The 144,179-nt window shown below is 43.8% G+C and overlaps 5 protein-coding genes across 7 annotated transcripts; 2 read left to right on the forward strand and 3 right to left on the reverse strand.

The window, feature by feature from the left end:
• Positions 1-16,162: 16,162 nt before the first annotated feature.
• Positions 16,163-23,722, forward strand: ap1m2 (adaptor related protein complex 1 subunit mu 2). The gene is made up of 12 exons (XM_071389335.1): positions 16,163-16,392; positions 18,703-18,859; positions 19,085-19,152; positions 19,363-19,493; positions 20,407-20,554; positions 21,097-21,223; positions 21,343-21,485; positions 21,881-21,952; positions 22,031-22,189; positions 22,888-23,013; positions 23,210-23,285; positions 23,455-23,722. The coding sequence occupies exons 1-12, from the start codon at positions 16,351-16,353 to the stop codon at positions 23,478-23,480; spliced, it is 1,275 nt and encodes a 424-aa protein (XP_071245436.1). The 5' UTR covers positions 16,163-16,350; the 3' UTR covers positions 23,481-23,722.
• A 369-nt stretch (positions 23,723-24,091) lies between these two features.
• cdkn2d (cyclin-dependent kinase inhibitor 2D (p19, inhibits CDK4)) lies at positions 24,092-26,386 on the forward strand. Its single transcript, XM_071389336.1, has 3 exons — positions 24,092-24,337; positions 24,677-24,846; positions 25,301-26,386. Exons 2-3 carry the CDS (start codon positions 24,703-24,705, stop codon positions 25,691-25,693), a joined length of 537 nt encoding a protein of 178 aa, XP_071245437.1. The 5' UTR covers positions 24,092-24,337; positions 24,677-24,702; the 3' UTR covers positions 25,694-26,386.
• A 7,669-nt stretch (positions 26,387-34,055) lies between these two features.
• Positions 34,056-47,618, reverse strand: LOC139567805 (volume-regulated anion channel subunit LRRC8C). Its single transcript, XM_071389337.1, has 4 exons — positions 45,903-47,618; positions 39,333-39,481; positions 36,975-37,108; positions 34,056-36,706 (listed from the first exon to the last, which is right to left on the reverse strand). The coding sequence occupies exons 2-4, from the start codon at positions 39,471-39,473 to the stop codon at positions 34,525-34,527; spliced, it is 2,457 nt and encodes an 818-aa protein (XP_071245438.1). The 5' UTR covers positions 39,474-39,481; positions 45,903-47,618; the 3' UTR covers positions 34,056-34,524.
• A 789-nt stretch (positions 47,619-48,407) lies between these two features.
• Positions 48,408-69,089, reverse strand: keap1b (kelch-like ECH-associated protein 1b). Of its 3 annotated transcripts, none has more exons than XM_071389340.1 (9): positions 69,068-69,089; positions 59,222-60,667; positions 58,280-58,381; positions 57,028-57,273; positions 55,220-55,516; positions 54,145-54,524; positions 52,061-52,266; positions 51,601-51,777; positions 48,408-50,612 (listed from the first exon to the last, which is right to left on the reverse strand). In XM_071389340.1, exons 2-9 carry the CDS (start codon positions 59,426-59,428, stop codon positions 50,335-50,337), a joined length of 1,893 nt encoding a protein of 630 aa, XP_071245441.1. In that variant the 5' UTR covers positions 59,429-60,667; positions 69,068-69,089; the 3' UTR covers positions 48,408-50,334. The 3 variants fall into 3 exon arrangements, with proteins under 3 accessions (XP_071245441.1, XP_071245440.1, XP_071245439.1); XM_071389339.1 differs by lacking the exon at positions 69,068-69,089 and adding an exon at positions 68,789-68,926; XM_071389338.1 differs by lacking the exon at positions 69,068-69,089 and adding an exon at positions 68,156-68,397.
• An 8,457-nt stretch (positions 69,090-77,546) lies between these two features.
• Positions 77,547-83,409, reverse strand: s1pr5b (sphingosine-1-phosphate receptor 5b). The gene is made up of 3 exons (XM_071389341.1): positions 83,275-83,409; positions 81,056-81,687; positions 77,547-80,888 (listed from the first exon to the last, which is right to left on the reverse strand). Exons 2-3 carry the CDS (start codon positions 81,360-81,362, stop codon positions 79,960-79,962), a joined length of 1,236 nt encoding a protein of 411 aa, XP_071245442.1. The 5' UTR covers positions 81,363-81,687; positions 83,275-83,409; the 3' UTR covers positions 77,547-79,959.
• Between the last annotated feature and the right edge of the window lie 60,770 nt (positions 83,410-144,179).

Below are 144,179 nucleotides of genomic sequence, written 5' to 3' on the forward strand. Positions count from 1 at the left end.
CAGATAGAAGACACAGAATACAGAATGCAACACAGAATACAGAAGACCACAGAGGACGAGTTGCACATCTGTAGAAACCACAGCCAGGACGGATACACCTACCCACAGGTACTGTCACTGTCACCTAGCAACCCACCAAGCAACCCAGTCACTGTCATATTACTTATGTAGACTACACGTGTCACCAGGGTTAGAGTTCATTCCATTTAAATTCTCATACTGTGTTAAGATCAATTCCATTTCGATTAAGTAAAATAATGGGATGATTTGCCCATCGTTTTCCTATGTGGAGTTGCAATCCACTTAATTTCCTGAACTGAGTTTAAATGGAATTGACCCCAATCCTGCAGGTGTTCTGCAGTGGCTAACAGATAGCATGTGACCGTTGATTATGGTATAGCCTATGAAATACTGCATGTAGCGGTTTTCAGTGTTGTGTGACTTTGTGTTTATCGTTATTTTCTGTCTCCCTTCACAGAGACAGATGGTGAGCCTGGAAGAAGACCTGGCATGACTAGTAGAAGAAGAAGAAGAAGTGGATATGAAGAATTGTATTTAAAGAGAGAGATTTTTGTTTGAAAAAGTGACAAACAAAAAACGAGGAAGGTCATTTTAACCCTAATGCTACTGAAACGTCCTTTCCAATCCTATGATGATGACCTCATCTCGATGACCTAAGTTCCTGGCTTCCTGTTCCGAAGATTCCGACCTCAACACTGTGCTGCCATCCAAGACGAAGAAGAAGGGAAAAAATAAACTCAAAAGAAGAACAACTTGGTTGCCGTGGAAACCACCCCCCCAAAAAAGGAATGGAAGAAGAAGAAACATACAAACGGAATCAGACAAAAAATGACTTGGTAGCGTTGTGGTCTCGAACACAACCCTGAGGAGAAAAAAACATCTGGAAGCCATTTTGCCAAACATTGGAAGGACTTGAAAATGAAAGACACAGTAAATGCACAGTTGGACTGTAGTCGTCCGTTCTTTCATAATGTAAGAGCTCTTACCTAGGTGACCTGGTCCCAAATGTATGTATTTTCGGCTAACTCCTCGTCAGAGAGAAGAATAATTGTCTAGGCACATAATGTACAGATTTGCTACCAGGCTAGGTCCTGGACCTTGGCTCTTTGACACATGGAAGTTCAAAATGACAACCATCTAACACAGCTTCAACTTTGTTTGTTTTTGTTACATATCACTTAGCAGCTCTTTTGTAAATGAGTGTACATTTGGCTACTTACTGTAAAATAGGCAAACTTTTGTTCTAATGTTGCATAAGATTGTGCATAGCACTGTACAGAAGACGTCCTACACTTGCAACCCATTTTATTCTTGAGTTCAGTTTGATCCCACTTCCCTTGTCAGCCTGACAAAAGCACTAGAAAACACAATTAGCACGATATGAAGAATGTGTTAAAGATTGTGAGTTTAAAACAGGCTGCAGTCAAGAAGCTGTCTTGTCAAAAACTGTCAAAAACAGTACCTAGTTTGTATGTTTATGGTATACTTAACAATGGACATTGAGACCTCTGGATGGCCTTACCATCTGACATTGACACATGCACGTGCCTAGTCACTTAGCACCAAACATCACCACATCTTAAAGTGGAGACTTTCCCAGGGGGGACATTGAACTATGGTGTGACACTACGCTGAGCTGAAACGTGTGCGTTGTCGGCCCTAATCAGAGCTGAAACGTGTGAGTTGTCGGCCCTAATCAGAGCTGAAACGTGTGAGTTGTCGGCACTACTCTGAGCTGAAACGTGTGAGTTGTCGGCACTACTCTGAGCTGAAACGTGTGAGTTGTCGGCACTACTCTGAGCTGAAACGTGTGAGTTGTCGGCCCTAATCAGAGCTGAAACGTGTGAGTTGTCGGCACTACTCTGAGCTGAAACGTGTGAGTTGTCGGCCCTAATCAGAGCTGAAACTTGTGAGTTGTCGGCACTGCTCAGAGCTGAAACATGAGTTCACAGCACTACTCAAAGCTGAAACATGTGAGCTGTCATTGGTCTCTTTACATATTTGTGCCTTTGCCATCATCAATGCAAGCATTTCTATACTCACTCCAGCAATGTGTGTAATGTCTAGTGACGTACATGTTCTTACGGTATGTGGTATACAGTGTTTAGAAGAACCCAAATGCCTTATGACCTCCTTTCACTATAGTCAACTATAGCTGACATGATGGTTCTCTTGCCTTTGCACGTGCAGCAGACATCCTGTCTCTTGGTAAATATGATCTTATAGCCCCTGTCAACTGTTGCCTTACACAAGTTTGTGAGTTGAGTTGTTGCCTTCTATCTGGTTATGGCTTTACACTCCTTGTGCATTTTCGATATATTCCAATTTGTGCATCAGCAAGTTACATCCAAATCGATGAGCATTGTTTGTTTTGTGGACAATTTTAAAGATAGCTGAATGCCTATAGCTGAAGGCTATGAATGCTACTTGAAGGCCAGCAGCTGAAGGCTAGTTGAAGGCCAGCAGCTGAAGGCTAGTTGAAGGCCAGCAGCTGAAGGCTAGTTGAAGGCCAGCAGCTGAATGCTAGTTGAAGGCCAGCAGCTGAATGCTAGTTGAAGGCCAGCAGCTGAATGCTAGTTGAAGGCCAGCAGCTGAATGCTAGTTGAAGGCCAGCAGCTGAATGCTAGTTGAAGGCCAGCAGCTGAATGCTAGTTGAAGGCCAGCAGCTGAATGCTAGTTGAAGGCCAGCAGCTGAATGCTAGTTGAAGGCCAGCAGCTGAATGCTAGTTGAAGGCCAGCAGTTGAATGCTATTTGACGGCCAGTAGTTGAAGGCACTGGTTTTTGTCTGTATGCTGCTCACTGTTCTAAAGAGTTACGCCATGAAGAAAACACCCTCCGTTTGATTTTTTTATTGAGGTGGAAAGCTGACATGGTGAATGATGGTGAATGACATCCTGGTATGACATGACAATACTAATTATTATTTTTGAGAATATGTATATAGTTTCTATGTTTCTGTAAATACTACATCCTCAGTTCGCTGTGGTATCACCCTGTTCATTTTGTACATTTTAAAACGTGAAAAATGTTGTACATATTACAGATTTGTTTTATTTATTTATATATATATATATATACATATATAAATATCTTGATTGGATGTTTTCTTTTCCCAAGCTCTTGTGTCTACTGTGAATGGTTACACAGTTGTTAATATTGTCCCATCATCATAACCAATCAACCAATGTTCATTATCCATTGAATCATTATCTTGGTTGTGTGAATGGTTACAGTTGTTAATATTGTCCCATCATCATAACCAACCAACCAATGTTCATTATCTTGATTCATTATCCATTGAATCATTATCTTGGTTGTGTGAATGGTTACACAGTTGTTAATATTGTCCCATCATCATAACCAACCAACCAATGTTCATTATCTTGATTCATTATCCATTGAATCATTATCTTGGTTGTGTGAATGACACTGCTGGGTCTGAACAACAGTGTAAAGTTCAGATCCATATATCTATGGTTCTGGTGAAGTTAATGTTTGTTCTGTTATAAGGTTATGTTTTCATTCAAAGCTGATGGAAGATTTGACATTTTATAGACTAAATTGCCCCTGTTGTGCAGTGGTTATGGTGTGTAAAGCACAATGTTGTGTATCACCCTAAGATGTACGAGTCCACAGGACAGAGCACCAACTGCAGCTTGCCTGTTACATGCAAATTGTTCTTCTTGTTGATTCTTAATTTTCCTGTTCAGAGAATCCAATCTCAGTGACCATTGTTTTGTTTGTGTTTGTGATTATTTTGTTAAATAAAATAAAAATAATGATCAAGGTTTATCTGTCACGTCTCTTTCATCCCACTGCACAGATAGTCTTCCTTGTATGGCTGTGTCATCGTTAGAACAAAAAAAATACAGAACTTGTACTTAACGTTCTAGCCACTGAACATACTGTATTACTCAACCCGTTCCTGATAACGGTGGGAAGTTTCAGTTTTACCGTTTTTTCGGGACGAAGGCCTAAGCTACAACTTATTTTTGTTCTCAGTCAGTTGTTAATGTTTCCTAAAGTAGTTTTTTTATGCGCAGTATTGTATTCAGTCTCTCACTGACATCTCCTTCCCGTCAGTGTGTGTGTTTTACAAAGCCTTTTACCACCAGTGTAAGTGCAGCTTTTGTTATCACGTGTCAAGGTGAAGATACAGCAAGGTATAAAATAAATAGAGCCGGCACACTCAAACTCCACCACGCACCTGTATTCATAAACAAACAATGTTTCATCAGGACCTGATGAAGATCCTTGCAGGAACTAAACGTTGTGGTTAGAGCGTTGGGCCAGTAACCGAAAGGTTTCTGGATCGGATCCCCGAGCTAACGAGGTAAACATCTGTCGTTCTGCCCCCGAACAAACAACTGAACGTTGTTCCCCGATTGGCCGTCATTGTAAATAAGAATTTGTTCTTAACTGACTTACCTAGTTAAATAAAGGTTAATAAATAAATAGGTGAAGCTTCTGAGTGTGCCGGTTCTGTTTTCAGCCCTGCACCCAACCTATTTATTTATTAACATTTACTTAACTAGGAAAGTCCGTTAAGAAAAAATTCTTACTGATGAAACATGTCAGTTTGATCACACTTGACTACTAATAAGGAATGCAATGTGCAGGCTGTGTGTTCTAAGCTAATTTAAACATGTTTTTATTCTCACTTAGAGAATATTCCACTTGGATTACCATTGTGGGAGTAATGCAGTGTTGAGAACAGCCTAGAACTTTGGTCTAACATTTCCTGCCCCAATATGTCAAGGTCACCCAATTCTATTCTATGATAATCCAGTCATTCCCTGTGAACAATGAAGTTGCTGACTTGTGACAAGGACATTTACAATGAAGTCCTTGCGACCCAAATTCTCCTTTACAATTATCCAGTCATTTTCATTATACAATAGAGTTCCTATGTATTTGTAACAAGGAAACTAGCACATTTTGGAAAGTCATAAGGCCCTCAGAAAGAACCCTCCAGTCAAGAATGACTCAACTGTACTGTACGTGTAATATCATGGTCCTGAAAGCCTAAAACTGGATTGCTAGGGATAAACTCATATTATACTCTCTGCAGTATTACAGGGTATTTCAGTAACCTCACTGAAATGGGTTATTTAGGACAATTACAGTGTAGAGAGATTGATGAATGTGCACATTGTCGCGTTTCATGTTCTCTTTTAAAGTGGCTCATTGGGAACCACCCAAAGTGTACAGTTGGTCTTCACTTTAGAGCTGTTCAAAGGGAAACATCATGACTCTGCAATGATGGTTTGATTCAAGGTACAGTACATTGGTTTCCCTGAGTCATCACTTGTCTTTGCAATGGAAAATGTGATAGGTAAGGATGTATTCAAGGGTGTATAAACGGTGTGTATAAAGGTGTTTCTTTTAACGCAGGTTTTGTGAGGAATTGCCAGTAGACCTACAAATCTAAGTGTATTTCCATCCAGACTTCAGATAATAAAATGCATAATGTAATACAAAGTCAAATCAAATCAAATTTTATTTGTCACATACACATGGTTAGCAGATGTTAATGCAAGTGTAGCGAAATGCTTTTTTTCCCCACAACAAAGTTGTGGAGATCAGACAACCAAAAAACTTGGATTGATCTGGCTGTGAGACTACCCATACATTTCCCCCGAACATGGAATTACACACATGGGAGTTCTAGAATCTAACTGTAGAACTGTCTGTAGTGCAGATGGTCTCAAACTACAGACAACATCCTGTCATCATTTAACAGCATCCATAATTCATCCATAATGATGGATCTTCCCTCTATCCTCCCACTCTTCTCTCTATACACCAGAGACTCAAATCAGCACTCTACTTGCATAATGGAACAGGGAGAGAGTTCCGGAACAGGGGAATTAAGATGTGGAATCAACCACCAATAGTGAGTTGTGGGAAGAGAATCTACACTTATAGCCCTCTATTGAAGTCAGAAGAGAACTCTGCAACATTACAGTCTTTGGTTCAAGATTGCTTTAACAGCTGGAGACTTTTGCTTGGAAACTAAACCAGAGAGGGAGCTGGGATTGAACAAACAAAGATCACACCACCAGCGGCGTGTATCCGTGTATACAGATGATTTATTTATTTTCAAATAATTTATTTTGTCTCTCTGTGTTTCATAATTTTCCTTCAATTCGCAAGAGGCTGAATGTATCTCACCGGAGAAAGCATCTGAGCGAGCAAAACAGCGCCCCTCTGTCTCTGTATGTGTAGGCCATCTATCTGATGCTGTCTGGTCCAAAAGGGTATGACATTATTGCCGCCCGTAGCATTGAATGCAAGGGAAGCCAGTGAGCATTTGGCCTCCCTTGACCCCAAAAAAGTGTCAAGGGAAGCCAGTTTGGATTTGGCATCACTCCTATCAAATTCATCGGGAGTATACGTCATTGACAGAAACAACTTGAATTGTTGCGTCTCGTTGTGTTGTTGTCCTCCGGTGGCTAGCTAGCTAGAATTGTCTGTTTCCTAAATTAGCCATGGATGGAGATAGGGATACTTAATTCTCTGTACTGGCAAATTATTATAATTGCGATTCTGATCCCACCATAAATTCATACATTGTGCCCCTGGCCTGAGAGGATGGAAGTTCAACATGTAGCTAGTAGATTAATGTTAACTAGCTGGCCTGGCGCATCATTGCCCATGAAAGGAAGTTAGGCTAGCGAGCAAGCATTTTAGCTAGGTAGGCTAGGACAACAAAATATATGTGTACTGTATGACAGAGTGATAGACCGTTTCGTCAACATGAAAGAGAGGAGGATAGCATTGGCGTTTGTCTACAAGTAGGGTGAGTCAAAAAAAAGTATACTTGCACGAACACACACACACACACACACACACACACACACACACACACACACACACACACACACACACACACACACACACACACACACACACACACACACACACACACACACACACACACACACAAATCAGAACCATGGACAGCCACATCATATTTACTGTAGCTTACATTGATTGGACTAAATGTTTTTGGTATATTGAAATTGAAATGGTGCTGGAATAGTGGAGGCAGCACCTGTTTTCTTAGCGACTTACGGTAAACTCTCCGTGGTTCTAAATCAATAGTTGTTTAGTGTTCCGAAAATGTCGGAAACATGAACTTGCTTGAAAATTATTATTAATTTATTTTTCGTCACATTTTCAAACAGTACATTTATATTTTCCAACGGGGCTATACATTTGGGTAAGGTTTTTGTCTCGCCTGAGTAGCCTCGTTTCACTGCCAAAAATACAATTAAACCATCTAGTGTTCAGCAAAATAACAACACAATGTCAAATACAGGTAGCCTAGTCAAATAATTAGCATCCAGTCACATTAACCGTTACTCTCTCGCGGGAAACCTTCACTCTTGCGCAGACATTTAGAAACGAAACATGAACATTTGAAAAATAAGCAACAGGAGTTTTTTGAGTGAGAATAAAGATGACTTTCAAGTAGTAAGACATGTATAAAAGCAACAGATACTGTTAATAAGAAAGGGCTAGAAGCATCTTATATGTTGAGCTACCGAGTGGCTAGGACAGGCAAGCCCCATACTATTGTGGAGGACTTCATTTTGTCTGCTGCCGTGGATATGGCTGGGACAATGCTGATGGAAAAGGCCAAAAAAACTATACAGACAATGTCTTCATCAAACAACACTGTTTCACGACGCATCAGTTACATGGCAGGAGATGTTTTGAAACAATTACTGCTTCACATACAAGCCAGTTAATTCTATGCGTTACAGCTGGATGAGTCAACAGACGTGGCGGGCCTGGCACAGCTCTTGGTATATGTCCGTTTCGTTTAGAGAGGAAGACATCCTCTTCTGCAAACCACTGGAAACCAGGACAACATGAGAGGATATTTTTAAAGTACTGGACAGCTTTGTGACATCAAATGGACTTTGGTGGTCAAGATGTGTTGGTATCTGTACTGGTGGTGCAAAGGCCATGACAGAGAGACATAGTGGAGTTGTAACGCGCGTCCGAGCAGTTGCTCCCGATGCCACTTGGGTACACTGCAGCATCCACCGAGAGGCTCTTGCTGCCAAGGGAATGCCTGATAGCTTGAAAGACGTTTTGGACATTACAGTGAAAATGGTTAACTTTGTTAAAGCAAGGCCCCTGAACTCTCGTGTATTTTCTGCATTATGCAATGATATGGACAGCGACCATGTAACGCTTTTACAACATACAAGAAGTGTGTTGGTTATCAAGGGGCAAAGTATTGACACTTTTTTGAGAGATAAGCTTAAGGTTTTCTTTATTGACCATCATTTTCACTTGTCTGACCGCTTGCATGATGACGAGTTTCTCACACGACTGGCCTATCTGGGTGATGTTTTTTTCTCGCCTGAATGACCTGAATCTAGGATTACAGGGACTCTCCGCAACTATATTCAATGTGCAGGACAAAATTGAGGCTATGATTTAGAAGTTGGAGCTCTTCTTCTGTCTGCATTAACAAGGACAACACACAGGTCTTTCCATCATTGTATGATTTTTTGTGTGCAAATGAACTCAAGCTTACGGACAATGTCAAATGTGATATAGCGAAGCACCTGAGTGAGCTGGGTGTACAATTACGCAGGTACTTTCCCGAAACGGACGACAGAAGCAACTGGATTCGTTATCCCTTTCATGCCCTGCCTCCAGTCCACTTACCGATAACTGAACAAGAGAGCCTCATCGAAATTGCAACAAGCGGTTCTGTGAAAATTTTATTTAATCAGAAGCCACTGCTAGATTTCTGGATAGGGCTGCGCTCAGAGTTTCTTGCCTTGGAAAATCGCACTGTTATGACACTGATGCCCTTTGCAACCACATACCTATGTGAGAGTGGATTCTCGGCCCTCACTAGTATGAAAACTAAATACAGGCACAGATTGTGTGTGGGAAATGATTTAAGACTGAGACTCTCTCCAATACAACCCAACATTGCAGAGTTATGTGCATCGTTTCAGGCACACCCTTCTCATTAACCTGCGAATTTATTCTGCCACAGTGTCTTCTTATTGTCTCGGCCTTTAGGCCTATATATCATGGTCGCAAGGCATATGAACTAACAGGTTATAGAGCAAACAACGCAATTATCACAACACTTAGGGTGTGATATGGCTTTTTTTCTGGCTTCCCCAGTTATTTTGCCCGCAAACCGTTACTGCACACCACTCAGTGGCAGTGCCATTGACAAGAGTGACAAGCAAAAGTCACACAATTAAGAGTACTTGACAAGAATGTTCCCTTTAGGGGCTGGTCATAGCTAGGTGATACTTAAAGAGTCCAGTTATACCAGTCCTTCAAATAGACACCACCGTCTATCAATCAACCCCCAACTCTAACACCCCAGGCCGAATGTGTCAAGCGTCTCAGAGTAGGAGTGGTGTTCTAGGATCAGGTCCCCTCTTGTCAATTTAATCCTATTACATCTCTACAAGGCTAAACTCATCCTTGATCAGCTCTCCTGCTCTGAGACTCTTGGTGAATACTGGCACCGGTCCCCCCGTCCATCTTACTGATTCACAGCACTCCTGCTCTGAGACATTTGATACATTGTACATACAGCCCCTTATCTCCTTCCTAGACACAAGAGAGAATGCATCTGTGTACTGTAGATAAAGCCAAGGGCTTGGATCCCACTACGGCAGTCAAAATGATGGAGATTTGTTTCATTTGACCCAATACTCTCTCTCACTCCCTAACACAATCTTGTCTGCATGGTACCTCCTAGTACTAACCCTGACTGATAGCAATGTTGCAATGTTTCCTCTCACTACAGTCAAAAGATACGACACATGTATGTCAATATGATCCATTTTAAGTCATCAAGGTGTGGCTATTATATCACATTTTACTATATACAGTGCCTTGCAAAAGTATTCAGACCCCTTGGATTTCTTCACACTGTGTTACAAAATGGGATTCAAATTAATTTAATTGTAATTTTTTTATTAACAATCTACACAAAATGCTGTAATGCACTTTGGTTGGTGGGATCTTAATTGGGGTTGATGGGCTCGTGGTAATGGCTGGAGTTTGAGCGGTTTCCTTCCTCTGTGGCAACTGAGTTCGGAAGGACGCCTGTATATTTGTAGTGACTGGGTGTATTGATACACCATCCAACGTGTAATTAATAACTTCATCATGCTCAAAGGGATATTCAATGTCTGTTTTTTTTTGTTTTTTTACCCATCTACCAACAGGTGCCCTTCTTTGCGGGAATTAGAAAACCTCTAGTCTTTGTGGTTGAATCTGTGTTTGAAATTCACTGCTCGACTGAGGGACCTTAGAGATAATTGTATGTGTGGGGTACAGAGATGAGGTAGTCATTCAAAAATCATGTTCAACACTATTATTGCACAGTCCATGCAACTTATTATGTGACATAAAAAGCAAATGTTTACTCCTAAAGTTATTTAGGCTTGCTAAAACAAAGGGGTTGAATACTTTAATGACTCAAGACATTTCAGCTTTTCATTATTTATTCATTTGTCATTTTTTTTTAAAGAAAACAATTCCACATTTAAAATATGTGGTGTTGCGTGTAGGCCAGTGACACAAAAATCACTATTTAATCAATTTTAAATTCAGGCTGTAACACAACAAAATGTGGTAAAAGTCAAGGGCTGTGAATACTTTTTGAAGGCACTCTATCTACCTAAATTACTTTGTACCCCTAGACATGGACTCTGTACTGGTACCCCGTGTATATAGACAAGTCATCGTTACTCATTGTGTATTTATTCCTTGTGTTATTATTTGTCTATTATTTCTCTCTCTGCATTTTTGGGAAGGGCTCGTGAGTACGCATTTCACCGTTAGTCTACACCTGTTGTTTACAAAGTTTACATTTGATTTGAATGGTATTTAGCTTACTTATATAAAGTATATATAGGTGAGCTATGCAAGAAGTGAATGAGTAGATTAGTCTATGAGCTGTGATGTCGTTATCCACTCCTCAAGGACAGACCTGTTCTCTATCAATGAATAACATCTGACAGGAACTAGCAACCACATTCCTTAGTAGGAGTGGTCTACACGTGGAGTCTACCTAGACAGCCAGGAACATCCGATGGATAGAGAATACATAGGATCACCTTGTCATCCTCGTGATATTTCTGTCAGGTTTTTGAGCGGTACCTATGCATGTGCAAAAAGTTTGCCAACATTTATAATAATGTATGCCATTTAGCAGACACCTTTACTTAAAGTGGCTTATAACAAGTGATTGCATACATTTTTGTACTGGTGGCCCAAGGAGGCCCCAGTGGGACATTCAGTACAGTTTTACTGTAGATCAACAGTCTTCTGATAAATCTTTGCAATACAAAGCTGGGGGTGCAATTCTGGGGTTGTTTTTTTGGCCTAACCTTCACTCCCCTTCGTTAGATGCAGTATGTTGTATTGAAGCTAAGCTATAATAGTGTTATGATGGGTAAAGTGACACCTGCAGGTAAAACATGTGAAAGTGCAGAGCAATGGAAATTATACAGGGTCTGTATCCACATACACTCCATCAGCATCTCTGTTGACAGATGCACAAAGCTTTCCCTTTATAGCCATTCAAACTAGTCTAGATCCACAGTGTGCTAGACCCCTATGGCTTTAAGATACACACTGAAACACAGGTGACAAACAATGTTTGTCCCCAGGGGATAGGCTCATAGACACGATCTCCTGTATCGTCACCTCACCTGACTATTTACATATTGCCATTCCGCCGTCTCCCATTGGCCAGCGATGTCACAAAGGGGCGGGGTCAGAACATCACACCACTGTGACAGTGTCTTGTGACATGCGAACAGGAAGTCACTTCAGGAACAGGAACAACAGGTCACTAGCCAGTTTACTAAACAGAACAGAGTGGTACTGGCTGTACTGGTCTGGTGATAAGCAATAACAATACTCTCTGTCTCAGAGACCCAAAGACTCCAGCCACTACCCAGAGCAATGTTTCCTCTCCGGCTGCAGGGGAGGATACACTTTGACACACACTGCTGCACTCAATCAAACACACCCAAACACATGTAGGCCAACTAGTCATAGGCCAACTAGTCGTAGGCCAACTAGTTACTAGTAGTTCTACCATCGATATGTTCAGTGGTGGCTCTACACTGTTGAAAATTGGTAGGAGTGAGAGTAAGACTGGTCAAGAACATCACCACTTAGCTGGTCCATTACATTTCTCCATATGCCCCGGTCAGGCCTGTACATACCATGGTGAAGTCTGAGGGTTAAATGAACTGAGCTTGTGATGGTTTGACCCATCATGTGAAGGGGAGATGATTTGACCGGCACAGGTGTTCTTAACTAGGTCATGACAATAGCAGCTGCGTCAATGTGTCGTCTGTTGTGTATGTCTACCTCTTTATGGTACTCAGCAGTGCACTGAATGAACAATAGAATGTACAGTCATATCGACCCACTAGATGGCCAAGCTGCAAAGTCGTAAAAATGTATGGATTTGTTTTTGCTTTTTTATCTTAATTTAAGGTAAGGGTTAGGCATAAGGTTAGGTTTCAAATCAGATTTAAAATCAGTCGTTGGAGGGCAATTTGGGTCACGGTCAATTTTCTCATTTGGGTCTTGAGCTGATAAAGTTTAAGAACCCCTGGGATAGATAGTAGCAAGAAGCTACTGTTGAACAGTTTAACTTGTTGACCTACTACATAGTAAAACCTAGAGAGGGAGAGGAAAAGTCATGTGTTTCCTTTGGAGTCTGTCTGGCCTACAAGTCATGTGTTTCCCTTGGAGTCTGACTGACCTACAAGTAATTTGTTTCCCTTGGAGTCTGTCTGACCTACAAGTCATTTGTTTCCCTTGGAGTCTGTCTGACCTACAAGTCATTTGTTTCCCTTGGAGTTTGTCTGACCTACAAGTCATTTGTTGTCTGACCTACAAGTCATTTGTTTCCCTTGGAGTCTGTCTGGCCTACAAGCCATTTGTTTCACTTGGAGTCTGTCTGACCTACAAGTCATTTGTTGTCTGACCTACAAGTCATTTGTTTCCCTTGGAGTCTGTCTGACCTACAAGTAATTTGTTTCCCTTGGAGTCTGTCTGACCTACAAGTCATGTGTTTCCCTTGGAGTCTGTCTGGCCTACAAGTCATTTGTTGTCTGACCTACAAGTCATTTGTTTCCCTTGGAGTCTGTCTGACCTACAAGCCATTTGTTTCCCTTGGGAGTCTGTCTGGCCTACAAGTCATTTGATTCCCTTGGAGTCTGTCTGACCTACAAGTCATTTGTTTCCCTTGGAGTCTGTCTGACCTACAAGTCATTTGTTTCCCTTGGAGTCTGTCTGACCTACAAGTCATTTGTTGTCTGACCTACAAGCCATTTGTTTCCCTTGGAGTCTGTCTGGCCTACAAGTCATTTGATTCCCTTGGAGTCTGTCTGACCTACAAGTCATTTGTTTCCCTTGGAGTCTGTCTGGCCTACAAGTCATTTGTTTCCCTTGGAGTCTGTCTGGCCTACAAGTCATTTGTTTCCCTTGGAGTCTGTCTGACCTACAAGCCATTTGTTTCCCTTGGAGTCTGTCTGGCCTACAAGTCATTTGTTTCCCTTGGAGTCTGTCTGACCTACAAGTCATTTGTTTCCCTTGGAGTCTGTCTGACCTACAAGTCATGTGTTTCCCTTGGAGTCTGTCTGACCTACAAGTCATGTGTTTCCCTTGGAGTCTGTCTGACCTACAAGTCATTTGTTTCCCTTGGAGTCTGTCTGGCCTACAAGCCATTTGTTTCCCTTGGAGTCTGTCTGATCTACAAGTCATGTGTTTCCCTTGGAGTCTGTCTGACCTACAAGTCATTTGTTTCCCTTGGAGTCTGTCTGACCTACAAGTCATTTGTTTCCCTTGGAGTCTGTCTGACCTACAAGTCATTTGTTTCCCTTGGAGTCTGTCTGACCTACAAGTCATTTGTTTCCCTTGGAGTCTGTCTGACCTACAAGTCATTTGTTTCCCTTGGAGTCTGTCTGGCCTACAAGTCATTTGTTTCCCTTGGAGTCTCTGACCTACAAAGCATTTCCATATGTTAGTTGGACCTCCAAGTACCCCATATGGGGAATATGGGAAGGCTACTGCAGTCAGTCAAGGCTGCATCTCAAATGGCACCCTATTCCCTATATAGTGCACTACTTTTGACAAGTAGTGCACAATGTACGGAATAGGGTGCCATTTGAGACACATCCTAAGGCTGCAGCGGTGATGGCCTTTCCTTCTGGCTTCACATCCAGGCCACCACAACAGGGGAGGAAGAAGAGGTCCGACTAAGAATAGTGGGATTTAATGTTGATGTTTACATTTTTCACAGCTCTCCCTCTCTTCCTGTAGCCCATAATTGATTTGGAGTGTGGGGGTGAGTTTTTAAAGTTTAACATTAAACATTGGTGGAGGATGCTAAACTTTGATTTGGATAAACTGCCATCTTTACTAGTCACCCTTAACGTTACCTGTTTTAGACATATTTTGTCCAAAAACAGGTCAAGTTAAGTGTGACTAGAAAAGTTGGCAGTAGGCCTGCACTAACTGACTAAAACAAACAATGTGTGTGTCTGAAAGGTACACAAAGCATTCCTTAGTTTGCATGTCACCCATTGGCCCACATCTGACCTCTTATTATTTTATAGATAGGCCACAGCCTTTGTGAATGTAGCATGTGTGTTTCACTAAGGCGTTGCTGTCTAGTTTACAGCTCAAATAGGTCTACAAATTCTCCTATCTGTGGGTTGGAAATGGCTACTTCAAGCTGGTGCAAACAAAGCTTTTGGACAAAATGAGCAATAAATTGACTAAGATTGACACATGTCCCAACCCTCCCATAACATACACAACTCCTACATGGAAGTCTGTTGTTGGCCATGGCCTTCCTGTAGCCTAAACACACACACACACACACACAGCTTTCCTATAGTGTGATAAAAGCAAGAGGAATGTACAGAGAGGAGAGGAAGAGAGAGGAAGGGAGATGTAGGGCACAAAGCCGCCTACAGAGGGACTGAGGCCCCAATGGGGAAGGAGGTGAGTAGAGGCACCATACATGTAAAGTAAGGGTTATAACAGATTAAGAAGCTGTAAAGGGATTGCACAAGACAAATCCAGACCTCGGTTCAAGTAGTATTCAATTACTTTAGCTGGGCTTGATTGAGCTTGACTGGCACAGTGAATGGATCCAATGGAATAGTCCCAAAAGTCCAAACTAATTCTGACCATCTGTCATCTTTATGCAGGCACAATCAAACACTCACACACTTTATGCAGGCACAATCAAAGTACACACACACACACACATTTATATATATATATATATAGATGAATACTATTTGAACCCAGGTCCAGACAACTCCTTATAGGCCTTTGTAAAGATGTCAAGATAAAGAGACCAGTAAACGCTGAAAGGCCTGGGGTTTTGTAATGAAATAGTAAAGTGTCAGATCATTTTGGGTGGGTTTGACTTTGAGGAGAAACGTGAGTTTGTTGTTAGCCAGTTCTTTGCAAGATTCCAAAAGTGACGTCAGAGCAATAAATATCACTGCATTAACTTACAAAACATCTTGACAGACATAATGCCTGTTAAAAGTCAAGGTCACCAGGTCAAAATAAATCTAGTTGGGAAAAGCTCCAGCCATCTAAAGTAAATTCTAGATATGTGAAGAAGAAAATAAAAAATATTTCAAGATCACATGAAACTGTTATCAGCAGGCCAGGCCTACAGACCATAGAGTCTATAGACTGTATGGCAGTGGAGGCTGCTGAGGGGAGGACGGCTCATAATAATGTCTTGAACGGAGCGAATGGAATGGCATCAAACAGATGGAAACCATGTGTTTGATGTATTTGATACCATTCCACTTATACAACTCCAACCATTACCTCGAGCCTGTCCTTCCCAATTAAGGTGCCACCAGCCTCCTGTGCTGTATGGTACAGAATCGATAGGTGTTTTTTTGTAATCGTTACTTTTCTAATGTACGTCTGCCCTCTTGTGGAAGTCGTGAGTATTGCGCTAAAAGTTCATACTTGCATTTCTGGATCTCTTGCGCCATCTCGCGAAATAATCGAGCAGTGCGTCCAGGCCTCTTTTTTTCCATACAGGTGAGTGCGATGCTGTTAATGTTTTACCTGGAGGCCCGTGACGTCAGATCTGACGTGTCCCTTCAAGAAGAGGAACCGTGGAAGCCATGAGTATATTTATACCCATTTAGACTACTTTACTGGCGAAAGGAAACGCTTAAAAGGTTAACTTGAATTTAAGCGGACAAGCTTGTAGTGGTTGAAATACTTGCGGAGTGATTCATTTGGTGCTGATAATGTCTGCCTCCGCTGTCTTCGTTCTGGACTTGAAAGGAAAGGTAAGATCATTTCTCATTTTGATTGTTGCCATTGATAACGTTATAAACAATGTCAGTTTCAGCTTGACTTGACCTTAACTCGCTTTTGTTTGGGATTGAAATCGAGTTTGTTCAACGTTTGCTCTTGCCATTAAACATTAATAGATAGCCACGTCGTTAAAGATTAATTCGTTGCATGTGACATTTCCATTCAAGCCTTGCACAAGTCACTTCCGGGACACAAGTGGATAGAAACAGGTCATAAGGCCAGTGGCTGCATCCTTTTTAGACTTGACAAATTCTTATACCAGGTGTTATGAAAAAAGCTACCACAAAATAATTACATATCATTTCCAAACATGAAAGTGAATATAGTAAGTGAGTCAAAGTTGCCTGGCACCTGTCATCTTGTGTACATTGTAGAAGGATAGTGCAAAGATGAACACATTATAAATCACATTTGGTTGGGCAGACAACACAGTACTTCCTGTTGTAAACAGAAGAGAGTGCTCTATTCAGGTTTCTTATCCACAAACAAACATTGACCACAACCAGTATAGCCTGAATCTCTCACAGCTAGAGGTGTAATTTCATAAAAAGATTCCATCCCTCTACAATAGGCCTAGAAGTCATGGGAGGACAATAGGCCTAGAAGTCATGGCAGGACAATAGACCTAGAAGTCATGGGAGGACAATAGGCCTAGAAGTCATGGGAGGACAATAGGCCTAGAAGTCATGGGAGGACAATAGGCCTAGAAGTCATGGGAGGACAATAGGCCTAGAAGTCATGGGAGGACAATAGGCCTAGAAGTCATGGGAGGACAATAGGCCTAGAAGTCATGGGAGGACAATAGGCCTAGAAGTCATGGGAGGACAATGGGCCTAGAAGTCATGGGAGGACAATGGGCCTAGAAGTCATGGGAGGACAATAGGCCTAGAAGTCATGGGAGGACAATAGGCCTAGAAGTCATGGGAGGACAATAGGCCTAGAAGTCATGGGAGGACAATAGGCCTAGAAGTCATGGGAGGACAATAGGTCTAGAAGTCATGGGAGGACAATAGGCCTAGAAGTCATGGGAGGACAATAGGCCTAGAAGTCATGGGAGGACAATAGGCCTAGAAGTCATGGGAGGACAATAGGCCTAGAAGTCATGGGAGGACAATAGGCCTAGAAGTCATGGGAGGACAATAGGCCTAGAAGTCATGGGAGGACAATAGGCCTAGAAGTCATGGGAGAGGAAAGAGGACATGGTTTCAGGTGGCACAACAGCAAGAGGTTGTATTAGGCTACATGCAAATTAGTAGGCCTAGGCAACTATATTCAGCAGCCGGACGATTATGGTCGTGGGGCCAGAACATAATTATAATAATTTGTACACTGCAAATTGACCACAACTAAGCCAAAAAGACATATTTGAAAATAATAATTTCATACCTTGATTACATTGAGACACAATCATTAAAGTAAACTCAATTTTAGCTGAATTCTTGTTGATTTTAGTATTCTTTATTTTTTATTTTTACAAAAACTAAAATCCTAAAAAAGATATATTATATGTTGATTTTACTAAAGAAATATCACTTGGGACGGTTTTGGGCCGCCTGTTGCCGAACCCCTGGCCTAGGCTGACACAACAACTGACAAGCCACAATAACCACCGTTATAAGCCTGTAGCATGGTACTACTGTACACCTAGACTTTGTTGGCACTGCAACATCTTGATTGAGTGACAGGTGTAGCTCTGGAGAGTTATCAAGCCCTTATGTTCTTCCTTCATTTAGCATTCCTTAGAGATGGAATCGATGGAACATGTACAGGACTCAACATGAAATATTGTGTAACGTTTATGAGACCTCTTCGCCTGACACATCCAAAAGGCTGCTGGAATGATGATCTCTAGTTCTACTGTTCCCATATCTGCGCTACGTTACCTCATCACCTCTCTCACCCGTTGACCTCGACGTTACATTACCTCATCACCTCTCTCACCTGTTGACCTCTACGTTACATTACCTCATCACCTCTCTCACCCGTTGACCTCTACGTTACATTACCTCATCACCTCTCTCACCCGTTGACCTCTACGTTACATTACCTCATCACCTCTCTCACCCGTTGACCTCTACGTTACATTACCTCATCACCTCTCTGACCATTGACCTTTGTTACATTACCTCATTACCTCTCTCACCCACTGACCTCTAGTAGGACCATGAGTTTTTTTAATCACGTCACATGGTTAGGAAAAACTCAGGTGCCTTAAGGGTGACCTTTGACCCATATAGTTTATTGTTTTTCTTTCCCTATTAATTTCCCCTCTTACCCTGCAGGTGCTCATATGTCGGAACTACAAGGGCGATGTGGACATGGCTGAGATTGACCATTTCCTGCCTTTGCTCATGACACAGGAAGAGGAGGGGCTTACCTGTCCAATCATGTCGCACGGCAACGTTCACTTCCTGTGGATCAAGCACACCAACCTGTACTGTATCCTTATAATGATTTTAGTCGCTAGCCAGCTAAAAGTTAATCATTACCATTTTGTAGCCTGTATAAATAATGTTAGCTTTACTAATGAGATGCTAGTCAAACCTACACGAAGACAAATATGTATTTTTCCCTAGAGTAAAGATGATAATGAACTTCTTAAACATATTACTCTAGGACCTTAGAACACACAGGCCTATTCTATCTACCTTGACGCTCTAATAGTGGTGGCCACTACCAACAAGAACTCCAACGCCTCTCTGGTCTACGCCTTCCTCTATAAAGTGGTTGAGGTGAGTCAGAGGTCTGTCTGTGCTGTCTTAACAACTCCATTGCTGTCATTTTCACCCCAATGGCTGAGTCAGAAGTGTTTCTCACTACCAAAAGACCTGCATAATGTGTCTACTGGTTTCTCCCTACCCATTTGACATAACATGTTCCAAACATGATCATAATTCACATATTATTACTGAGGTTGCCAATCGATGTTGTGTTGTTTCCAGGTGTTCACAGAGTACTTTACAGAGTTGGAGGAGGAGAGCATACAGGACAACTTTGTGGTGGTCTATGAGCTACTGGACGAGCTCATGGACTTTGGCTTCCCCCAGACCACCGACAGCAAGATCCTGCAGGAGTGAGTGACACCCGCTCACTTACTTACTTGCTTATGGCTGTCCTTCGATGATGACGCTGCTCCCAATTGTGGTTATTGTGTGGAGTTGCGTCAGTGCCGTGGCTGTGCAGGCCAATTCCAGACCTGTGTGGTTTGCCACATGGGGGGCAGGTGAATTCTCCACCTCAGAGGGGTGTACCTGCTGCATGCTGGTGTCGTTGTGCAAGACGTTTCGATTCTCCTCTCTGGGATTGTGTCCTGGAGGTGTGTGACACCCAGGTGGAAGGTGGGACGCCAGGTATGGCAGTTGGTTGTCAGGCTCTCCGCTTCAGGAAGGTCTTGCTGTGGTCCTTGATGCACTTCTTCTGCCCCCTGGCAGACCTCAGTCCATTCGTCAGCTGACCATAAAGGATCTGCAGAGGAAGGCGGTGGGGGAGCCTGCCAATCACAACACACACTGATACACATGTTCCCTGTTACAATATAGTCAATTAGTCATACACGTGTACTGGGTAAATGGAGAGAACGGACTGAGAATGGTTGAGTATGGCGCTTCTAACGCCAGGGTAGTGAGTTCGATTCCCAGGACCATCCATACATAAAATGTATGCACGCATGATTGAAAGTCGCTTTGGATAAAAGCATCTGCTAAATGGCATATTTATTATTATTATAAGATGCAGCTTTAATAGACAGATACTGGTTCTAGACCCAACACCATAAAGTAAGGACAAGTTTTGGGACTTCTGAAAGTCCAATCAGACTGATCTCCATACTGTCTGTCTCTACTACAGGTACATTGAATGTTATCTTGACTTAGCCTGATTCCAGATCTGTTTGTGCTGTCTTGCCAATTCCTGGTGCTTGTAATTCATTGTCATACAAAACAGATCTGGGATCAAGCTACTGATGTCCATACTGGCTGTCTCTCCAGGTACATCACGCAGGAGGGCACCAAGCTGGAGGTGGCTAAGACCAAGGTTCCCAACACTGTCACCAACGCTGTGTCCTGGAGGTCAGAGGGCATCAAGTACAAGAAGAATGAGGTCTTCATCGATGTCATCGAGTCCATCAACTTACTGGTGAGTGGTTTACCATAAGGACGTTGGGTTTGATACAATTCGGCAATGAATTTGCTTGTGTTTGGGCAATATCAATAATTGTCATAATTGGTTTTGTGTATATAATGCTTTAATCTCCATAGGAAAATATTGATCACTGAAAATACCAATAACCTTTGCTTTCTGAAAATGTGATTTATTTAATTGATTAAAGCTGGAATCCTTAATTGGATGAACTGCCACGTCTGTTTGTGATAGAACAACAACAAAGAAGTTACTGGAAACAAGGAACACAGTCTTTTCCCTCAGACATCACTGCACGCGCGAACAGCAGAAATATGTAGGCCTACTGCGATTGTTTTCCCCTACTGCCGGATGCCGAAGATGCTGGAGTGAACACTGATGCTGTTTCCCCTAATGTGGATTTGATCTTTAATTGACTGAGCATTCTCTCAATAAATCAACTAGCTACTGTATAAAAAGTCTCCATCAGAGGTTGACCCCTGTGTCATGCGTTGACCCCTGTGTCATGCGTTGACCCCTGTGTCATGCGTTGACCCCAGGTGAATGCCAATGGCAGTGTGATGAGCAGTGACATCGTGGGCACCGTCAAGCTGAAGACCATGCTGTCTGGCATGCCTGAGCTGAGACTGGGACTCAATGACCGAGCTCTGTTCGCCCTCACTGGCCGTATGTACAATACACACACAGGCTAGCAGTGAACACACACACACACACACACACACAGTCACTGCTTCTCAGATGCAATTGCATTTTAGATGTTGATGAAAATGAGTGTGTGTGTTCAGGAGACAAGGGGAAGACTGTAACAATGGAGGACGTTAAGTTTCACCAGTGTGTTCGTCTGTCCCGTTTCGAGAGTGACCGCACCATCTCCTTCATCCCTCCTGACGGAGAGTCTGAACTCATGTCCTACCGCATCAACACTCACGTGAGTTACCTTAATAAATTCATATTGTATCTCTGAAAATGTACACGTGTCCCTCGTAAATGACCTCCCTAAATAGCCTATATCCCTCCCTCATACAGTTTCACTCTTCCATTGCACTGTTACGGTACTGTACTGAAATCAATACTTGAGTGAGCTGTAAGCCCTGTCTGTATCAAGTACAGTGGTGTAGTGGAGGGTAAACACTTCATGCACCATTTTTTATTTTGCCACTTTTTTGGGGAAAAATGCATTGAAAGTAAAGGGAGTGTTACTTGACTCACCGCGAACGGCGATCAGCGTTTATTCACCTATTTTTCTACCACTACATCACTGATCAAGTAGTATAATGTATTTCCAGTTGACGGTAGAACTAACTACATTCTGTATCCCTACAGGTGAAGCCTCTGATATGGATTGAGTCTGTCATCGAGAAGTTCTCTCACAGTCGAGTTGAGATCATGGTTAAGGTAGTGTTATATAGTAACACTCAGTGTATGAATCTATGCATTGTCCTATGCTACAGTTGCCTTTCTCTATTTCCATAGGCTAAAGGTCAGTTCAAGAAGCAGTCAGTAGCCAACAACGTGGAGGTGCGGGTTCCCGTCCCCAGTGACGCTGACTCCCCCAAGTTTAAGACCAGTACGGGCCACGCTAAATATGTCCCTGAGAAGAACCTGGCTGTGTGGACTATCAAGTCCTTCCCTGTAAGTGTTTCATCCAAGCAGCACTTCTGTCTCCAGCCGTTCTTCCCTGTTGACGAAACTCGAGGCCAAATATATAGAGCCATTTCTTTGTTTACAAGCAAACGTCCCGTTCGAGGGAAGCGCGCGCATCTTCGCAACAAAAAGCTCTGTAGCAGGATAGCTAACCCTGATGGCGGGACCTTGACAAACTTAACAGTGAGAGAGTGATGACCATGAAAACACGTAAGACTGATGGCTATAGCTATGTTCAACAAGTATATTATTCTCCTGGCTTTATCTAGCCCTAGTTGTGGTATTTTACCTTGCCTCACTGGCTTGCTAACTTGCTTGGTAATCAATCCTCTGATGACAATGTTGTAGACGATAACCATCTGATTAATTGCACAAGCTGCATTTGAAGCCAGAGGATTCTGTATCCCACTCCCATGTAAATAAACCCCTTTATGATTCTGAACTGTGTGCAACTTTTCATGATGTGGCCGTCGGCCGGGAAATGGGTCTATAATGTACCCTAGAATTTAGAACATTAATGCTCCTGACCTGGAAAAACTCCAGCCTCTTTTTCTGGTCAGGACACATCATCAGAACGAAAAACTCAGGGCCCTATATGAACCATCTCACTCTTTCTGTAATTTTTCTCTCTGTATCTCTCCGCCGCCTCTCTCTCTCTTTCTTTTTCTCTCTCTGTCTGTCTCCAGGGTGGTAAGGAGTTTCTGATGCGGGCCAGCTTTGGCCTGCCCAGTGTGGAGAATGATGAGATGGAGGGCAAACCTCCCATCACTGTCAACTTTGAGATTCCATACTTCACAGTGTCAGGGATACAGGTGAGCTGTGTGTGTGCTCGCGCATGTGAGTATACTGTATTGACCTTTGAAAACAAGCTTATGCGGAACCAAAGTGGTAACTTACTTAGCATAAACTAGCATAGGCTACAAGTGCCTCATTTGGTTAGGCAAAACAAATGGTCCATTATATCAAGTTACACTGATCTCTCTCCTCTGTCACTCTGTGTGCCTCAAGGTGCGGTACATGAAAATTATAGAGAAGAGTGGGTACCAGGCCTTGCCCTGGGTCAGATACATCACACAGAGTGGAGGTAGGACTGCCATGCTGTTTAGATATAGCTTACTCATGTATAGCAAAAAGAGACTCATCATTTAGTCATAGAGAGAGAGAAATTTAAGAAAAAATATATTTTTACTTTTTAAAAGTAGAACTAGTATTTATCCTATAGTATTTTTATTGTTATATTTTCTTTCATTTAGATTACCAACTACGGAGTAACTTCTAAACCATGGTGGCTAACTTCTTCCTTTGCTTCAAGAGATCATTGTTCAATTTAATTGCGCACTAAAAAAAGGAAAATGTCTTTGAATTTCATTGAAATGCTCTACTTAATAATGTTACTGTATAAAATTGTTTGTGACTTGTATTTTTATTTCATGCAATGTAATTTGAGATTTTAATTGCTTTACTCATTGTCTCTTAGATTGTTAAATGTTTATATTAAACTATAGCCTTGAAATAGCTTTATGGGGGTGTTTTTCTTGTGTATTATTAAATGTAATGAACAAAACATTTTAGCTATGAATGTATTGTTTTATATCATCCAAAATGCTAGCTGCTATTTTAGCCAGAAAGTATATAAAATCACATATCAAACGTTTTTCACACCCATTGGCGCATTTTTCTTCAATAACCCGCCTTTTTTTCTACATGACTTTGGAGACTTACTATCAAATTTCTGACTTTGGAGATTTACTATAACATTTTAGAAATATGAATGAATGTACTTTGAAGACATCAACGTCCGCAAAATTGCCCGCCTTCTACGCTATGGCTTCTCATTGGTCGACTCAACTGTTACCACAGTGATACTGTAGCAACCAGTGACTGTATGGTGGCAACCAAGTCATTACTCCACCCACCTCGCCATTCAACGCGCTGATTGGTCGAGATACGTTCTGTCCAATGTTTGTAAATGTTGGTTGGGTAAACGGTAGCGTAGTTCTCAGCGCGCAAATTAAAGGTCCTGCAGCCTTCAAAGTTATTCAACATTTACCTGCTGTGATTTATTTCAAAAGTATCTCGGAAAAAGGACAGAAAAGAAGAGCCAGTAACGGTCGGGATCTTTTCAAAACAGACAAGGTAACTAACTACCTTTTCATATGAGTTTTGATATCCCCTTTGAGACTGCTAGCTACTAGCTAGCATTATTATCCTGCGCTACTAGCTAGAATTGGGCTCCACAATTTCTAAGAAATAACTTTGTGAAGTGTGTGTAATATATATATATGCATTTTGTTCTCACTATAATGTGTTGGTTGAACTACTCGCAACTAGCTTGTTAACGTTTGCTGGTTGCGGATAAATGATAGTGAGCTAGCTAACGAGACGAACTGGCTAGCGTAGCTAGACTATAACAGTTGATTACAATTAGATACTGGGTAGCTACTCAGCTAGCTATTTCTTCTATTCATATTTTAGGGAGAAAATATAGAAATCCGTCCACAATGGTTCTGAGTCAGAGTGATGCGGCCAAGAGCCTGACCGCTGCCGCAGCCAAGGGAAATACGGACGAGGTCAGGAGGATGCTAGGGCCGGAATGCAGAGTTCACCCCGACACTGTCAATCAATTTGGCAAGACCGCTCTACAGGTAACCAACTTCCTCATTGAACTTTCATTGTGTCCTAACCTGTAATATTACGACTCAAACTGTTGGCTTTGAATGTAATATAGGTAGCTAACTAATTCTGTGTGGGTGGGAGAGGGAGACAAAAACAGATCTGTCAGCCCATGGTTGCTTCCTCAGAATGGTTTCTTATACCTTATTTGAATGAAATACAGTGAAAACCAGAGTTAAACTATTTTCTTTGAAGCATCAAGTAACAACCTTGTCTATTGCTCATTAATAGCTAAAGTGTTGGACAACAATTCTGACAAATGTACCTAACCTAGCTACCTATATCCTTTATAATTACCCTACATAAAATTAAATTGTTACAATCCCATGAACTCTCTCCCACTAGGCCTATGTCAAACACTGCATCATGTGATGAATAACATTTGGTAACGCCCTCTAACATCAAGTCTCCTTCTGTTCTCCCTAGGTGATGATGATGGGCAACTCCAACGTGACCAGCTTACTGTTGGAGCACGGAGCCGACCCAAACATCACAGACCGGCGAGGAGTCTCACCGGCACATGATGCGGCGCGCACTGGCTTCGTGGACACACTCCGGGCTCTGGTGGAGTTCGGCGCGTCAGTCAACAGGCCAGACCACACCGGCACCCTACCCATCCACATCGCTGTCCGAGAGGGCTACCGGGACGTCATTGAGTTCCTTGCACCACTCTCCAACCTGAAACACCCCAACGCCAGTGGAGAGACAGCGGTGGACCTCGCCCGAGCCTCATCGTCATGTACACCGGACGTGGTGGAGCTTTTAGAGAGACAGCTGGAGTCTAAAGTGTTCTCTCACTCCCCACCTCTCCCTCTTTAGGAGTTAGATGGACTCTACCACCAACCCCCCTCTCTATGCCAAATTGGATGATGCATAGACTCCCCTTCTACACCTACCTTACCTACACTCTCCTCTCAACCTGGTGACTTGAATTCATTGATGTAAACTTTACTTTGTAAAGTATGATTTTTAGTAACTGGTCGAGGTTGACTTGTGTTTACCGTCCTGTTTTGGCAGCTTATGGAAGAATAAGTATGGTGGACATTATTTGGACACCATTTTTGCACAGAGCAAAGCACCTTTTGATGGTAAATTTGACCTCTTCCCCCCCCCCCTTTGATTCAGGAGTGCACACTTGTACATGGCTTTATTATTGAGTGTTTGTGATGACTTATATTGCATTATTATTCCTCATTGTGAAGGAAATTGAACTGTTTGTGATTTTTTTCAAACTTTGATATTTTGACTTGACATGGTGTACCCCATGATGACTGCATTGCATGGTAGTTGTGTTTATCTTTGAAAACTTGTCTCTTATTAGGCATATTTAGAATTTTTGGGAATTTTACATGTATTTATTTATTGAAAATATTCTTATGAACTTTTGTAAATAGCTACATTTTATTGTCGGTTTTGTTTTTTTGAGATGTTATTTATATACAAATACTATTGAAAATGAAGTATTCATTCCTTCTTGGAAGACTGAAGCACAAAATAAAGTGTTTAACTTGACCTTTTTCTTTTTTGCTTCTATTCTATGGGACTTGGCTAAAGAGTTACTGTTGGTAAAATAGCAATAACAGGTTATACATTTAGAATTATGTCTGACTATTAAAATTCAGAATCTTGATCAAAAGAATCTTCTATATTATTACACCCATGAAGTCCATATACAAGGATTTTGATGACAAGTGCAGTTCTCTATTGTGCCCACAGGAGGTCACTAACTAGAGTTGAGGAGCCAAGAAGGGAGGCAAACCCATAGAGATAGAGGACTTATCTTTAGATCTGTGCCATTATAGCGTCTGTGATAGGGAAAGGAGGGTACCTAGTCCGTTGTCCAACTGAATGTATTCAACTAAAATGTGTTTAACCCAACCCCTCTGAATCAGAGAGGTGTAATCGACATCCACTGCACCCGGGGAACAGTGGGTTAATGAATGACAGATTTTTACCTTGTCAGCTTGCGGATTCGATCCAGCAATCTTCCGGTTACTGGCCCAGCGCTCTAACCACTAGGCTACCTGTGGCAGCGCTATTGAAGCTACAACCCATAGGAATCCCCACCCAGTTGACTTCTTTAAAATGGTGGGAGCCCTCAATGGCAATGTTCATGCTGAAACGGGTTATATCCACGAGTCTTCTCTATCTCTACGGGCAAACCTGACTAGGTGCAGGTGTCCTCATAACACTTTTGAGATCACAATGTGGTGGTTTCATGCAATTTCAAGAACCTTCACAAATTCATATGATTATAGACAGAAAATATTTTAAGGCTTAAGAGTCTTCTCTTCGTGACTGTCATACCTTTGTATTGTAAACCCAATCAGTTGTGTTATTAATCTATTGTATTGGCATTTCTAAAAAATCTTACATGAGGCCTTTTGACACGGCATTCTCTTAACTCTGGGCTAAGGAGGCTGTTAGCCCTGGGCTAAGTGCAGTGTGAATGTGGCTACAGAGATAGAGTACACTTCTAGATCGAGTACTTTACCTGAGGTAACATTGTCCATTGTATTCTGTTTTGCACTCATGAGTGTTAACTCCAAGGTGAGTCAACAAGGACATTTTTAATGACTCCACAATGGAATGTACTACACAGAGAAAACACAAAGGTAACGGCAGATATCTGGACATATACGCACGGACGCATGAATGAAGGCCCTGTTTGGTTAAGAGTGGTCCAGGCAGTTTACCCAAGTCCAGGGATAGAAGGGCACTGCCTGGCACAATGGATGTGTTGTTTTCCTACAGTATGTGCCACAAGCCAAAATTCACCTAACAAAACATCCTTATCACTTGTTCTCTTGACAATGGGGGGAAACAATCTGATCCTAGATCTGTGCCTATGAGCAACCTGTATTTGGGGCTGAAATAGTGCTTAAGCAGTATGGTGACATAATGATAATGTTATGATAACAATGAACTTTCCTAGTCTGGCTACCAGTAGGTTTAGCTATCATTCCACTCCTTGCCACTCCTTGTCATGCTAAACATCTTTGCCGTATGACACGGAGAACAAGGAGTGGAACGTTAGATAAACAGACTGGTACCCATGCTAGACCTTTCCATCATACCGGTTCAATTCCTGTATATTTAGCATGCATGATGAAGTAATATAATGAGTCATTATGAGCTTATCACATCTGTTAGGATAGGAAAATTTGACACAGTTCCTGCCTCCCAGATATAGCCTGGTCCCAGATCTGTTTGTGCCGTCTTGCCAACGCCTATGGTCATTATCACGCCAATGACCATAGGCATTAACAACACAGCACAAACATATCTGGAACCAGGCTATCCCAGATATACAACACGCTGAGTAACTTAAATCACGCAGTTGGGACACATTTCTCAAGTTTGCTGGAATTAAATTATATTGCTGGGAGGCAAATAGAGGAAGTATCTTCACCTAGAGGAGATGAGATCAACATCCTAGTTGTGTAAATATTGCATTAGGATGACCAGACCTGTTGGCTGGTACACACCGAAACAAACATAACATGATACGCATTCAGAGACTTGTGCTCGTGCTCTACTTGCTAAGCAGCACAGTTTAGAGTCAACACAGAACCTATTACTCCTTCCAGGAACAATCCCTAGCCCCTCCTGTGTAGATCTGATAGTGATTTGTTAGGTGTAAACAATAAGGTAAGAACTCCACCCAGCCTATTAAAAGGCCAGAAGAAGCAATTACCATACTTTGTGCACCTATCGAATTCTATCAGCTCTAGCGGAGTGTCTAGGCCAGAGGTTAGGGCTCCGTTAGGGCTGGTCTATGGCTCTGTCTCAGGGGTTATTCAACTGGGTTGTGTCTGACTAATCCTGGACGTCATTTCCAAACTCCAGATCAACTTTTAACTGACACTACTGCCTGAAAGGGAAAGGAAATGATTGGCAGAGAAGAGAGGGACGCGTGTGTGTGTGCATGTGCATACCACGGACACACTGGTGTGACAAACAGTGCTGTCTGCACACCTTTGGAAATTTCCACTGGCTGCTCTCTCTCTATCTCTCTATCCACTCCCCCACCTTCTAACCTAGCCTACTCCCCTACTGTAGCTCCAGCACGGACAAGGAAGTGCAGTTTCCCCCCATTGGCCTTGTCTGTGATTGTGAGTGTGTGGGCTGGCCTGTGTGATTAGGTATTACTGAGGTATGTATGTTCCTGGCTTGGCTGATATGAACGCTTGTTATGGAGACAAAAGGCAGGGCATGACTGGGCTCCTTCTACAGGAGGAGAAACACAACACACTGACAACAGGAACGCTTTGGTGTTTGTGTGTTAACATGGCTGTGTCTGACCCAGTCCATTGAGGCATTGTGCAGTAACTTGCATCTGTAAATAATCAGATCAATGGCCTGATACCTTTTGTACATGTCTGTGTGTTCTAAACTGGCCCCTGATACCTCCTAGCAGTGTTGTAGTACTCCAGTCTAGGACTGTGACTCGACTTGGACTCAACCAGTGGGGAATTGGACTTGGACTCGACCAGTAGTGACTGTCAGAAAACCTCTAATTGAACATACTGTACTAGCTACAACAGCAAATGTTAGAGAGCTGTGTTATCTAGTTATCCTTACAATGTGCAACATATTAACAGATTTGACATTTAAACATTTTTTGAACCGCAGCTTTTAGCACTACCATGGGACTCGTGACTCAACTCGTGACTTAAGTATAAAGAACTTACAGTCAAGGTTTAGTGACTTGACTACATCCCTGCCTTCTAGTACTATCACTATAGTGTAATACCGTAAAGTATGCAACCTGTTGAAAGAGCTGAGTCCTCATACTGCTACAGTATTACTACAGTATAGTACTGTCAGCGGACTCCTCATACTGCTACAGTATTACTGCAGTATAGTACTGTCAGCTGACTCCTCATACTGATACAGTATTACTACAGTATAGTACTGTCAGCTGACTCCTCATACTGATACAGTATTACTACAGTATAGTACTGTCAGCTGACTCCTCATACTGATACAGTATTACTACAGTATAGTACTGTCAGCGGACTCCTCATACTGCTACAGTATTACTACAGTATAGTACTGTCAGCTGAGTCCTCATACTGATACAGTATTACTACAGTATAGTACTGTCAGCTGAGTTCTCATACTGCTACAGTATTACTGCAGTATAGTACTGTCAGCTGACTCCTCATACTGATACAGTATTACTACAGTATAGTACTGTCAGCGGACTCCTCATACTGCTACAGTATTACTACAGTATAGTACTGTCAGCGGACTCCTCATACTGCTACAGTATTACTACAGTATAGTACTGTCAGCTGACTCCTTATACTGCTACAATATTACTGCAGTATAGTACTGTCAGCTGACTCCTCATACTGCTACAGTATTACTACAGTATAGTACTGTCAGCTGACTCCTTATACTGGTACAGTATTACTACAGTATAGTACTGTCAGCTGAGTTCTCATACTGCTACAGTATTACTACAGTATAGTACTGTCAGCTGACTCCTCATACTGCTACAGTATTACTACAGTATAGTACTGTCAGCTGACTCCTTATACTGCTACAGTATAGTACTGTCAGCTGACTCCTCATACTGCTACAATATTACTACTGTATAGTACTGTCAGCTGACTCCTTATACTGCTACAATATTACTACAGTATAGTACTGTCAGCTGACTCCTTATATTGCTACAATATTACTACAGTATAGTACTGTCAGCTGAGTTCTCATACTGCTACAGTATTACTACAGTATAGTACTGTCAGCTGAGTCCTCATTCTGCTACAGTATTACTACAGTATAGTACTGTCAGCTGACTCCTCATACTGCTACAGTATTACTACAGTATAGTACTGTCAGCTGACTCCTCATACTGCTACAGTGTTACTACAGTATAGTACTGTCAGCTGAGTTCTCATACTGCTACAGTATTACTACAGTATAGTACTGTCAGCTGAGTCCTCATACTGCTACAGTATTACTACAGTATAGTACTGTCAGCTGAGTCCTCATACTGCTTCAGTATTACTACAGTATAGTACTGTCAGCTGACTCCTCATACTGCTACAGTGTTACTACAGTATAGTACTGTCAGCTGACTCCTCATACTGCTACAATATTACTACAGTATAGTACTGTCAGCTGACTCCTCATACTGCTACAGTATTACTACAGTATAGTACTGTCAGCTGACTCCTCATACTGCTACAGTGTTACTACAGTATAGTACTGTCAGCTGACTCCTCATACTGCTACAGTATAACTACAGTATAGTACTGTCAGCTGACTCCTCATACTGCTACAGTATTACTACAGTATAGTACTGTCAGCTGACTCCTCATACTGCTACAGTATTACTACAGTATAGTACTGTCAGCTGACTCCTCATACTGCTACAGTATTACTACAGTATAGTACTGTCAGCTGACTCCTCATACTGCTACAGTATTACTACAGTATAGTACTGTCAGCTGACTCCTCATACTGCTACAGTATTACTACAGTATAGTACTGTCAGCTGACTCCTTATACTGGTACAGTATTACTACAGTATAGTACTGTCAGCTGACTCCTCATACTGCTACAGTATTACTACAGTATAGTACTGTCAGCTGACTCCTCATACTGCTACAGTGTTACTACAGTATAGTACTGTCAGCTGACTCCTCATACTGATACAGTATTACTACAGTATAGTACTGTCAGCTGACTCCTCATACTGCTACAGTGTTACTACAGTATAGTACTGTCAGCTGACTCCTCATACTGCTACAGTATTACTACAGTATAGTACTGTCAGCTGACTCCTCATACTGCTACAGTGTTACTACAGTATAGTACTGTGTACAACACTTTATAGTGCTGACCTTAGATTCAGCCCTCATTTATTTCTTAACATTGGTTGCGTGACTCACATGCTGAAAAGGTAGTCAAAACCACAAGGGATGACAATAACAAAGGAAAAAGGAAATTTCACTTGGATCAACGTCATTCACTCATTTACAGGTGCATTGTAAAAACGTTGTGAAATACATTTCTGCATTGCCTACCAGTGTCATCATTGTGTTGTTGTGGTGCACTACATTGTAAAATAGCACGTTTCACTTTGTGAATGTACTGCAGTGTATCATAATGAAGCTTACAGTATTACTGTATATGATTAGCTAGTTGAATTGGCCTCCATCTAGTTTCAACTGATATGCATAAAACACAATGAAAAACATTCATTCAATGAGTTACTCTCCAAGTCACTCAGTTGATGTGGGAAAAGGTCAAACTCCCAAGACACCGGCATTGAAAAGATTTCACTCTGCGTTTGTCACATCTCCATGACAGTGATACAAGAACCCTTTGTGCTGTATGAAACAACCAGTTGAACAGGATACAGGATCCCTATCCCTTTTACCCTCAGGCTGGATGCAACTGAAGTTCCCTCTTTAGAGATATCAGAAATATATGATTCCTCTAGTCGTACACAACTAATCTAGCAGGTAAATAAATTGAACAAGAGAGGTATAATCTTTGAGAAGAGAGAAACTGATACTTAGATGTTTTCCTCCCACTACCTTGTATCATGTGTGTTCAGGGGTACCACAGGGTTCAATTCTCGGGCCGACTCTTTTCTCTGTATACATCAATGATGTTGCTCTTGCTGCGGGCGATTCCCTGATCCACCTCTACGCAGACGACACCATTCTATATACTTCCGGCCCTTCCTTGGACACTGTGCTATCTAACCTCCAAACGAGCTTCAATGCCATACAACACTCCTTCCGTGGCCTCCAACTGCTCTTAAACGCTAGTAAAACCAAATGCATGCTTTTCAACCGTTCGCTGCCTGCACCCGCACGCCCGACTAGCATCACCACCCTGGACGGTTCCGACCTAGAATATGTGGACATCTATAAGTACCTAGGTGTCTGGCTAGACTGCAAACTCTCCTTCCAGACTCATATCAAACATCTCCAATCCAAAATCAAAGCAAGAATCGGCTTTCTATTCCGCAACAAAGCCTCCTTCACTCACGCCGCAAAACTTACCCTAGTAAAACTGACTATCCTACCGATCCTCGACTTCGGCGATGTCATCTACAAAATAGCTTCCAATACTCTACTCAGCAAACTGGATGCAGTTTATCACAGTGCCATTCGTTTTGTTACTAAAGCACCTTATACGACCCACCACTGCGACCTGTATGCCCTAGTCGGCTGGCCCTCGCTACATGTTCGTCGTCAGACCCACTGGCTCCAGGTCATCTACAAGGCTATGCTAGGTAAAGTGCCGCCTTATCTCAGTTCACTGGTCACGATGGCTACACCCACCCGCAACACGCGCTCCAGCAGGTGTATCTCACTGATCATCCCTAAAGCCAAAACCTCATTTGGACGCCTTTCCTTCCAGTTCTCTGCTGCCTGCGACTGGAACGAATTGCAAAAATCTCTGAAGTTGGAGACTTTTATCTCCCTCAACAACTTTAAAAATCTGCTATCCGAGCAGCTAACCGATCGCTGCAGCTGTACATAGTCCATCTGTAAACTACCCACCCAATTTACCTACCTCACCCCCCATACTGCTTTTATTTATTTACTTTTCTGCTCTTTTGCACACCAGTATCTCTTCTTGCACATGATCATCTGATGATTTATCACTCCAGTGTTAATCTGCTAAATTGTAATTATTCGATTTATTGCCTACCTCATGCCTTTTGCACACATTGTATATAGATTCTCTTTTTTTCTACCATGTTATTGACTTGTTTATTGTTTACTCCATGTGTAACTCTGTGTTGTCTGTTCACTCTGCTATGCTTTATCTTGGCCAGGTCGCAGTTGCAAATGAGAACTTGTTCTCAACTAGCCTACCTGGTTAAATAAAGGTGAAATAAAAAAAATAAAAAAATATCACCGTCCATCCTTTCTATGGCATAAAACAGTAACTCACTTTTCCAGTTTTTCTCTGTAAACTTAAGGCTCTAAGCAATCCATATCATGGAAATTCAGAGTTAGTGGAGGCTGCATTCACGGTAAACTTTGCATTGGTCAGCTCAATCGGGAATAACCTTACCAGTGTTTCTAGTGTGCAATACACTTCAGTGATACAGATTGAATAGTGCCCTTAACAAGCCTGCAAGACAGCCTTCATGAGCAACGATGTCCAAGGCACCAGCAAGTTAAATAAACAAAGAGAATCATCATATGACATACGCTTTAAGGATGACATTTCATCAAGGACAATTTGATAGACATCTTTGTATTAAAAAACATTTTAAAAAGTATAGTCATGGCAATAAGTAGGTGAACATGATTTGAAGATGATTTGACCAAAATATATTATATTTGCTAATTATTCTATTGCTATACTGTATGTCCCTCCAAAAAGTCCTTTCTTGAACCTTATATGCTACGGTATGTCCATAGTTCCGACCTTACTTGTCCTCTCATACTTTCGGGCTCTTATTTGCCTTTAACAAAGTGAATCCCTCATGTCCTCACAACTGCAAACCCACTCAGAGGTCCAATCCTTTCCCACGGAGCTGACAGCTCTGACCAATCAAGTGTCACCAAACCTGACCCTTTATCCTATCTCTCAATTGTTGTCAGCAGCCTATGCACCAGCAGGAGTAAAAATCCCTTTAAAGTAAGCAAAGTAAGTGTCTCTCAACTGTCTTTCATCCTGCTCCGTACATCCGACGGCAGTAGATCCAGCAGGTTGTCCTCTACCACAAGATTACTGGTCTTCAACAGGGGACAGTCCCCTATCTCCGGAGGTAGAGAGTCTAGTCTGTTCCCCTTGAGCTCCAGGCGCACTAGCTGGGCCAAGTTAGCCACCCTGGGGCTAAGCGAGAGCAGGCAGTTGTTTCCCAACACCAGGGTCTTGAGCCTCTTGCAGGAGAACAGCTCCTCCGGCAGCTGTTCCAGGGAGTTAAAGGCTGCTGAGAAGAACTGGAGACTCTGGAGTATCCCTACCTCGGCTGGTAGCGACGTGAGCTGGTTGTGGGACAGGTTCAAGTGCCGGAGCTTGGTGCAGTAGAAGAGACGTGACGGAAGTTTCCGGAGCTTGTTCCAACTGACGTTCAGCGTCTCTAAGGACTTCAGCTTAGCAATGTGCTCAGGGATGTAGGTGATGCCGTTGTGCCAGAGACGAAGAGTTACCAGGCGCCGGCAATGTTGTAGACTCAGGATCTCCTCTACTGTCGTCAGCTTGTTTTCCTTCAGGTCCAGTTCCTGAAGGCTTGACAGGCTGAAGACCGCACTGGGGATGCGCTCCAGCTCGCATCCTGTCAGCTCCAGAGAGGCCAGGTTGGTCAACTTCTTTAGGCTGCTGAAGGCTTGTAGTTTGAGGCCCTCATTATAGATGCAGAGACGCTGGAGGTTGACTGCCACATCCCCAACACTCGGAGGGATCTTGGTTAGGCGGCTGCGAAGCGTCAGGACTCTTAGAGCTTTGAGTTCTCTCAGGGAGTCTAAGGTTGCACTGCGGGAGAGTTCGTGGGTCAAAGGGCCACTCAGGTGAAGCTCTTCGAGACTCTGAAGTGTGTACATCCACATTGGTACCTGCTCCAGTCCTTCAAAGGCTAGCCGGAGGACCTTGAGGTTCTCTCTGAGGTGGGTCAGGGCAGCCAGGTGGAGCTTGGCTGGGCAGTGGATGAGGGACAGCTCTTGGAGAGAACCTAGCTGGATTACACTGGAGGAAATAGTCACGTTGTTTAGCAGCTCCAGTTTGAGAGATTCCACTTCAGGGACATCGAAGACGGTGTCGGGAAGACCCGGGAGCATGAAGAGATGGAGTTCCTGACGGTTGTCGGCGTTCCGGGAGAGACGTCCCCGCAGCTTCTTGCCGGGCCACTCGTGGTTGAGGTTGACCTGGCGAAGACGGCTCTCGCTGACCTCGGAGAGGAAGACTGCGAAGCGTTTGGAGTAGAGCGCATCGTACTGGTCGCTGAGGTGGAGGAGGAACGCAAAGTCGTTCTTGACGTCTGGGATGTCGTTGATACCCGTCTCCAGTCTAACATGCTCAAAGGAGTACTCTTTAAGAGGTCGATGGAAGAGCCAATAGAGGGTGTAGATGCACAGAAGTCCGTAGACTCCCACAAAGCAGATGTAACAGTAGCACAGCTTGGAGAAGAGGTGGGCTTTGGTGTGGTTGCAGCAGTAGATTTCGAAGCCGGTCAGCTCCGGAGGAACTGAGCAACGAACTACAATCTCAATGTTGGGGACCAATGCAGCGCTGTAACAGGTGATGAGGACGAACTTGAAGACCTTGAGGGAGGTCTGGAGAACGTACATCAGGTAGAGCAGATCCGCCTCCTCCACATGCGTTCTGAACTTCTTCACCTTCTCGAACAGTGCTTTAGCCTGCTCCCCTTCCTTCTTGTCCAAGAGTGAATCCGCTGGCTGTAGTTCCGGGTTCTTCTTCTCTGGATTTGACTTGATGGACGACTGCCGGAGAAGTCCCACCATCTCCTCCTCCGCCCCTGGCTCACTGTCCGGCGAGGCAGCGAACGCCGATGCCATCGACTTCGACATGGTGTTCTTCCTCCATATCACCATCTTTTCCTCGCCACGCTCCTCAGACACCTCACTCAGCGCCCGGGTGGTCCATGGCGAGTCGAAACACTTCCCCAGGATGGTGACAAAGATCTCGATCTTGGACGACGTCCCAGGGAACTTGAACCAGAAGCTGCTGGCCACCATGAAGATCAATGTGTGGATTACAACCAGGTAGGGGAAGTACTTGCCGTACCAGTGCACGGCTCGTTCGTAGCAGTAATGGTTGACGAAGATGTACTGGTGGATGTCAAGGTTGTTCTTGCGTCCGTACACCTCCCGGATGATGGGGCTGTAAAAGAAGAATTTGGATAGTCCATCTATAGATGCTGTACAGACTATCAGTAACATTTCAACTAACTATCTACTAACCTCGCTCTAACCCAAATACTATACTCTAAACGTAAACCTTATTCTAAACCTAACCCTAACCTTAGCAAGAATTTGCTTATCAACAGATCCAAACTATCCAAATAGACATGTGTCTTTTTGCTTTATCTGGCCACCAGATTTCCCACCTTAGGAGCTGGGATTCTAACCTCTAGCTCTAGGCTACCTACCTGACGGGCTTGACTAAGGTATGGTGCTCCCATGTCTCGTTCTCGCCGTGGCCGCGGATGTGGTTGCAATCGATGGCCTCTGGAGTTGAGCTGGAGAAATGGCTGGGAAGGCAAGAGATCTTCTCCTGAGTGAGCTATGATGGAGAGAGGGAGGGAAAAAGAGAAAGAGAAGCAGAGTGAGTGCTATTGGAAAGATTAGGTAATGGAACAACATGCAGAGTAGCCACCTACATAACATAAGGCTTAGATTTTGGGGATCTTTTTCTTTCCTGTTCCAGTTGATATCTAACAGCCATGGGTTCAAATAGTATTTGTTTTCTTTCAAATACCGCTTGAACCCAGGTCTGATATCAACCAATGATTAGGATCGTGTGATGAGAAGATGACATATTAAATACAGAGTTAGTGACCTGATTCCAGGGGAAACATTGGTCGATTTAGCAGCGGCGGTATATATCATAATATAGGGGAAACACTAGTTAATGTGTCTCTCTTTTCCCTTCCCACTTGGAGGTCACCACCACTGATAAGAATGCTTTGTTACGTGGCAGGAGTAGATTCAAACAGGACACACTAATCAAATCTAAAATGTTTTCATAATCCAGGGCCAAATGCTTTCTACATATGATTGTACATTAATTCTCTTTTTAAGTTGACCTCACATATCACTAATAACAGGTACATTTATTACATTTAATTTACATAAAGTAAGTAATGCCAAGTATTTTTATTTCATATACTGTAGGCACACCTATTCTTATCGCTACAGGCTACACACTGCCAAAACCTGTCTAGATCCAACAGTTCCATTAGGTGCTTACATTCAGCTGTTGCAAAGATGCCCCGGGGGCTAATCTGCTATGTGCTTTAAAGACGCACTCCAGCTATCTTTTGAATTTTTCCTGTTGAAAAACAATATCTCAAGAATAAATACAGTAATATACACACACTTAAGGGTAAAAAATAATGTTTTGAACAAAATAGTATTTTTTTAAACAAAACTGCAAACTGCAATAGTTGGCCATCATTACTCTGACTGATGTCATCGGCCTCCATAGCCTCAAGAAGTAACGGTGCTGAGGGTGCTGCAGCACCCACTGATAAATCACAATAAAAAACCTACAAATATTAGAAGAAAAATACCCCCCCCCCCCCCCGATTAGAACGGTGCCTTACAAAAGCTTGACTTTCTCAGGTGGGTCAGCCTGAATTTAAAATGGATTAAATTCAGATTTTTTGGTCACTAGCCTACACACAATACCCCAGAATGTCAAAGTGGAACTTTGTTATTTTTCTGAAATGTCTTGAGTCAATAAGTATTCAACCCCTTTGATATGGCTAGCCTAGATAAATTCAGGAGTACAAATCTGCTTAAGTGAACAAGTCACATAATAAGTTGCATGGACTCACTCTGTGTGCAATAATAGTGTTTAACATGATTTTGGAATGACTACCTCATCTCTGTGCCCCACACATCCAATTATCTCTAAGGTCCCACAGTCGCGCAGTGAATTTCAAACACAGATTCAACCACAAAGACCAGGGAGGTTTTTCAATGCCTCGCAAAGAAGGGCACCTATTGGTAGATGGGTAAAAATAAAATAAGAAACAAACATTAAATATCTCTTTGAGCATGGTGATGTTATTAATGACACTTTGGATGGTGTATAAATACACCCAGTCACTACAAAGATACAGGCGTCCTTCCTAACTCAGGTGTCAGAGAGGAAGGAAACCATGAGGCCAATGGTGACTTTAAAACAGTTACAGAGTTTAATGGCTGTGGTTGGAGAAAACTGAGGATGGATCAACAACATTGTAGTTACTCCACAATACTAACTTTATTGACAGAGTGACAAGAAGGAAGTCTGTACAGAATAAAAATATTCCAAAACATGCATCCTGTTTGCAACATGGCACTAAAGTAAAACTGCAAAAAAATGGAAAAGCAATACACTTTTTGTCCTGAATACAAATTGTTATGTTTGGGACAAATCCAATACAACACATTACTCAGTACCACTCTCCATATTTTCAAGCATAGTGGTGGCTGCATCATGTTATGGGTCTGCTTGTAATTGTTAAGGACTGGGGATTTTTCAGGATACAAAAGAAATGGAATGGAGCTAAGCACAGGCAAAACCCTGGAGGAAAACCTGGTTCAGTCTGCTTTCCACCAGGCACTGGGAGATGAATTCACCTTTCAGCAGGACAATAACCTAAAACACAAGGCCGACTCTACACTGGAGTTGCTTACCAAGAAGACAGTGAATGTTCCAGTTTTGACTTAAATCTACTCATCATTCAATGAAAATGTATACCTTCATTGGTGGTTAGTTTGTTTGAGTTTAGTCTTACCTGTAAGGTGCATCCGAACACTCCAATCATGAGCATGGCGATACATAGGTATTCCGAGAACACATCCCACCATGGCTTTAGAACCCGGAACTCAGGGTTCTGTGATGAGGCAAAGTTCCGGAACTCAGTTACTGGTATCATCCTGATCACTGTAGCAAAGTGAGGAAGAAGAGGAGGATGCAGAAAGAATGAGGAAGTGACCAGTTGAGGATTAAACCAAAAATAAGCATATCATAAGCAACATATGACTATATCATAATGTATGGATTAGTTATAATCACTATATTACAAAATATCCATGTTTAATGTTATAGTAAGCCTGCCTCACATTAGAAGATGCAGGTTGACGTTTACTGTCATGAATTTTGCCCTGGAGGCAGAACCGAACGATTTCCGCTATATGGGCAAGCTGTAAAGTCAAAATTGACTATATTGTAAAAATGAGCTTTTTGGTCTGTATTTAAAGTTAGGGTTAGGGATTAGGGTTAGCAGTGTGGTCAAGGTTAGGGTTAAAATCTGATTTTATGTCTTTGTGGCTGTGCCAGCTAGTGACCACTCTGCAGAGCTGCCTACAGGGTGCCCCAGTATCTGTGCGTTAGAGACCTCTCTAGCGCCCAGGAAGTTCCGATTCAAACTCCCATTCACCAACTCTGAAAGCGTTATAATGTCAAAATATGTTTGTTACTCAGCAAAGAGTTTCGCTCAGCAACTATCTTCATTTACCCCCGTTACGGCCGGTGGGTACTTTCAAATAAGGTCTAAGTAAACATTTACAAGCAACCTTTTTTGGAATTGCATACCAGCCGTTACGGGAGTAAATGAAGATAGTTGCTCAGCGAAAATTTGGTGAGTAACGAACGTACATGGCCAATTTATTAGGTACACCCATAGAGTATCGGGTCGGGCCCCGCTTTGCCTCCAAACAGCCTGACTTTTTCGGTGCATGGCATTCAATTGTTGCTCAATTGCTATCAAGGGACCTAACATTTGGCAGGAAAAAATTCCCCACACCAGTACACCACCACCACCAGCCTGTACCGTTGATACCAAATCAAATCAAATCAAATCAAATCAAATTTTATTAGTCACATACACATGGTTAGCAGATGTTAATGCGAGTGTAGCGAAATGCTTGTGCTTCTAGTTCCGACAATGCAGTAATAACCAACAAGTAATCTAACCTAACAATTCCACAACTACTACCTTATACACACACACAAGTGTTAAGGGATAAAGAATATGTACATAAAGATATATGAATGAGTGGTGGTACAGAACGGCATGGCAAGATGCAGTAGATGGTATAGAGTACGGTATATACATATGAGATGAGTACTGTAGGGTATGTAAACATAAAGTGGCATAGTTTAAAGTGGCTAGTGGTACATGTATTACATAAAGATGGCAAGATGCAGTAGATGATATAGAGTACAGTATATACATATGAGATGGGTAATGTAGGGTATGTAAACATTATATTAAGTGGCATTGTTTAAAGTGGCTAGTGGTACATTTTTACATAATTTCCATCAATTCCCATTTTTAAAGTGGCTGGAGTTGAGTCAGTATGTTGGCAGCGGCCACTAAATGTTAGTGGTGGCTGTTTAACAGTCTGATGGCCTTGAGATAGAAGCTGTTTTTCAGTCTCTCGGTCCCGGCTTTGATGCACCTGTACTGACCTCGCCTTCTGGATGAAAGCGGGGTGAACAGGCAGTGGCTTGGGTGGTTGTTGTCCTTGATGATCTTTATGGCCTTCCTATGACATCGGGTGGTGTAGGTGTCCTGGAGGGCAGGTAGTTTGCCCCCGGTGGTGCGTTCTGCAGACCTCACTACCCTCTGGAGAGCCTTACGGTTGTGGGCGGAGCAGTTGCCGTACCAGGCGGTGATACAGCCCGACAGGATGCTCTCGATTGTGCATCTGTAGAAGTTTGTGAGTGCTTTTGGTGACAAGCCGAATTTCTTCAGCCTCCTGAGGTTGAAGAGGCGCTGCTGCGCCTTCTTCACAACGCTGTCTGTGTGGGTGGACCAATTCAGTTTGTCCGTGATGTGTACACCGAGGAACTTAAAACTTTCCACCTTCTCCACTACTGACCCGTCGATGTGGATAGGGGGGTGCTCCCTCTGCTGTTTCCTGAAGTCCACAATCATCTCCTTTGTTTTGTTGACGTTGAGTGTGAGGTTATTTTCCTGACACCACACTCCGAGGGCCCTCACCTCCTCCCTGTAGGCCGTCTCGTCGTTGTTGGTAATCAAGCCTACCACTGTAGTGTCATCCGCAAACTTGATGATTGAGTTGGAGGCGTGCATGGCCACGCAGTCGTGGGTGAACAGGGAGTACAGGAGAGGGCTCAGAACGCACCCTTGTGGGGCCCCAGTGTTGAGGATCAGCGGGGTGGAGATGTTGTTACCTACCCTCACCACCTGGGGGCGGCCCGTCAGGAAGTCCAGGACCCAGTTGCACAGGGCGGGGTCGAGACCCAGGGTCTCGAGCTTGATGACGAGTTTGGAGGGTACTATGGTGTTAAATGCTGAGCTGTAATCGATGAACAGCATTCTCACATGGGTATTCCTCTTGTCCAGATGGGTTAGGGCAGTGTGCAGTGTGGTTGCGATTGCGTCGTCTGTGGACCTATTGGGTCGGTAAGCAAATTGGAGTGGGTCTAGGGTGTCCGGTAGGGTGGAGGTGATATGGTCCTTGACTAGTCTCTCAAAGCACTTCATGATGACGGAAGTGAGTGCTACGGGGCGGTAGTCGTTTAGCTCAGTTACCTTAGCTTTCTTGGGAACAGGAACAATGGTGGCCCTCTTGAAGCATGTGGGAACAGCAGACTGGGATAAGGATTGATTGAATATGTCCGTAAACACACCAGCCAGCTGGTCTGCGCATGCTCTGAGGACGCGGCTGGGAATGCCGTCTGGGCCTGCAGCCTTGCGAGGGTTAACACGTTTAAATGTTTTACTCACCTCGGCTGCAGTGAAGGAGAGCCCGCAGGTTTTGGTAGGGGGCCGTGTCAGTGGCACTGTATTGTCCTCAAAGCGGGCAAAAAAGTTGTTTAGCCTGTCTGGGAGCAAGACATCCTGGTCCGCGACGGGGCTGGTTTTCTTTTTGTAATCCGTGATTGACTGTAGACCCTGCCACATACCTCTTGTGTCTGAGCTGTTGAATTGCGACTCGATTTTGTCTCTGTACTGGGACTTAGCCTGTTTGATTGCCTTGCGGAGAGAATAGCTACACTGTTTGTATTCGGTCATGCTTCCGGTCACCTTGCCCTGGTTAAAAGCAGTGGTTCGCGCTTTCAGTTTCACGCGAATGCTGCCGTCAATCCACGGTTTCTGGTTTGGGAATGTTTTAATCGTTGCTGTGGGTACGACATCGTCAATGCACTTCCTAATGAACTCGCTCACCGAATCAGCATATTCGTCAATATTGTTGTTGGACGCAATGCGGAACATATTCCAATCCGCGTGATCGAAGCAGTCTTGAAGCGTGGATTCAGATTGGTCGGACCAGCGTTGAACAGACCTGAGCGCGGGAGCTTGTTGTTTTAGTTTCTGTTTGTAGGCTGGAATCAACAAAATGGAGTCGTGGTCAGCTTTTCCGAAAGGGGGGCGGGGGAGGGCCTTATATGCGTCGCGGAAATTAGTATAACAATGATCTAGGGTTTTTCCAGCCCTGGTAGCACAATCGATATGCTGATAGAATTTAGGGAGTTTTGTTTTTAGATTAGCCTTGTTAAAATCCCCAGCTACGATGAATGCAGCCTCAGGGTGTGTGGTTTCCAGTTTACAAAGAGTCAGATAAAGTTCGTTCAGGGCCATCGATGTGTCTGCTTGGGGGGGAATATATACGGCTGTGATTATGATTGAAGAGAATTCCCTTGGTAGATAATGCGGTCGACATTTGATTGTCAGGAGTTCTAGATCAGGTGAACAGAATGACTTGAGTTCCTGTGTGTTGTTATGATGATCACACCACGTCTCGTTAATCATAAGGCATACCCCCCCGCCCCTCTTCTTACCAGAAAGATGTTTGTTTCTGTCGGCGCGATGCATGAAGAAACCAGCTGGCTGCACCAACTCCGTTAGCGTCTCTTGAGTTAGCCATGTTTCCGTGAAGCAGAGCACGTTGCAATCCCTGATGTCTCTCTGGAATGCTACCCGTGCTCGGATTTCATCAACCTTATTGTCAAGAGACTGGACATTGGCGAGTAGTATGCTAGGGAGTGGAGCGCGATGTGCCCGTCTCCGAAGCCTGACCACGAGACCGCCTCGTTTGCCCCTTTTACGGCGTCGCACAGGGTCGCCGGCTGGGATCAGATCCATTGTATTGGGTGGAAGGCAAAACACTGGATCCGTTTCGGGAAAGTCATATTCCTGGTAGGAACGATGATGAGTTGACGTTAATCGTATATTCAGTAGTTCCTCCCGACTGTATGTAATGAAACCTAAGATTACCTGGGGTACCGATGTAAGAAATAACACATAAAAAAACAAAATACTGCATATTTTCCAAGGAACGCGAAGCGAGGCGGCCATCTCTTTTCGGCGCCGGATGTTAACAGGCAGGCAGGATGGGGCCATTTTGTTTGTCGCACCATTTTCTGTAAACTCTAGACAGTGTCATGCGTGAAAACCCCAGGATGGCGGACGTTTCTGAGATACTGGATCCGGCGCGCCTGGCACCAACGATCATACCACGCTCAAAGTCCCTTAGGTCACTCGTTTTGCCCATTCTATCGTTCAATCGAACAGTAACTGAATGCCTCGATGCCTGTCTGCCTGCTTTATACAACAAGCCACAGCCCCGTGACTAAGGAGCGATCCATTTCAGGAACAGGCTGGTGTGCCTAATAAACTGGCCACTGAGTGTATTTTGACATTATGACGCTTGCAGGGCTGGTGAATGGGAGTTTGAATCTGAGCTTTCTGGGCATTAGAGAGGTCTCTAACCTCCAGGGCAAGATTCATGACACTAAATTCCAACCTGCTTAGAAAACTCATCTTACACAAAGACTGGATTATAAGCAACATGTCTCTACCTGATAATAACCTATAATTTAGGAAGAAAGATTTATTTTGTGTTTTCGAAAAGGGTTGGGGAGGGAATAGAATATGTTTCTCCTGAGGTGTCTCCTACAGTATCTATGAGCCTTGCATGGGAAAATGAGGGGCCGGCCTGTAACCGGAACTGTAGCCCAAAGTGGACAAAGTACACTGAACAAAAACATAAACGCAACACGTAAAGTGTTGGTCCCATGTTTCATGAGCTGAAACAAAAGATGCCAGAAATGTTCCATATACAATAAAAGCTTATTACTCATGTTGTGCACAAATTAGTTTACATCCCTGTTAGTGAGCATTTCTCCTTTGCCAAGACAATCCATCCACCTGACAGGTGTGGCATATCAAGAAGCTGATTAAACTGCATGATCATTACACAGGTGCACCGTGTGCTGGGGACAAGAAAAGGCCATTCTAATATGTGCCGTACACAATTCCTAGAAGCTGAAAATGTCCCAGTTCTTCCATGGCCTGCATACACACCAGACATTTCACCCATTCAGCATGTTTGGGAAACTCTGGATCAACGTGTACGACAGCGTGTTCCAGTTCCCGTCAATATCCAGCAACTTCGTACAGCCATTGAAGAGGAGTGGGACAACATTCCACAGGCCACAATCAATAGACTGATCAACTCCATGTGAAGGAGATGTGTCGCACTGCATGAGGCAAATGGTGGTCACACCATATACTGACTGGTTTTCTTATTTAATTTTTTATTTTATTATTTAACCTTTATTTAACTAGGCAAGATCCACATCCCTAACTTTTTTAAAGTTATCTGTGAACAACAGATGTATATCTGCCTTCTCAGTCATGTGAAATCCATAGATTAGAGCCTAATGAATTTATTTCAATTTACTGATTTCCTTATATAAACTGTAACTCAGTAAAACCTTTGAAATGTTTGCATATTGTGTTTATATTTTTGTTCTGTAATGTATGACAAGACAACAATGGCTGATCAACAAAGAGAAGTCTCTAAGGAAAGTGATACAGTTGAGGTAATCATATCTTGGGTGTTTTAAATTCAAGAGGTACATGACCATTTCACAACAGGTTTAGTAATTTTGTCTCCCTCGTGTCAGTGCATTTAAAGCAAATAGCCTAGCTAATGACTGAGAAGGCAACTATTTCATTCTGAAAACCTTACTTATATTGACCAAAACCATAAACATTTCGACATGCTTTGTGAAAGTATCCTACACTTTTATAACACATGTATTACACTACACAATGAATCAGGAAAACACAGCTTATTGCACATGAGCCAATTGATTTTACAGTTCGTTATGGCCTCTGCCATACCTTGTGAGAAAAGCATCTGTCACACAAAATTGAAGACACAATTTTCGTTTACAAAAGTAGTTTGTAATCTTTTTCACATAATCTATTTTCAAAACAATTCATAAAAGTAAATTTTTTAAGTTCAAATGTATGAAAGATAAAGAGTACGTCTAAAGAACCAAAAGTTCTCAAATATTTCTGATATGAATTGTTTCAATTTACCTGAGCTCGTGCGAGATCCACCGGGAGGTAGTCCGCGAGTTGCCCTCCTAACAAAAAGTATCAGAACTCCGACCCATCGCTGCCAGCAAGTTAATAGGCTATTGAGGCGGGGAAATACTTATTGTTTTCGGCTTTTAGTCGATGACAACATGGACCCAAGTTTAAGTTTGAGATAGTTGTTTGAGTGTGAGGTGTCGTTCAGTAGCCTACCACCCACACAGGATTGTCGAAGTCCATACAGGTAATGCAAGCCTTCCGCCTCCTAAAATACGTACGACGCATCGACGCTTAATCTTACTTTGACTTGCCCACCCAGTGACAGTGTGGTAAAAAAAATCTACGGATGTGTCCATTTTTTGCTTACATAAGCTATTAAATAGGAATGTCACCTTGACATTGATCTAGAATGAAGAGAAGTGCATCATCATTATTATTCAGCATTTTTTGTTTCTTTCTTGGTCAGTATAATCATTTATATAACTCAACTCCATACTTTTCAATGGAGCCGAGTTGCGATGAGGGTCGGCAGAGTGTACCTCCGACTACATTGAGTCAGTATCAGTCGATACTTGCAGTAATGCCCATTCTTTAATGTGTACCTTGTAACTGTTTGGCCTGTGTAACTGCGTTATTTTCTTTGGGTGCTGCAACCATTAGTTTAAATAAAAAAGCATTTTACGCAACCTCCACCAAGGGAGCCATTGAGAAGGAACAGCTTAGTTTTGGCAGGGGATGCATAGAATGCCATTTTTTTTAATATAAAAAACTATGGATTGCAACACCCACTGACAACTCTATAACAATCAGGACAAGCACAAGTACACAGTTAGCGTTAAATAATGTATCTTTATAAAATTATCCATAAGACTGGCAGTGCATGCTCGAAGTGGCAAACTTCAAACTCCATTGGATTTCGCGGCGCAATTTGACAGGCATCACATAAAATGCTATTTTTTTGCAAAAACTATAGATTGCAGCACCCAGGGACAATAACGCAGATAACCATCCGCAAACCCAAGCATCGACTGAAGTGGTGTAAAGCTTGCCTCCAATGGACTCTTGAGCAGTGGAAACGTGTTCTCTGGAGTGATGACTCACTCTTCACCATCTGGCAGTCCTACTGACGAATCTGGGTTTGGCGGATGCCAGGAGAACGCTACCTGCCCCAATGCATAGTGCTAACTGTAAAGTTTGGTGGAGGAGGAATAATGGTCTGGGGCTGTTTTTCATGGTTCAAACACCATTGGGATGAAATGGAACGCTGAGTGCGAGTCCGGCCTAATTGCCCAACATCAGTGTCGAACCTCACTAATGCTCTTGTGGCTGAATGGAAGCAAGTCCCCACAACAATGTTCCAACATCTAGAGGAAAGCCTTCCCAGAAGGGCGGAGACAGAAGTAGCAGCAAATGGGTGTACAAACTCCATATTAATTCCCATCATTTTGGAATGAGATGTTCGACGAGCAGGTGTCCACATACTTTTGGTCATGTAGTGTATATGGAGTTGAGTTTAGGCTACTTATCTAAATCTACTGTAGCCCAGTGCCTATTTTGCATACCGCTGCCAGATTCACCAAGGGAATGCGAAATGTCAAGTCATCATGAATGGCCAGTACTTACACTTAATTACTTGGTTTATAGCCTACAGCTTGTAGTTACATTATAAAATAAGAAATAATATTGAACAAATATGAAACAAACCCTTAATAGTAAAATATGTTAACTATTATTTTAATATTGCAAATTTAATCCATAATCCACATCATCAATGTTATCATCAATAATTTGTGATATCGTGGCCATCTGGTGGTATGACGAAAATCTGTGTTTAGGCGCCATCTTGTGGCAACATGATGCAGATCACAGAGTTTCTAAACCCAGAGGAGCAATATTGCGAGACTTCCGGGAACGCTTGTGAAGCAGACCAGGTCGGAGTTTGGCGTTAGAGAAGTCAATTAGAGAAGTGGAAAAAATCTTCCTTGGTGGTAAACGTTTTCGAAATCTAAAAGGCACAACCGAGATTCGAGACAATGTCTTAAGTAGCTGAGCATGTTATGACTAACCTCCTGAAAGTGACAAACTGACAAGTTCTAATTTTCGTAAAAAACAACGATATATCGAAGGCATGCCTTTGATTTGACGGCCTGCACATGCGCAGAACGTTAGAACCGATTACGTGTTTCTGCACATGAATTTAGCGTGATCTGGGATTTCAATTAGAGAAGCAGTTTCTGCCCATTGTCGTACTGTACCGTCTTTGTGTCGTCCCTGATCAGGGCCCGGTTTCCCGAAAGTATCGTAAGGCCAAGTTCATCGATGGTTCTAACGAACCGGATCCAGGTGCCTTTCTCTCAAAGCTAATTGGAGTATTGCTAAACTAGGCTCAGATCCCCCTCTATTCATTTTGATCGAAAAGGCAAAAACGTATCCTATATCAGCACTTTTAAATCAGACGCTGTGTGAATACGAGCCCAGAACTGGGATTTCGACAAACATATGCCACTGTTAAAATAAACATATTTTAATATACAATGTGTTTTGTACAGTGTTTGTTTGCTGAAAAATGTACAAAGCATTTCTTTAAATATTCTATTATATTTCTTTAACTACCAAGAAGCGGGGAAAAAGTCCCTTTCAAAAGAGGCAACCTTTCTTTACAAATGTAGGCATTCAACAGGCATGCCTAAATACAATGCATGCTTCTCATTAGCAGGAAAACAATATCAGAGTCCAATTTTAATACAAAGTCGTTGTAGTCAGTCAAAGCAAACAAGAAAAAAAGGACAAAATTAATAAATAAAAAACTTCAGCTCTTAAATTCTTCTGTACAAGACTCTATTGGAATATAATATCAATGTACAAAACATCACTTACAAAACCTTTGTAGTTTAATTAAACCGCTGTTACAAATACATTTCTTTAAGTAGCCTGTACTAAATAGCACTCTATTCCCAAATTAGTTTTGGCAGGCTCCGGCCCACTGACATTCCTTCTCCATCGAGAGAGCAGCGGAATTCAATTCAGTGCGAGTCATCGGGAAATATTTAGTGCACTACTCTTGATAAGGGCCCATAGGGCTCTGGTCAAACGTAGTGCACGATATAGGGAATAGGGTGCCATTTGGGACTCCGCCCTTTTCTTCTCTTCTTCCCATTTAGTGACATTATCAATGTGACTTAATGCACAACAATGGTCACTTGACCCGTGGTTTGGCCAGATGTGCGTACGAGTGTTAAAACCCAAAAGCAATCGCAGGGGGGAGATTGGAGATATATTTGTGTGTAATGTTTTAAAATGAATTGACACTTCTTTGTCCTTATGGGCGGTCCTTGTGAGTTCCCTACTCTAAACACTTTTCAGTACATTCCCGTCCCACATATTCTTTATGATTGGTTTGCGACGCTATTGAGCCGATAGTATCTAGACTCAGTCTTGGGGCTCTCTAGGCCTACTTCGACCACTAGGCTAAGTCTCCAACCCTCAGCCCGAGCACCAATGTGCTTTCTTGCCACCAGAGAGTGTGTCTGTATACTGATGGTGGTAATCATGCCAGCAGGCATAGTAATGGCACTTATATTAGGAAAACCCTAAAATTCCCCATTTGTCTACAGACTTTGCCAAAAGTACTACAGATGTAAGATCTTTCATTTTAGCCAGTTTGCTACAGTAGGAAAATAATCCTGCAGCAACAGAAAATGTGAATTATGTGGATTATAATTAATAAGGGACATTTTTTGTGTAGGGTTGATCCATTTTTCATTAGGCAAAATCAAATCTAAAATTTTTAAGTGGAAAATTCAAACTTTAGAAGCCTTTTTAAACCTTGAATGCATTACAAGTTTGCATTTACTGCTGTTCAGGAAAATTCTCAGCAAAAGGTACTTTGTCTTACACTTTCTTGTTGTTTGAAGGTATGCAATGTTGTATATTTCTTCCCCTCCCAAAAATATTTGGTTTATCTGCACAGGCTGGTCTTGAAATAGAAAAAAAGTGACTACTAATTTAGTAGACAGAGGTTAGTTGGTAGCCTTTCAAATACATTGTACAGCCCTTTCTCCTCTTGGTGTAGACCAGGGAAACATTGGTCCAAGAGGGAGCTATAGTGCTACTGTGGTGGTATGGGATGGAGCACATAGAAGTAGATTTGAACAGATTAAACAATCTAGAACTCCTATTTCTATGACTTTGCCCATCTGCATTGTTATCGCGGGAACAGTGAGTGAATCAACGTGCTAGATCATAAACTATATACAATTTATCATTAAACAACTTGTCACATATGACTGAAGTTGTGTGAAACCAACATGGCCTCTGAGATCTTGTGTTTTTCAGAAGACCTGTGTTTCTGTCTTCTATTCAAAGCGGGGGCGCCTTTCCATGGAAGACTGAGGACTGAAGAGGACTGAGCCAGGGATGGTGGAGAGTGTACGACTCAAGTCCCCTTGCCGAAGGCACCGTGTCTGGAGTTATGGTACGATCCAGAGTCCCCTCCTGTCCCTGAACACCCCAAACTAACACCCTCACAACCGCCAGTGACCTCCGTCCTCTCATGCTTCAGACACTGGGCCAGGTCCTTTTGGCAGGGCTCCATGGTAACGGCCACGCCCACGCCACTGCGGCCCGACATCATGCGGGTCACCTCCGACCACGCGTCCGTCTCGGGTTCATAACACTCCACGCTGTCCAGGAACGTGTTCCCGTCATAACCTCCTGTAGAACGGAGAGGAGAAGCACTCTTTAGTACATAGGATGGGATTTATAACACTTTTATAACATATGAGAATTGTATCTCAAATGTAAATAATAATACATGTATTTTATATAGGTCTTTTCATTACACGTTGAATCGCAAAGTTGCTTTAAAAAAACAACAACAATTTAACAAATAAAAAATGTAGGAGGATCTGGTAGTTATTGGGCGATGGTCTTTCATCATGGGCAGTTCAGAAAGGTAGTAGTATGGCCGGAGGAAGCATTGATGGAACAGCCAGGCAGGGAGGTAGAGATATCTGACAGACAGGCCATGGAACTCTTCATCAAGTACCTCGTTGTCTGTCGATGCTCACAGCTCCTCCTCTCTAGATCAGGCTGGATCATCCACTACTGAAATGTAGCACCCACCTGGGTCATGCTTCGGGGACTGTAAAAGCGCAAATAAGACCACCGCACCTCAGCAGTAGTCCTGAATAGCGCCCTACGAGGCGAGCCTCTGCATCACCTCACACCGCAGTCCACTTCCCTCTAGGAACCGGAGCAGGAGGCCAAAAAGCCGATGCTGTTTACCAGGTGTTGCTGCTGCATCATTCAAATGGAGCTAGCTGCCAAATATAATGACTTGCCATAATCAGTCCTGTCCTCCCGTGAGTCACCACCAGATACGTCTCTCAACAAATGATCAAAAATAAATAAAAATTCAACAAAATAAATCAACAAATAAAAACACTTAAAAACAATAAGATATGCTCTCTCTATGTCACTTCGACACTGGACAACTAAACGTGACCTAAACACTGTAGTACTAAATCCTGCACATCATATGGGGGTTGATTCTGTCATAATGTATTAGCTAAAACAACATGGGTATTTGGGGCTCCAGGGCTTTGTTTACGGTGTTCAAAGAAAGAATTCTTGCCCCCGAAGCAAATGACTCATAATTACGCTAAAGCATTGTTGCAGTGGAACCTTTTACAATACCCACCCAGTACATAGATCTTCCCATGGTGCGCGGTGACCCCCAGGGCAGAGCGCCGGTGCCTCATGGAGGCGGCAAAGCTCCAGGTGTCAGTCTCAACATCGTAGCGCTCCACTGTGTTCAGCTGGTTGGTGCCGTCGTAGCCCCCCAACACGTAGATACGGTTCCCCAGCGCACACACACCTGATGGGTCAAAGTGCATTATTAGAAGGGCCTTCTTGACACAGGTGGGACTTTAGGCCTACACATAGGTTTCACTCTGAATCTCCACCCTTCACCCAGAAAAGTGCATTTAAAATCAATTTGAAAACATTGGATTTGTGCAAGCACTGCTGGAGTCTCCACCATATTCCTGTCCATGCCTTTTAAATAAATTAAGGGGCGTGTAAGTAGACACGTCGAGAGAAGGGTAGAGAATCAAACCGTAAATTCTGTCCAAAGTCAGTGTGCTCCCTTTGCTCCTCACCTGCCCCAGAGCGCACAGTGTTCATGGCAGCCATGCTCTTCCACTCATCCCTCTCTGGGTTATAACACTCTGAGGAGGAGAGGCGGTGTGTTCCGTCGAACCCGCCCACCGCGTACAGCAGCCGGTTGATGACCGCCACGCCCACCCCGATACGCCGCGTCAACATGGGGGCCACCAGGTGCCACTGGTCCCTGTCTGGGTCATACCTGAGGAGGAGGGGACAGACATACACTGTCAGTCAAACACACTGACAAAACCTGCGGAGCAGGATAGAGATACACGCCCACAAAATCAACCAACTGGGACTATATTTAGTGTGAGGTTGGAAAATCGTGACAAAGTAATTTCTTCCTGGTTTATTTTTAGGCACAAACAACAAATACTTTCCTTGAGATAAAAAAATATGTCCTGTATATAAACGCAGCAAAAAATGAAACGTCCTCTCTCTGTCAACTGCGTTTGTTTTCAGCAAACTTAACATGTGTAAATATTTGTATGAACATAACAAGATTCAACAACTGAGACATAAACTGAACAAGTTCCACAGACATGTGAATAACAGAAATTGAATAATGTGTCCCTGAACAAAGGGGGGGTCAAAATCAAAAGTTACAGTCAGTATCTGGTATGGCCACCAGCTGCATTAAGTACTGCAGTGCATCTCCTCCTCATGGACTGCACTAGATTTGCCAGTTCTTGCTGTGAGATGTTACCCCACTCTTCCACCAAGGCACCTGCAAGTTCGCGGACATTTCTGGGGGGAAATGGCCCTAGCCCTCACCCTCCGATCCAACAGGTCCCAGACGTGCTCAATGGGATTGAGATCCGGGCTCTTCGTTGGCCATGGCCAACAATGACATTCCTGTCTTGCAGGAAATCACGCACAGAACGAGCAGTATGGCTGGTGGCATTGTCATGCTGGAGGGTCATGTCAGGATGAGCCTGCAGGAAGGGTACCACATGAGGGAGGAGGATGTCTTCCCTGTAACGCACAGCGTTGAGACTGCCTGCAATGACAACAAGCGCAGTCCGATGATGCTGTGACACACCGCCCCAAACCATGATGGACCCTCCACCTCCAAATCGATCCCGCTCCAGAGTACAGGCCTTGGTGTAACGCTCATTCCTTCGACGATAACCGCGAATCCGACCATCACGCCTGGTGAGACAAAAACGTGACTTGTCAGTAAAGAGCACTTTTTGTCAGTCCTGTCTGGTCCAGCGACAGTGGGTTTGTGCCCATAGGCAACGTTGTTGCCGGTGGTGTCTGGTGAGGACCTGCCTTACAACAGGCCTACAAGCCCTCAGTCCAGCCTCTCTCAGCCTATTGCAGACAGTCTGAGCACTGATGGAGGGATTGTGCGTTCCTGGTGTAACTCGGGCAGTTGCTGTTGCCATCCTGTACCTGTCCTGCATGTGTGATGTTCGGATGTACCGATCCTGTGCAGGTGTTGTTACACATGGTCTGCCACTGCGAGGATGATCAGCTGTCCGTCCTGTCTCCCTGTAGCGCTGTCTTAGGCATTTCACAGTATGGACATTGCAATTTATTGCCCTGGCCACATCTGCAGTCCTCGTGCCTCTTTGCAGCATGCCTAAGGCACATTCACGCAGATGAGCAGGAACCCTGGGCATCTTTCTTTTGGTGTTTTTCAGAGTCAGTAGAAAGGCCTCTTTAGTGTCCTACATTTTCATAACTGTGACCTTAATTGCCTACCGTCTGTAAGCTGTTAGTCCTAACGACCGTTCCACATGTGCATGTTCATTAATTGTTTATGGTTCATTGAACAAGCATGGGAAACAGTGTTTAAACCTTTTACAATGAAGATCTGTGAAGTTATTTGGATTTTTACTAATTATCTTTGAAAGACAGGGTCCTGAAAAAGGGACATTTCTTTTTTTGCTGAGTTTACTTCCTTGTATAACATCACTTTTCTCCGGACAGAAAATACCAAGTCCTATGGCGCAAAGGGCACTGTTCCAATCCTACATACCTAACCAATCATAACCCCAACCTAAGGACATAAAAACGCAACTCCCGCTCCCTTCATCAAACCTCCCAATCAGATCCCAGTTCTACGAACCTCTCCACGCTGTTATGATGAATACATCCATGCGACCCTCCGACAGCGTAGATCATCCCGTCAATCACCCCCACTCCTATCCTGTTCCTGGGTACACTCATGGGAGCACAAGGCAACCAGCAGTTGTTCATGGGATTATAACAATCCAACGTGTTTGAGTCCATATTCCCGTCAGGAGCGTTGTTCCTTCCTCCGACAGCGTAGAACAGCCCAGAGATGACCACGGCAGCCAGGCCACTCCGGGGGACCTGAAGGTCAGCTAGCCTCAGCCAGGCCCCAGTACAGGGGTTGTAGGCTTCCAGATAGGACAGGGACTGACGGAAGTATCCCCCTGCGGTGTAGATGAGCTGGGGCACTTTGGGCGTGCGGCACGAGATCACCTAGGAGGACCACATAAATGTATCAATCAATTGATCCATCAGGAGATTACCTTGGAGAAAAATACGTTGGAAATATTTTTGATATTTTTTTATCCCCTTTTTTCCCTCCCAATATCAATTCCGATCTTGTCTCATCGCTGCAACTCCCCAATGGGCTCTGGAGAGGCGAAGGTCGATGACCCACCAAACCACGCTCCTTAACACCAGCCCGCTTACAACACCCACAACACCCACCCGGAAATCAGCTTCACCAATGTGTCGGAGGAAACACTGTTCAACTTACGACCGAAGTCAGCCTGCAGGCGCCCGGCCCGCCACAAGGAGAGCAATGAGCCAAGTAAAGCCCCCCCCGGCCAAACCCTCCCCTAACCTGGACGACACTGGGCCAATTGTGCGGCGTCCTATGGGACTCCCGGTCACGGCCGGTTGTGACACAGCCTGGGATTGAACCCGGGTCTGTAGTGACGCCACAAGCACTGCGATGCAGTGCCTTAGACCGCTGCGCCACTCGGGAGGCCGGCTTTGTAGTTTTTTTAAACTTTATTTAATCAAGGTTCTTGGCATCAGTATTGGACGTTAAGTGCTAGATACAGCAGCAAGGTCATTGAAGCACATCAGAAACAATGGAGGGTGGAACTTTTGAACTTTAACTGTAAACATTTTATTTTACACAAAATACCAACCAACCATCTCACCTTGGTGGGCTTGTGGAGGGTGAGGTCCTGGAAGATCTGAGCCAGGTAGTCTTTACACTGGTCGTCCCACTCCAGAGACTGCAGCTGGGCTTGGAGGAAGTGTGGGGTGAGGGAGTGGCACCGCACGGCCTGGAGCAGGGCTTGGACGTAGGGCCGCCGGTTCTCCCGGTCGTACCGGACCCACGCCACACAAGCCTGAAAGACCACTGACTCACAGCGCACGTTGAGTTCGTCGCGGCTGATGAGAGTGACCAGCTGGCATTGGGAGAGGTTGAAGAACTCCTCCTGGGTCGCCACCTACAGGTGAGGAGGAGGAAAAGAGACTGTTCTAAGAAAAGCATCACTTGGTTGCCAGTCTAAAATGAAGTCATGGAGAATAACCAGGAATTATTGGATATGGTGCCTGGGCAATTGTTAGGCTTCTAGAATTAAAAAGGGGAGTAACGAAGCATTTTGAAAACCTTTTTATTCAATGGAGTACACTGAATCACACAGTACACCTTTGGTATTCATCTTATTATGACTCATGATCATTATTTTGGTTGTGGGAGTGTGTGTGTGTGTGTGTGTGTGTGTGTGTGTGTGTGTGTGTGTGTGTGTGTGAGAGAGAGAGAGTGTGAGAGAGAGAGAGAGAGAGATAGTGATCTTTGTAGAATATATATGAGACATCTCTCCCTGTTAACCAGCCAGCCAACCAGCTCTTCCATGGTAACAGTTTCAGTCTGACTCCCTGTGAAGTCATGCAGACTGACTGCCTGTACAGTGAACATACAGGTAAACCCCCATGAGCCCGCCCACACAACGCTCTGATTCCACACGACTCACCCAACACACACTCACCTAACCCACTACCACACAATAGTACGATTATTCATGTTGAGTGTTCACCAAGGGCCAAAGCAGAACAGAAACGAAGATGGTGTACAGTAACAGCGGAGACTATTTGCTCAGTGATGACACACTGTGGTGCAGGTGGTGGTGCTCCACCCTAGCAAAGCCTTGACGTTTCCCTTAACTAAACACAGCGAGTCACTTGAGGAAACGGTCTCTGGCTTTTCAAAGACACCAATTACAGGAAGGGACTACAGATCTGAGAAAAGCCATTCATCTGTATAGCAGCTGAAGGGCCTGACGGTGACGGTGAAACTAACGAGAAGGTTGACTGAATGACTCATCCATATCAAATGAAGATAAGGAGAGCACAGTATCTGCTTGAATTATTTCAACTGATCGGAGTCAGGTGACGTGGTTATTTCCTGTGAAAACCCATAGGACATATCGAAAGGTCAAGGAGCAAAGTGTCATGGTGAAACACTTCGTACCATCAACAGTGAGCATGCTCTGGATACTGGACTTGTCCAACTCGCCGGGAGAAAAGAGACTATCATTCTCTCCGAAGTGTGTACTTGTTCACTCCCCTCATGAGTTTAAAAGGATTCTACCTCTATGGTTTGGAGAATCGCAAAACCCAAAGAACGAGGTTAGGGAAAGCTGATCCTGAATCAGTTATGAGGGGGGAAAGCTAACTGGATGTGTGTGTTTTAAAAGGATACTTCGGGATGTTGGCGATGAAGCTTGTTATCTACATCCCCAGAGTCAGATGAACTCGTGGATACCATTGTATGTCTCTGTGTCCAGTATGAAGGATATTAGAGGTCATAACATGCTTGTTAGCATTGGCTCGCGAAACTACCTCCAACTTCCTTCATACTAGATGCAGAGACATAGAAATAGTATCCATGAGGTCATCCGACCCTGGGGAAGTAGATATTTGCTCAAACCCAGAAGACAGTATCTACACCACATACCTGGCTGAAGTTCATGTAGATATATTCCCGAGCTTTCTGATGGAGCTCCGTGCAGCTGATCTGCTCAGCGAAGCTGGCTATGCCGATGGCGTTGCTAGGGTCCAGCTGCGTAACCAGGAAGTCGCAGCAGGCCTTGACCACGCTGTCGATCTGGTACATGACGGCGCCGTTCATGACGTGGATCACACACTTCTCCCCCACAGAGATGCTGGCCGTGTAGGCAAACTCTATCAACCTGCCCATCACCTGAGAGAGAGAAGGAGGGGTGTGGAGAGAGAGGAGGGATTTGCAGAGAGAGAAAGGAAGAGAAAAGATTGGAGATGGAGAGAAGAGATGGGACAGATGGAAAAGAGAGTGGAGGGCAGGTGAGAGAGGATGAGACGAGAGTAGTTAGAACAGTTAGAAGAGACAGGAAGACAGAAAGGGGTTGATTCATTTACATCATTATTGTTGCATGAGGGTCCAGACTGACACAATCTGCCTCAGTACTGAGGAACTACACAATCAAATAAAACCCATCGAATCAAATTGTATTTGTCACAGGCGCTGAATACAACAGGTGTAGACTTGACTGTGAAATGCTTAGTTTACGAGCCCTTTCCCAACAATGCAGAGTTAAAAAGTAAGACAATCGCAAACAAAAACAGTAACACAATACATACTATCAAAGCCGTGGCAGTGTGGCACAGTTCTGAGTTAGCCTATGACAGAGCAGTCAGAGAGCCGCTGGTTTATCAGTTCCCTCATTAGTCAACATGTCTAATCCGGCACTCTCTGTAAGCTTGGTGTGTCTGCGTGCCTAAAGGCAGCGGCATGATTACGATCTCTCGGGGCTAACTCAGTACGCACCAGGTGGAATAAAGAAGCCAGCGATAAAAGCAGGTGTGTGCGTGCGAGCGCGTATTTTTACCACTGAAATACAACTGTCTTTCTTATGGAGTCAATCTTTGGTCCCTCGTAGGAAAACGTGGAGTGACTGCCTTCCTATCCTGAATGCAACGTGGATAATTACAACTGGGATTTCTAAAAGTCTAGCTCTACTGACACGTCTGGATGAAAGGCGGTCTTCCCACCCTCCTACTTACGCAGGTCTCCCTCATCTATCCAGTGTTCACTACTATTACTCACCGATTCTCACATGAAAATACAGTTGGTTTCAATAGAATTGGTTAACACTATACGTTAGGCCAACAGTTAGAAAGGTTTATTACATGCCTGTGGCAAGTCTTATAAAATGTGTTGTAACACTCACCCGGGGGTGTATCCCCTCGATGGGCACCACCTCCATCCCACACTCCTTCAGGCCGTTGGTGAACATGGCTCTGAAGACCGGAGAGGACGATGCCAGCACCACCTGTAGACGTGAACTGTCAGCTTGATATCTCAAACATAGAAAAGTAGGGCTCCTACCGTGTACTAACAATTCAATGAAGCAATATATCTGTTAATCAACTTTTCCAATGTGTTATGAGATTCCCCGAGATCACCATGCACTCCTCATTCACAAGACGGTTTTAAAGGTCCCCTGAAATCACTAGCATAACCATTTTATTTATATATATTTTGTTTGTTTTTTAAGGTCAAGTGCTGTCAAAAACATAATTTTCCTGTGTTTTATATACATTTCCACACTGAAGTTGGAATAAAATTGTGAAAATGATGATAATGCCCTTTTAGTGTAAGAGCTGTTTGATGGAGTTTTGGCCTGCCTGGTGACATCACGTTAACAGACCAATAAGAAAGAGAGTTACAAACCTTTCTGCAAATAACAGCTAATTTTCAGTTTTCCCCTCCCCATTCAGATTACTCCCAGACAGTCCTATCAAAATTCTTGCTTGAGAAATTGCTCTTTGCTAGGAAGCTATTATTGTTTATTTTTTACAATTTTAATTGAAAACAATCACAGTAAGGTCCTTAATTGTTACCCAGAAACGATTTGAGATAAAAACAGCTGCATTGGAGCTTTAAAGATCGGAGTGCCAAACATAATTTTTTCCCCTGCATTTTTGGTGGGTGTTTCACAGAGAGAAACGTGTTAGAAACAAATCTGGGGATAGACAAAGCATGAGGACTAGAAGAGAAGGGCACAGACCCCCCTGTCGCCAAGGGGGCACGAGTAGTCCGAAGTCAGGAGCATTACCGCTACACCAGACTCCATCCATAGCATAACCGTTATTGACACAATGCTACACACCTTGTGTGCCACGAAGTCCACGGCCTCCAGGTCGTTGTAGCACACGCGAAGCGTCACGTCGCACAGCTGGCCGTCCAGCCGCAGCTCGTTCATGATGGCGAAGGCGGCCGCCGTGTGGCTCTCCAGAGTGTAGCTGAAGACGCGGTGGCCGTTGCGCGTCGACGGCGTCACCACCGCCTTGCACTCCGTCGGGCACTCATTAGACATCCTGACTGACCAAGGATCCTTCCTGGTGCTTCTGTTGAAGCTGTGACAACAACTAAGAACAGTGTTGGGAGTGACTACTGCCAGACATCCTTGCTCACTGAGGGGCAAGGAGACAAGGGAAATGTTGAAAACTGGAGGAGCTAGGGAGGGATTGTAGAAGGCTAGGACCCTTTTCCTAGGGTCTTTGTTGTTTTTTTGGTTGAATGTATGTCTGTGACTATAGAGTTCAGAGAGTACCAAATCGGCTTTCTTAGAAAAGGTTCAAAAGACGGTTTCTTAGCCCTTACTCCTCAATTCCAGCCATTGTGTCTATAAGAGTTTTTCGTACAGTCTTACTTATTCCACAAGCCCAGCCATAGTGCACATTCAGGTGCTATTGTAAAACTAAAAAAAATACTTCTACATGAACTGCCAGTCATGGTTATGTATGTTATAACCAGGCCAATCGCAATCCACCACGATTTATGGCATCATTCAAACCAGTGTTCTAGATTCTCTCCCACCTGCCCTTGAGTAAACTTCTCTTCTCTTGTCTTTTAATTAAAGGAACAGCAAGATGTATGGTCTTTACGGCAGGAAGTATGCAGCAAGTCTGAAAAGACGCAGTCGGGAAATTACTGTTATTCACGTCCGCTTGTTGATATGTTTTTCTCCTAAAGGGGAACTTTCTGAACAAAGGAGAGAGTCAGCAACAGTCAGAAAAACAGACAGATGTGTCTAGTACTCTGACATCTTCTCTCAAGTCCAACTACTCCGTTCAGAAGTTGTCTTTTTTTTAAGTGAAGTTATTTCAAGCATCCACAGGAAATCAATTTCCAACCGAAAAATGTTTTGCCTGTGAAGATAAGCGATCGCAGGTCAAAACTTGCTTATTCATTTTTCGCTCTGAGGCCCAAAAAACAGACACTGATATACTACTGCATCTTAAATGGTGGTCATAATTATAATCAGGACTTAGCTCATGGAGCTAGCTCCACTTCTGCCCGGAGTTGGGTAGAAGAGGGACAAGGATAGGGTAGTAGAGGGGTGTAAACTCCTAAACTCTGTAGAGAGAAAAAAAGAGCAGGTGCCAAAAATGTCGTCAGCGTAAGCTAGCAGCCCTGAGGATTCAGGAATGAGGGGGGGCTCAGTTTAGTTGATCAGTTGCTCCACTCTAGAAGCTTTCCCAGAAGTCGCCCCGCTCTGGAATCTCAAATTGCACTGTTGTATTTACTGGGAAGGTCTGGGCGCCGTTGGCAACTAGAAGAGAAGAGAGAAAAGACAGGACAGTTGGGTGTTAGGGTGGATAGGGTTTATCTAATAGTGATGGGGGAAAGAAATCAATACATTTACATATCGGGATATACTTTATCATACTGACAATATTTAAATATTATTTTTGCGCTAGTTGGCTGTACCTGCACCAAAATGTCCGTATTTTCCCTTCATAGCTTGCTCACCATCTTCCTTTAATTTGTTTTTAGCACTTATTTCCATGTCTGATCAAAACAGATAGCAGTCTGGAGCTAGAACTTTCATTTTCGAGAGTGATTTAGCATGTTATATGACAAGCGAATGACTCAGCTAAATAACATCTCGAAGCCATCCAACCTCAATCACTCCAGTCAGAACAAAGGACTGTCCTAGAACAGAAAGAGATATACAACGTAGATAGATATACCTTTAAGGTAATCAAAGAGTTTACAGTCACACCCATAAATCCTCTTGGGAGGGGTCACAGTTTCTCTTAGTCACTGTGACTAGAGCCAACGTGCTTTTAGACAACATCACAGCTCTAGGAGAGCTTGGGTGTCTCCACAGATTCCACACAAGGGAATGCAGAGTCCCCCCCTCCCATCAGGCCTGGGTTCAAATACCATGACTTAAATGTAAATGTAAAATTTCAAATACTGCATCTGTGCTTGATTGAGCGTACCTGCTGCAATGGAACCAATAGAGACGTCTCAAAAGTGCAAACCCCACCCATCTGGCTCTTCAGGCAGACTAGCGCAAATGCTCAACGTATTTGAAAGATTTTTAAAAGAGTCTGAACCCAGGTCTGGCGGGGAGTGGGTAAGATAGCCCAACCACTAGTCGAGAGTCTGATCCCAGGTCTGGCGGGGAGTGGGTAAGATAGCCCAACCACTAGTCGAGAGTCTGATCCCAGTGATGTACTGAGGAAGACAGAGTGAGTGACTTAAATTAGGACAGAATTGAATTAGTCATCGTGACTGAGTGTTTTTTTCTCCCTGGACTGTCCTGTGACCAATCTGGCTACAGCAGTGGAGAGTAGGAAAATAGCCTCTCTCACACACACACTCGAATAAGTAAGCTACAGGCTATACAGGTGTTAAGCCTGTTCATTCACAACTAGGCCAATACAAAAGTCACTATAAAGAGTCATAGTTACTCAGCAACAATTGTTATCGTGTTATTGCAGCTGCTCTGGCCTGAGTGGGTAACATAACTGCAATGTTACGTTTTGTACATAATGATTACCTGTACAAGTAGATAAGAGAACTGACTGGCTGAACTGAAGGGCTGGAGGACAAGTTATATGGCCTACCTGTTCTACATGCCTCCCAAATGGCACCCTATTCCCTATATAATGCACTACTTTTGACCAGGGCTTATAGGACTCTAGTAGTAGTGCACTATGTAAACTCTTAGAAAAGAAGGTGCCATCTAGAACCTAAAAGGGTTCTTCGACTGTCCGCATAAGAGAACACTTTGAAGAACCCTTGTTGGTTCCATGTATAACCATGTTGGGTTCCATGTATTGCTCTCTGTGGAAAGAGAGCTACATGAAACCCAAAACGGTTATACTTGGAACCAAAAGTGTTCTACCTGGAACCAAAAACAGGTTATCTTATGGGGACAGCCGAATAACCCTTTTGGAACTCTTTTTTTTCTAAAAGTGTAGGGAATAGGGTGCCATTTGGGCACAGCCTTAGTTGTATGGTCTGCCTACCTACAGTTCTATCTAGGTAATTATATTACCCTCCCTCTCTCTATATTACATGAAATCCTGTACAACTCTCTGAAGTGAAACCAAGATTAGACTAATATTATGTGGTTGGACCATTCTCTGTAAAGAAGACAATGCTTACATTGGACACTGATATATTATTACAGTGTGTAGGCCTAACTAAAGTCAAGTTGGGCCATTCCTACAATGCAGTGCCTTTTGGACCTCGTAACTTTGGAAAAAAGTTCAGAAAAAGGACTTTTGACTTTCAGATAAACATATTGGTCAAGCTCAGGCACTTAATTATTATCATTTTTTAACCGGTTAGGCGCATAATCCTAACAGGGTGGAACCTAACCGGGTGGAAATGTTGAGCCTAAATTAGCCATCGCACTGTGAGTGAGCAAGATTGAGCTTAAATGACTTCTACTTCTCTATCAAATATATTTTAAGCTTTTGAAATGTGGTAAATTCTCTCTATAATTTAGCCTAACAGGGTGGACATTTATGAGTTGGACATACAGACTAACATGAAACATGGACAAATAGATCCAACTGGGTGTTTATATTTATTTAGCTTTGCACTGTTGTTTTCTCACCAAATAAATTAAGGGGTTGTTTTCTTAAATGGAGAATTACAACAAACTATATCAGGGATACACAGACAATCTTTAATAAAATAATCATGAAAAAAACATTGTTGAGAGAAAATTTAACTAAGACTATAAAATAATAAAAAAAAAATATTAATTATTTTATGGCTTATATTTATTGTGGAAGTTGACGAATAACACCCAGAGACATGACAAAACACCTACATCCACTAAGAAAACAGTTCCAAATGCATTACAATTCAGTTTTAATATGCATATTTTTGTGTTTAAGGTAAAAGGACACCTGACCTTATGTTTAAATCCTTTTTGGATTCCACATTTTACACTAAAGAAGAAGTGATATTTCCTGGGGTAAGAAAAGGCACTGCATTGTAGGAATGTATAGTTACCCATTATAGCTTAACGAGGAGATGTAGGAGTTGTAGCTTAACTCGGAAATATAGCTTAACGTGGAGATGTGAGAGTTGTAGCTTAACGAGGAGATGTAGGAGTTGTAGCTTAACGAGGAGATGTAGGAGTTGTAGCTTAACGAGGAGATGTAGGAGTTGTAGCTTAACGAGGAGATGTAGGAGTTGTAGCTTAACGAGGAGATGTAGGAGTTGTAGCTTAACGAGGAGATGTAGGAGTTGTAGCTTAACGTGGAGATGTGAGAGTTGTAGCTTAACGAGGAGATGTAGGAGTTGTAGCTTAACGAGGAGATGTAGGAGTTGTAGCTTAACGAGGAGATGTAGGAGTTGTAGCTTAACGAGGAGATGTAGGAGTTGTAGCTTAACGAGGAGATGTAGGAGTTGTAGCTTAACGAGGAGATGTAGGAGTTGTAGCTTTTTTTTTTTTTTTTACCGTTATTTTACCAGGTAAGTTGACTGAGAACACATTCTCATTTGCAGCAACGACCTGGGGAATAGTTACAGGGGAGAGGAGGGGGATGAATGAGCCAATTGTAAACTGGGGATTATTAGGTGACCGTGATGGTTGAGGGCCAGATTGGGAATTTAGCCAGGACACCGGGGTTAACACCCCTACTCTTACGATAAGTGCCATGGGATCTTTAATGACCTCAGAGAGTCAGGACACCCGTTTAACGTCCCATCCGAAAGACGGCACGCTACACAGAGCAGTGTCCCCAATCACTGCCCTGGGGCATCTCCAGCTTAACGAGGAGATGTAGGAGTTGTAGCTTAACGAGGAGATGTAGGAGTTGTAGCTTAACGAGGAGATGTAGGAGTTGTAGCTTAACGAGGAGATGTAGGAGTTGTAGCTTAACGAGGAGATGTAGGAGTTATACCTAGATGCAGGCTACACAGCAGCAGTAGTAGGCCTAGTGGTAAGTAGACCTATATTGTGTCTTTGTTGTGTGAAATCTCATGGAAGGCCTATCCCTCACAGTTCCTTGGGAAGGAAATGTCACAGTTTAATAGTAGCCTGTTGCTCACTGACTCTTGACAACTCACATAGTGTACTCATCATGGAAGAACTCACCCCCTCAACTAGCGGAGTTTACTCAACGATGATATATACACTGAGTGCACAACACATTAAGAACACCTTAATATTGATTTGCCCGTTTGCCCTCAGAACAGCCATAATTTGTCGAAGCAAGGTGTCAAAAGTGTTCCACAGGATGCTGGCCCATGTTGACAAAACTGTGAGAAGCATTGGAGTCAAGTTGGCTGGATGTCCTTTGGGTGGTGGACCATTCTTAATACACACGGGAAACTGTTGAGCGTGAAAAACCCAACAGCATTGCAGTTCTTGACACAAACCTACTACCATACCCCGTTCAAAGGCACTTAAATCTTTTGGTCTTGCCCATTCACCCTCTGAATGTCACACATACACAATCCATGTCTCAATTGTCTCAAAGCTTAAAAATGCTTCTGGTCTTTAACCTTCATCTACACTGACTGAAGTGGATTTAACAAGCAACATCAATATGGGATCATAGTTTTCACCTGGTCCATCTGTCGTGGAAAGAGCAGGTGCTCTTAATGTTTTGTACACTCAGTGTACATCTCGATGGAGTTGAGACGAGTGTAGGTGGACTGTAGGCTACCTCCAACTACATCGAGCCACCATCAGTCGATACTTGTAAAAATGTCAATTCTTTAATTCTTTCCTTGAACCTATGTTTGTTCTGTGTAGCTGCAAGCTTTTCTTTGTTTACTAAAATCTGTATTTTTTGATAAAAGTAGCATTTTACATGAACCCTGTCAAGGGAGCTATTTGTTAACTGAGAAGGAGCAGCCCATCATGGCAGGACAGACTTTCAGTTTTGGAAGCGGGCGTAGAGAATGCAATTTTATCAAAATATGCATTCTAAATTCAACTGACAACTCTATTACAATCAGGACAAGCACAGGTACACAGTTAGCGTTAAAGAATGGATATTTATAAAAGTATCGTGTGGTGGTGCATGCTTGAAGTCGTAACTTCCTACTCCATTGAAAAACTGGATTACAATTTGACAGACGTCACATAAAATTAAAGTTTTTAAATAAAAAACAACAGATTTCAGCACCCAAAGAAAAGCCTGTAGTTACAAAGGACAAACATATGCCGCGTTCACGTGCTAGTCGGAACTAGGAAACTCCACAATTTCTGACTTGCTAACTGGTTGTAGTTCTACACGTGCCGCGCTCAAGCAGTTAACAAGTCGAAAATGTCAGTTTCTTTGATCCGACTAGCACAAGAATGCAGCAATAGGTACAAGTTTACCCTGTAAGCAGTCTATGGACAAGTTATGACAGCAATTCATGCTTCGGTTTAGTTTCCCTGGCACTGGTTCCACATGCTAACGTTTCAGTATTTGTGGCACAAATCCCATTCACATCTTGGGAAAATATCTCAAATTGATTGTGAAGCTCAACAAAGTCACTTATAAATGATTTGAACATTATGCGCAGAAAAAGCTAATATCGGTCCCATGACTTGTGGTGGTACCATAGAAATAGAATGAATAGAACGGGCGTCCCCATTCAAGTCATAATGGGTGGACTGGCAGCAGTGGCTGTCGGTGCTATTTAATATGAGGGAGGACGATTTTTTTTTAATGAGCATAGCCTTATTTCTATTACAGCATATTGGATGACTGCCATTCCCATTCCATTCACCCAGCTCAATGTAACATTGATAGGTTTCGGTTACTACACGATACTCAAATTTCCCCTATACCCATCATGAGGTTGCTACAACCTAGCCTATGAATGAAAGTTTACAACGTAGGTGCACAAGTTGAGAGAAAATTTGGAGTAATCAAGGTTACAGACATTGACACATTGAATACCGAATATAGGGTGTAATCATTAGTCCAGCAGTTGCAAATGAGAGTTTCTATTGGAGAAATTCATGTGTTAAACCCATTTAGTTTGTTTCTGTTTAAGAAACGTTTATCAACAGAATCGGCGGAATGAATACTCCCCTGACCACATGCAAACACAGTTCACTTTCATAGCAGCCACATACAGTAAGTCTATGGAAGGGGGTGAGAACCATGAGTCTCCTAGGTTTTGTATTGAAGTCAATGTACCTAGAGGAGGACGGAAACTAGCTGTCCTCCGGTTACACCATGGCGCTACTCTACAGAGTGCTGTTGAGGATACTGCAGACCTTCATTGCAAAACAATGTGTTTTAATCCATTTACGTGAATATATTTAGTATAGTGTTATCTAAAATGGTTACCTTTAATGTTTCGCTATTATTATGAAATTCACTCCTCTGAGGAGCCTCCACTAACTGTCACATTTTGAGTGTACCCATGCTTAGGTTTAAGATAGGAAGGTTAAGACAGACAATGGAGTCGCAATAATGCAGAGGGTCTACCGCTCTGAATCAACCATGGGACCAGCTCAAGCATAGTAGCTACGCTGCTTAGGCAGAACGCATGCGGTCTGAAACAGATCATAAGGTTGGTGAAAAATTGTAATTGAAGCTAATGCAAGACTAAAAACATCTATCCAGCTAGTTAACATAATCTTCAACCTACACGTTAAGACAAAGGGGTTCTAATATCCCATAACTCTTTGCAATTCATGGGACCAGCTTTGTAAATTAGAAACTGCCCTCGTAGTCAATTTGTCTATAGGCTACACTCTTCTGGGCAGACCACGCTGGAACCCTGTATGGAAGATATCCCTGTTACAGGGATTTACACTAGAGCTATCCCTCAACAGGCCTACAATCCCCGGCCTAAAGTGGACACTTTCTCCGCGCCAAATACGATAACGTTACTTAGCAGAGAACGACAATATGTTTCAATTTGATGTGCGACATGAGAGATACGCACTTGCAACAAAGTAGACTACAAAATTGCTGGATTGTCTGGGAAAATCTGTATTGTTGCTTAATCGGAGTTACACTAGTAACTCGAGCCCATAACTTTCTCGCGCTTCTTAAATAATTAATTGAGAAAGACATTGCACATTTTGACACTAGACGAAAGACAAACTGATCGTCTACCGGTAGCCTAACCGTTCCTAAACTATCTGAAACAATGCCCACCTGTATTAAAAACGAAGGCTTATTTCAAACAAGATTGATAGAGACTGGCAGTGCGCCTTCGCCAGTGACTCATCTTATCGTGGACTGTAACTAGCGCTGACTGTGATGAGGGAGCAAATTACGGAACTGCGTGTACCAAAACATGACCCAGAAGTCAAGAGTCCTTATGTAAACGGACATAAAGAAAGTGCTTACCGCGCAACTATATAGCACAATATGATTTTGCTACAGATTTCAGACAAAGGGATGGCGATTTCCCAACAAATAGGCTACAGTGATACATTTAGCTTGCTTGGTGAGTCACACATGTAACAGTTATAGCTAAACACATTGAAGTGTTGGCATGCACTAACGTTAATACTTCACTACTCGTTCACAACAGATATGACCATTAGGCAACCAATCGATGTACTATTAGGCTATAACAACAAAACACCACGGCTATTAAAAGCAAACGCTGTGAAAAACAGTGTCAGACAATCAAAATTAGCTTCGCTGTCAGTAACTGCCTGGCATTATTGGTGTCGACTCGATTCGTGGAAAAAAGGTTGCCGATTGGAATCGGAAACATCATTCATGAACATTAACATTCTCGCGACAAAATCACTAATATTATATATCTTCAAAATCAATCGTGATCGGCTTTCTTAATAGTAAAATAGACTCACATAGCTGAATAGTTCCATCGCTGTCTGTGCGCCACATAGGAACGGGGGAAAGCTGTAACTCACCATGACTAAGCATTGTACAAAACTGATTCTTGCTGCCAAAATAAGAGTGGGCCTCAATACGAGTCTGCTGGCCTCCATAGACAAGTATGAGCGGAGGGAGGGGACTTTTACGGAAGAGGAGTTCTTAGAATAAAGGATGCGGGACTAGTTCTGCAACGTTCTAAACGCGTTTCTGACAATCAAATATTGACAAAATTAGCCCAATTTTCTCAAAATATATATTAGAAAGCCGTATTCGAAGAGATTGTACAATCTGTTAAATAAATGTGTGTGCACTTTACAGAAATAAGGAAGACAGCTTTGAATGAAGTGCTGGCTATGCACTTTTCAATAAAACTGAGTTACAAGTTCACACAGAAACAAAGCACAGGGAAAACTGAATGAATCATAACAATAAACTACAGTAGATTGAATGAATGAAGCTAGCTTTTACACTGACAATGCATATTTTTCTTTGAATGAATGACGTCATTCTGAAATAGACAGCTGTTCAGTTGAATAGGCCTATATGAAAATATACATTTAGTTACATTCAACAACCCCATAATAACATATTATGATATGGCTCACCTGATATAGCTCACTTCATATTCCCATGGATTTGAACCTTTGGATACATTTTCCATTCAATTTCACGATATGATTATTGTACAACTGGACACGTAATATATACTGCTTGTTCCAGGTGCGGAAGGTGCTGACACACCAATACATACATATTGTTCTCCCCTGGGCAGTGTTCTGCCTCGAGAAAATACGTAATTCCAGCAAGTACTGTAAATTCCAGAACAGAGCCACAAGGTGGCACTGAAAGCTTAGTTTGTTTTGCTGGGCACACACTACACTTACCCCATTTCCTTGTCCCAAATATTTTATTCCTCGCATCCTCAACCCCAGGACGTGGGTGCTCGCATTACACGATCATTTCCTAATTGATCCTGCCTGGTGTTCTACAGATGGAATTGAAGGTGAAAACGTAATATTGACAACTGCATCCTCTCCACAGCTCCACCAATAAACCCCGACTATTTCTTCAATTTCTCTTCTTAAAATATAATTTTAAACCTAAACTTAACTACACCGCTAAACTTATAGCTAACCCTAATTAACGCCACCAATTTATTTTATTTTTTTCATAAATTTTTATGATATAGCCAGTTTTGACTATCTGGCTGTTGTAACTAGTGACAACATGCGTGTTGTTGTTGCCTTCCTCTTCGCCATCATGTGCTTAGTGCTTATTGGCTATTGGCAGTAATCATTGTCCAATTGCGTCGTAGCACATGCTCATACTACAGTTGCAGACAATGAATGATCAGCTAGGGAAAATCAGATTTCCAACATTTTGATGCCATATTTACAATTATATAAAATACACTACATTACCAAAAGTATGTGGACACCGTGACATTTGCTTGTCAAACATCTCATTCCAAAATCATTGGCATTAATATGGAGTTGGTCCCCCCCTTAACTGCTATAACTGCCTTCACCCTTCAGGGAAGGCTTTCCACTAGATGTTGGAACATTGCTGCGGGACTTGCTTCCATTCAGACACAAGAGCATTAGTGAGGTCAAGCTCTGATGTTGGGCAATTAGGCCTGGCTGCCAGTCAGCGTTCTAATTCATCATTAAGGTGTTCGATGGGGTTGAGGTCAGGGCTCTGTGCAGGCCAGTCAAGTTCTTCCACACTGATCTCGACAAACCATTTCTGTATGGACCTCTCTTTGCACAGGGGCATTGTCATGCTGTAACAGGAAAGGGCCTTCCTCAAACTGTTGCCACAAAATTGGAAGCGCAGAATCATCTAGAATGTAATTGTGTGCTGTAGCGATAACATTTCCCTTCACTGGAACTAAGGGGCCTAGCTTGAACTTTGAAAAACAGCCCCAGACCATTATTCTTCCTCCACCAAAATGTACAGTTGGCACTATGCAATCGGGCAGGTAGCGTTTTCCTGGCATCCGTGAAACCCAGATTCATCTGTCGGACTCTGATGGTGAAGCGTGATTCATCACTCCAGAGAACGCGTTTCCACTGCTCCAGAGTCCAATGGCGGCGAGCTTCACACCATTCCAGCCGACGCTTGGCATTGCGTATGCTGATCTTAGGCTTGTGTGCGGCTGCTCGGCCATGGAAAACCATTTCATGAAGCTCCCGACGAACAGTTATTGGGCTGACGTTTCTTCCAGAGTCAGTTTGGAACTCGTTAGTGAGTGTTGCAATTGAGGACAGACAATTTTTACGTAATACAAGCTTCAGCACTCGGCGGTCCCGTTTCTTTGAGCCCTATCACTTCGCTGCTGAGCTGTTGTTGCTGTTGTCCACTTCCCAATAACAGCACTTACAGTTGACCGAGGCAGCTCTAGCAGGGCAGAAATTTGACGAACTGACTTGTTGGAAAGGTGGCATGCTATGACGATGCCACATTGAAAGGCCATTATTCAGTAAGGCCTTTTTTATTTTATTTTTATTTTTATTTAATCAGGCAAGTCAGTTAAAAGAACAAATTCTTATTTATAATGATGGTCTAGGAACAGTGGGTTAACTGCCTTGTTCAGGGGCAGAACGACAGATTTTTACCTTGTCAGCTTGGGGATTTGATCTAGCAACCTTTCGGTTACTGGCCCAATGCTCTAACCACTAGGCTACCTGCCAATGTTTGTCTATGGAGATTGCATGGCTGTGTGTTTGATTTTATTCACCTGTCAGCAACGGTTGTGACTGAAATAGCCAGATCCACTCATTTAAAGGGGTGTCCACATACTTTTGTGTATAATAGTGTATTTGTAACACATGTTCCACCAACAGGTTTCTGTGCCAATGCACCATTCAACCAATAAACAAAACATACTGACATGCTTTGCGTTTTCAACACCACAATAAATATACTATGTCAATTTCAACAAACAGCAAACACATCCCTCCCTGCCATGTAGGCATAGCAGTGGGAAGTAGGGTTGCTGTTCATTAGAGTTACCAGCCTCAGACATTTTTGCCCCCAAAAAATGCTTCACAGAGTTCAAGTAATAGACACATCTCAACATCAACTGTTCAGAGGAGACTGCGTGAATCAGGCCTTCATGGTGGAATTGCTGCAAGGAAACCCCTACTAAAGGACACCAATAAGAAGAAGAGACTTGCTTGGGCCAAGAAACACAAGTAATGGACATTAGACTGGTGGAAATCTGTCCTTTGGTCTGATGAGTCAAAATTTTAGATTTTTGGTTCCAACCGCCATGTCTTTGTGAGAAGCAGAGTAGGTGAACGGATGATCTTTGCATGTGTGGTTCCCACCATGAAGTATGGAGGAGGAGGTGTGATGGTGTGGGGGTGCTTGGCTGGTGACATTGTCAGTGATTTATTTAGAATTCAAGGCACACTTAACCACCATGGCTACCACAGTATTCTGCAGCGATACACGATCACATCTGATTTGTGCTTAGTGGGACTACCATTTGTTTTTCAACAGGACAATGACCCAACACACCTCCAGGCTGTGTAAGGGCAATTTGACCAAGAAGGAGAGTGATGGAGTGCTGCATTAGATGACCTTGACTCCACAATCACCCGACTTCAACCCAATTGAGATGGTTTGGGATGAGTTGGACCGCTGAGTGAAGGAAATGCAGTCAACAAGTGCTCAGCATATGTAGGAGCTCCTTCACGACTGTTGGAAAGCATTCCAGGTGAAGCTGGTTGAGAGAATGCCAAGAGTGTGCAAAGCTGTCATCAAGGCAAAGGGTGGCTACTTTGAAAAATCTCAAATATATTTAGATTTGTTTAACCCTTTTTTGGTTACTACATGATTCCATATGTGTTATTTCATAGGTTTTTATTATAATAACAATGACATAAAATAATAATGATAAAACAAATTATTATAAATAATGTGACTTCCAAAATGTCATCCTACCTGAATAGGGAGTTGTGCAGTAGCCTGTATTAGTCTCATCTTAGCCCACTACAATATTAAAACGTATATTCAATTCCCCTTGTAGGCTTTTCACTATAGGTATACTCTTTTCCCTCTAACTTTTGTTTTACTTCAATGAAAAATGCCTCCATCTTGACAATCAACAGTAGCCTAGGCCAAGGCTCCTCTGCTGCTCTCTCTCCTCAGCAGCAGGCGCACCTGCGAGCAAGGCGTGAGAGAATGATGCTGAAGCGCACATTTGGGGGTGTAGGCTACCAACCTCGTCACTGTGCACTTTCACCACCCTGTGAAGTTCATAATAACTTAGTTTTTTATTCAAAATTCCGGAAACAGGCATAAAAATGCCAAATTAATATCACCAATCAATGACAAGCGAAAATTAATCTTGGATTAAATTGATAGATGCCTCCAGCGCCCTTAACTAAACCCTTATTGGAGTGCCAATACATATTTTAGTCTTTTATTATGAGAAGCACAGTGTTCAATAACAAGAAAAACGTGTTCTTACCTTCTACAACTTATAAACAGCTTTTTGTCTCCCCCTCAGGATGATCAGTCCCTCAGTTGGTGTCTAAAACACTCTTAACACTTCTATCAATTAGGTAACCTTAACCTCAAAATCTATCTTAAACTAAAAAGCTACAGGAAAAATCTTCTTCCAGCAGGCAACAGGTTCTTCTAGCAAGCTCAAAGAGAGTCGTACCTCTCCCTAAAATCCTGCCTGTTTTATACCATACTCCTCATCTTCTGCTAGCTCATCGTGGCTAACACCTGCCCCGATGACGCGTTCAGTGGTTGATACTTAATGTGGCCATTTCTCAAAAGGTGCTTTTTCAGCACCCACTAGCCCCCACCTTATCCTCGCCTAGGCAAGAGGTGCGCCACCACAGGATGTCCCCCCACCTCCCTCCTTGCCTCCCCTGGCTGCTCTAACCTGGGGATTTCCACCCTTAATATACTTTAACATGACCTTTTAAAACCTTATTTTTTAAACATGAACCTTTCTTATTCCCTTCTAACTTCACTCAATGCTAATCCTACTCCAATCTAATTTATTACTCCAGTTATATCTTGTCCATTTTCTTTCAATATTCATTCTTCTTTATGCTCCGTGCGTGGGTGCAAGTGAAACTTCTTCATGAGTGTGTGTGTGTGTGTGTTATTGGGGCCCTCCTAGCCATGCCCTCTGTCACTAAAATGTCAAAGAAAACTAGGCCTTAGCCTGCTATTCTTGACAATATATTGAAGCGTTAGGTTCTAGGTGCGCAAGGAATAGCCGCTCGGATTGGGGAGGAGGCAGAGCTTATTAAGATTCTCTGATAACTGGGCCTGCCGGGAGCATATGTGGCCACATTATTATAGGACAACTTGGGAGAATGATGATCTGCAGCAGACAGCGTATTCAGAATCAGAAGTAAAAATACAGCCAGACTGGCCTGCTACTGTGCCTTTCTAGACCTTTTAAACTGAGTAGACCCACAACTGATCCAAATCAAATTCACTTTTGTTTTCCCGCCGTTATTCAAATGACATTTTCACTGCAGCGTAGAGTAGGCTAGAATGTTGTACTCACTTGAAAAGAATAATGCAATTATTCATTGTGGTGTTATAGGCTAGTCTACACTCTTAGAACAAAGGGGTTCCAAAAGGGTTCTTTGGCTGTCCCCATAGGACAACCCTTTTTGGTTTCCGGTAGAACCTTTTTGGGTTCCATGTTGAACCCTCTGTGGAAAGGGTTCTACATGGAACAAAAAGGTTTCTTCAAATGGTTCTTCTATGAGGACAGCCGAAGAACCCTTTTAGGGTCCAGATAGCACCTTTTTTAACAGGAGTTTAGGTAGGATAATTGTATTGTCCCTAAACAAGATCAATAGGGAAGATTTTTGAGCTGTGTGTTACGTTTTCACTGTTCTTTCATGAGCATTGATGCCTATTGCATATCTGGACAAACAATCTACCTACCACTATTCTCACTATGGATGGTGGATAGAGGGCAGGATAGACCGATAGACTGGTAGACTATACTTAGCTGTAGTATAGTAAAAGTTAGCACATGGAAAAGCGTAGTGTATAAGGGAAGTACCAAAACACCTTGATATAGGGGAGGTGCATGCAAGCAGATTATGAAATTTGGCTAGGATGGAAGAAATGATGTAGTAAAACCTGCAAAAGAGCGAATATAAACCAGGGAGAAAACGCACTACCCTCCCCCGGCCCAAAAAAACAACACACAATCCTCCCCAAAGCAAAACAAAAAGTTTGACAACCCACCCCTATTTTCAACCACCCCTCCCCCCAGTAAATTGCGATATGTCCCTAACATCCAATTATCTCATATCTCTATTCTCCAATTACCTGGGGCCTTTAGGAACAGGATCTATGAGAGAAAAACATGTCTTAGACATGAATTGCACATCAATGCTGTCGATCATTCAGAGACAGAACATCTTAACTGGCAATAACCACCACAGAGCTAAGATGATTGAAACCACTATTTGCAGAGAAGGTATTTAAAGGCCCAGTGCAGTCAAAAACATGATTTCCCTGTGTTATATATAATTAAACAATATTAGGTTGGAATAATACTCTGAAGTTGTAAAAATTATGAAAATGCCCTTTTAGTGTAAAAGCTGTTTGAAAAGTCTGTTTTGGTGGGATGGAGTTTTTTCCTGCCCGGTAACATCACCAGGGGGTAAATTAGTTAATAGACCAATAAGAAAGATTTCCAAACCTCTCTGCCAATAACAGCTAGTTTTCAGTTTTCCCCTCCCCACTCAGACCACTCCCAGACAGTTCCAGCAAAATTCTTGCTAGAGAAATTGCTCTTTGCTAAGAAGCTATTTTTGTTTCTTTAAAGACCATTTGAATTGAAAACAGTCACATTATTGTTACCCAGAAATGATTTGATATTGAGATAAAAACGGCTGCATTGGACCTTTAATAAACTTAATATTGCAGGAGTAGCCCAGAGCCAGCTTGCAGCAGAGACCATATTGAAACTCATTCATGTCCAAATTCCAAATGTTAATGTCTATGCTTGAAGGAAAATGAATGTTCACACTTCATTAGTGATGAACAATAAACCTTCATTCCAATAACATCATATTGAGCCTTGGGAGACAATTCTTAAATCAGCTTTAATTTGTGTGACACTAGCAACTCATCTGTGTGAATTCAGTCTATCCATTGCCCGTTCTGCCATTCCACTGCAGGAAGGAAAGGTGGCCCAGGACCAGTGTTTGGGTATTCCTGAGACAGATACATGGGAGTCTCTACCTCGCCATCTACCCTGGGTACAACTTGCTCCTTTGTTGTGCATAAGAAACCTTAGAACAGCTGCGGGGAATCGATTTTACAGTCCTGCAGCACAGGGGTGAGTGCCCCGGGAAGGAAGCCAATGTAAGGGTTTACCGACCTTTGACATCTTTCAGAACATGGTCATGTTCATGGAGGTAGAGGCAAAGTGTGGCGCTAACAAGTGGGGAAACCTATAGGCCTACAGTATATACGCTACCAATGTTTGCTGTTGGTCTTCTATGTGGTCATCATATCGTGGAAAACCGGTATGTCAGATTATATGTTTGATATATGTATCCAAGTTCGTAGATCAACTCACAGGTTACAACCACACAATACTTCTCTCGTGTTTTAAGAGCCATAGTAGCAACTGGAGAGAGGGAGAGAGACAAAACGAACGAAACGTGAAGCTATATGAATAGTACAGACAGGCAACTAAACATAGAATAAGAACCCACAAACACAAAAGGGAAAATGGCTACCTAAATATGATCCCCAATCAGAGACAACGATAAACAGCAGCCTCTGATTGGGAACCATATTAGGCCACCATAGACATACAAATACCTAGACCTACAAAACCCCATGAACTACAAAAACCCTAGACAATACAAAAACTAGCATACCAACCCTTGTCACACCCTGACCTAACCAAAATGTAAAGAAAACATAGATAACTAAGGTCAGAGTGTGACACGCACAGCCAGAGAACAAGACTAGTGTACCTTGGATGAGTTACGAGCTGGGATTATGGGTCAGCCTGGTGAAACAACCCTCATTATGTCTACATGTAACTAATGTATTCATTAGTGCACCGCACTTTTTGCCAAGGATCATGAAAACAAGCCTTTCTTATTGGGCAAGCTCAGGTAGTCATCCCTTCCTGTTACAGTCTTTTTTCCTCCCGTTTGATGCTGTATTAATACGACCCTGGTGTAACAGGTTAAGAGAGACAGGAAGGCCATGTGTCAGGGGCCTGGCTTTGAAGAATAGGCTCTTTGTGTGTTCGCAGTCAGTCAGACAGGAGCTGGACGACGGAAATATTTGAATCATGTCAGAAGCTATACAGTATCCAGACCAATGTTATTAACAGATGGTGGAGAGGGGGGTCTGAGAATGTTTCCTGCCACAGTTCTCTATGAAATGCTATTTCACTCACTCAGCTCCTCCACAATGGGAGGACATGCACGCCATAGCATGTATGCACAAGTACACGCAGGTTTGCACACACACACACACATAGTGCCTTCAGAAATTATTCATACCCCTTGACTTATCCACGATTTGTTGTGTTACAGCCTGAATTCAAAATGTATTAAATTGTTGTTTTTCTCACCCATCTACACACAACACCCCATAAGGACAAAGTGAAAACATGTTTTCAGACATTTTAGCAAATTTATTGAAAATTAAATACATAAATATCTCAGTTACATAAGCACACCCCTGTTAGAATCACATTTGGCAGTGATTACAGCTGTGAGTCATTCTCGGTAAGTCTCTAAGAGCTTTGAATAACTGGATAGTACAATATTTTACGGCCGGCTGTATCACAACCGGCTGTGATTGGGAGTCCCCTAGGTCGGCGCAAAATTGGCCCAGCGTCGTCCGGGTTTGGCCGGTGTAGGCCGTTATTATAAATAAGAATTTTTTCTTAACTGACTTGTCTAGTTAAATAAAGGTTAACATTTTTTTAAACATTTAAAAGCTCTGTCACGTTGGTTGTTGATCACTGCTAGACAACTGTTTTCAAGTCTTGCCGTAGATTTTTAAGTTGATTTAATTCAAAACCGTAACTAGGCCACTCAGGAACATTCCCTGTCTTCTCAGTAAGCAACTCCAGTGTAGATTTGGCTTTGTGTTTTAGGTTATTGTCCTGCTGAAAGGTGAATTTGTCTCCCAGTGTCTGTTGGAAAGCAGACAACCAGGTTTTCCTCTGCTTTTTTATTTTGACCCATCTATCAGTAGGTGCCCTTCTTTGCGAGGTATTGTAAAACCTCCATGGTCTTTGTGGTTGAATCTGTGTTTGAAATTCACTGATGGATTGAGGGACCTTGATGTGTGGGGTATAGAAATAAGGTCATCATTCAAAAATCATGTTAAACACTTTTATTGGAGAGCAACTTATTATGTGACTTGTTAAGCACAATTTTACTCCTGAACCTATTTAGGCTTGCCATAACAAAGGAGTAAAATACTTATTGACTTAAGACATTTCAGCTTTTAATTTGGAATTAATTAGTAAAACATAATTCTACTTTGACATTATGAGGCCAGTGTTTAGGCCAGTGACACAAAACCTCAATTTAATCCATTTTAAATTCAGTCTGTAACAACAAAATGTGGAAAAAGTCAAGGAGTTTGAATACTCTCTGAAGACACTGTACACCTGTGCATGCATAATCCTGGAGAGTGAACACCAACCTTATAATTAGATTTGTCAGAAAACAGTTGTTTTAATAATGGTAGAACCTTTTTCCTGTAGTACAAAAAGCATATACTTTACAGTACAAAGTACAAGCCCTAACAAATTCCTTTAGAAATACAAAAATAAATTGCTCAATACACAACATACAGTACAAAAGTATGGTGTACCATCTCATTCATCCACCCGAATACAGAACACGTTTTATTTTTGAATTGCTAGATGACATGGCCAGTTTAAATGTAGAAAAATATACATTCAGGTCATAGACTGTATAGGAAAACCCTCTCTAAAGCCAGTAATAACATATGTGTCAATGGGTTTGTAACTTAGAATTGCACTGTATACATCTGTGTATCTTCCCACTTTGATCTTGATTTATAGCTGACAAGTACGTTCTTGTCTAACGTTACCAAACAGCCAATGCAGCTAGATGATGACGACTAGCAGGTTAGGATTGTAACCTGTAACCTTGTGATCTGTTATTTTATCGGTTATAACACGGTCTTCAAAGCAGAGACCCCCAAGTGCAACAGATGGTTCTTATCGATACAATAACACAAGAGGAACATGAAGGACTGCATGAAGTCCTTTGCTTGGTGAAGAAGTCCATCACCGACTAGAGCTGCAGGTAGTTGGGTTCATGGTGACATTCTTATAGTAGTGTTTCTGTATTGTAGTGTGTGTGATGGCATTTAAAATATGAATTCCAATCAGGAACCAACAGGTAGTTTCCACTTGACTGAGTAAGCTCAGAACAACAGTTACAGCTACAATGCCACTAAAACAGTGTGGAGATTTTCTCCTCAAATTATAATCCTAGTCACAGGTGGCTGGTGGCACCTTAATTGGGGAGGAGGGGCTTATAGTAATGGCTGGAACAGAGTTAATGGAACGGTATAAAACACTTGGTTTATATGACTTTTAACACCATTCCATTTATTCCATTCCAGCCATTATTATGAGCCATCCTCCCCTCACCAGCATCCTGTGATCTTAATATTGTTTGGCATCTCCCTCCACATCCAGGTACCACAATGTTTAGGTGCATGCGTAGGTTTCCATTGTGTGTTTGTGTTTTAAAGAGCAACTGGTGGGTGAACAACACAGCATCCACTTCCTGTATAGGCTTCTGTTTGGGCACACTGTATGTAGCTGTATGGGGTTATCACAACCGGCGTCTCAGACTGTATCCCAAATGTCAAAAGTTGCGCACTATATAGGGAATAGGGTGCCATTTGGGACACAGACAGGCACAACATGGACTTTCGAGCCAGCGAAGTCCAGGTGTCCACAGGCATATTATTATTATGTCCGTATTATGCCTTCTTTATGGCATTTCAAACAACAACAAAGAAAACGTTGGGTGAAGTAAACCGAGGCACACTCGCCACAACAACTCAACATGGTTGGAATGTCCAGTTTACAGTCTTAGTTCTAGAACAGAATGTCCCATCTTAATCCACGGCTTTCAATGGTCTCTCAATGCAGAGTTAACTTAGTGCAAATCAGTTCTGGAAGGTTTTTGGGAATACAAGAAGAGTTGCTTAATTCACATTTTCATTTCTTCCACCTGGCTTGATGTTTAGTCATTATTCTTACAACATCAGTCTTTTGATGTGGTGATATTGCTGCAAGTGCACCACTACAGACTTGCTGAAGAAAGAGATATGTCTGAACTTGATGCTCTCATCAAAAACACCTGTAGCTATATCTGTCGCAATCATAGATCATTCACCTGTCTTTTTGAGGGTTTGCTCTTAGGCTTAGTTCATTGGCCAGAAGAGAGCTATAGATATAGGCTAGTCTGCCGGAGGCCATCGGAGTGGAGTTGCCAAACAGGAAGTGATGCAGTTTTCAGGTGGCCATATTGAACACTCCTGTTGTCCACCACTTCAATATGAAGTTCACTCCATAGAAATACAATTACTTGAAGGGACAAAGCCCCTAATTCTGTGGTTTACTCTCTCAAACACAGAGCTGCCCAAAGGGTTCCTCAGGCCTGCTTTTCAGGAGCACTTATGTTGTCCATGTTCTATAGGAAGTTCCCTGTCCATCACAGAGCTATCCACTTTAGGCTCGTTAGACCTTGAAGAGCTTGGGGTAGAGAGTCTTTATGGGTGACTGAGCCGTGATGATGTTCCCAGAGGAGATCGTCGTCTCCAGGCCTTCCAGCTTCTGCGCTGCCACCTCCGTCTTACTGAAGCTACACTCCAGGAACGGCATCCCCATCCTCTTCACCCGCCCGTCCTTGGTCATGAGACACGGGCGGCAGAGCAGTTTTAGAATAGCGCGACGCATGTCTTTGCTGGTCAGGGTGTATATTATGGGGTTGAGGAGCGAGTTCACCATGGCAACGCCCAGGAAGTAGTCCGCCTTGAGGAGCAGTCGGCAGCGGCGGGCAGGGCAGAATGAGTCTAGGCCGAGGAGGAGGAAGAGCGGCAACCAACAAGCGATGAAGACGCCGAGTACAATAGTGACTGTCTTGAGGAGCGCCATGTACTTCTGGGATTTCCTGGCGAGGCCTTTGCGAAGACTTCCCTTTGCTCCTCCGAGGCGTTGGCGCTGGGTGTTAGTGCGCACGATACGGAAGACGCGGGCGTAGAGAACGACGATGGCGAGGAGCACGCCGCTGAACACGGACACGCAGCACAGGATGTAAGACTTGGCGTAGAGCGGGAGAACCGTGGAACAGCGGTCCAGACGACCCATACAGTTCCAGCCCAGGACGGGGAGCACCCCCAGCAGCCCTGCTAACGCCCAGCTCCCCCCGATCAGAGCCAGCATCCGACCCTTCTTTGCCCCGTGGTATGGTTTCATTGTCACCATGGTAACGTGGCGTTCTATAGCGATGGCCAATAGGCTGATGACGGAGGCGGCTAATGTGATAAAGACGCCTCCTTCCCTCAGAAACCAGAGTATTGGAGTTAGTCTCAGTGTATTAGGACCAGACATGATGATGTTGGCCATGTAGGTGACACCGGCCAGCAGGTCCGACAGAGTCAGGTTACCTAGGAAGAAAAAATAGAAAATTAATGGATTTGCATATGGTGGATTTTTTTGGTATTATATTGTATCATAACATTTTTTTTTAAAGTTATATAAAGTATAGTCATAGTAATAAAGTTGTCCTCTGAAGAAAGGGGGGTGGATGTAGGACAAAAACAACAACGGTTACCTAGGAGATAGTACATGGGCAGGTGGAACTTCTTATTGGTCCAGATGGCTATTAGAACCACAGCATTCTCCAGGATGATAAGAAGACACACTACCAGGAAGGCTATGGCTTCAGGTTTTAACCCCTCACGATACCGGTCTGTCTGGAGCTTGCCTGTGTAGTTGTAGTGGGTCACAATGACGTCATTGTTCTGGTAATCCCAGAAGAATTGGAGCAGGCTTGGAGAGGAGGTGTTGATGGGTAGAGAGTCTATAGATTCAGTGGGGAAGGCCCCAGCGTAGGCAGCACGGGAGGCTTCCATCTCCATGCTTCTCTACAGTTGGTTAAGCCTTCTTTAGTGAACTCTTTGGTTGACTCTTTAATACCTTATTCTAGTTATTAATTAACGCATCGTTGAACGTGTCATGCTTCAGTTACCGATCAATACCAGTTGGTATGGGGGCTCTCTGTGAGTTTCGCTCCATAGAATGACAGAACAATAATCCAATAGACAAGAAGATGTTCGTTGCACCTGGGCCAGGTTCTATTTCCCCACGTATCTGATCACAGGTGTTATGCTTGTCACTGCCACTAGGGGGTGCTCGTGTGCTCTGTTTGGAGGGGTCTTGACTGAGCCGCTTATTGTCCAACTCCTGTAAATTAAATAATACAGAGGACATTAGGGTGAGAACAGTACAGTATGACTAATTACAAATACATAATGAAAAACAAATAAACAAACAAATAAAAAATAACTCTAAACATTTATCTACATTTTAATTTTAATTAAATTAGTCTATTGAATGCACTCTTTAATTCGTTGCCCTAAAACGTTTGCTATAGTGATTCATTTTTCATTAAAACATTGGGCTTATGGGAAGTGTGGAGCAGAGTCGACATTGAGATAGCGACACATGCGCTTAGTTTAAAACACAGTGACAACACCACTTGGTGTAAAAGTTTTGACTGAGTTAGCGAGTACCCAAAGAGGCCATGTGAAATGTTTCAAGCTCTTTCCTGAACTACCTTAATTATGTTTAAAGAGTAAGTTAATCATGTTAACGATATTAGACATTCAGCTTCATAACAGTGCGTGCGTAAAGTTGGCACACGCGGACACTTTCACCTGCCAACTTCGTCATAGCACAGTCGGGGTGAAATGTCAGTAGGTTGGAGAAAATTTGAGTTGCTCATGTTTCCAGAACGAAATCAGTGTAAAATGTATGGAATTTAATCTGGAATGCATATACTTTCATAAATAATGTCTTGTCAAAAGAAATCGAAACCAGAGTGGAGAATGTCTTTGATCAGATAATGTTTATGTAAGAAAACCATTAAGCGTGATCAAGGGTCGCATTCCTTTGAGTCTTGTGTTTTGAGAATTGATTTTTTTCCTGCCTTGAGTCATATGTTAAGATTTTAAAAATGGTCTCGTCTGGAAACGTTAACTCAAATCTAATCTGTAGCCAATGAAATTGGGGCAACAAACGTGAAGTTTCAAGGTTCAAACTATAGAATTGCTAGGAATTAGAATACTACATTTAAAAGGATTTCTGTGTTTCAAACAAGCAACAAAAAAATGCCTAGCCTACACAAATTCCACAATATAGCCTGGATATAATAGGATACATATAGATAAGTCTGTAACTGTTCTTAAAAATATGACAGTTGTTGTATCTCACTGCACATTGCCATGGAATCACATCCCACTAAGCAAAATTGGTTCATAGACGTATTTTCAACGTATTGTGCTCATATGCCTCCATTTCCAATTCAGCCCATTGACCGGTAATTACCCCAATCACATCAGATCTTTTTCAGAACTGATCTAATTGGTCAAAAGATTGGACTGCCTGTCTAAATTCAGCCTAATTGCCGTACGCTGATTACCCCAATAACGTCTCATTGGAATGTGCATGGTCTGTAAAGTTCCCACGGTCCACAGACCAAAAATAGGTTAACGGCCTGTGCATACCACACAAAGTGGCATAGGCTACATACATGTCAAACGAAATCTAATAAACAGAAAGTGAAATTGGATGAAACCGAATTCAAAACATGTTCTGAGAAGAGATTCAGCACACTGCAGACACCCTTATCTTTTCCAACAGACATAAAGACGCAATTCGAGCGCGTAAAAGCAACGCATCCAATGACCGCGTATTGGTAAAACACTTTCTATTAACATAGAGCAGCACTTCGACATTGCATCTGTGAATACAGATATGAAATAAACCTACCTTGATTATTATGTGGAGAGATATTATCAATGCGCTGAAGAGAATCCACACTAACCACCGCACAAAAGAGAACTGACAAGCAAGACACCGGCGCAGCAGAACCTAACATGAAACATCCAGGGGGGTTGGTCTTAGCCCAATATCTCTCTCTCTCTCTCTCTCTCTCTCTCTCTCTCTCTCTCTCTCTCTCTCCACATTATCCATGGATGTTTTTGGACTCAATTCAACTTTAAAAATACAGGGAGCAAGCAGTACAGGCAGGGAAAAGTGAGGGGGCAAGAGAATAGCATATTGTTGAAGATTCGTGGTATTGTGGTTCGTTTAATTTTTTGGGCCAGAGAAAGAGGATTCATAGAATTTACCCAGAGAACATATGGCTGGATTCTATAGTCTAATACTCATTTGATAATTTATTAGGGTGCTTGTTTCATGGAGACAGAACACAGGAAACAGTTGTATCTCGATGGCTTGATTATAGTAAGTAGTCGCTGTTAACATCATCTGGAAGTGTAAATAAAATCCCAATGTTTATGTAGTGTTATAGACTAGCCTAATTCCAGAGATTCAGTAGTGCTAGTAACATGCTCAGACCTGCTATGTGTTATCACCTGCCAAACCGCTCCAGGCATTGGCTACAGATTGAACCATGTCTGTTGGAACAGAACATGGCTACAGATTGAACCAGGTCTGTTAACACTGAGAGTGCCCGGCCAACCACTGTAATGTAATGTCCCATGATTGGGATGTCTGGCTTAAAGCATATATCATTCACGTGTGTGTGGGTGCTTACATATATTGGATACAGGGCTGTGCACATACCTTTGGAGAGGCAGGTGCTCAAAGACACTCATCCCACTGTCAGCAAGCTACCTAGCCTAGGCTACTGCTCATAGAGAGGGCAGTATATGGGCTATCAGCTGAGCATAGCGGATGTAGGCTAACTCAGCCAACTAGTTAGTTAACTAACTGTTAGCTATGCTGTTGTAACTATTGAACTACTCTTTACCTGTGATTGGAGTTTGTTCTGCTGCTAACATCAGCGTTGTAGGCCTACTTGAGAAACAGTCTAATTGAACCCTTCCCTGACCGTGAGACGACATACAATTTAAAACGTAACCAGTGTGCTATTACTCATACTACCGCTAGGTGTCAGTAGATTCTGCTTGTGCAACAGCAGGAGGATGGGGGCAGAGGAGCGGGGGAGGGGAAATTTCCCAACATTAGAAAATGAGAAATTTGCTAATTTAATGGGAAATTCTTTACAGAACCACAGAGACCCAACCCATCTGAATCAGCAATGTCTTACTATACTTGTGAGGACTTTATGGAGACCAGCATCCCTAACCCTTTCCCCTAACCCCTAAACCTAACCCTAACTCTAACCTTAACCCCTAAACCTAACTCTAACCTTAACCCCTAAACCTAACTCTAACTCTAACCTTAACCCCTAAACCTAACTCTAAACCTAACCACTAACCCTAACTCTAACCTTAACCCCTAAACATAACTCTAACCTTAACCCCTAAACCTAACCACTAAACCTAACCCTTTCCCCTAACCCCTAAACCTAACCCTAACTCTAACCTTAACCCCTAAACCTAACCCTAACTCTAACCTTAACCCCTAAACCTAACTCTAACTCTAACCCCTAAACCTAACTCTAACCTTAACCCCTAAACCTAACTCTAACCTTAACCCCTAAACCTAACCACTAACCCTAACTCTAACCTTAACCCCTAAACCTAACTCTAACCTTAACCCCTAAACCTAACCACTAACCCTAACTCTAACCTTAACCCCTAAACCTAACCACTAACCCTAATTCTAACCTTAACTCTAAACCTAACTTAAGTGAGGACTTACTCACTTCTCTGAATTTTTGTTGGTTTACTATTCTTGTAAGGACTTTTGGTAATCACAGTATACTAAAACATGTACAAATACACTGTACACACACACAATGTACACACACTGTACACACACACACACACACACACACACACACACACACACACACACACACACACACACACACACACACACACACACACACACACACACACAATCCATATAAATCAGTCTCCCACTCAAACGTGGGTGGTGAATGTGACACCTGAACGTTGATCCGCATATCATTCAAATGAGAGGTTCCAGCAACTATTTGTCGACAGTTGTGTTATGGATATCCTGCTCTAATCCTGTTGCCTGTTCCAACGTTCTACCTGTAGCGTACATAAACACACCTGAGTTCAAATAATATATGTGTCCTTTCAAATACTTTCAGCGTTTGTCAGAGCCTGTCTGAAGTGCTAGATGGGCAGGGTTTGCACTTTTGCAAGTACTCCGTTGGTTCCACAGCGCCAGACAATCTCAATCAACCACAGCTTAAGTAATTGTAAGAAAACGACTACTAATTGAACCCAGGTCTAGTACATATAACCAGGTGAGCCCAAGAGACAATGCCTTTCCCCTCCTCACAAACTACTGTTTGTTTATGGGATTAGCGTTAGCTGGGAGCTACCCTGATCACCCTCCCAGGGGGATTAAGTCTGGTTCCTGTGTGTGTGTGTGTGTGTGTGTGTGTGTGTGTGTGTGTGTGTGTGTGTGTGTGTGTGTGTGTGTGTGTGTGTGTGTGTGTGTGTGTGTGTGTGTGTGTGTGTGTGTGTGTGTGTGGGTGGGTGCGCGTGTGTGTGCGTGTGTTCTCATGTGATTGTCTTCTCAGCGTGTGTGCGCACACTCATGTATGGACAGACGGGTCAAGTGCTTGCATTTCTCCTAGTCTGATAATGTCAGTTAAGGACGGCTCGTTGACACACTGACACACATGAGAGGATCGACAGAGTAAACATTTATCATAGGCTGAGCCAACATGAAAAAGGCCAGTCTGCTTGTCTTCAAGGAATAACAGAAAATGCAGCAAAGACTAGGTCTACATCCCAAAACAGTGTCATTTGGGATGCACACTAAGTGTCCAAAAGACTGTGAAGTATTTGCAGTTAATCATGTCAGTAATGGTAGTTCATCATATTGGAGCTGTAGCTCCGCCCACCGGTGAAGTTGGAGCAGGGCATGCTGGGCGATCTCCAGCTCAGAGAAGAAGATCAGCTGCAGAGAAGTCAAGTGAGAGAAAGTTCCAGCCATCCTTGTGTTTTCCCACCAGTTCGCTTACATTGTGTTAGACAAGGCCAGTGTGCGTCCTTGTTGATATGTAAGTACATATTTCGTATCTTTCAGGTGTTTATGTAATATTTATGGTTATGCTATTTAGTAGTTTCTACTGCGAGCCAGCTATCTTGAGATGGCTAGCTCTGTTTTGGTTGTCATATCATTTGGGACATGTAACCCTGTATTTGTAAAGGATAATGTCCCCCTGTGCGTTGTTTATATGCCCTGTAATTGTATGGGTGTATGGTACATCACGGAGGCCGAGCAGTTTCCGTACCAGGCAGTGATGCAACCAGTCAGGATGCTCTCGATGTTGCAGCTGTCATGACGTTGGCCTGGGGGTAGGTTTATGACAGTCATAAATACCTCTTTCCCCCCTCCCCCGTTCCTCTTCCCTACTGATGTGACATTAGAAAGCCCCTTTGGTTAACATAGAGATTCTGGGAACATCAGAAGTTGGGGGGAAATGAACTATATTCTGGTAATCCGACCAACTGAACATATGCGGTGGTACTTAAGGTATATTATGTCAGTTCGGTTTCCCTCTGACACATTCTCATCAATGATAGAATGACATAAACTCTACTGTGGAAAGTCTAAACATCAGAGGTATCTGATTCACATGGAATTGTTGTTTAATTGAAATGTTTGAATATTAAATTATTTGTGAAGAGATGAAATGTAATTTTAGCTTCCAAATGAGAGATTTGGGTTTTCATAAGTTTGGGCCTCTGCTCAACCAGGGGCCCGCCCCTGTGAAGAGACATGGGTAATAAACTTTTCAGACACACCCCTCTCCCTCCACTATATAAAGCCATTGACAAAAATATAACCTTCTGTTCCGAGGAGATGAGGGTGACGATCCCATGTCAGAATGGTTCAGATAATAACTACAGAACTAAGCCAACATCAGCATGAACTTTGGTTGTGAATGGTATGAACTTTGAACTCGTATTCACTACAGAAGTGATACCTCCTAGCCGTTGAGTTAGCAACAGCTGCTACAAACGCAGGTTAGGAAGGACAGTCAGAGTATCCCGTCTACTACACAACGATGTTACTACAACGTATCCAGTGACCACCAGAGACATTCTTCAAAGGACAGAGGACTCGGTTTGGCAACACGGTCTTCCATCTACCACCAACCTACTGAAGCGCAGCTCAGAGTAAATATTTATTGCATTTTCCTTTTCCAAATGGGCGGTAATTTAGAATGCATAAGATACTGTATTTGCGATAGCACAGCTTCGCCTCTGTTCCAGTCTCCCGCTCTTTAACTAAAACCCAGCCCCCTTTCCTTTGTGTAACAAGCTGTCATATCTGTTCCGCCCGCTAGGGACGTTTTTCTTTATGACGGCAATTTGTAATCAAGTTATGATTTAATTGTGTATGTGTGATTCTGTGTGATTAGTTAGGTATTTAGTAAATAAATAATTAAACCCAATTTTGTATTGCTGATTCAACTTGTTAGCCAGGATTCTTGCAGATAACCAAGGATTTACAACTTTCAGATGAGACTGAATAAGATGACGATTAATGTTGACTGCTATTGATGTAAAATATTACTAAATCTTTAAGAGTTTATTCGGAAGATAACAGCTCTATAAATATTATTTCGTGGTGTCCCTCTCTAGTTAATTACATTTACATGATTAGTTCAATCAGGTAATATTAATTACGGAGAAAATTATTTTATAGAATAGCATGTCATAGCAATTAATCCGGCAAAGCCAAAGACACGACACAGCTGTTGAACCTTTTGAGGATCTGAGGACCCATGACAAATCTTTTTAGTTTCCTGAGGGGGAATAGGCTTTGTCGTGCCCTGTTCACGATTGTCTTGGTGTGTTTGGACGATTCTAGTTTGTTGGTGATGTGGACACCAAGGAACTTGAAGTTCTCAACCTGCTACACTACAGCCCCGTCGATGAGAATGGGGGCATGCTCGGTCCTCCTTTTCCTGTAGTCCACAATCATCTCCTTTGTCTTGATTATGTTGAGGGATAGGTTGTTATTCTGGCACCACCCGGCCAGGTCTCTGACCTCCTCCCTATAGGCTGTCTCGTCGTTGTCGGTGATTAGGCCTACCACTGTTGTGTCGTCTGCAAACTTAATGATGGTGTTGGAGTCGTGCCTGGCCATGCAGTTGTGGGTGAACAGGGAGAACAGGAGGGGACTGAGCACGCACCCCTGAGGGGCTCCAGTGTTGAAGATCAGCGTGGCAGATGTGTTGCTACCTACCCTCACCACCTGGGGACGGCCCGTCAGGAAGTCCAGGATCCAGTTCCAGAGGGAGGTGTTTAGTGCCAGGATCCTTAGCTTAGTGATGAGCTTTGAGGGTACTATGGTGTTGAACGCTGAGCTGTAATAAATTAATAGCATTCTCACGTAGGCGTTCCTTTTGTCCAAGTGGGAAAGGGCAGTGTGGAGTGCAATAGAGACTGCATCATCTGTGGATCTATTTGGGCGGTATGCAAATTGGAGTGGGTCTACTGTTTCTGGGATAATGGTGTTAATGTAAGCCATTACCAGCATTTCAAAGCACTTCATGGTTACGGATGTGAGTGCTACGGGTCTGTAGTCATTTAGACAGGTTGCATTAGTGTTCTTGGGAACAGAGACTGGTGGTCTGCTTGAAACATGTGGTATTACAGACTCAATCAGGGACATTGAAAATGTCAGTGAAACACCTGCCAGTTGGTAGTGCGTACGGCCCAGTACATCACTGGGGCTAAGCTGCCTGCCATCCAGGACCTCTACACCAGGCGGTGTCAGAGGAAGGCCCTAAAAACTGTCAAAGACCTCAGCCACCCCAGTCATAGAATGTCCTCTCTACTACCGCACGGCAGGCGGTACCGTAGCACCATCTCTAGGACCAAAAGACTTCTCAACAGCTTTTACCTCCAAGCCATAAGACTCCTGAACAAGTATTCAAATGGCTACCCGGACTATTTGCATTGTCCACCCCCCCCCCCCAACCCCTCTTTTACGCCGCTGCTAGTCTCTGTTATTCATATATGTGTAGTCACTTTAACTATACATTCATGTACATACTACCTCAATTAGCCCGACCAACCAGTGCTACCGCACATTGGCTACCTGGACTATCTGCATTGTGTCCCGCCACCCACCACCCGCCAACCCCTCTTTTACGCTACTGCTACTCTCTGTTTATCATATATGCATAGTTACTTTAACCATACCTACATGTACATACTACCTCAATTAGCCCGACCAACCGGTGCCTGTATATAGCCTCGCTACTGTATATAGCCTCGCTACTGTATATAGCCTCGCTACTGCATATAGCCTCGCTACTGTATACAGCCTCGCTACTGTTATAGCCTCACTACTTTATATAGCCTCGCTACTGTATATAGCCTCACTACTGTATATAGCCTCGCTACTGTATATAGCCTCACTACTGTATATAGCCTCACTACTGTATATAGCCTCGCTACTGTATATAGCCTCGCTACTGTTATTTTTCACTGTCTGTTTACTGTTGTTTTTATTTCTTTACTTATCTATTGTTTACCTAATACCAATTTTTTTATTAAAAATCGCACTGTTGTTTAGGGCATTTCACTGTAAGGTCTACTACACCTGTTGTATTCGGCGCACGTGACAAATAAACTTTGATTTGATTTATATGGGTATTACATTGTATTTCCCTGTTTAGAAGTATTCCAGTTCATTGTGCAGTTGTAGCCCAGTACTGGAGATGATAGTGCTATGCTTTGTAGTACACGTGCAGGGCACCCCTTTGATCTCAAATTAGTACAGTCACATTCTATTGCACTGTATGGTCCTGTATCGCATTATGTTATAGTCATGCATATTGTTTTGAAGAGATGTGTGTTGGAGATTGTACTCTGTCACTCACTATTGTATCTTTATTTCTCTCTTTGCACACACACACACACACACACACACACACACACACACACACACACACACACACACACACACACACACACACACACACACTTTGGTTGAAGCAAGTTGCCAGACAATTCAGTGCCTTATCCCATCTATACAGCGTACACTGTGCTGTGCTGTTCTGTGCCTGTTTATCTTCAGCGTTGTTAAACCACCTCAACTGGAATCTGTCTGTCATCTGTGTACCAGCACACCGGAGAGAACACATAAAGTAGAACCTAACCTGAAGAATATACAGTCTCCCAGTCCTCACTTACACTAAGCGTTTCAAACTTATTCCGAGACCTTGGGGAAATTAAGACATAATCCCCCCCATTGCGATGCCATCACAAAAGACATGCATCAACAGAAGCATGGTGACTCAAGCTAATTTGTGTCATTTTGTGGTTTAGGGAGTTCTGTATTTGAGCCACATTTTAAACTGGTTGCTTGCGTGCGTGTTTCCTCGCTATTGTGTGTATGTGTGTGTTTGCACGCTATTGTGTGTGTGTGTATGTGTGTGTTTGCACGCTCAGACACTCATGCACACACACAAAAAAGGTGCAGCGAAATGGCTCATGTGTGTGTATGTGTGTCCATGTTTACGTGCATGCTTGTGTGTGTCCCCATGTGTGTCTCTCTAGTGTTTGTGTGTCTGTCTGCGTCATCACCACCAAATTACTTCCTGTGCTGCTGTGGTGTGGGAGTGTGTCCCTATCAGGGGGTCATTACAGACTAATACCCTGTGATTGCCTGTCCTGTGAGTGAAAGCAGACAGAGGCCTTGAACATCATAGGGCCTCCGTGGGATGATGGTGTCTGTCTCATGTGGGGCGGATGAGTGATCTAACAGACAGGCAGGGCTGGTGAGTGTTGGGCTGAGGAAATGCAGTCTCCTTTTCTGTTTCTCTCCCTCTCTTTTTCTCTCTCACTGTCAGTCTTCTCATCTTATTCACTAACTCTCATTTGGTTGTCCTCCTCTCCCTCTTTCTCTCCCTCCCTCTCTCTCCCTCCCTCCCATACCCACTTTCTCTCCCTCTCTCTCCCTCCCATACCCACTTTCTCTCCCTCTCTCTCCATCCCATACCCTCTTTCTCTCCCTCTCTCTCCCTCCCAGACCCACTTTCTCTCTCTCTCTCAATTCAATTCAATTCAATTCAAGGGGCTTTATTGGCATGGGAAACATGTGTTAACATTGCCAAAGCAAGTGAGTTAGATATTATACAAAAGTGAAATAAACAATACAAATTAACAGTAAACATTACACATACAGAAGTTTCAAAACAATAAAGACATTACAAATGTTATATTATATATATACAGTGTTGTAACAATGTACAAATGGTTAAAGCACACAAGTTAAAATAAATAAGCATAAATATGGGTTGTATTTACAATGGTGTTTGTTCTTCACTGGTTGTCCTTTTCTTGTGGCAACAGGTCACAAATCTTGCTGCTGTGATGGCACACTGTGGTGTTTCACCCAGTAGATATGGGAGTTTATCAAAATTGGATTTGTTTTCAAATTCTTTGTGGATCTGTGTAATCTGAGGGAAATATGTCTCTCTAATATGGTCATACATTGGGCAGGAGGTTAGGAAGTGCAGCTCAGTTTCTCTCTCTCCCTCCCATACCCACTTTCTCTTTCTCCCTCCCTCTATCTCCCTCCCATACCCACTTTCTCTTCCTCTCGTATTTATTTTATACATCAACACTGTGAAGTCATGTACTAGTATAATAAGTTCTCCAGCCCTTTGGCCCACACACACACTAGGATGATGCCGATCCCTTTCAGCTGAACAAGCTTCTCTCTTCCCTCTGAGCTGGGATTTGGATGTAGCCATGGCCTTGGTAGCCCTGGCGTTGTGGGCAGTTATGAGGTGAAGGAGGTGATTATTCTAGGTTGACCACAGTCTCTCCCCTACACGGAGGTCGCCATGACGATGATGAGATCCAGGAAGTGAGGTCATAGTGAGGTTTCTATGATTTCTCTGGACTGGCAGAGGTAAGTGGCCAGACATTTTGACTCACTCACTAGTAGAAGTGCGTTTAAACTTTTTGTGCCCTGATATTTAATGTCTACGTAGAGGGAGATGGTTGTCAAGAGGAGAGCTGTCACTGCCGATGCTGGAAGAAGATATTCACCAGCCTGTGCTCAGGCTCCCTTGCCTTCCAATATCTCCTCCCATGTCCATTCCTCCAGATAGCGCTGCTCCTCCCGGCCACGCTGCTTGGTCCCTTGGTGGTGTGTAGTTCTGTCACGGCCGATGTTGGAAGAAGACCAAAGTGCAGCGTGGTGAGCGTACATTTCCCTTTTTATTTAAAATGGCGCCAACAAAACAACAAACAAAAGAAACAACCGTGAAGCTTACAGGGCTATAGTGCCACAAACAAAGTTAACTACCCACACTGAAAATAGGGAAAAAGGCAGTGGTGGGCCGTCAGGGCCAGCAAGGCCTTCTCTGCTGGCCTAAACATCATCAGAATATATATATTTTTAAATATATTTTCCCACAAATATGTATTAAATTATTTCCCAGAGTAAGAGTTATACTCTTCATTTCATAGCTTTCCTCTTGGTTGCACTGCTTCCAGCCCCAGGTTGAGATTTGGAGGGCTGGTCCCGTGTGGCTCAGTTGGTAGAGCATGGCGCTTGCAACGCCAGGGTTGTGGGTTCATTCCCCACGGGGGGACCAGGATGAATATGTATGAACTTTCCAATTTGTAGGTCGCTCTGGATAAGAGCGTCTGCTAAATGACTTAAATGTAATGTAATGTCTTTATGTTAGATCTTTTATCCAATCATATTCAGCCATCATGTGTTGCCAGGGGTCTAAAATCTGCCCTCAGGCCTTCAGAATCAACAGTGCGGGCGCTTGTAGCTTATAGGGAATGGAAATGAAAATTTTGTGTCAACCAATCAGCTTTAGAGTTGGCTATTGTACGCCAGCTGGCTGGCTCCAGTGTTACACAGGAGCCAGCTAGCAGGCGTAGTGCGTGCACGTCTTTTGATTGGATTACCAATATTGAGAGGCAGGTCCTATGGGCAGGTCTATGCAGATCTAGGAAACTGAATTTGATAAACAAATTAATTTGCTTACTACTAAGCTGTTTTTTCAACCCACAATGGCGGAAGGAGGAGAAGATATCGATTTGGTCGAGGATATAATTATAACGCCATTCTCAAGATGAACTTTTCAAGAAAAGTTAGACATTGTAAGGAGAGGTCGCCCGCCTCTTACAAAGTTTCAACTACGAGCGCTATCAATGGCTCACAGGCTCCGAGAAGCACTGCAAACTGTACTGCTGGGAATGCCTATTATTTGCAAGTGATCGATTTGGTGTTTGGAGCCACACTGGCTTTGCAAACTTGAGTTGTCTAACCAAGGCAGCAACGAGACACCAAAGTACGGCTGGGCACTTACAAGCAATGGTGCTTTTGAAAACTTTTGGGGACACCGGAGTGGATCTACAGCTCAGCGAACAAGCGCGCAGGGCAACGGAGCTGCACAATGAAAAGGTGAAGGGAAATATTGAAAAGACTCATTGATTGTGTCATGTTTTTGGGTAAACACTGTTTACCCAAAAATGTCAATTTGTCAATTTCAAGGTGACGCAACGCCTGGTTATACTGCGTTGCTGTCTAAATGTATAGTGTCTAGAGCCATGGCATCATAATGATGGTAATAAGAGGTGGATTAATTCGGGTGGGACTGTGTAGTACCTCACTGAAGGCCCAGGCCCCAGGCCCACGGCACGCCACTGGAAAAAGGGCTACCTAAGAATGATTCCCAATCAGAGACAATGATTGACAGCTGTCCCTGATTGAGAACCATACCCGGCCAAAACATAGGTAATAAAGAAACATAGAAAATAAAACATAGAATGCCCACCCCAAATCATACCCTGACCAAACCAACTAGATACATAAAAAGGCTCTCTAAGGTCAGGTGGTGACAAAAACGCACGGTAACTGCTCACTCAAAAATCCTTAACTCTCATGGCATTTAATCCTTAACTCTCATGGCATTTAATCCTTAACTCTCATGGCATTTAATCCTTAACTCTCATGGCATTTAATCCTTAACTCTCATGGCATTTAATCCTTAACTCTCATGGCATTTAATCCTTAACTCTCATGGCATTTAATCCTTAACTCTCATGGCATTTAATCCTTAACTCTCATGGTATTTAATCCTTAACTCTCATGGTATTTAATCCTTAACTCTCATGGCATTTAATCCTTAACTCTCATGGCATTTAATCCTTAACTCTCATGGCATTTAATCCTTAACTCTCATGGCATTTAATCCTTAACTCTCATGGCATTTAATCAGGCCTATAAAACTATAAAACGTCAGGCCCATTTATTTCACTACTTCAGCTCTACATGTATAGAAAACAGCCTTATAGGTTAAAGCCACCAGCTCTATAGCTACACAGCCTTATAGGCTCCAACCACCAGCTCTATAGCTACACAGCCTTATAGGTTATAGCCATCAGCTCTATAGCTACACAGCCTTATAGGTTACAGCCATCAGCTCTATAGCTACACAGCCTTATAGGTTACAGCCACCAGCTCTATAGCTACACAGCCTTATAGGCTCCAACCAACAGCTCTATAGCTACTCTGCCTTATTGGCTCCAACCAACAGCTCTATTGTTACACAGACTTATAGGCTCCAACCACCAGCTCTATAGCTACACAGCCTTATAGGCTCCAACCAACAGCTCTATAGCTACTCTGCCTTATTGGCTCCAACCAACAGCTCTATTGTTACACAGACTTATAGGCTCCAACCACCAGCTCTATAGCTACACAGCCTTATAGGCTCCAACCAACAGCTCCATAGCTACTCTGCCTTATTGGCTCCAACCAACAGCTCTATTGTTACACAGACTTATAGGCTCCAACCACCAGCTCTATAGCTACACAGCCTTATAGGCTCCAACCACCAGCTCTATAGCTACACAGCCTTATAGGTTACAACCACCAGCTCTATAGCTACTCTGCCTTATTGGCTCCAACCACCAGCTCTATAGCTACACAGCCTACAACCACCAGGTGCCCATGTCTTTAGAGAGACTGATTGGCCAACAGTCCTATGTTGTGTTTTGTTTCCTGTTTGGATCCCAGGAAGAGTGGCCGCTGACTTGGCAGCAGCTAGTTGGGGATCCTAATAAAGTACTAAATACTAAATAAATACTATCCAGTATCCTTTATACAAAAAATAAGGCACTCCCCATGTTTGGTAAAGAATTTAAAAAGCCTTTATAAATTGGACTATCAGAATCCAGTCCCCCTCTTCACCACTCACCAGGTTATCATTCCTTCAGGCTATCGGCTTGTCACCCCCCCCATTCCCACCCCGCCCCTCCACGCGCACACACTTAAATCCTTACGCACTGATAAGGCCTAACAACAGACCCCAGACCAGGTCACCAATGATAAGAGTGCATTCCTTCCTCAACTGTTACCATCTGAGTGTTTTCCATGTCTCTCTCTCTCTCTCTCTCTCTCTCTCTCTCTCTCTCTCTCTCTCTCTCTCTCTCTCTCTCTCTCTCTCTCTCTCTCTCTCTCTCTCTCTCTCTCTCTCTCTCTCTCTCTCCCTTCTTCCAGGTTCCTTTGAAAGTGAAAGGTGTGGTGTAGTAGTTTACCTTTCTGAAGATGGCGATAGCGTCAGACACGATGCTGAGTTTGGCCCATGCCTCCTTATCGCTGCACAGAGCCACAGGGATATGCTTCACAGTCTTAGCTGCCTCCACAAACTCCTTGTAGCCAAAAGTCTCCTCTGAGGGAGTCTGAGAGAGAGAGGGAAAGAGATGGCGAGAGAGAGGGGGCAGACAGAGAGGGAGAGATAATGTTCGAGTCTAATAACACTCACTACAGTGATATACTATTGAAGTCTGTTTTGGTCCCCAGCAGGTACACGGCAGTCCACCATTTTCTCTCTCTCTCTCTCTCTCTCTCTCTCTCTCTCTCTCTCTCTCTCTCTCTCTCTCTCTCTCTCTCTCTCTCTCTCTCTCTCTCTCTCTCTCTCTCTCTCTCTCTCTCTCTCTCTCCTTCCAGGTTCCAATGGAAGCCCACATTGTTGTGCGTGATGTTTACTCTTTACGTATTGGATCTCTCACTAGTTTAGTTCATTATGTTGTTTAGTTTGGAGTTAGGTAACATGACCTGAGACTGTCATTATGTTGTTTGTTTGGATTTTCCACCCCACTTGCAGAAGTTTGGCGTTCCACAATAGCCTCGGTTTATGAGGTTCAATTTCATTTGAAGTGGCCGCAGAGAAAGCACAATGGCTTTTCGCAGGATGAGTTAAAGTAACTGTCTAGTGTTTCCAGATTTCTATAAAATATGACCTATAATTAATTACAATATAAGTTAAATAGTTTATGTAGTTATAGTAGTTATGTTAAAAACATATTTTCTGTGTTGGAATGGTGTGGGGATACCCCAGCAAAATAATGGTGTAGGTGTATATCGACCATAAAAAACATGAATGCGAGTAGACTGCTGATTTGCCAGCTCCTTCTCCTCAGGAGGATGACATCGTCCACTATGAGGGAATTACAAGTATTTTTTAAACGGTCTTTTTGAGATACAAGTTTGGAGTGTTCTTTTTTCTTTTTTCCCCTCCAATTTATGCTTTAGCCACAAATATGAATAAAGGATGAGTCAGCAACATTATCTGGGTTTGAGTTAACAGAATATGAACTTTTAATAGTGAGATTTTCACTGGACAGTTACTTTAAGAAATTAGTTCAGAGAAAGTGGGTGCGGTCAGTGTCTTGTCTTCCACTACTGATATTGGTAGAGTGATTTTGTGGGGATAGCAGGAAAGAATCCGCAAGCAGTGAGTCATCACAATTAGGCCTAACCCTAATTATCCAGAGAAAATGGCTCCTACTGGCTCAATTACAGAGATAACAAGGAGATCACACCCTGGACAGAAAGAGAGAGAAACAGCCGGGACATCTTTAAAGTCCTCCTCCAGTCTCCTTTTCACCTCAATTAACACCTGATTTACTACTTGATTAAAGGTCTTATTCACATTGGCTACGGAGAGCATGTTCACACAGTCGTCCAGAACAGCTGGTGTTCTCACACATGGTTCAGTGTTGCTTCAGGGTTGGGGTGTAGGGTTTGAGCATAGCCTGAAGGTAGGGAGGGGAAGTTCCCTTGCTGCTCTGTAGGCAAGCCTTGTAGTGGATGCCACCTTCGACTGGAAGCCAATGGAGTGTACGGATGAGCGGGGTGACATGGGAGAACTTATGAAAGTCTGGATATAGTTTGGATGTAGTCAGCCCAGCTCTGGTAGACCACAGTCTTAATGAGAAGCAGACCAGGGGCCGTTGGGGTTTTGTGTGTGATACATTACAACCCTCTCGGCTCCACTGGACTGTGTAACACATCATAGAGACAGGCAGACAGGTCTCCACAGGGCACGCTGCGACTGTGTTCACCTCAGGCCCCCTCCTGTGGACACATCTCATTAAATCTCACTCAATCTCCAAGATTGACACCTGATGAGTCGCTCATTCCTCTCAGTTGCCAGATTTCACACTCATCCCCTATGGGACCTGTGTGGGTGTCAGTCGAAAACTTCTGACACAGTGAGCCCCAATGGACGCCGTTTCAATGACACATGCTGGTAATCAAAATAAATGAGAGGACGACACAATAAAACACCACACAGCTGTGCAGGCCTGATCCCCTGTGGATCTCAACTCTTGAGGATTGTGTTGCTTGAGAGTAATTCCTGGTATTTTCTCTTTCTAAAGCCCCATGGAATTCCATCTCTCTTTACCCCTTTTAGTTGAAAATAAACTAGAAATCAGCAAGAATGTAAATGAAAGCCAGACTCAGACCTAGAATGCATCCCAAATGGCACCCTATTCCCTATATATATAGTGCACTACTTTTGACCAGAGCCCCATGCGCCCTGGTCAAAATAAGTGCACTATAAAGGGAATAGGCTGCCATTTGGTGCTCAGACTCAGTGTTTGTCTTCTCCTGTATCCTGAGCTAATTGGTTGAACATGCAGCCAAGAAGACCGATAAGGTGAAAGGCTGAACTAGCAGAAAGCCAAGACATGCTCCAGCCTGAAACTCTCCTTTCGCCCCAGTCTCTTTTGTTTAGGAAGTAGAAGTGCTTTATATGCTGTAGTTCCGGATGGATGGGCAATATGTATGGCCGAGCACAACCCCAGACACGCAAATGTAGGCGAGCTAAAACGTTAGCGTGACTGGAAAGGATTTGAAGTGAATTCTGAGTTCCTCTCACTTCCTTTTATCCCTTTCAAGTACTTTAAAGCATGTTCCTTCCAATTCCAATATCCATATAAAAAGGGGGGATTCGAGCGAAGGGAAATTAGTTCCTCGCATCCCCAATCCTTTTTCAAACGCGACCAAGCGATGATGACAGCGTTACAACGTTGACTCCATTCCTTCCTATTGGTGGTCTGGTGTCGTCGTGATATTCTTGTCAGGTTCCCAATAGAGTGAGAGTGTGAGAGCACGGGCAGACCTGGGTTCAAATAGTATTTAACAATATTTCAAGTACTTTAGCTGTACTTGAGTGTGAGACTGGCAGGCTGCAGCGAGCAGGGCTCTGGAGCTTTTCACTAGCACGCCAGGGTCATTAGCTGAGGTTTGGATGGCTCTTCAAGAAATATGACAGATATCAAAAAGAACGCTGATGATGATGTACCATGAAACTCAAACTTTGGTTTATCACTCAACAAACCGACCAACCCTCAAAAAACCATTAACTCTCCTAGGATTCGATAGAAATGCCCATGGCAGAAGATGAGTGGTTTCTTCAACAATTGGATTCTCTGTAGAACCCCTTAAACACTATAGTACTATACTTGTGAGGGAGGTTTTTGGGATGTTTTGAGCATGTCTAGTAAAATGTAAATGTAGGGAAACAACAATACGAAAGCTAATTCAAAGTTTATGCAGCAGAACATTTCAGACTTGGGAGAATCAGTAAGAAAGATGGGAGCAAAACAAATACAGATGGTTCTTCAACAAGAGTTACTATGAAAGAAAAGAGGGTTCCTCTACGACAAGAGTTACTACAACATGTGTCCTTGATTTGAAGCGAGTTAACATTCTTGGAACTCGTTCAACTGATGGCGTATGTGTGTTATCCATAAATCATTTAGTCTCCTCTCTCATTCAGTACTCTGCTGGATTGTTACATTTTACGAGAATATCTTTTTTTAAAGCAGCGGTGAATATTTCAACCTGTAATATGTCTGTAATATGTCACATCATCCTGGGAATGCCTAGCAACCAGGTGTCCGCATTTAAATGAGTTGCTGAGGTACTGTTAAGATGTGTAGATAAGATAAGTTAAGAAGATCAGTTAAGACGATCAGTTAAGAACAAGCAACCCAAATAGAGTCTTCACACAAACAAGCTTCATGCTCACAATACATTCAGTCATAACTTTAGTCGTGTAAGACATCATTTAGAGCCCATTTGATAATGAGAAGGAAATACATGACATAACCTCACTGTTATGATTGAGTTGGATATGGTCCTATCTCCTCAGACTGTCACCCATAGAGCTCTATAATAATCTCTATGGCCCCACAGGAAAACAATTATGTTTACTATAGAATACTACAGTACTTACGATAGAATAGTAAACTGTAGCATACTTGTAGAATACTGTACTACACACTGTAGTATCCCTCGATCATGTGTAGTACTTACTATAGAATGTTGTAGGAGGCCATGTGGCTCAGTAGGTTGAGCATGGTGCTTGCAACACCAGGGTTGTGGGTTCAATTCCCACGGGGGACCAGTATGAAAAAGTATAACATGTATGCACTCACTAGCGTAAGTCGCTCTGGAAAAGAGCATCTGCTGAAATGTAAAAGTAGAATACTATAATAAATACTACAGTATTATCCCCCCAACACCAAATAAACCCTGTAGTAAATGGTATAGTAAACTTCCTAAAAACACCACAGTCTGCAAAATCATATCATTTAACTATAGAAAATACTACAGTATTTACTTTGCATATACCAGCCATCACGGTTGACAACTCCATTGTGTCCTCCTCCCAGAGTGCTAAGAACCTTGGCGTGATCCTGGACAACACCCTGTCGTTCTCAACTAACATCAAGGCGGTGACCCGTTCCTGTAGGTTCATGCTCTACAACATTCGCAGAGTACGACCCTGCCTCACGCAGGAAGCGGCGCAGGTCCTAATCCAGGCACTTGTCATCTCCCGTCTGGATTACTGCAACTCGCTGTTGGCTGGGCTCCCTGCCTGTGCCATTAAACCCCTACAACTCATCCAGAACGCCGCAGCCCGTCTGGTGTTCAACTTTCCCAAGTTCTCTCACGTCACCCCGCTCCTCCGCTCTCTCCACTGGCTTCCAGTTGAAGCTCGCATCCGCTACAAGACCATGGTGCTTGCCTACGGAGCTGTGAGGGGAACGGCACCTCCGTACCTTCAGGCTCTGATCAGGCCCTACACCCAAACAAGGGCACTGCGTTCATCCACCTCTGGCCTGCTCGCCTCCCTACCTCTGAGGAAGTACAGTTCCCGCTCAGCCCAGTCAAAACTGTTCGCTGCTCTGGCACCCCAATGGTGGAACAAACTCCCTCACGACGCCAGGTCAGCGGAGTCAATCACCACCTTCCGGAGACACCTGAAACCCCACCTCTTTAAGGAATACCTAGGATAGGATAAAGTAATCCTTCTAACCCCCCCCCCCCTTAAAAGAGTTAGATGCACTATTGTAAAGTGGTTGTTCCACTGGATATCATAAGGTGAATGCACCAATTTGTAAGTCGCTCTGGATAAGAGCGTCTGCTAAATGACTTAAATGTAATGTAATGTAAATGTAATATACCCTGTCCATTCCCCTCTCCCCCATGGCCCAATTTATGCCACCCGTAAGTGAAAAACGTATATGCCAAGTGTAGACCACGTTGTGTTCCATACAGGTTATCAAAAAGTGCAGAATCTCCTCTGAAGTATCCATTCAGACCCCGGTCCTACCTAGAGGTTATGGAAAATGTGCTCTTTGAGTATTTACCCAGTAGGTTTCCTCAAGGAGTATCCATTCAGACCCCGGTCCTACCTAGAGGTTATGGAAAATGTGCTCTTTGAGTATTTACCCAGTAGGTTTCCTCAAGGAGTATCCATTCAGACCCCGGTCCTACCTAGTGGTTATGGAAAATGTGCTCTATGAGTATTTACCCAGTAGGTTTCCTCAAGGAATATCCATTCAGACCCCGGTCCTACCTAGTGGTTATGGAAAATGTGCTCTTTGAGTATTTACCCAGTAGGTTTCCTCAAGGAGAAAGCCTCCACATCTATTTCAAAGATAATAAAAACAAACACTATAGTAAATAATACAGTAATGTCCGCAAAAACACTAAAGTAAATATTACAATCTGCAAAAACACTACATGACTGACTATAGTATATACTACATTTATTTTACTACATTATTTATACTATAGTTAACTGTAAACTAACTACGGTATACTAGATTAAATACTACAGGACTAAAGTCTGAAAAAAAAACGACAGTGAATATTACAGTAAAGTATTTATACCAATGTATACAATAGTGTTTTTTCATGTGGGGAGGCGACACGACTATCACTGTTCATGAAGTCCACAGAGTGGCAGTCGGAGATATATAATGTGTCATCATCCAGCAGGTTCTGGAAGCCATTCAATTAGTCCATGCTGGGTTGGGCCAGACTGAGCCGGGGGAAACGTGAGCCCAACACTGAACTGTAATGTTTTCCTTGGGTTCCTCAACGTCAAGTCTCTCTCTCTCTGTGTCAGGATGTGTATCTCTCTCTCTCTATGTGTCAGAATGTGTATCTCTCTCTCTCTGTGTGTCAGGATGTGTATCTCTCTCTCTCTCTCTGTGTGTCAGGATGTGTATCTCTCTCTCTCTGTGTGTCAGGATGTGTATCTCTCTCTGTGTGTCAGGATGTGTATCTCTCTCTGTGTGTCAGGATGTGTATCTCTCTCTGTGTGTCAGGATGTGTATCTCTCTCTCGCTCTGTGTCAGGATGTGTATCTCTCTCTGTGTGTCAGGATGTGTATCTCTCTCTGTGTGTCAGGATGTGTATCTCTCTCTCTTTGTGTGTCAGGATGTGTATCTCTCTCTGTGTGTCAGGATGTATATCTCTCTCTCTCTGTGTGTCAGGATGTGTATCTCTCTCTGTGTGTCAGGATGTATATCTCTCTCTCTCTCTCTCTCTCTCTCTCTCTCTCTCTCTCTCTCTGTGTCAGGATATGTATCTCTCTCTGTGTGTCAGGATGTGTATCTCTCTCTCTCTGTGTGTCAGGATATGTAATGTAGCCCACAAACCACATCTCCATCTCTGAGCGGTGTATGTGGGGTTGGGGGGGGGGGTTCTGTGTGTGTGTATTTGTGTATGCATGTGTGCCCCGTGTGCATCTGTGCGTGTGTGTGTGTGTCTGCCTTTTCAACTGTTCGACTGCTAGCAAAAAGCCTCTCAGGTCACAAGCACTACCAGCTGGGTCCTGTTTCTGTTTCCTCTCGCTAGCGAGGAGTGCCGACTGGACTCAACTCGAAGCAGACTTTATTCAATGGGGTATCATGTCTACATCAGCATAGTGTTGCATAACATACCGGCAGATACAAAACAGCTGCTGTCGTCTAGGATACTAAATTGCCCGGCAGTGAAAAGTGAAAGCCAGGGAGGTGAGTTGAACGTATGTGGTTGGACAGCCTGACTGCTCAGTACTCAACATGGTCTACAACGGTTTCCTCTTCTGTCCGCAGGGACTGAAACACTGTACCATAATCACACACCACACTTTAAATGGTCTCACGTAAACACACATTCTGCAGTGCACCCCAAAATCCTATACCGTATACAATGATTTTGTATATAGTATCATGATATGATGATCATATTCATGAGTATATCCACACGTGACCGAGCACACATACACGTACACGCACTCTCACACACACACACACAGGGCAAAAATTATCTTCCCAACCCTGGTTTGACTCCTCATTTTTCAGACGGTCCCTCTCTCTGCTCCCATTGTCTACACGATCACAAATAGAACCAGAGACGATACTATTTTTAAAATCTTTTCTGGGAAGATAATAAGTAACCCTAACCGTAGGTTTATATCAGGCCGTTTCTCTCTTTCATGTTCAGATTACTTGGAGAGGCATTGCAATCGAACAATGCAATTGAGGCCTAATTGTTGTTAGTTTAAAATTTAAATAACAACAAATGTAAACTGTAAAAGTGTATATTGACAAAAAAAATGATTTAGCTTATTTGTTTTACCATCTGCTAACAACATTAGCTTATCCAAACAGACTGGCATCCAGGTCACTTCAGTAAACCGCTCAGTAGTCATTACAGTTCTGTACATCTAAATGCTCTTCAACCGATCGCTGCCCACACCTGCCCGCCCGCCCAGCATCACTACTCTGGACGGGTTCTGACTTAGAATATGTGGACAACTACAAATACCTAGGTGTCTGGTTAGACTGTAAACTCTCCTTCCAGACTCACATTAAGCATCTCCAATCCAAAATTAAATCTAGAATCAGCTTCTTATTTCGCAACAAAGCATCCTTCACTCATGCTGCCAAACATACCCTCGTAAAACTGACTATCCTACCGATCCTTGACTTCGACGATGTCATTTACAAAATAGCCTCCAACACTCTACTCCGCAAATTGGATGCAGTCTATCACAGTGCCATCTGTTTTGTCACCAAAGCCCCATATACTACCCACCATTGTGACCTGTATGCTCTCGTTGGCTGGCCCTCGCTTCATACTCGTCGCCTAACCCACTGGCTCCAGGTCATTGCTAGGTAAAGCCCCGCCTTATCTCAGCTCACTGGTCACCATAGCAGCACCCACTGGTAGCACGCGCTCCAGCAGGTATATTTCACTGGTCACCCCCAAAGCCAATTCCTCCTTCGGCTGCCTTTCCTTCCAGTTCTCTGCTGCCAATGACTGGAACGAATTGCAAAAATCACTGAAGCTGGAGGGTCATATCTCCCTCACTAGCTTTAAGCACCAGCTGTCAGAGCAGCTAATAGATCACTGCACCTGTACATAGCCCATCTGTAATTAGCTCATCCAACTACCTCATCCCCATACTGTTATCTATTTGATTTATTTTGCTCCTTTGCACCCCACTATCTCTACTTGTACACTCATCTTCTGCACATCTATCACTCCAGTGATCAATTGCTATATTGTAATTATTTCGCCACCATGGCCTATTTATTGCCTTACCTCCGTTATCCTACCTCATTTGCACACACTGTATATTGACTTTTTATATTGTATTATTGACTGTATGTTTGTTTATTCCATGTGTAACTCTGTGTTGTTGTATGTGTATGCTGCTTTGCTTTATCTTGGCCAGGTCGCAGTTGTAAATGAGAACTTGTTCTCAACTAGCCTACCTGGTTAAATACAGGTGGGAGGAGAATCCTGTCTTTCCAAGTAAATAAAATAAAATATTATTAGACTATAGTTTACTACAGTGTCTGTAAAGAAATAGCCTATTGATAATGGAAAGAAGTGGAGGGCACTCAACCAATGTGAGTCAAGGTGCAATCAAACAAATGTATTATCATTGAAAAGGAAATGGCCGAACTCGCACATACAGTGGGGAGAACAAGTATTTGATACACTGCCGATTTTGCAGGTTTTCCTACTTACAAAGCATGTAGAGGTCTGTAATTTTTATCATAGGTACACTTCAACTATGAGAGACGGAATCTAAAACAAAAATCCAGAAAATCACATTGTATGATTTTTAAGTAATTAATTTGCATTTTATTGCATGACATAAGTATTTGATACATCAGAAAAGCAGAACTTAATATTTGGTACAGAAACCTTTGTTTGCAATTACAGAGATCATACGTTTCCTGTAGTTCTTGACTAGGTTTGCACACACTGCAGCAGGGATTTTGGCCCACTCCTCCCTACAGATCTTCTCCAGATCCTTCAGGTTTCGGGGCTGTCGCTGGGCAATACGGACTTTCAGCTCCCTCCAAAGATTTTCTATTGGGTTCAGGTCTGGAGACTGGCTAGGCCACTCCAGGACCTTGAGATGCTTCTTACGGAGCCACTCCTTAGTTGCCATGGCTGTGTGCTTCGTGTCGTTGTCATGCTGGAAGACCCAGCCACGACCCATCTTCAATGCTCTTACTGAGGGAAGGAGGTTGTTGGCCAAGATCTCGCGATACATGGCCCCATCCATCCTCCCCTCAATACGGTGCAGTCGTCCTGTCCCCTTTGCAGAAAAGCATCCCCAAAGAATGATGTTTCCACCTCCATGCTTCACGGTTGGGATGGTGTTCTTGGGGTTGTACTCATACTTCTTCTTCCTCCAAACACGGCGAGTGGAGTTAGACCAAAAAGCTATATTTTTGTCTCATCAGACCACATGACCTTCTCCCATTCCTCCTCTGGATCATCCAGATGGTCATTGGCAAACTTCAGACAGGCCTGGACATGCACTGGCTTAAGCAGGGGGACCTTGCGTGCGCTGCAGGATTTTAATCCATGACGGCGTAGTGTGTTACTAATGGTTTTCTTTGAGACTGTGGTCCCAGCTCTCTTCAGGTCATTGACCAGGTCCTGCCGTGTAGTTCTGGCCTGATCCCTCACCTTCCTCATGATCATTGATGCCCCACGAGGTGAAATCTTGCATGGAGCCCCAGACCGAGGGTGATTGACCGTCATCTTGAACTTCTTCCATTTTCTAATAATTGCGCCAACAGTTGTTTCCTTCTCACCAAGCTGCTTGCCTATTGTCCTGTAGCCCATCCCAGCCTTGTGCAGGTCTACAATTGTATCCCTGATGTCCTTACACAGCTCTCTGGTCTTGGCCATTGTGGAGAGGTTGGAATCTGTTTGATTGTGTGTGGACAGGTGTCTTTTATACAGGTAACGAGTTCAAACAGGTGCAGTTAATACAGGTAATGAGTGGAGAACAGGAGGGCTTCTTAAAGAAAAACTAACAGGTCTGTGAGAGCCGGAATTCTTACTGGTTGGTAGGTGATCAAATACTTATGTCATGCAATAAAATGCAAATTAATTATTTAAAAATCATACAATGTGATTTTCTGGATTTTTGTTTTAGATTCCGTCTCTCACAGTTGAAGTGTACCTATGATAAAAATTACAGACCTCTACATGCTTTGTAAGTAGGAAAACCTGCAAAATCGGCAGTGTATCAAATACTTGTTCTCCCCACTGTAGGTTACCATGGTGAGTGAGCGTTTTCATTTTCCAGCTGGCTACCTTTTGTCTTTTCACTGTCTTTCCATCTGTCTCTCTTTTTTTTCTGTCTGTCTGTCTGTCTGTCTGTCTGTCTGTCTGTCTGTCTGTCTGTCTGTCTGTCTGTCTGTCTGTCTGTCTCTCTTTCTCTCTTTCTCTCTTTCTCTCTTTCTCTCCTCTTCAGTCCACATTTCTATTGGCAGAGCTGTGCATACCTAAACTAGAAGGGGAGGGGAAAGGTCCCTAATGACACACCCCAATGGGAACGTAAATGAGAATGTCAGAGACTCACTAGAAAGCTCGTGAAATCCGACATCCCGGCATCGCCTCATTTTCCAAGTTCTCCCTCAACTAACAATGTCTCTGTCTCTTTTCATTCCTGCTCTCTAACATGGAAAACCTGTCAGACTAAGAGCCATGGGTCTCCTGTGTTGTTGAACAGTAACACAGTTAACAGCTAGCTCGCTAGCTAGTTAGCCCCCCGTTGACTTCCATAGGGTTGTTATTGAGAGGCCATTGGGGACTAATATGGCCGCTCAGTTGCTCATATAATTGCGCTTCTGTAAACAACCCGGACCATCAGTCACAGGAAAACAAAAATAACCCCTTTCTACTGAAACATCCCAAACAAAATACTACAACAAGTAGTTTGGATGATGGCTGAGACTCCCATTGACCTGGTGATCTCCTCAGTCCCAAAACACTGATTGGGATTGACATAGAATTATGCAGAACTGTTTTTTATTTTATTTATTTATTTCACCTTTATTTAACTAGGCAAGTCAGTTAAGAACAAATTCCTATTTACAATGACGGCCTACCAAAAGGCCTCCTGCGGAGACGGGGACTGGGATTAAATAAAAAAAGCTCTTACAATATTCGACCCTACTCAACTTAGCTTACTGTTCTGACTTGGTGGTGCACATGTAGCCTATAGCCTGTTTTAGAGAATTGTCATCATTGAATATTGTAAGAGCTTTCATTGTCTGCTTATATGCCCCCTTTATTTATTCTACGGTTCTGACTTGGTGTACAGGGAGAATACTGTAAGAACGGCCCATGTTCTGAATTCTGTCGCTGTACATTTCAAAAGTCAGCCATATCAGCTATGTTTTTCTGGGGGAAATGGTTCAACATTTTTTTTTGCTCACAACCGCTGTCATTTAAAAAGTAAAATCACTGGGGAACAGTAGCAATGTGTGGGTAAAATGACTGGGGAACAGTTGCAGTGTGTGGGTAAAATGACTGGGGAACAGTAGCAATGTGTGGGTAAAATGACTGGGGAACAGTAGCAATGTGTGGGTAAAATGACTGGGGAACAGTTGCAGTGTGTGGGTAAAATGACTGGGGAACAGTAGCAATGTGTGGGTAAAATGACTGGGGAACAGTAGCAATGTGTGGGTAAAATGACTGGGGAACAGTAGCAATGTGTGGGTAAAATGACTGGGGAACAGTAGCAATGTGTGGGTAAAATGACTGGGGAACAGTAGCAATGTGTGGGTAAAATGACTGGGGAACAGTTGCAGTGTGTGGGTAAAATGACTGGGGAACAGTTGCAGTGTGTGGGTAAAATGACTGGGGAACAGTTGCAGTGTGTGGGTAAAATGACTGGGGAACAGTAGCAATGTGTGGGTAAAATGACTGGGGAACAGTTGCAGTGTGTGGGTAAAATGACTGGGGAACAGTTGCAGTGTGTGGGTAAAATGACTGGGGAACAGTAGCAATGTGTGGGTAAAATCACTGGGGAACAGTAGCAATGTGTGGGTAAAATGACTGGGGAACAGTAGCAGTGTGTGGGTAAAATGACTGGGGAACAGTTGCAGAGCGTGGGCAAATCACTGGGGAACAGTAGCAGTGTGTGGGTAAAATGACTGGGGAACAGTTGCAGTGTGTGGGTAAAATCACTGGGGAACAGTAGCAGTGTGTGGGTAAAATGACTGGGGAACAGTAGCAGTGTGTGGGTAAAATGACTGGGGAACAGTTGCAGAGCGTGGGCAAATCACTGGGGAACAGTAGCAGTGTGTGGGTAAAATCACTGAGGAACAGTAGCAATGTGTGGGTAAAATCACTGGGGAACAGTAGCAGTGTGTGGGTAAAATCACTGGGGAACAGTAGCAGTGTGTGGGTAAAATCACTGGGGAACAGTTGCAGAGCGTGGGTAAAATCACTGGGGAACAGTAGCAGTGTGTGGGTAAAATCACTGGGGAACAGTTGCAGAGCGTGGGTAAAATCACTGGGGAACAGTAGCAGTGTGTGGGTAAAATCACTGGGGAACAGTAGCAGTGTGTGGGTAAAATCACTGAGGAACAGTAGCAGTGTGTGGGTAAAATCACTGGGGAACAGTAGCAGTGTGTGGGTAAAATCACTGAGGAACAGTAGCAGTGTGTGGGTAAAATCACTGGGGAACAGTTGCAGAGCGTGGGTAATATCACTGGGGAACAGTAGCAGTGTGTGGGTAAAATCACTGGGGAACAGTTGCAGAGCGTGGGTAAAATCACTGGGGAACAGTAGCAGTGTGTGGGTAAAATCACTGGGGAACAGTAGCAGTGTGTGGGTAAAATAACTGAGGAACAGTAGCAGTGTGTGGGTAAAATCACTGAGGAACAGTTGCAGTGTGTGGGTAAAATCACTGAGGAACAGTAGCAGTGTGTGGGTAAAATGACTGGGGAACAGTTGCAGTGTGTGGGTAAAATCACTGGGGAACAGTAGCAGTGTGTGGGTAAAATGACTGAGGAACAGTAGCAGTGTGTGGGTAAAATCACTGGGGAACAGTAGCAGTGTGTGGGTAAAATCACTGGGGAACAGTAGCAGTGTGTGGGTAAAATTACTGAGGTACAGTAGCAGTGTGTGGATAAAATCACTGGGGAACAGTAGCAGTGTGTGGGTAAAATCACTGGGGAACAGTAGAAGTGTGTGGGTAAAATGACTGGGGAACAGTTGCAGTGTGTGGGTAAAATCACTGGGGAACAGTAGCAGTGTGTGGGTAAAATGACTGGGGAACAGTAGCAGTGTGTGGGTAAAATGACTGGGGAACAGTTGCAGAGCGTGGGCAAATCACTGGGGAACAGTAGCAGTGTGTGGGTAAAATCACTGAGGAACAGTAGCAATGTGTGGGTAAAATCACTGGGGAACAGTAGCAGTGTGTGGGTAAAATCACTGGGGAACAGTAGCAGTGTGTGGGTAAAATCACTGAGGAACAGTTGCAGAGCGTGGGTAAAATCACTGGGGAACAGTTGCAGTGTGTGGGTAAAATCACTGAGGAACAGTAGCAGTGTGTGGGTAAAATCACTGGGGAACAGTTGCAGAGCGTGGGTAAAATCACTGGGGAACAGTAGCAGTGTGTGGGTAAAATCACTGAGGAACAGTAGCAGTGTGTGGGTAAAATCACTGGGGAACAGTAGCAGTGTGTGGGTAAAATCACTGAGGAACAGTAGCAGTGTGTCGGTAAAATCACTGGGGAACAGTTGCAGAGCGTGGGTAATATCACTGGGGAACAGTAGCAGTGTGTGGGTAAAATCACTGGGGAACAGTTGCAGAGCGTGGGTAAAATCACTGGGGAACAGTAGCAGTGTGTGGGTAAAATCACTGGGGAACAGTAGCAGTGTGTGGGTAAAATAACTGAGGAACAGTAGCAGTGTGTGGGTAAAATCACTGAGGAACAGTTGCAATGTGTGGGTAAAATCACTGAGGAACAGTAGCAGTGTGTGGGTAAAATGACTGGGGAACAGTTGCAGTGTGTGGGTAAAATCACTGGGGAACAGTAGCAGTGTGTGGGTAAAATGACTGAGGAACAGTAGCAGTGTGTGGGTAAAATCACTGGGGAACAGTAGCAGTGTGTGGGTAAAATCACTGGGGAACAGTAGCAGTGTGTGGGTAAAATTACTGAGGTACAGTAGCAGTGTGTGGATAAAATCACTGGGGAACAGTAGCAGTGTGTGGGTAAAATCACTGGGGAACAGTAGAAGTGTGTGGGTAAAATGACTGGGGAACAGTTGCAGTGTGTGGGTAAAATCACTGGGGAACAGTAGCAGTGTGTGGGTAAAATGACTGGGGAACAGTAGCAGTGTGTGGGTAAAATGACTGGGGAACAGTTGCAGAGCGTGGGCAAATCACTGGGGAACAGTAGCAGTGTGTGGGTAAAATCACTGAGGAACAGTAGCAATGTGTGGGTAAAATCACTGGGGAACAGTAGCAGTGTGTGGGTAAAATCACTGGGGAACAGTAGCAGTGTGTGGGTAAAATCACTGAGGAACAGTTGCAGAGCGTGGGTAAAATCACTGGGGAACAGTTGCAGTGTGTGGGTAAAATCACTGAGGAACAGTAGCAGTGTGTGGGTAAAATCACTGGGGAACAGTTGCAGAGCGTGGGTAAAATCACTGGGGAACAGTAGCAGTGTGTGGGTAAAATCACTGGGGAACAGTTGCAGAGCGTGGGTAAAATCACTGGGGAACAGTAGCAGTGTGTGGGTAAAATCACTGAGGAACAGTAGCAGTGTGTGGGTAAAATCACTGGGGAACAGTAGCAGTGTGTGGGTAAAATCACTGGGGAACAGTAGAAGTGTGTGGGTAAAATGACTAGGGAACAGTTGCAGTGTGTGGGTAAAATCACTGGGGAACAATAGCAGTGTGTGGGTAAAATCACTGGGGAACAATAGCAGTGTGTGGGTAAAATCACTGAGGAACAGTAGCAGTGTGTGGGTAAAATCACTGGTGAACAGTAGCAGTGTGTGGGTAAAATCACTGGGGAACAGTAGCAGTGTGTGGGTAAAATCACTGGGGCACAGTTGCAGAGCGTGGGTAAAATCACTGGGGAACAGTAGCAGTGTGTGGGTAAAATCACTGGGGAACAGTAGCAGTGTGTGGGTAAAATCACTGGGGAACAATAGCAGTGTGTGGGTAAAATCACTGGGGAACAATAGCAGTGTGTGGGTAAAATCACTGAGGAACAGTAGCAGTGTGTGGGTAAAATCACTGATGAAAAGTAGCAGTGTGTGGGTAAAATCACTGGGGAACAGTAGCAGTGTGTGGGTAAAATCACTGGGGAACAGTTGCAGAGCGTGGGTAAAATCACTGGGGAACAGTAGCAGTGTGTGGGTAAAATCACTGGGGAACAGTAGCAGTGTGTGGGTAAAATCACTGGGGAACAGTAGCAGTGTGTGGGTAAAATCACTGAGGAACAGTAGCAGTGTGTGGGTAAAATCACTGGGGAACAGTAGCAGTGTGTGGGTAAAATCACTGAGGAACAGTAGCAGTGTGTGGGTAAAATCACTGGGGAACAGTTGCAGAGCGTGGGTAAAATCACTGGGGAACAGTTGCAGAGCGTGGGTAAAATCACTGGGGAACAGTTGCAGTGTGTGGGTAAAATCACTGAGGAACAGTAGCAGTGAGTGGGTAAAATCACTGGGGAACAGTTGCAGAGCGTGGGTAAAATCACTGGGGAACAGTAGCAGTGTGTGGGTAAAATCACTGGGGAACAGTTGCAGAGCGTGGGTAAAATGACTGGGGAACAGTAGCAATGTGTGGGTAAAATGACTGGGGAACAGTTGCAGTGTGTGGGTAAAATGACTGGGGAACAGTTGCAGTGTGTGGGTAAAATGACTGGGGAACAGTAGCAATGTGTGGGTAAAATCACTGGGGAACAGTAGCAGTGTGTGGGTAAAATGACTGGGGAACAGTAGCAGTGTGTGGGTAAAATGACTGGGGAACAGTTGCAGAGCGTGGGCAAATCACTGGGGAACAGTAGCAGTGTGTGGGTAAAATCACTGAGGAACAGTAGCAATGTGTGGGTAAAATCACTGGGGAACAGTAGCAGTGTGTGGGTAAAATCACTGGGGAACAGTAGCAGTGTGTGGGTAAAATCACTGGGGAACAGTTGCAGAGCGTGGGTAAAATCACTGGGGAACAGTAGCAGTGTGTGGGTAAAATCACTGGGGAACAGTTGCAGAGCGTGGGTAAAATCACTGGGGAACAGTAGCAGTGTGTGGGTAAAATCACTGGGGAACAGTAGCAGTGTGTGGGTAAAATCACTGAGGAACAGTAGCAGTGTGTGGGTAAAATCACTGAGGAACAGTAGCAGTGTGTGGGTAAAATCACTGAGGAACAGTAGCAGTGTGTGGGTAAAATCACTGGGGAACAGTTGCAGAGCGTGGGTAATATCACTGGGGAACAGTAGCAGTGTGTGGGTAAAATCACTGGGGAACAGTTGCAGAGCGTGGGTAAAATCACTGGGGAACAGTAGCAGTGTGTGGGTAAAATCACTGGGGAACAGTAGCAGTGTGTGGGTAAAATAACTGAGGAACAGTAGCAGTGTGTGGGTAAAATCACTGAGGAACAGTTGCAGTGTGTGGGTAAAATCACTGAGGAACAGTAGCAGTGTGTGGGTAAAATGACTGGGGAACAGTTGCAGTGTGTGGGTAAAATCACTGGGGAACAGTAGCAGTGTGTGGGTAAAATGACTGAGGAACAGTAGCAGTGTGTGGGTAAAATCACTGGGGAACAGTAGCAGTGTGTGGGTAAAATCACTGGGGAACAGTAGCAGTGTGTGGGTAAAATTACTGAGGAACAGTAGCAGTGTGTGGATAAAATCACTGGGGAACAGTAGCAGTGTGTGGGTAAAATCACTGGGGAACAGTAGAAGTGTGTGGGTAAAATGACTGGGGAACAGTTGCAGTGTGTGGGTAAAATCACTGGGGAACAGTAGCAGTGTGTGGGTAAAATGACTGGGGAACAGTAGCAGTGTGTGGGTAAAATGACTGGGGAACAGTTGCAGAGCGTGGGCAAATCACTGGGGAACAGTAGCAGTGTGTGGGTAAAATCACTGAGGAACAGTAGCAATGTGTGGGTAAAATCACTGGGGAACAGTAGCAGTGTGTGGGTAAAATCACTGGGGAACAGTAGCAGTGTGTGGGTAAAATCACTGAGGAACAGTTGCAGAGCGTGGGTAAAATCACTGGGGAACAGTTGCAGTGTGTGGGTAAAATCACTGAGGAACAGTAGCAGTGTGTGGGTAAAATCACTGGGGAACAGTTGCAGAGCGTGGGTAAAATCACTGGGGAACAGTAGCAGTGTGTGGGTAAAATCACTGGGGAACAGTTGCAGAGCGTGGGTAAAATCACTGGGGAACAGTAGCAGTGTGTGGGTAAAATCACTGAGGAACAGTAGCAGTGTGTGGGTAAAATCACTGGGGAACAGTAGCAGTGTGTGGGTAAAATCACTGGGGAACAGTAGAAGTGTGTGGGTAAAATGACTAGGGAACAGTTGCAGTGTGTGGGTAAAATCACTGGGGAACAATAGCAGTGTGTGGGTAAAATCACTGGGGAACAATAGCAGTGTGTGGGTAAAATCACTGAGGAACAGTAGCAGTGTGTGGGTAAAATCACTGGTGAACAGTAGCAGTGTGTGGGTAAAATCACTGGGGAACAGTAGCAGTGTGTGGGTAAAATCACTGGGGAACAGTTGCAGAGCGTGGGTAAAATCACTGGGGAACAGTAGCAGTGTGTGGGTAAAATCACTGGGGAACAGTAGCAGTGTGTGGGTAAAATCACTGGGGAACAATAGCAGTGTGTGGGTAAAATCACTGGGGAACAATAGCAGTGTGTGGGTAAAATCACTGAGGAACAGTAGCAGTGTGTGGGTAAAATCACTGATGAAAAGTAGCAGTGTGTGGGTAAAATCACTGGGGAACAGTAGCAGTGTGTGGGTAAAATCACTGGGGAACAGTTGCAGAGCGTGGGTAAAATCACTGGGGAACAGTAGCAGTGTGTGGGTAAAATCACTGGGGAACAGTAGCAGTGTGTGGGTAAAATCACTGGGGAACAGTAGCAGTGTGTGGGTAAAATCACTGAGGAACAGTAGCAGTGTGTGGGTAAAATCACTGGGGAACAGTAGCAGTGTGTGGGTAAAATCACTGAGGAACAGTAGCAGTGTGTGGGTAAAATCACTGGGGAACAGTTGCAGAGCGTGGGTAAAATCACTGGGGAACAGTTGCAGAGCGTGGGTAAAATCACTGGGGAACAGTTGCAGTGTGTGGGTAAAATCACTGAGGAACAGTAGCAGTGAGTGGGTAAAATCACTGGGGAACAGTTGCAGAGCGTGGGTAAAATCACTGGGGAACAGTAGCAGTGTGTGGGTAAAATCACTGGGGAACAGTTGCAGAGCGTGGGTAAAATCACTGGGGAACATTAGCAGTGTGTGGGTAAAATCACTGAGGAACAGTAGCAGTGTGTGGGTAAAATCACTGGGGAACAGTAGCAGTGTGTGGGTAAAATCACTGGGGAACAGTAGAAGTGTGTGGGTAAAATGACTAGGGAACAGTTGCAGTGTGTGGGTAAAATCACTGGGGAACAATAGCAGTGTGTGGGTAAAATCACTGGGGAACAATAGCAGTGTGTGGGTAAAATCACTGAGGAACAGTAGCAGTGTGTGGGTAAAATCACTGGTGAACAGTAGCAGTGTGTGGGTAAAATCACTGGGGAACAGTAGCAGTGTGTGGGTAAAATCACTGGGGAACAGTTGCAGAGCGTGGGTAAAATCACTGGGGAACAGTAGCAGTGTGTGGGTAAAATCACTGGGGAACAGTAGCAGTGTGTGGGTAAAATCACTGGGGAACAATAGCAGTGTGTGGGTAAAATCACTGGGGAACAATAGCAGTGTGTGGGTAAAATCACTGAGGAACAGTAGCAGTGTGTGGGTAAAATCACTGGTGAACAGTAGCAGTGTGTGGGTAAAATCACTGGGGAACAGTAGCAGTGTGTGGGTAAAATCACTGGGGAACAGTTGCAGAGCGTGGGTAAAATCACTGGGGAACAGTAGCAGTGTGTGGGTAAAATCACTGGGGAACAGTAGCAGTGTGTGGGTAAAATCACTGGGGAACAGTAGCAGTGTGTGGGTAAAATCACTGAGGAACAGTAGCAGTGTGTGGGTAAAATCACTGGGGAACAGTAGCAGTGTGTGGGTAAAATCACTGAGGAACAGTAGCAGTGTGTGGGTAAAATCACTGGGGAACAGTTGCAGAGCGTGGGTAAAATCACTGGGGAACAGTTGCAGAGCGTGGGTAAAATCACTGGGGAACAGTAGCAGTGTGTGGGTAAAATCACTGGGGAACAGTTGCAGAGCGTGGGTAAAATCACTGGGGAACAGTAGCAGTGTGTGGGTAAAATCACTGGGGAACAGTAGCAGTGTGTGGGTAAAATCACTGAGGAACAGTAGCAGTGTGTGGGTAAAATCACTGGGGAACAGTAGCAGTGTGTGGGTAAAATCACTGAGGAACAGTAGCAGTGTGTGGGTAAAATCACTGGGGAACAGTTGCAGAGCGTGGGTAATATCACTGGGGAACAGTAGCAGTGTGTGGGTAAAATCACTGGGGAACAGTTGCAGAGCGTGGGTAAAATCACTGGGGAACAGTAGCAGTGTGTGGGTAAAATCACTGGGGAACAGTAGCAGTGTGTGGGTAAAATAACTGAGGAACAGTAGCAGTGTGTGGGTAAAATCACTGAGGAACAGTAGCAGTGTGTGGGTAAAATCACTGAGGAACAGTAGCAGTGTGTGGGTAAAATCACTGGGGAACAGTAGCAGTGTGTGGGTAAAATCACTGGGGAACAGTAGAAGTGTGTGGGTAAAATGACTGGGGAACAGTTGCAGTGTGTGGGTAAAATCACTGGGGAACAGTAGCAGTGTGTGGGTAAAATGACTGGGGAACAGTAGCAGTGTGTGGGTAAAATGACTGGGGAACAGTTGCAGAGCGTGGGCAAATCACTGGGGAACAGTAGCAGTGTGTGGGTAAAATCACTGGGGAACAGTTGCAGAGCGTGGGTAAAATCACTGGGGAACAGTAGCAGTGTGTGGGTAAAATCACTGGGGAACAGTAGCAGTGTGTGGGTAAAATCACTGAGGAACAGTAGCAGTGTGTGGGTAAAATCACTGGGGAACAGTTGCAGAGCGTGGGTAAAATCACTGGGGAACAGTTGCAGAGCGTGGGTAAAATCACTGGGGAACAGTTGCAGTGTGTGGGTAAAATCACTGAGGAACAGTAGCAGTGAGTGGGTAAAATCACTGGGGAACAGTTGCAGAGCGTGGGTAAAATCACTGGGGAACAGTAGCAGTGTGTGGGTAAAATCACTGGGGAACAGTTGCAGAGCGTGGGTAAAATCACTGGGGAACAGTAGCAGTGTGTGGGTAAAATCACTGAGGAACAGTAGCAGTGTGTGGGTAAAATCACTGGGGAACAGTAGCAGTGTGTGGGTAAAATCACTGGGGAACAGTAGAAGTGTGTGGGTAAAATGACTAGGGAACAGTTGCAGTGTGTGGGTAAAATCACTGGGGAACAATAGCAGTGTGTGGGTAAAATCACTGGGGAACAATAGCAGTGTGTGGGTAAAATCACTGAGGAACAGTAGCAGTGTGTGGGTAAAATCACTGGTGAACAGTAGCAGTGTGTGGGTAAAATCACTGGGGAACAGTAGCAGTGTGTGGGTAAAATCACTGGGGAACAGTTGCAGAGCGTGGGTAAAATCACTGGGGAACAGTAGCAGTGTGTGGGTAAAATCACTGGGGAACAGTAGCAGTGTGTGGGTAAAATCACTGGGGAACAATAGCAGTGTGTGGGTAAAATCACTGGGGAACAATAGCAGTGTGTGGGTAAAATCACTGAGGAACAGTAGCAGTGTGTGGGTAAAATCACTGGTGAACAGTAGCAGTGTGTGGGTAAAATCACTGGGGAACAGTAGCAGTGTGTGGGTAAAATCACTGGGGAACAGTTGCAGAGCGTGGGTAAAATCACTGGGGAACAGTAGCAGTGTGTGGGTAAAATCACTGGGGAACAGTAGCAGTGTGTGGGTAAAATCACTGGGGAACAGTAGCAGTGTGTGGGTAAAATCACTGAGGAACAGTAGCAGTGTGTGGGTAAAATCACTGGGGAACAGTAGCAGTGTGTGGGTAAAATCACTGAGGAACAGTAGCAGTGTGTGGGTAAAATCACTGGGGAACAGTTGCAGAGCGTGGGTAAAATCACTGGGGAACAGTTGCAGAGCGTGGGTAAAATCACTGGGGAACAGTAGCAGTGTGTGGGTAAAATCACTGGGGAACAGTTGCAGAGCGTGGGTAAAATCACTGGGGAACAGTAGCAGTGTGTGGGTAAAATCACTGGGGAACAGTAGCAGTGTGTGGGTAAAATCACTGAGGAACAGTAGCAGTGTGTGGGTAAAATCACTGGGGAACAGTAGCAGTGTGTGGGTAAAATCACTGAGGAACAGTAGCAGTGTGTGGGTAAAATCACTGGGGAACAGTTGCAGAGCGTGGGTAATATCACTGGGGAACAGTAGCAGTGTGTGGGTAAAATCACTGGGGAACAGTTGCAGAGCGTGGGTAAAATCACTGGGGAACAGTAGCAGTGTGTGGGTAAAATCACTGGGGAACAGTAGCAGTGTGTGGGTAAAATAACTGAGGAACAGTAGCAGTGTGTGGGTAAAATCACTGAGGAACAGTAGCAGTGTGTGGGTAAAATCACTGAGGAACAGTAGCAGTGTGTGGGTAAAATCACTGGGGAACAGTAGCAGTGTGTGGGTAAAATCACTGGGGAACAGTAGAAGTGTGTGGGTAAAATGACTGGGGAACAGTTGCAGTGTGTGGGTAAAATCACTGGGGAACAGTAGCAGTGTGTGGGTAAAATGACTGGGGAACAGTAGCAGTGTGTGGGTAAAATGACTGGGGAACAGTTGCAGAGCGTGGGCAAATCACTGGGGAACAGTAGCAGTGTGTGGGTAAAATCACTGGGGAACAGTTGCAGAGCGTGGGTAAAATCACTGGGGAACAGTAGCAGTGTGTGGGTAAAATCACTGGGGAACAGTAGCAGTGTGTGGGTAAAATCACTGGGGAACAGTAGCAGTGTGTGGGTAAAATCACTGAGGAACAGTAGCAGTGTGTGGGTAAAATCACTGGGGAACAGTAGCAGTGTGTGGGTAAAATCACTGAGGAACAGTAGCAGTGTGTGGGTAAAATCACTGGGGAACAGTTGCAGAGCGTGGGTAAAATCACTGGGGAACAGTTGCAGAGCGTGGGTAAAATCACTGGGGAACAGTAGCAGTGTGTGGGTAAAATCACTGGGGAACAGTTGCAGAGCGTGGGTAAAATCACTGGGGAACAGTAGCAGTGTGTGGGTAAAATCACTGGGGAACAGTAGCAGTGTGTGGGTAAAATCACTGAGGAACAGTAGCAGTGTGTGGGTAAAATCACTGGGGAACAGTAGCAGTGTGTGGGTAAAATCACTGAGGAACAGTAGCAGTGTGTGGGTAAAATCACTGGGGAACAGTTGCAGAGCGTGGGTAATATCACTGGGGAACAGTAGCAGTGTGTGGGTAAAATCACTGGGGAACAGTTGCAGAGCGTGGGTAAAATCACTGGGGAACAGTAGCAGTGTGTGGGTAAAATCACTGGGGAACAGTAGCAGTGTGTGGGTAAAATAACTGAGGAACAGTAGCAGTGTGTGGGTAAAATCACTGAGGAACAGTAGCAGTGTGTGGGTAAAATCACTGAGGAACAGTAGCAGTGTGTGGGTAAAATCACTGGGGAACAGTAGCAGTGTGTGGGTAAAATCACTGGGGAACAGTAGAAGTGTGTGGGTAAAATGACTGGGGGACAGTTGCAGTGTGTGGGTAAAATCACTGGGGAACAGTAGCAGTGTGTGGGTAAAATGACTGGGGAACAGTAGCAGTGTGTGGGTAAAATGACTGGGGAACAGTTGCAGAGCGTGGGCAAATCACTGGGGAACAGTAGCAGTGTGTGGGTAAAATCACTGGGGAACAGTTGCAGAGCGTGGGTAAAATCACTGGGGAACAGTAGCAGTGTGTGGGTAAAATCACTGGGGAACAGTAGCAGTGTGTGGGTAAAATCACTGGGGAACAGTAGCAGTGTGTGGGTAAAATCACTGAGGAACAGTAGCAGTGTGTGGGTAAAATCACTGGGGAACAGTAGCAGTGTGTGGGTAAAATCACTGAGGAACAGTAGCAGTGTGTGGGTAAAATCACTGGGGAACAGTTGCAGAGCGTGGGTAAAATCACTGGGGAACAGTTGCAGAGCGTGGGTAAAATCACTGGGGAACAGTAGCAGTGTGTGGGTAAAATCACTGGGGAACAGTTGCAGAGCGTGGGTAAAATCACTGGGGAACAGTAGCAGTGTGTGGGTAAAATCACTGGGGAACAGTAGCAGTGTGTGGGTAAAATCACTGAGGAACAGTAGCAGTGTGTGGGTAAAATCACTGGGGAACAGTAGCAGTGTGTGGGTAAAATCACTGAGGAACAGTAGCAGTGTGTGGGTAAAATCACTGGGGAACAGTTGCAGAGCGTGGGTAATATCACTGGGGAACAGTAGCAGTGTGTGGGTAAAATCACTGGGGAACAGTTGCAGAGCGTGGGTAAAATCACTGGGGAACAGTAGCAGTGTGTGGGTAAAATCACTGGGGAACAGTAGCAGTGTGTGGGTAAAATAACTGAGGAACAGTAGCAGTGTGTGGGTAAAATCACTGAGGAACAGTAGCAGTGTGTGGGTAAAATCACTGAGGAACAGTAGCAGTGTGTGGGTAAAATCACTGGGGAACAGTAGCAGTGTGTGGGTAAAATCACTGGGGAACAGTAGAAGTGTGTGGGTAAAATGACTGGGGAACAGTTGCAGTGTGTGGGTAAAATCACTGGGGAACAGTAGCAGTGTGTGGGTAAAATGACTGGGGAACAGTAGCAGTGTGTGGGTAAAATGACTGGGGAACAGTTGCAGAGCGTGGGCAAATCACTGGGGAACAGTAGCAGTGTGTGGGTAAAATCACTGAGGAACAGTAGCAATGTGTGGGTAAAATCACTGGGGAACAGTAGCAGTGTGTGGGTAAAATCACTGGGGAACAGTAGCAGTGTGTGGGTAAAATCACTGAGGAACAGTTGCAGAGCGTGGGTAAAATCACTGGGGAACAGTTGCAGTGTGTGGTAAAATCACTGAGGAACAGTAGCAGTGTGTGGGTAAAATCACTGGGGAACAGTTGCAGAGCGTGGGTAAAATCACTGGGGAACAGTAGCAGTGTGTGGGTAAAATCACTGGGGAACAGTTGCAGAGCGTGGGTAAAATCACTGGGGAACAGTAGCAGTGTGTGGGTAAAATCACTGGGGAACAGTAGCAGTGTGTGGGTAAAATCACTGGGGAACAGTAGAAGTGTGTGGGTAAAATGACTAGGGAACAGTTGCAGTGTGTGGGTAAAATCACTGGGGAACAATAGCAGTGTGTGGGTAAAATCACTGGGGAACAATAGCAGTGTGTGGGTAAAATCACTGAGGAACAGTAGCAGTGTGTGGGTAAAATCACTGGTGAACAGTAGCAGTGTGTGGGTAAAATCACTGGGGAACAATAGCAGTGTGTGGGTAAAATCACTGGGGAACAGTAGTGGGGTGTGGGTAAAATCACTGGGGAACAATAGCAGTGTGTGGGTAAAATCACTGGGGAACAGTAGCAGTGTGTGGGTAAAATCACTGGGGAACAATAGCAGTGTGTGGGTAAAATCACTGGGGAACAGTAGAAGTGTGTGGGTAAAATCACTGGGGAACAGTAGTGGGGTGTGGGTAAAATCACTGGGGAACAGTAGCAGTGTGTGGGTAAAATCACTGGGGAACAGTAGCAGTGTGTGGGTAAAATCACTGGGGAACAGTAGCAATGTGTGGGTAAAATCACTGGGGAACAGTAGCAGTGTGTGGGTAAAATCACTGGGGAACAGTAGAAGTGTGTGGGTAAAATCACTGGGGAACAGTAGTGGGGTGTGGGTAAAATCACTGGGGAACAGTAGCAGTGTGTGGGTAAAATCACTGGGGGAAAAAGCCATATGTGTTAATTGCGTTGTTGGCTCTATAACCTGTTAGTTCATATGCCTTGTGACCGTGATATATAGGCTCAAGGCCGAGACAATAAGAAGACACAGTAGCAGAATAAATTCAGCCACACCTTTGTTTCACCACAAAACCGGAGAACAACATGTGTCAGATGAAGTCCACAAAACATATTGCCTGCCACAAACAGTTACATCACCTACAGCGTGGTCAAGCAAGTTAATGTTTCCGACATTTTCGGACTACTGAACAACTATTGATTTAGAACCACAGAGAGTTACCACAAAGAAAACAGGCGCTGCTCTACTCCAGCACCATTTCAACTTCAACATTTCAACATCCTCACCTCTGCTTGGTCTAATATAGTGACAACTAAAAGATACCAAAAACGATTTAGTCCAATGAACGTAAGCTAAATATGATGTGGCTGCACATGGTAGCCTAGTGAATTCTGTGTGTGTGTGCGTGTGCGTGTGCGTGTGCGTGCGTGCGTGTGTGTGTGTGCGTGCAAGTATAAAAACATGTTGACTCACCCTACTTGTAGAGAAATGCCAAACTATCCTCTTCTTTCATGTTTCTTAAATGGTTTGTGACTCTGTCATACAGCACACACTTTTATTTTTTGTTGTTCTAGCCTACCTGGCTAAAATGCTTGCTCGCTATCCTGACTTCCTTTCATGGGCAATGATGCGCCAGGCCAGCTAGTTAACATTAACCTACTAGCTACATGTTGAACTTCCATCCTCGCAGGCCAGGGGCACAATGTATGAATTTATGGTTGGATCAGACACGCAATTATTATCATTGGCCAGTACAGAGAATTAAGTTAAACCACAAGTACAAACCCTTATCTCTGTTCGTGGCTAATTTAGAAGAGGGTTGATTTTAGCTAGCTAGCCACCAGAGGACAAAGACACAAGAGATGCAACAAATTCAACAAATGTTCAATGACGTTTGGCTTCTGATAAATGTGATTGGTGTGAAGCCAAATCCAAACAGGCTATTTTTTGGTATGCCAAGAGCATTTCCAGCTGAGCTCACTCAGTTTAGCTCAACACTGATTGGCTATTATAGGAAACAAACAAGGGAGGCCAAATACTCGCTGGCTTCCCTTGCATTCAATGCTACGGGCGGCAACAATGTCATACTCTTTTTGACCACAGGATCAGATAGATGGGCTACACATAGGCTACCGAGACACAGGGGGCGCTGTTTCCTTCGCTCGGATGCTTTTTCCAGTGAGATACATTTAGCCTCTTGCGAATTGAAGGACGTTTATGAAACACAGAGACGAAAGATACATTATTTTGTTTCTTGGTAAATGTTTTGGCATCCACTAATACACGTCTATCTGCTTCATTAGGGAGCAGGCATAGGGTCTTACCTTCATCATGATACTGATAGAAAATAGTAGCAATCCTATATAAAAAACGTGATTCTCCTTCATATTTCACAACCTCCATGGGCTTTTGGAGTAGCGATCTGGCAACATAATAGGCCTAAACTTGTTGTAGGCTACATTGTGGCATGCTAAATGGTTCTGATTGGTCATAGATGATCAAGCAAATAGATGAGCTATACCACCTCCACTTATTTGCTCAGACAGAAACCATTTAACCAAATAGCCTATACAGATGAAGATTAAGTGAAACAAAATGACATTGATTGATTATCAGAGAAGTCAGTGAAGTCAGGTCCTGAGGCCTAGGCTACTAAGTGGCTGCGAGTAAAGTCATCCAATTGCTAAACTACATAACATGGCAAAATATTCTAATAAATGAGCCAACTAGACAAGATGATCAGGAACTAACATTTTCCCGGCCTAATTGTAGCCTAGCCAATATCCAAATGGAGATTCACTGAAATCAGACATTTATTGATTTATCAAGACTAGTCCCCAAGCTTGTCTCAAAGCACCACGATGGCGATGTTCCAATCAAAATGGGGCTGAAATGATCATCTAGTTGACCACACGCAGGTCCTATTGCATCAAAAGGGTTGTATGATTTGGGGAGTTTCAGTCAGCAACAATTTGATACAATTGCATTAGCCTACTTTATGCCAATATTTTCATCTCAAAGTAATTCATTCTTTGTGGATCCATCCAGTTGTGGTTTAGAAAACAGTGCATGCTCAGTGGTGGGCTGTGCTAAGAGACGGACGGAGTGACTTCCCTCGCAACGTTTAGAACTGCCAGGAGGACCATCAAGAGTTAAACAGGGAAGTGTGTGCAATGTCGCCTCAGCATTATGGCTACGTGTCATATCAGTTGTAGGCAGAACTTCACCGACATGTTTAGGCACTAGGCTACTAGGTCGTTTGGCGGAAATAAAAGCGTTGGCTTTTCTACAGGCAATACCTTTCACATATAATGAAAAGGCGGTGGTATGGTAAAGTTGGCTGGGAAATGTCAGTATGAAAGGGATAGCCTATAGTGGATCCATGGATGAGCCAGGAATACTTCAGTATGCAGAGACAGATCCTTCTCTAATTCATGAGTGTTTAGACTGGAGAGAGAAGAGAGCCCTCAATAGCCCCTCACTGGCCACTCCTGAACCCCTCTTTCTCTCTTCCCTTCCGCTGTTCCCACACTGACTGTGTGTGTGTGTCTTGGTTCCGCAGTGTATTTGTGTCAGGAGTAGAGAAGAGATGTGTACACTCACACATCTGTGCTAATGTTTAGTGGAAACCGTAAGATTCCATGTCGGATTGAGATAATTGCTCTTGGTTTGACCCTGGGAAAGAAGCTAGCATTATGCATCAGCTGCAGCCTTCAACTAGCCCTATAGTGTATAATAGGATAACATGGAAACCAGCTAGCATTATGCATCAGCTGCAGCCTATCTTCAACTAGCCCTATAGTGTATAATAGGATAACATGGAAACCAGCTAGCATTATGCATCAGCTGCAGCCTATCTTCAACAAGCCCTATAGTGTATAATAGGATAACATGGAAACCAGCTAGCATTATGCATCAGCTGCAGCCTATCTTCAACAAGCTCTATAGTGTATAATAGCATAGCATGGAAACCAGCTAGCATTATGCATCAGCTGCAGCCTATCTTCAACAAGCCCTATAGTGTATAATAGTATAGCATGGAAACCAGCTAGCATTATGCATCAGCTGCAGCCTATCTTCAACAAGCCCTATAGTGTATAATAGCATAACATGGAAACCAGCTAGCATTATGCATCAGCTGCAGCCTATCTTCAACAAGCCCTATAGTGTATAATAGCATAGCATGGAAACCAGCTAGCATTATGCATCAGCTGCAGCCTATCTTCAACAAGCCCTATAGTGTATAATAGCATAGCATGGAAACCAGCTAGCATTATGCATCAGCTGCAGCATATCTTCAACTAGCCCTATAGTGTATAATAGCATTGAATGTATCTTGCACTAGGATTAGCAGCACAGGTCACTCATTGTGACAGCATAACATGTTGACATTCCAAATCAGAAACACTGTACAGCTGTACACTAAGGGTGTGTGCCCCAAAGACGCCCTATTCACTATGTAGTGCACTACTTTTGACCAAGGCCCATCGGATAATATATCTGGGATAGGGTGTCATTTCAGATGCAGCCTAACAGTTCCACTCATAGTGCTTCCTTTGAAAACAAGTCATCCACACACAGGATTGCCCGTCGTACATCGATTTTACGCTCTCGTAACTCTACATCTGAGCTGTCGTCGAGAGAAGTAACGTGCCACATTAGCTGTGAAGCTTTCAGGAAACTCACCCCAGGTCGGGTGCTGAGTAATAAATCAACACTGAGCCTATGAACTCTGCAGGGTAACGCGTTTGGTATGTGCTCAGTATGGAGGAGCCCCAGCTTGAGAGCAGCAGGGTCTCCGTTCATTAGTTATAGGAGAGGAAAGGGGGAATTGACAAGAAGATGAGCTGTGCTGGCATCACACATCACCATATATAACCTTTAATAGTTACAGGTAACACACACCTTCCTGGCTCTGTGTGTGTGCGTGTGTGTGAGAGAGAGAGAGAGAGAGAGAGAGGGAGAAAACAAGGGCTATAGAGTGAAAGAAAGAAAAAGTGAGGTAGAGAGAGAAAGCAAGGAAGAGAAAGAGAGAGTGAGAGAGAAAGAGAGAAGTAGGGTGTGAGACAGACAGATAGACTATCATGAATGTTGTTGTATGAATCGGACCAAAATGCAGCGTCGTTTGGGTTGATCATCTTTATTACGTGAACCGGCAAAAAACAATAAAGACCAAAACGAACGTGAAGCTATGCAGTGCTCAAGGCAACTATACACAAACAAGATCCCACAACAAACAGGTGGGAAAAGGCTGCCTAAATATGATCCCCAATCAGAGACAACGATAGACAGCTGCCTCTGATTGGGAACCATACCAAGCCAACCTAGAAATAAAGAAACTAGAATGCCCACCCTAGTCACACCCCGACCTAACCAAAATAGAGAATAAAGGATCTCTAAGGTCAGGGCGTGACATAGACAGAGAGAGAGACAAAGACAGAGACAGAGAAAGCAAGGAAGAGAAAGAGAGAGTGAAAAAGAAGTAGGGAGATTGTGTGTGAAAGAGAGGTATGGAGAGGGTGTGTGGGAGAGAGAGGTATGGTGAGAGTGTGTGGGAGAGAGAGGTAGGGAGAGAGTGTGTGGGAGAGAGAGGTAGGGAGAGAGTGTGTGGGATCAGCAGCTGGAGGGCTCTTTCTTTGTCGAGGTGGCCTCTGTTTATTTACTGTACTACACTTCCACTCCTCTTTTTTCTCTCATTCTCCCACCCTCTCTCCTTCTCCCGCTCTGTCTCATTCCCCCTCTTACTCATCCTCTAACTCTCCCACTCCCCCTCTCTGTCATCCTCCCACCCACGTCTTCCTCCCATATGTTTCAAATGGTTTCTCCCACTCTCCACTTTACCCTACTCTCCAACTCCGGGACTTCCCTTTCCCACTCCCCCTCTCTCCATTTCTCTTTTCCGACTCATTATCCCCCTTTCCAAAACGTTCACTCTCCCCTCTTCTACAGTATGTGTTCTTCTGTCCCTCTCCCATTCCCAAACCTTTTCCCATATGCTCCTATATGCTATGTATGATTACCAGAAGAACTAAGAAGAAGAACATCCATTCTCCATCGGTTATGGTTCCCTGTGGCCATTTCTACATGCAGTATAAACCATCACAGAGCAGCATGCCAGTCAAGTGCAGAGAGTCGGCCTAGATTACATCTAAACTCCATGTTTGTTTCTGTCCCCATCTTGACTCAGTTGTATGTTTTGTTAAGCGTTCAACTTCTCTGTAATTGACCTGGTTGGTGCACTATGACGAACCGGCCTGTTTCCGTGTGTGTGCCAATGTTTCCACAGGAAATGGCCCTGGTCTTAACAGGGTGAGCAGGTTTAGGCTCTGATATGTATTCTGCTCTAGAACAGCCTGAGACACACACATGGACGGAGGGGGCTGAGGCGCAGGCTTAGTTTACCAACAAACCACATGTTCTCAGGGACACCACAGCAGCTCAGCAGCAGTATCTTTCAGTCTGTCAACTTTGACCTCTTACTGTCCCAAAGCTCAACTCCTGACTGAGAAGTTGTTTTTGATCCCTCCCTCCCTCAGCCCCTCCCTCCCTCATTGGAAATGACTCTTCGTGTAAAGTGCAGGAGAGTGAAATAATATGCCCTATGTATAATTGAACTAATAGCAGGTTGGAACGAGATCCTAGGGTGGGCATACAGTCACTGGTTCCTGCAGGAATTGAGTTAAAAAACCTGGTATAGAGGGACTGGCTCCAGATGCTTTGGTTTGTGAGTGTGTGTTTGTGTGTGTGTAAGTGTGTGTAATTACATGTGTGTGTATGTGTGCAAATGCATGTGCGTGTGTGCCTGCCCCAGCATGAATGCCTGCTGCAAGGCAAACCATGTAGGATACAGGCACCGGAGAATAAAGTTGTGTGTTTTGCGACACAGGAGAAGAATGATAAGAGTCCCTAGCAACACAGCTAGCGCTGTAAAAGGATACTCTATTTTTATCGTCTTGTGCTTATTTGGCTGTTTCCAATCACTGTGGCTCTTCCTAGAGAATCCTCAGGAGTACTGGAACTTCCAGAGCTGTCTGGATGATAGTAGAGCTTCTCTCTCATTTAGACATTATCTCTATTTTCCGTTTCTAAGACAAACATCTGCTCAGTGGTAGGTATAGTTAGGTCATTTTAATGACTACAAGTAATGGATTATTTCTAAGAAAATAAGCTGAATTCAGAGATAGGCGATGGTAATGGTTTTGTTCTAGGAAAAGAAGCCGAGTTCGAGGCTGACGATTAGGTCATTTTAATGAAAAGAAAAACAAGGTCAATGTTGGTGTCTGTTGGACGTAAGCAGCTGGTATAGGTTTTGTTTTGTGTGCAGAGTGAAGGACAGTATGTCGTCAAGTAGGTTGTTAGCTGTGGACTGACCGCTGTGTTAATTCCAGAGTCCTTGTCATAAGAGTGTGTATGTGTGCCCGCGCGCGTGAATGAGTATAAAGCACAGGAGGTTGGTGGAACCTTAATTGGGGAGAACGGGCTCGTGGTAATGACTGGAGCGCAATAGGTGGAATCGTATCAAACACATCAAACGCGTGGTTTCCATGTGGTTGATGCCATTCCATTGACTCCGTTCCAGCCATTATTATGACCCGTCCTCCCCTCAGCAGCCTCCACTGGTATAAAGCTTGGTGGATTATGACTGTGTATGGTAATGCACACTCTCCAGGCCCAAAATAATGCCTCATGAACCACACCCTCTAACCACTAACCACACTCTGTACTCTGGCTCTCTGTCTGGGGTAGAAACTTAGAACTGCTGGAGTCCATACATGTTGGCTTCCTGTGTTTTCACTCTAATACATATATTTCCTTCATGTTTCTGGACAACACTATGCCCAGCATGTGTTCTGGCAGGGTTTACTCCCTCCAGTGAATGCCCTGCCCTGAAGAAAAAGGCAGAAAGACGGGCCCCCATCTCAGCGACGCCTGCCTGCACTCCCCAACCCCAAACCCACAGAGAATGGGAATGGAGAATAGAGGGAAAGAGAGGGGGATGGAGGCAGGGTACGAGGGAGACGAGAGAGGGATTGAGTGAGGGTTTATGAAAACCACCATGGATGAAGGCAATCTTTAATAAGGGGGAAAATGTGAGTTTCTGCGGTTACTGGTAACGGCACCAGTTGTCTAGGAGGAAGATTGTGAGATATTGAACGACACAGTTTGTTTACCCAGAGGAGTGAACGAGTCCATAGCCCCCCCCCCACACACACACACATACAGAGCCGGTCAGCTCTCATGGCTACAGTCAATTATAATGGTCTCCATAGACTGACAACATTCTAAACATTCTACAGACCATAACAATGGATGCCTCAGATTGATTATGGCCTGTATTGTATTCTCAAAGCATATTAGCCACTTAGCCTGTTAACCTTGCATTAACCTTAACCTATGTCTCTTCTCTACAAGTACTCTGTGGGTGGAAGAATGTGGGGAATTTTCCCTTAATGTGCTACATACCTCAGAAGTCCTTCATTAGTGATAGGATGTGACGTCACTTAAAAAACATGTGTGTATGTGTGGGTTGGGTGTCCATCTACTGTCCTTAATCTACACTCTGCCTGGACTAACATCTACACTCTGCCTGGACTAACATCTACACTCTACCTGGACTAACATCTACACTAACATCTACACTCTGCCTGGACTAACATCTACACTCTACCTGGACTAACATCTACACTAACATCTACACTCTGCCTGGACTAACATCTACACTCTGCCTGGACTAACATCTACACTCTGCCTGGACTAACATCTACACTCTGCCTGGACTAACATCTACACTCTACCTGGACTAACATCTACACTCTGCCTGGACTAACATCTACAATCTACCTGGACTAACATCTACACTCTGCCTGGACTAACATCTACACTCTACCTGGACTAACATCTACACTCTGCCTGGACTAACATCTACACTCTGCCTGAACTAACATCTACACTCTGCCTGGACTAACATCTACACTCTGCCTGGACTAACATCCACACTCTACCTGGACTAACATCTACACTCTGCCTGGACTAACATCTACACTCTGCCTGGACTAACATCTACACTCTGCCTGGACTAACATCCACACTCTGCCTGGACTAACATCTACACTCTGCCTGGACTAACATCCACACTCTGCCTGGACTAACATCTACACTCTGCCTGGACTAACATCTACACTCTGCCTGGACTAACATCCACACTCTGCCTGGACTAACATCTACACTCTGCCTGGACTAACATCTACACTCTGCCTGGACTAACATCCACACTCTACCTGGACTAACATCTACACTCTGCCTGGACTAACATCTACACTCTGCCTGGAATAACATCTACACTCTGCCTGGACTAACATCCACACTCTGCCTGGACTAAAATCTACACTCTGCCTGGACTAACATCTACACTCTGCCTAGACTAACATCTACACTCTGCCTGGACTAACATCTACACTCTGCCTGGACTAACATCCACACTCTGCCTGGACTAACATCCACATTCTGCCTGGACTAACATCTAGACTAACATCTACACTCTACCTGGACTAACATCCACACTCTGCCTGGACTAACATCTACACTCTGCCTAGACTAACATCTACACTCTGCCTGGACTAACATCCACACTCTGCCTGGACTAACATCTACACTCTGCCTAGACTAACATCTACACTCTGCCTGGACTAACATCTACACTCTGCCTGGACTAACATCCACACTCTACCTGGACTAACATCTACACTCTGCCTGGACTAACATCTACACTCTGCCTGGACTAACATCTACACTCTGCCTGGACTAACATCCACACTCTACCTGGACTAACATCTACACTCTGCCTGGACTAACATCTACACTAACATCTACACTCTGCCTGGACTAACATCTACACTCTACCTGGACTAACATCTACACTCTGCCTGGACTAACATCTACACTCTGCCTGGACTAACATCCACACTCTGCCTGGACTAACATCTACACTCTGCCTGGACTAACATCTACACTCTGCCTGGACTAACATCTACACTCTGCCTAGACTAACATCTACACTCTGCCTGGACTAACATTTACACTCTGCCTGAACTAACATGTAGACTAACATCTACACTCTGCCTGGACTAACATCTACACTCTGCCTGGACTAACATCCACACTCTGCCTGGACTAACATCTACACTCTGCCTGGACTAACATCTACACTCTGCCTGGACTAACATCCACACTCTACCTGGACTAACATCTACACTCTGCCTGGACTAACATCTACACTCTGCCTGGACTAACATCCACACTCTGCCTGGACTAACATCTACACTCTGCCTGGACTAACATCCACACTCTGCCTGGACTAACATCTACACTCTGCCTGGACTAACATCTACACTCTGCCTGGACTAACATCCACACTCTGCCTGGACTAACATCTACACTCTGCCTGGACTAACATCTACACTCTGCCTGGACTAACATCCACACTCTACCTGGACTAACATCTACACTCTGCCTGGACTAACATCTACACTCTGCCTGGAATAACATCTACACTCTGCCTGGACTAACATCCACACTCTGCCTGGACTAAAATCTACACTCTGCCTGGACTAACATCTACACTCTGCCTAGACTAACATCTAAACTCTGCCTGGACTAACATCTACACTCTGCCTGGACTAACATCCACACTCTGCCTGGACTAACATCCACACTCTGCCTGGACTAACATCTAGACTAACATCTACACTCTACCTGGACTAACATCCACACTCTGCCTGGACTAACATCTACACTCTGCCTAGACTAACATCTACACTCTGCCTGGACTAACATCCACACTCTGCCTGGACTAACATCTACACTCTGCCTAGACTAACATCTACACTCTGCCTGGACTAACATCTACACTCTGCCTGGACTAACATCCACACTCTACCTGGACTAACATCTACACTCTGCCTGGACTAACATCTACACTCTGCCTGGACTAACATCTACACTCTGCCTGGACTAACATCCACACTCTACCTGGACTAACATCTACACTCTGCCTGGACTAACATCTACACTAACATCTACACTCTGCCTGGACTAACATCTACACTCTACCTGGACTAACATCTACACTCTGCCTGGACTAACATCTACACTCTGCCTGGACTAACATCCACACTCTGCCTGGACTAACATCTACACTCTGCCTGGACTAACATCTACACTCTGCCTGGACTAACATCTACACTCTGCCTAGACTAACATCTACACTCTGCCTGGACTAACATTTACACTCTGCCTGAACTAACATGTAGACTAACATCTACACTCTGCCTGGACTAACATCTACACTCTGCCTGGACTAACATCCACACTCTGCCTGGACTAACATCTACACTCTGCCTGGACTAACATCTACACTCTGCCTGGACTAACATCCACACTCTACCTGGACTAACATCTACACTCTGCCTGGACTAACATCTACACTCTGCCTGGACTAACATCTACACTCTGCCTGGACTAACATCCACACTTTGCCTGGACTAACATCTACACTCTGCCTGGACTAACATCTACACTCTGCCTGGACTAACATCCACACTCTGCCTGGACTAACATCTACACTCTGCCTGGACTAACATCTACACTCTACCTGGACTAACATCTAGACTAACATCTACACTCTGCCTGGACTAACATCTACACTAACATCTACACTCTACCTGGACTAACATCCACACTCTGCCTGGACTAACATCTACACTAACATCTACACTCTACCTGGACTAACATCCACACTCTGCCTGGACTAACATCTACACTCTGCCTGGACTAACATCTACACTCTGCCTGGACTAACATCCACACTCTGCCTGGACTAACATCTACACTCTGCCTGGACTAACATCTACACTCTACCTGGACTAACATCTAGACTAACATCTACACTCTGCCTGGACTAACATCTACACTAACATCTACACTCTACCTGGACTAACATCTACACTCTGCCTGGACTAACATCTACACTAACATCTACACTCTACCTGGACTAACATCTACACTCTGCCTGGACTAACATCTACACTCTGCTTGGACTAACATCTACACTCTACCTGGACTAACATCTACACTCTACCTGGACTAACATCCACACTCTGCCTGGACTAACATCTACACTCTGCTTGGACTAACATCTAGACTAACATCTACACTCTGCCTGGACTAACATCTACACTCTGCCTGGACTAACATCTACACTAACATCTACACTCTACCTGGACTAACATCCACACTCTGCCTGGACTAACATCTACACTCTGCCTGGACTAACATCTACACTCTACCTGGACTAACATGTAGACTAACATCTACACTCTGCCTAGACTAACATCTACACTCTGCCTAGACTAACATCTACACTCTGCCTAGACTAACATCTACACTCTGCCTGGACTAACATCTACACTCTACCTGGACTAACATGTAGACTAACATCTACACTCTGCCTAGACTAACATCTACACTCTGCCTAGACTAACATCTACACTCTGCTTAGACTAACATCTACACTCTGCCTGGACTAACATCTACACTCTACCTGGACTAACATGTAGACTAACATCTACACTCTACCTGGACTAACATCTACACTCTGCCTAGACTAACATCTACACTCTGCCTTGACTAACATCTACACTCTACCTGGACTAACATCCACACTCTGCCTGGACTAACATCTACACTCTGCCTGGACTAACATCTACACTCTGCCTAGACTAACATCTACACTCTGCCTGGACTAATATCTACACTCTACCTGGACTAACATCCACACTCTGCCTGGACTAACATCTACACTCTGCCTGGACTAACATCTACACTCTACCTGGACTAACATGTAGACTAACATCTACACTCTGCCTAGACTAACATCTACACTCTGCCTAGACTAACATCTACACTCTGCCTAGACTAACATCTACACTCTGCCTGGACTAACATCTACACTCTGCCTAGACTAACATCTAAACTCTGCCTGGACTAACATCTACACTCTGCCTGGACTAACATCCACACTCTACCTGGACTAACATCTACACTCTGCCTGGACTAACATCTACACTCTGCCTGGACTAACATCTACACTCTGCCTGGACTAACATCCACACTCTACCTGGACTAACATCTACACTCTGCCTGGACTAACATCTACACTAACATCTACACTCTGCCTGGACTAACATCTACACTCTACCTGGACTAACATCTACACTCTGCCTGGACTAACATCTACACTCTGCCTGGACTAACATCCACACTCTGCCTGGACTAACATCTACACTCTGCCTGGACTAACATCTACACTCTGCCTGGACTAACATCTACACTCTGCCTAGACTAACATCTACACTCTGCCTGGACTAACATTTACACTCTGCCTGAACTAACATGTAGACTAACATCTACACTCTGCCTGGACTAACATCCACACTCTGCCTGGACTAACATCTACACTCTGCCTGGACTAACATCTACACTCTGCCTGGACTAACATCCACACTCTACCTGGACTAACATCTACACTCTGCCTGGACTAACATCTACACTCTGCCTGGACTAACATCTACACTCTGCCTGGACTAACATCCACACTCTGCCTGGACTAACATCTACACTCTGCCTGGACTAACATCTACACTCTGCCTGGACTAACATCCACACTCTGCCTGGACTAACATCTACACTCTGCCTGGACTAACATCTACACTCTACCTGGACTAACATCTAGACTAACATCTACACTCTGCCTGGACTAACATCTACACTAACATCTACACTCTACCTGGACTAACATCCACACTCTGCCTGGACTAACATCTACACTAACATCTACACTCTACCTGGACTAACATCCACACTCTGCCTGGACTAACATCTACACTCTGCCTGGACTAACATCTACACTCTGCCTGGACTAACATCCACACTCTGCCTGGACTAACATCTACACTCTGCCTGGACTAACATCTACACTCTACCTGGACTAACATCTAGACTAACATCTACACTCTGCCTGGACTAACATCTACACTAACATCTACACTCTACCTGGACTAACATCTACACTCTGCCTGGACTAACATCTACACTAACATCTACACTCTACCTGGACTAACATCTACACTCTGCCTGGACTAACATCTACACTCTGCTTGGACTAACATCTACACTCTACCTGGACTAACATCTACACTCTACCTGGACTAACATCCACACTCTGCCTGGACTAACATCTACACTCTGCTTGGACTAACATCTAGACTAACATCTACACTCTGCCTGGACTAACATCTACACTCTGCCTGGACTAACATCTACACTAACATCTACACTCTACCTGGACTAACATCTACACTCTGCCTGGACTAACATCTACACTAACATCTACACTCTACCTGGACTAACATCCACACTCTGCCTGGACTAACATCTACACTCTGCCTGGACTAACATCTACACTCTACCTGGACTAACATGTAGACTAACATCTACACTCTGCCTAGACTAACATCTACACTCTGCCTAGACTAACATCTACACTCTGCCTAGACTAACATCTACACTCTGCCTGGACTAACATCTACACTCTACCTGGACTAACATGTAGACTAACATCTACACTCTGCCTAGACTAACATCTACACTCTGCCTAGACTAACATCTACACTCTGCCTAGACTAACATCTACACTCTGCCTGGACTAACATCTACACTCTACCTGGACTAACATGTAGACTAACATCTACACTCTACCTGGACTAACATCTACACTCTGCCTAGACTAACATCTACACTCTGCCTTGACTAACATCTACACTCTACCTGGACTAACATCCACACTCTGCCTGGACTAACATCTACACTCTGCCTGGACTAACATCTACACTCTGCCTAGACTAACATCTACACTCTGCCTGGACTAACATCTACACTCTACCTGCACTAACATCCACACTCTGCCTGGACTAACATCTACACTCTGCCTGGACTAACATCTACACTCTACCTGGACTAACATGTAGACTAACATCTACACTCTGCCTAGACTAACATCTACACTCTGCCTAGACTAACATCTACACTCTGCCTAGACTAACATCTACACTCTGCCTGGACTAACATCTACACTCTGCCTGGACTAACATCCACACTCTGCCTGGACTAACATCTACACTCTACCTGGACTAACATCTACACTCTGCCTGGACTAACATCTACACTCTGCCTGGACTAACATCTACACTCTGCCTGGACTAACATCTACACTCTACCTGAACTAACATCTACACTCTGCCTGGACTAACATCTACACTCTACCTGGACTAACATCTACACTCTACCTGGACTAACATCTACACTCTGCCTGGACTAACATCTACACTCTACCTGGACTAACATCTACACTCTACCTGGACTAACATCTACACTCTACCTGGACTAACATCTACACTCTGCCTGGACTAACATCTACACTCTGCCTGGACTAACATCCACACTCTACCTGGACTAACATCTACACTCTACCTGGACTAACTAACATCTACACTCTGCCTGGACTAACATCTACACTCTGCCTGGACTAACATCTACACTCTGCCTGGACTAACATCTACACTCTACCTGGACTAACATTTACACTCTACCTGGACTAACTAACATCTACACTCTGCCTGGACTAACATCTACACTCTGCCTGGACTAACATTTACACTCTACCTGGACTAACATTTACACTCTACCTGGACTAACTAACATCTACACTCTGCCTGGACTAACATCTACACTCTGCCTGGACTAACATCTACACTCTACCTGGACTAACATCTACACTCTACCTGGACTAACATCTACACTCTGCCTGGACTAACATTTACACTCTACCTGGACTAACATCTACACTCTACCTGGACTAACATCTACACTCTACCTGGACTAACATCTACACTCTACCTGAACTAACATCTACACTCTACCTGGACTAACATCTACACTCTACCTGGACTAACATCTACACTCTGCCTGGACTAACATCTACACTCTGCCTGGACTAACATCTACACTCTACCTGGACTAACATCTACACTCTGCCTGGACTAACATCTACACTCTACCTGGACTAACATCCACACTCTGCCTGGACTAACATCTACACTCTACCTGACATAATGTGTATAAGTGACTAGAGGAGTGATGGATCACTTAAAGATGGACTCCACTGATTGTGTTACTTTATCATACAGATACAGCAAAGGTTAAAAAAAATGTTTTGAGCAAAATAGTGTTTTTTAGACACAAGTGCAATCTGCATGGAGTAGGCCATTCAAAGATTCGGTCTGATGGTGCCCTCTGATGTCATCGGCCTCCCCCCTTGCTTGTGGAAACAATAGAGGAACCCCCCCCACTGGTGCCATGTCAGAGGATACCTAGACCACCTATTGAGATGGACATCTAGTTAAGTAAATCAGATGATACATGATCTGAAAGTGAGACTGGAGTAGGACTTGAGGTATGGTTCATGTAAACTAGTTGAAGCTCCACAGACACCCCTGTGTTACTCCCTTTCCTATGTTTAGTGTTAGTCATGGTCAGGGACACTGTCGTAATTTAACGTTCACACTCCCTAAACTTTGTCTACAAAAAGTCTTGGAGGGAAAATTCCAGCTCAACACAAAATGTTCCATATGGTTTGGTTTGGTTTGGATCAGGATGCTATCTCTACTGTAGGCTACATGTTCAGCGATCCAGTGGTAAACATTCACTTACATAAAGAATTTTCTCCCTCACTGATTGTGCATTTGTTGTCTGGTTGTGTTTTTACTGTAAGCTTACTGCTAGCTGCCTGGGACTGAGGGGCCGTCTCCAGTGACGTTTTGCTGTGTTTACTCTAGGTCTGAGGGGACTGAGGAACAGCCGTATGTTTGTCTAACCAGATAAAAGGTGGAGACGGCAGGGTGAGATTGAGAGATGAGAGATACATCCCGTTTGGGATGTAACCCTGGACTCTTTGATGGCACAGGTCCATTATTCATACATCGTGTGGGAGAGAGGGGAGAAAGACAGCAGGGAGAGATTGAGAGATGGCGGAGACAAGGAGAAAGCAGAGCGAGAGCAGTAATGTTGTACCTGTAAACATGATTATATGTACTATTATTAATACTAATTAAATGAACTGGTTTTCATGATCTTCAATGCATTGTAATGTATTCCCTGATATGCTGGACCACTATATTTCTTTGGCAATATCTACAAATTGTATTTCATGCCAATAAATCAATCTGAGAGAGAGAGAGAGCATAAACTGTCACGATCGTGTGGAGGAGAGACGGACCAAAACGCAGCATGTGGAAAATAAGCCATCTTCTTTTATTTTTACTACGAAGATGAACATGAAACGAAACACTATTACAAACTATACAAAAAAACAACCGTGAAGCTATAAACGTAGTGCACACACACACATGCTACAAACGTTCAACATAGACAATTCCCCACAACCAGCTAAAGCCTATGGTTGCCTTAAATATGGCTCCCAATCAGAGACAACAATAACCAGCTGTCTCTAATTGAGACCCAATTCAGGCAACCATAGACTTTCCTAGATACCTACACTCAACCATAGACACAGCTAGACTACTATACTAAACATAAACCCAACTACTCTAATAAACCCCCTAAACCTTACAACCACCCTAGACACTACAAAAACCACATACATTCCCCATGTCACACCCTGACCTAACCAAAATAATTAAGAAAACAAAGAATACTAAGGCCAGGGCGTGACATAAACAGATGGTACACATATTATACATTACATTACATGAGCAATTCATAAATAAATGAAATCAAAATTGAATAAAATCAAATCCCATTTTAATCTTCACTAAATGTGCACATATGTTATAATGCGCTCGACATATTTGGGTATTATATGTTGTACAATCATCAACCGCGTAGTCTATAATGTGGTAAAAAGCAATTAAGAATCCACAGGATAATTGTTCTTTCACGTCATCAGATATTTAACTAAAAATGAGACCGCTTAGGGTAGCAGAGAGATGCAGAATAAGCACAGCCACAGAAGCCAACACCACAAGAGAACACAACCAACAGTAACTCTGTACAGATGAGGAGGAGGAGACGGGGCTTTGGGAGCCACCACATTGCCTGACACAGGAACTTCTAGATGCAGTTGGCTCAGTGTCTCTAGGCTGACTAAGCTTACTGAGGAGAAGCCTTCCTGGGAGAGCACAATCCAGTGGTCCCATTTGGATGCATGTGATCTTAGCAGTATGTGGTTAGACTAGAGTACTGCTACTACGGTTCAGGGAAAGCTGAGTGTCTGGGCCGACTGGCATACTGAGGAAAAACATTGGGGAATTCACTTGAAGTACATGCAAACCGTGATCACTGTCTTGCTGACATTATCTTGTTCTACTTCTCAGGTCTTCCTAACTGACTCCCACAGAGACAGATATGTAGAGACTGTGATGGAAACCTGGAGCGGCTGATAAGGGCTGCTGTGGAGGAGGACGGGCGCGTATGCTGGGGGGCCACACACACGCACCACGCCATCAAGCGAGTTCCCCACCACCAGTCCAGAACACCCAGATTGAATGAGAACCTTATTGCTCTCAATGGAGCAGGCTCTGAACAGATCTTTGTTGAAGATAACACACCGAGGGACGATGTTCTCAGTGGAGATGGTATCTGAACCTCCATGTTGGATCTCCAGGCCTGGGCTGCACTCCAGATGGCACCCTATTGCCTACATAGTGCACTACCGTTGACCAGGGCCCATAGGGTTCTGGTCAAAAGTAGTGCACTATGTAAGGAATAGGTTGCCATTTGGGATGTAACCCCAGACTCTTTGATGGGCACAGGTCCATTATTCTTACATCGTGTGGGAGAGAGGGGAGAAAGACTCAGTTACCATAGTTGGAAGCCTGACTGTTCCTTAGCAGTGATCTATGCTCTGGCCCTTACATGGGTGTTTCCACCATTGCACATTGTTTCTTTTCAACTGTTGAATGTAGCCTATAAGATACATATGGTGTTAGTGGGAGTAATAGAATGTGAACGGCAGTATATCTTCAATGCCTCCTAGTTTGTGGTACCGTGTGACTCATTACAGAGGCCTGTCGATTTGGATCAGATTTTAGAACGTAGCAAACTGTCAGTTGACCGTTCAGCTGACAGTTTAAAATGTACCATTCCATCCTTGTTATTGTAGGGGTCCAGCGGTTGTAAATGGACCTGCTATTTAAACTGGACACGTTTCCTAACACACACATTCACTCGGCTCCCTCGGCGTCCCTCATCGCGAGTGTTCATCTAACACTCATATCCTCATATTGTACTGCAGGAACACTAGAGACCCAAACCGAGCCTTAACCTTTCATTTACTATGGGCAATGGGAAGAATTGATGTCACCAGAATGTTTTGTAAAATGCAACCCAGAAATGCTGCAGTGGTTTTCACTTTTCAGAGACATCTGGTGGTTGTCTTTCATATTGTTTTGGACATTAATTCCACTGGGCAAACACGTCATAGCAACCCTCCAATTCGGATAGATTTTTATTGATTTGATTGAGAACTAAGAAACTAAATCAATCAAAATCCCTGTGTTGATGTATATTGAACTGGACAGAAATGGCTAACAGTTAAAGACCAGACCACCAAGGTTTCTCTCTCACATGGACATTTTCCACTCTGAGATGTTTAGGAGCAGTGGAGACAGGAACTGATGTCATCAAAATACTTCGTAAAAACACAACTGAAATGCTTCAAAGATGTTCTGGGCCTATCTGGTAGATTACTATACTGGCACTGTATTGGACAGGACATAAATGATTGACAGGTGGTCTGAGACCACCAAGTCTCTCTAACACTGATATTTGGCTCCCGGAGAGGTTCGGAACTTCGGGAGCAGTGGAGGGGTCAGGGGGAACGTCCCAGGAACGGCACAGGGGAGGTAGAGTGCCAAACTCCCGGGAACGTGATCTGGATCCAATTCCTGGTCCAATAAGCTGGCCCCGGAATAGGAGCCAATACTCCGCTAAGCTCTTCCAATTCCCAAACCCCTCCGGAATACTTCATAACATTCCAAGATTCTTTCCAACATTCTTCAACAGTGTGTAGGTGTGCTATTAGTGTGATACTACAACAAACACATGTCAGTGGAAAGAATGTAGCCTAATGCCTGTTTACTTACTTAGCTCTGATCCTATAGGGTATGATGTTAGTCTGCCTTAAGCATAGTAAATGAGACATTGGCACTGAAGTCTTTCTTATAAGGGGGAACTCCAAACTGTGGCGGAGACCTCATAATTGTATATCTGTTCCATTGGAATGTGTGGAGCTTCTTTCCCTTCAGCTACATCAGATAAGAGATCAAAATGCTCAGCTCCAAGGCTGTGGGTCACCATTTCATTAAAAACCACAACGCCAAATGGTTTTTGGTGGATTCATTTTCGCACATTCATTGCCTTGGCAGAGAATCTAGATTCGAAGCCCAAATGCTGGGAAAAGCGATTAAAGACACAGTCATCTATCTGTCTGGTGGCGTTAGTGTGTGTGTCTCAATGTTTGGTTGTTTATGCCTGTTTTTGCAGTGTGTATATGATGTGGCGTTCCCTCAGGCATACCGTAGTAGACAGGTGGGTAGGGACTGGAGGAGGTAAGTGTGTCAGCAAGGCAATGTACAGGACCCTGTGTGTGTGTGTATGTGTGTGTGTGTGTGTGTGTGTGTGTGTGTGTGTGTGTGTGTGTGTGTGTGTGTGTGTGTGTGTGTGTGTGTGTGTGTGTGTGTGTGTGTGTGTGTGTGTGTGTGTGTGTGTGTGTGTGTGTGTGTGTGTGTGTGTGTGTGTGTGTGTGTGTGTGTGTGTCACTGTCTGTCTATGTATGTGAGTAAGCCCTCTTGCACTGTCTGTCTGGTTTACATTGATTGTCACACAGAGCGGTAGTTCAGTCTGATGTGTCTTTGCCCCACATCACACACCTGTTCTGTTCTCATCACATCACCCTCTGGGCTGTCTGGATCTCCCTTTAATGAGGAGGGAGATCATTGAGTGATCTGTCATTAGCAAGGATTTCAGTATATATTATGAGAGACAGTAACCACAGTTACCATAGTATTCCTGTGTGACACAAGACAGGGTGTGTGAAAAAGTCTTATTAGAGACATCTCCTAAAAACTGAAGATGACTCAATGAACACTCCTTACTTTGTGCTTAGGTGCACCTTGTGTGTTTATGTGCCAGCATACATGTATGTGCTTGAGTTCGTGTGTGTGAACACACATCTGTGTGTGTGTGTGTGTCAGCCTGCAAGTGTGTGCCACATAAGTGTGTTTGTGTGTGTGAGGTCAGGGGAAAAGCATAGGGGGGTCTGGAGTGGCGGAGGGGAGGTTTACTTTTAACCCAACAGGAAACCCTGTGGCAGTAACTCACAGAGGCGGGTGACAGGGCTCCGCATGATGCCAGGGACTGATACACCCTCCTGGGCTTGGGGCCTGGCCACCCTCCCCTACTACCACCCCCTCTTCCAGGAAGAACCAGAGCAGAGCAAAGACCGTTCAACTGCCACCCACCCAGCCTGGCCTTATCAACATCCCTCTGGCCTGAGGGGTTGGAGGGTAGGGGGGGTGGGCTGGTGGGCTGGCTATAATCATTCTTTAACCTCTCTACAATGTTTGAAGTGGATTTAACAAGTGGACTAAATAAGGGATCATCATTTTCACCAGGATTCACCTGGTCAGTCTGTTATGGAAAGAAAAAGGTGTTCCTAATGTTTTGTACACTCAGTGTAGTTGAACTGAGACTGTGACTGACCACACAATGAAGTGTCTTCTCTAATTCTTTAGCACTATAAAGTATCTTCTCTAATTCTTTAGCACTGTAAAGTATCTTCTCTAATTCTATTCAACATATTACAAATCATGTTTATTTATCTATCTCGTCATTATTTGATCAGTTCGATTTGAAAATAGCTAATTTGCATGAGATTAGTTTTTATGCCATTTTGGCCCTGATGGGTCCACACACACACGCATACTCACGCACACACACACACACATTAATCTACCGAGACCTAATCCCGAGATCTCAGTAGGGGTGGAAAAGTTCCCAAAACCACAGAATCAATGCTTTGTTTAAATTGTTGGTCCTATCCCTAAATCAAGATAGCTCTTCATAGTGTGTGAAGACAAATGTCTCTCTCCAGGTTTTAAACTGAAGTAAAGCCTGCTGTATATGTGGTCAGAGGTGTAGATCATATCTGATGGATAGAGGAGTAACATCCCTGCTAGAGAACAGCGGGCTCTTTCAGTGGACCCTTGCAAAAATCTGTCTTGGAATCAATTCATCTAACTGCCTTTGGAATCATTCACTTTTAGTGAATCATTTCAGTAATATACCAAACAGTCCAATTACTTTTAGGGAATCATTCAACTTATTCACCCAGGAATCTTTTAACTTTTAGGAAATAATTTCACCTACAGTAACAGTCAAAAGTTTGGACACACCTACTCATTCAAGTTTTTTTTTTTTTTACTATTTTATACATTGTAGAATAATAGTGAAGACATCAAAACTATGAAATAACACATATGGAATCATGTAGTAACCAAAAAAGTGTTAAACAAATCAATTTATATTTTATATTTGAGATTCTGTAAAGTAGCCACCCTTTGCCTTGATGACAGCTTTGCACACTTTTGGCATTCTATCAACCAGCTTCACCTGGAACGCTTTTCCAACTGTCTTGAAGGAGTTTCCACATATGCTGAGCACTTGTTGGCGGCTTTTCCTTCGCTCTGCGGGTCAACTCAACCCAAACCATCTCAATTGGGTTGAGGTCGGGTGATTGTTGAGGCCAGGTCATCTGATGCAGCACTCCATCACGCTCCTTCTTGGTCAAATAGCCCTTACACAGCCTGGAGGTGTGTTGGATCATTCTCCTGTTGAAAAACAAAAAAAACTAAAAAAATTATAGTCCCACTAAGTGCAAACCAGATGGGATGGCGTATCGCTGCAGAATGCTGTGGTAGCCATGCTGGTTAAGTGTGCCTTCAATTCTAAATAAATCACAGACAGTGTCACCAGTTTCTGTTACTTGAACTCTTTGAACCATTTATTTGGGCTGCAATCTGAGGTTGCAGTTAACTCTAATGAACTTGTCCCCTGCAATAGAGGTAACTCTGGGTCTTCCTTTCCTGTGGCGGTCCTCATGAGAGCCAGTTTCATCATAGCGCTTGATGGTTTTTGCGACGGCACTGAAATGTTCCGTATTGACTGACCTTCATGTCTTCAAGTAAGATGGACTGTCGTTTCTCTTTGCTTATTTGTGCTGTTCTTGCCATTCTTGCCTTGCAGTCATGAGCAGGCAGTACAGGATGGGAATGTGTTGTTACCTACCCTTACCACCTGGGGGTGGCCCATCAGGAAGTCCAGGATCCAGTTGCAGAGGGAGGTGTTAAGTCCCAGGGTCTTTAGCTTAGTGATGAGCTTTGAGGGCACTATGGTGTTGAACGCTGAGCTGTAGT

Source organism: Salvelinus alpinus, chromosome 2 (assembly GCF_045679555.1).
Source record: "Salvelinus alpinus chromosome 2, SLU_Salpinus.1, whole genome shotgun sequence".
In the NCBI taxonomy this organism is placed as follows: Eukaryota; Metazoa; Chordata; class Actinopteri; order Salmoniformes; family Salmonidae; genus Salvelinus; species Salvelinus alpinus.

Excerpts from the sequence above, each read along its gene's own strand:
- ap1m2 (XM_071389335.1), top strand. The coding sequence starts at position 16,351 with ATGTCTGCCTCCGCTGTCTTCGTTCTGGACTTGAAAGGAAAG. Across the intron at positions 21,953-22,030 it reads GAGTTGAGATCATGGTTAAG|GCTAAAGGTCAGTTCAAGAA; the intron begins GTAGTGTTATAT and ends CTATTTCCATAG. Across the intron at positions 22,190-22,887 it reads GGACTATCAAGTCCTTCCCT|GGTGGTAAGGAGTTTCTGAT; the intron begins GTAAGTGTTTCA and ends GTCTGTCTCCAG.
- cdkn2d (XM_071389336.1), top strand. The coding sequence starts at position 24,703 with ATGGTTCTGAGTCAGAGTGATGCGGCCAAGAGCCTGACCGCTGCCGCA. Across the intron at positions 24,847-25,300 it reads TTGGCAAGACCGCTCTACAG|GTGATGATGATGGGCAACTC; the intron begins GTAACCAACTTC and ends TGTTCTCCCTAG.
- keap1b (XM_071389340.1), bottom strand. The coding sequence starts at position 59,428 with ATGTCTAATGAGTGCCCGACGGAGTGCAAGGCGGTGGTGACGCCGTCG. Across the intron at positions 58,382-59,221 it reads TGGACTTCGTGGCACACAAG|GTGGTGCTGGCATCGTCCTC; the intron begins GTGTGTAGCATT and ends TCACGTCTACAG. Across the intron at positions 55,517-57,027 it reads TCTACATGAACTTCAGCCAG|GTGGCGACCCAGGAGGAGTT; the intron begins GTATGTGGTGTA and ends CCTCACCTGTAG.
- LOC139567805 (XM_071389337.1), bottom strand. The coding sequence starts at position 39,473 with ATGATACCAGTAACTGAGTTCCGGAACTTTGCCTCATCACAGAACCCT. Across the intron at positions 37,109-39,332 it reads TGTTCGGATGCACCTTACAG|CTCACTCAGGAGAAGATCTC; the intron begins GTAAGACTAAAC and ends TCTCCATCATAG. Across the intron at positions 36,707-36,974 it reads ACCTTAGTCAAGCCCGTCAG|CCCCATCATCCGGGAGGTGT; the intron begins GTAGGTAGCCTA and ends CTTCTTTTACAG.
- s1pr5b (XM_071389341.1), bottom strand. The coding sequence starts at position 81,362 with ATGGAGATGGAAGCCTCCCGTGCTGCCTACGCTGGGGCCTTCCCCACT. Across the intron at positions 80,889-81,055 it reads GCCCATGTACTATCTCCTAG|GTAACCTGACTCTGTCGGAC; the intron begins GTAACCGTTGTT and ends TTTTCTTCCTAG.